A 144,179-nucleotide genomic window follows, 5' to 3' on the forward strand; every position below is an offset into this window, starting at 1 on the left:
CGATCGCACTATGAGATTATTTGAGCGTGTTTGTAAGAAACAATGAGCTTCTTTTTTAAAAGTTCAGGGACTATGTTGATATTTATTTATTTTTTCTCAAAGAGGATTTGTACTTTCTGTTATTATTTTTTTGTCCAAGGGAAAGAAAATAAGATTAATCAAAAAAAAAAGAAAAAAAAAATCAAGCGAAGAGTGAAGTTTAATTGAGAGAAAAGTGATTCATTGTGATTTTGGTAGTTAAAATTGTGAGTTGATGAAAGGGATATATCATATACCAAGGAAGGAAGGAAGCGTAAGGTTGTTTGTTGTTTGTTCAATAATTGGAGAATGGACAAAATCCTCTCTCTCTCTCTCTCTCTATATATATATATATATGTATATCCATCTCAGAAATATGGAAAGTTTTAAACACAATTTTATGCTATTTTTAGGGGTTAATTATATAAAATATATAACTAAAAAAATATTTTTTTTAATAAAAAAACCCATCTCGTGGATAACATTAAGTCGTGGATGTCATCCACGACATGGTTTTAATATATATAAATATTTTTTTTTAATTTTATTTTTTTATAAATAAATTATATTCAATTAATTATTAACAACATAGTAAAATTAAAAAAATTATAATATTAAAATTTTATTAATTTAAAAAATACAATAAACTATATAAACGTAATAGTGTATATTTTTTCATACAATTCTAAAAATACAGTTAAAAAAGCTAATTATTGTTGAGAACCCCGCATCGACACATTTGATTATGTAGAAGAATCTCTTTGTTGGGTTTGTTGCCTTTCACACGTTTACGGCCAATCCATCTCGTTATGAATACGTGATGTTTGGTTCGACTAGGGAGTGTGGAGATACGAATAATAGTGTCGTGGACCAACTCAAATTTCGGGACATCCCAATAATTTTCGAATGCACAGATTCAAATGACTTAAAATATATATTTCTGTAAGCCATTAAATCATAATAATCATTCACCATTGATGCAACGTTAATCATGTATGCAACGCATACTTTTTTAGCATGGCTGCAAGGGATGCCAAATTGAGTCGACTTGCCGCATGAACATTCTCGCTTCGCAATTTTGACAATATAGATATTGAGTCCATGCCAATTCGACGTTTTGTAACAACTGAGGACCGTTGAACCTGATGGTATTTTGTAACCATATGCTCAATAGCATTTTGTTGCCAAGGTGTGAACATCTTGTAACAAAATCCGTCCACAGTTGATTGTTGGTCAACAGTACACTTCTCTTCGCAAACCTCTTATGAAAATAATGGACAGTATGTTGAAAAGTCATCTCAGCTATTGCTGTCAACGGTAGGTGGCGAGCACGTTTCAAAACTTCATTGATGCATTCTGACATGTTGGTCTTCAAAATACCGCATAGCAATCCACCATCATGAGAAGTTGTCAATTTTTTCTTGTTAATCTCGTCTAAGAATTCAAAGGCACCTAGTTTTTTACTCTTTATCTCTTCCATAATTCAATTGAATTTTCTAATTTGATATTCAATGCCAGTTCTCCATAAAGAATCCTTCGACACAATATTTTGTGACGACTGTTGAAATTAGAATACACATACCTCAAACAATATCGGTATATACCGTGAGGTAGCACAAAATCCAAACTTGGTGTCGTGGATGACATCCACAATATTAAGTTGTGTATAGCATCCACGACACCCCATTTTTTTTAAAAAAATTATTTTTTTAGTCGAGTCGTGGATCACATTCATGAATCGACATAATTTTATTATATATTTTTACATAAATTATGTTTTTATAATTTCTTTTAATAATATAAAAATAATTAACCCCTATTTTTAGATTCTTCTTCGTTTTATTTTATTTTGTCTTTCTCATATATTTTTGAAAATATATTGAGAAATATTTTCTCAAGAAACATATGATGACAATAAATATTTTTGTGTTCATGAGTTCTACAGTCACTTGAATGTTTTTTTTTTACAAGGAATACTATATTTTTACTTGTCTTTATTTATTTTTTTTTAAAGTGAAAATAATGAATTATTATTTTTTAAATAAATTATTATTAAATATCTACATCTAATAACTGCAAACAACTATAATATTCATATACTATGATCAATATCAGATAACTAAATCTAATCAATAATCACTATTAAAATAAAATATTATTTCTTATACTATAAATTATAGCCATGAGTCCTACTATTTAAGTAAAATACTTGATTTCTTTTGTATATCACTACCCCAAAAAAATTATTATTTCTTATACTATAAATTACTACAATTTAAAAATCATAGTAAATCAATACTATCTGCTACGATCAAACAAATTTTATGCGAAAATTTAAGTTTAGACCATAGTTAATCGATATTTGCTGTAGTTTTCAGCTGTTGCAAATATTTAGGCCCTATCTTGCAGATACAACGATTAACAGCCATTGCGCAACTGTGATTAATTAGTATCCATCACAGTTTTTTACTTTTAATTGTGTAATTGAAGAACCGTAAGAGGAAATATAACTTTTTATTATAATTAATTTTGTGATTAAAATATAAAAAAAATTAATTAATTATGAATGTACAATAATTATAGTGTTGTTTTTGCAAATGAAGTCAGAATATTAATTATATAAAAAAAATTCATGACGTATAATTTCAATAAAAATGAGGGTGAATTGATAAGTATCAAGGGTTTGACTTTACTAGTTGTTATGTTGGACAAATCACTTATTTGCAAAACGAATAATAGAATCAATGTATATATATATATATATATGACTTCACCTATGCAAAATCAATCATTGTCACATCAATTGATTATCTGGAATAAATTGAAGTTTGATAATTAGTTTGCTGACGGATCCATCCTTTGCAACTAATAAGAAATGATTGATTTTAAAGGAAATTAGAATTAATATTTTTATTATTAAAAAAAATAATAAATTGCAACTATCTTTCTTGAGATTTAATATAATAATAAAAATATAAAAAATTATAAATATTCTTTTTATTTTAATGTCCGTATAGCAATGTGCCTATTTTGTTAGTCTCAATTACATTTTTATCCATTTTTTATGGTGAACTCGTCAAAATACACTTTTTGATTATGAACTATATTTTAATTTTTAGAATTTTCTAAAATATATTTTTGGACTAATATTTTTGGATTATTTATTTTACCTTAAAATTTTTTTTTATATATTTTTTCAAATTTTTTGTTTTTGTTATTTCATAAATTTTTTTAATAAGAGTAAAGTAGTAGTATTCACCTAACTATTTAGGGGCGACATAATTGTTTCATAAAAAAAATAAGTAATGGTAAAAGCAGTAAAATACCCCTTCTCTTTTAGAAATTAACGGAGAATGTATGTCACACGTCTAAAATGGGAGTAGATTTCGTTTTTAACACCTTTTGATATTATTTTATATTTGTAAAAGTTTATTTTTCCCCTTTCTTTGATATATAAAAGAAAATTAATATTTTAGTTTATATACATTCTAATAAATCATATGTTGTTGATTAATAATTTTAATTAATTATATTTATTTATGAAATATAAACTAAATATAAATAATATTTAAATTAAAACTACTATTTAAAATAAAATTTTAATTTTAGATTATTTTATTTTAATTTTTTAAAAATTGAGAATAATATATTTTCTTTTTTTGCCCTCTTCTTCTTTATCGGCCGTCTCATCCTCGACAGAAAAGAAGACTGGGCAACGACGCCCTAGATCGAGCGCCGCCTCTTCTGCCGTCGATGCTTTGTGTGCGGATGATGGCAACATCAACCAAACTGTTATGGCGCCGTTGCCATCACTTATTCTGCCGTCGCCGCCTATATCTTTATATATATATATATTATATCATACTTATGAATATTATATTTTAAATTATTGGAGATTTAGATCGTTCATTTTTTAACAATTGAAAATCAATGATTATGTTAAGAAGTGTATAACACGCAATTCAACATAAATTTTAAGACCGTTAAATTGGAAGGGGAAGTGTGCAATATTTTAAAAAATACAAGGGTTTATTTGCCTATTTTTGTAACACATGAAAGTTTCTAACTAAATTTTAAAAATACAGAGGGGTTTTATGCAACTTATCAAAAGAATTAATTACATGGTGATGTGCGTAGAGAGAAGCCTAAAATTCTATAAGATAACAAAAGTTACGGAGAAAAAGGTGAAGATAAAAGATGATCCACACTGACGAGTGATAGAATTGTTAGATGACTGATAAACTCCCCCTTGCCTTTGTATGGTTCAAGATCTTTCGGTTTTGCGCGGATAGACTTTAGCACTCAATAATGTGTGATCACGTCTTATGTAGTGCTCAAGTTTGTTTTGTTCTTTCTTTTTCTTTTTATCTCCTTCTGAATCTAATTAAGCTATTTTAATTTTATTTTCACTAAAACTTGACATAACAACTCCGGCATTCAAAAGATAAATAATCTAATTTATGCAATAAAATCATTTGAAAATAATAAAGACGAACATGAATAGGATCGTTAAATTGTTGTCTTATTAATTTAATGGTCTTACGTTTGAAAAGTGAAGAGTCGTGGGCAAGTGAATGAAGAGTCAAGAATTTTGTATTTATAGGTTGTTTTCTTCTTAAATAAAATATAATATTTGTCACCCTATTCTTTCATCTTCTTGCCAACAAAACCAACATTAAAAAGCACAACCACAAATTAATTTTATTAAAATCTTATTTTGGCTAAAATTTTCAAATTATCATTTGTGTTTTATAAAATTTAAAAAAAAAATAAAGTCGAGGACTCACAACCACAAAATTATGTATTTGAATGGAACTATATACTAGTGTATAATAGTTTATTAATTTCTTTTGTACATGTAAAAATTTGGAAATAATAGAATAAATTATGCCCAATAATAATAATAAAAGACAAAGTCCGAAGCACATCAGTGTTTCTTATTTTAGAAAATAGGCCATACTTTTATGGAATTTTCCATAAATGTTGCCAACTTGTTTTGCATACCCAATGGTTATGTCTTTGGATATGGATTTAAATATTGGGCTGTTTTGTTTTTATTCATGGCCCCAAATCCCACAATTTATGATTTTCTTAAATATTATGTTGCTTTCAAATTAATATTTTAAAATGGATTTCGGGCTGGTATATGATATATGGTGTTCCTGGCCAAGAACAAATACTGGTAGTGAACCATTGAATTCAAAAGAAAGAAACGAAGACCAGTGAAAATGGGATTGTACAAGAAAATGACTCATACAGACACACACTTACAGAGGTATTTGGAAGATGGGACACAACAACTACAAGCGCACAAACAGTAAGTGTTGGAAGGAGGTGCATATTGTTGCATTTGATGGGTTTTGAATTCAGGTCAAAAGGAAGAAAAGTGATGACTCCAACCACTACACCGATTAAGTATCTTTTTCTTAATTTTTGCTCTCATTTTTTATTAGTAGATGCTATTCAGAGTTATGGGATTTGTTTTAATTATTCTTTGTGCCGAATTCTTTCATTTGTTTTGAGGAATTCGACATCATTTTCGAGAGATGAGACTCCCCATAAACAATTTTTATATGTGGTGACGAAGGCCCCCAAGACCTTCGAGAGTTTTGATCTTGGGTCCGTGCAATCTCAGGTTGAGAGATTTTGTTGTTTACTTCCTCCCGCCTCTGCTCCTCTTCCTCGGGAGTCGAGGATAATTCTCGACTTCTGCGAGAGGAAGGAGGGGGCGATTCGCAGGCTGTTGCGCTACAAATTAGGCCATGGCTTGTACCGCTACTCGAGCAGATGCGTTGCGAATTAGGTTCAGCAAAGCTTCTTATTTTAGTTGGATCATCGGTTCTTGGGGCGAAACTTCTAGGGGAATGCTCTCCCGAGAGGCGCGGGGGGAGATTATCGACGTGGTGGGGGGAACTCCCCATTGAGAGGTACTTATTCATGAGTTGGGGGGTTACTTCCTGGGGTGATGATTGTTCGCGGGGAAGGTCTTGTTCTGGCTCGTTCACTTGTGTTTCACGAATCGCGTCCAAATTGTGGACGTCACGAGCTCGATACCTAGTTTGCATACTTAGTGTTGAGAATTTTTTTTTCCACAAATGGTGCTAATAATGTGGTTGTGATTTTAGCGAAAGGATGAAACGAAAATTTTACCTAAGACGCAACTGCACACCAGGTGAAAATATGATTTACGAATGGGTTTCTTGGTATGTGTGAGGTATCAAATCAATGAATAGTCATCCATCTAATAAATTATATTTTTTATATTTATAGTGGTGTTGGAATTTATATAATATGGTAGAATATTCTATGAGTTATATATTAAAATTACTTTTTAACCCATATAACTAAATGCGTATTAACAATATATACATCAATGGCCAAAAAATTGAGACTACATTAAATAGGTTTGAAATATATATAGGAAGGACATGATGCGTTAGCAGAAATTAAGGAAGAGTTAGGTCATAAATTATCTATCACTATTTAAGGTTACGTATCGTATGGTCTTTGGTTTCTTGTAAGTAGTTGTGGAAATCCCATAATCGCTAGCCTACCTACCTACCTCATCATCATTTCAACAATTTATGACTGTTATGAATTGTTTATGCTCAGGTTAAAGAGGGTTTCATTCTTTCAAATATAAAGACATTTTTTCCCCCTTTTCACGTATCAAATGAGGTTCACATGTCTGTATATAGCTTTTCTCTTAAATAAAATAAATAATATCATTTTATATAAGTAATATGTATATATTAAATAAAATATATAAGAAAATTTGGACAAAAGAAAAAAAAAATTTCCCTCCCTCAAGTCGTTAAAGTTTTATATCTTATAATCCCACTATCTAAACTTCAGAATACGTGTGTAAATTATTAAAAGGGTAAATTACAATTACTTTCTTAAAAATTATTATAACTATGAATATTTTTCGTTATTTAAGAAATCACAAATACACCTTTGATATTTGATAAAATTATATAATTTTTGGTTGGAGATATGAAGTTGTCAACTTTGTTCGTACTGTAATTTTTTTAATTATTTTCAAAAAAATTAAAAACTTATAAAAAATCAAACGGGCTGATGAAAATATCTTAAAAATTATCCACTCAATCCATAAAAGAACAAAAAAAATTAAAAATAAATAAAATTATAACTTTTAATTCACAAGAACATTTTGGTTAGTCGACAATAAAAAATAGATGAAAATCTAACGAATTGAGCTAATTATTAAATAATTATTAAAATTAAAAAAATATTAATAATTTTTTAAATAATAACAGAATGTTTGTAATTATGCTATTTATTAAAAAGCGAAGCTTGATTTGGACAGCGTCATGATGAAATGTATCATAAAGGTTCATTGAGGTGTCAAGATAGCAACATGCTGGTCCAATCTTGTTCCCCCATCCTTCTCTTCCATGTTACTCCTACCTAGTTGAATTTTTCCACATATTAAATTTTATAATATAAAAATTATATTGACACTTCTTAGAATTATGTTTAATTATATAAATATTTTTTATATTTTTTAATCTTATAAATGGATCTTTTGAATATGAAATTGTAATTTACATCAACACATTTTCAGAGATAAAAATTTACACAAATATTCTTGAAGTAATCTTTAAATGGTAAATATATATTTTCGTTAATAGTTATTGATAGCAATGACAATAGGTTTAGGTCTAATTAAAAATGTGTATGTCATGAATGAAGGATGACGTGGCATGGCTCGAGAATGCACTAGTGGAAGCGGTAAACGAAAGCGTATAATAATAAAAATTAAAATGTAAAAGAACGAATACAAGGGGTGTACCTTTAGAGTTCTTGGGTGTTTGATGTATATAGAAATAAAATAAGCATATACAAGGCTGAGGTAAAACTACATAAATCGAAAAAATAAAGAAGGTAGAAATACAATACCTTCATTTTCTAGCGTCCGGTTGAAATGTATATACACATAATATATATATATATATATATTTAAGAAAAAATAAAGTTGAAAAAATAAGACGTTATGTGTTTTATGAGTCCCTTAAGTAAATAAGGGTTAATTACGCTTAAACCTTTCTAAAAATGAGAAAACATATTTTTTTTCAAAAAAGTTTTAAAATTACACTTATATAGGGTCTGGGTGTTAGCAAAAATTTTACATAAATTTCTAATTTTTCACTTCATCTAACATTCTCATGCATGTAATAATTTTGTACTTATAAAAGAAAAAATGTGATGATATTAACCTCACTCCTTATATATATTTATAGATTATAATTATGTCTTTATAAGTAAAAAAAATTACATAAAAATGTTAAATGCGATGCAAAATTAAAAAATTATGTAATTTATTTTGCTAATATTAATATTTTTCATCCAAATTCCAACGGAAGGAAGTCAGGTGTAAATGGAGAACTTTCATGGGGAGTATAAGTATAATTTTAATTTTTTTTTTTAAAAAATATAATTTTACATTTTTAGAGGAAGTCTAATGTAAATTTACCCGATAAATAAATAAAAAGGAACGAGTTATGGGATCATAAAGTGCAATTTTTTTGTTCTCCTAAGCATAGCGGTGTTAGATTTTTGCAGCCCAAAGATGTTGAAGTTGTCATAGCAGCTTGGAAATATTTAAGGAAATGGACATACACATAGTTTTTGTCTGAATCTGATCTCACCAAAATTCAACAATTATATGATCAGCAAATACTGTATGCATAGGCACTCATTATAAAAGTTCTGCAGCAAATATGAAGAGAAACTAAGAAGGGCCAATCACTCTTAATCTTCATGTTCTTATGCCTAATGCAAGAATTCTACAAGGCAAACAAGAAAGAAACTACCTACCTAGATTTCCTCACTTTGTTTTATTGTCCTAAAGATTTCTGTAGCTTTCACTTCACTTGGTGAACTTGACATCAGGGTTTCTTATTGGTTTGAGCCACATATCGGCCATCACCCTCGACGAGAAGCTCCAGAGGAGATCCGGTCCCTTTGAAACGAGACGTTTTCCTTTCTTCGCCTGCTTTCCGATCCCATATGCCACCAGCCATTGCAGTGCAGTTAGCTTTTGCTTCTCTCCATCCCATACGTGTTGTGGCCCTGCAGATGTTCTCACTGTTACGCCGCCTACTTGCAGACTTGTCACTTTGTACCTCTTCTCGTCGTTGTAACTGTCAGCGTTCTCATCGACTGCCGTTGCATGAATCAGAGCTATCATTGGTGCCCCCACGGCCTCATACTGCCTCATTGGATCCCGTAATTGAATAACCATAGACAATGTTATTGCTTCCGAATCCAAACCAGAGGTTTTCGTTATAGTGTTTGCCTTGATCCAATCCTCAATTGGAACTGCAGAAGCCAATAAGTTTGTTGTTTTTGTATTGAGTGGTGAAACGTCGAACGGGGCGTTGTCATCAGCTATATCAGCTTGGACTTTTAGGCCATCCACTGCCATGTTCTCGATCTTCTGCATTGAGAACGCAAGAATTTCATCAACCGTCAGAGGATCTTCGCTCACATTCCATATTCCGGTCGATACTCGTTCCTTCCTGCCACTGTTCATTGCCATTGCCATGGATTTGACAGAAGCAATCGTGCGGGCAGCGCTTGAGGTGGCGCCTTCTTTGTTCCGTCCCTGGATTATTGCCGAGGCAATGCCTTCAAAAGCAATTTGCTCTGCTGTTTTGCCCATCAGTTCATCCATAGGCATCAATGATGACATCTCTGAGGTTAATTCTTCAAGACCAATTGCTGCCATGTTCTGGAACAGCTCAAATCCAGTCTTGTTTGGTTGCATAACCAACGGCTTCGACATCTGCATCGCGAGTTTTGGCGTGTCCTTTCTCGCAATGACAGTTCCCAATGGGTTCATCGCTGCCAAGTAGCCCCCGTTTCTGGTTTGAATGACACAGCCTAATCCCTTCCCAAGATCAGGTAGAAAAACCTCTTCCACATCTTCATCATTTTTCAACTTCAGTTTATCTACTTGATCGTTGCTATGCTTGATCAACTTGTCGTCCTCTGAATCCTCAAGCATTTGAAGAAACTCTCTCGTTACTTTATCTTCGTCGGCGTCCAACGTCTGTGATGCAGTTTCTAGTTCATCTGTTTTGCCAGCTTTTTCGTCGGCCATCATTGATTCAAGTGCTTTTATCTGCTGAGCGATCGACTCGAGCTCCGACAGCCGTCTGAGGTGGGACTGATCTTGCACAACTTCCTTCACAACCTCATGACTTGAAACCGATCTTTTATCTGAATTCTCTTCTGATTGCTCTTCTTCCTCTCTGTTTTTGCCTTGGATTTCGACTCCCTTGTCCACTATTTCAAAGTCAGGGAGATCGTTGTCGTCCATCTTCGTCTCCGTTTCCTCAGGCTTTCGTGGGGCTGGTTCATCAAGATTCAATTCATCCATTCCTTGAAGAATATCATCTGATGCTGCTGCTCCTTTCTGTGCAGGAATCCAGGCTTCTGCTTGACTCGACATTCTTGGACTAGGAACGCTGAATGAAGATTTTGATTGTCTTCGGGCAACCGAAGGCGAATAGTTTCCTGATTTCGCCGAATTCTGCCCCTCTGCCTGACTATAAATCCCAATTCCTCCATCTTTCTCCATAATCTGAAAGCCCAACTTCAGAACAAGTTCCCCTCCTTTAGCTTTACCGGAAAGATCGAACGATACATCCCATTGTCTGATTCTTGTACCCTCAAAGCTCTTCTGTATAGACTCTTGAATCAAACTACTTAAATCCACGGCCTTCCGCCCGAAATCCAGCTGTTCAGCATCGACGGCAAGCACGTATATTAAAAACGGACGGGGCTCGAATTTCATGTGTGTTCCACTGCCAGGGGTGAAGTAAACATGGCATCTTATGAACAGAGTCTCCTCAAAATCAGCTGCACCTTCTGAAACTCTAGACGGCATTGTCTGCACGGATCCCTCTCTGCTCTCTTTCTTTCTAACGCAAACCGACAGGCGCAGGCCATTCATAGACGCTGGAAGGCCTTCAACCGTGACAACTTCAATGGAGAACAAGCAGCTCAGCTTCTGCATGCCGATATGAGACAGGGCCCGGAATGGCTTCCAGTTCCAAATCCCTTTTTTTTCTGAAGACGGCTCGTCGTCCCACCACTTGTCATTCTTGCCCTCTTTCCGGGCAGATGTTCTATTTCGTTGGAGCTGATCGTTTTCTTCGGCGTCCAGCTTCGGCCTGGATTTCCATGGAGATAACGACATTCGTCTTGATCTCGGTTTTGGATTGAGAGCCAGCTGACCATCTTTCTCAGCAATGTATCCCTCGGAGTTTGGAGGAATTGCTGTTCTTGGGAGAACAAGGGAGGCTGTTCTTCGGGTCGTGGATGACGCATGGGATTGGTACAACGACTCGCTGAGGGCCTCAAGTTCTTGCAGAATCTGAGTGTTGGATTTTCTTGTACCTGTATGATCAGCTGCCATGATTTCAAGAACAAGAATGAAATTGTGATTGATTCTTGAAGTTAGGCTCAATGCTTGTTTATTTTTGAGGTCAAGGAAGCTGCAGGAGTGGTGATAAATGGTGGTGGTGGAGTGGGGGGGTTTAGGTGGTGGTTTATGAGCCAAGAATGGGCTTTGGTTGTATGTGTGAAGGATAGGGCCATAACGTTCTTGCCTTGTATTTCTCTCGTGCTTCTTGTGTCTGAGAAAGAGACAGGGTAAGAGAATGGGAGGAGGAAATCTAGTGACAGAATTTATTGCTGCATTTGTTGTAGGTAGAGTTGGGTGAGTTTGTGGACCCGAAGGAGTTGGGAATAAAAGACGAAGTAGAAAAGAGTTTTGTGTGCCCTTTTTCCTGTCCTGTCAAAATTCTGTTGGCACATCTAAGTTTTTTTTTCCATGAATTATTTATGATATATTTGTCTCATATATATTATATATTTTACGATACTGACGAACGTTTTATATCAATTATAAAAAAAAATACGTGTCTTACAAACCTCAAAATCTCTTCTTTCTAACAACACACCTTAAAGACAAACGCTTGAGATTTCGATGAAAGCAGATAATAACTTGCGCTATAAGGTTCAATAAAAGATTGCAAGGTTTATAAGCCGCAAGGTTAGAGTTCGATCGCATCACAAACTATATTTTTTGGTGTCATTTGTGAAAATGAGGTAATGTGTTTGTCCCGAATCCCTCGATTGGAAGTTGATGATGCGAACATGCATTTCACAGTAGTTGTATACAAGAAACTTGCGTGATTTTATAAGAACTAAGCCCTATGAGGAGTTTTTATAGTGTATAAGCCCCAAGGCCTTAGTGACATTTGCATAAAAGACAATATGCCGTCAAGAACCCATTCGCGAGTTGATGATATTGGTATACATTATACATTAGTTGTAGACGATGTATTTGCGCAATTTACAAGCCTCAAGATTCGCAAGGACTAACGGGCACCAGCTACTACGGCAGCAATGACAAGAGCTAAGCTACCTCAGGCAAGTCAAGAAGCCTATTTAGAGCTAACTCTTTCAGGAGTAAACTACTTGAATCCCAAACTAAAGAGATGGCAATCAAGGAACTATAATTTATAAACCCTAAGATATGCTCTTCTATTGATCATAAATTCATGAGTCTTGGTTGAAACAGACAATAACTTGCCCTACGAAATTTGCTTTATACATCGAATTTCTGTTACAAATCTTATTTTATCTTCTATTTCATTCAACATACATATGCCATGTGTATAATGAAATCTTTGATTAAATAAACTATATGATACTATTTTTATACATATAACATATTTATATTGAATAAAGTAGAATATGAAATAAAATTTGCAATAGAAGATATACTCCAAAAATAAACACACATACAGGTGTGTAAGTGTGTGTGTCTGTGTGTGTGAGTAGACAGGGATGGTTCCAAGTACTCTGGCCCTCAAATTATGACAGTTTCATGTGGGCAAGTTGGTTCAGTTTTCAGCTAAGCTATTGAAAGATTGAAATTATGCTGGCAAAATTTCATTTTTTGTCCCACTATATAAGGTGTTTATATTATTTTTGGTCTCGAACTTTATGGGCTTAATATTTTTGGTTCCAAAATCTTAAATTTTTATCACTGTTGGTCCTATTCCATTATGTTTTGATGGAGCCGTTAATCGACGATCAGGGAAAAAAAACATCATTTAAGCATTTATTCAGTTTCTTGGAGGGAAAAAAATGGCCCCAACAGGCGCATTTTGTCTATTTATACATGTAAACAATCCACAAGCACTTCTAGCCTATTTACACAATATTTTCATCTTTTTTTCATTACTTTAGCTTGAGAACAATAGGACAAAAGATGTCACAAATATATCAAAATATTTTAAATATTGAATGCTATTGTCACAAAGCTGCTCATTATTATAATTAATAAATAATAATTCAAAATAATTTATGCAGTATATAAAAATTATATTAGAATTAGTTAAATAAATAATTTTTTTATTAAAAAATATATTGATTATTAAATTAATTTTTTTAATGCATGATTTTAAATAACTAATTTTAAAAAAAATTAAAATTTCATCAAATATATAACATAAGATAATTGAAGAATTTGATTTTTTTTTATTTAATCATCCAAACAAATTCAAAATTTTATTTGAGGTAGATTTATTAGGGTAAATTATATTTTGTCACTCGAAATATGTCAATTTTTATATTTTGTCATCTAAATTTTATATTGTGTCACTTTACATTCTCAACTTTGTGAAATGTGTATTTTGTCATATATGACAATTTCTCGATCAATATTTTTTATAGAAATCACATGCATTGAACTAGTGATATTTTACCCATATATTGCGCGTAAATACTATATGTGCAGTATATGTGATACTTTTTGATATAAAATTTGATCGAAAACAGTCATATATGGCAAAGTGCAAAGTTTACAAAATAGAGATAATAAGTTGACACAAAAAACTTTGAATGACAAACTGTGAAACTGGATATAGTTAGATGGAAAATCATAATATACTCAATTTATTAATTCAGATGTAATCTAAGATCATATTTAACTTGTTACGTTAAGGTTCGAATTCAAGCTCTTCAAATTTGAAAATTTCAACTCAACTTCAAACTCATTTAAATTTTTTTTTTGAAAATTTCAACTCAAGCTCAAACACATTGGTACGTATATATTAAATGAAGTATTAGATTAATGTGAATTTTATTGCTCTAATTATTTAAATATTGTTATTAGGATTAATTAGATTAAGAAACATAAATTGGTTTTTTTTTTTTTTTTTTATAAGAGAGTAATTTGCTTATTTGCAATATCACAAAAAATTATTTATATTTTTTTCATATATAAAGCGTCAACACCTTATGTAACTATCTTGATATGTTTTTAAATGGATCGACTAAATTATTCCTATTTAAAGAAATAATACTCATATTTTTTTCTATTCTTATTTCTTCTCCTTCCTTTCACGTTATTTTAATATTTTCTTCTTTTTCCTTACATGACTGGTTATTTTAAATTTATTTTTAAAAAAATTATATTTTTCTTTTAGCTTATGGTATAATAAGTACTTTGAATTAAATAAATATTTTAATAATATATTTTTGAAAATTTAAATACACGCATTGAATGTGGAACGATGACATTTCTTTATAATTCAACTGTAAAATCACATGATTTTGATGAGTACTAGAACGCTGCCAAAACCCTTGTAAGATCTTTCCAATTTTTGAATAGGAAGGGTCAAGATTTTAGCTGCAAAACTAATTAATATGAGTAATGAATAATGATGATTGCTGCATACCACGCATTTCTAGGACTCTCCATTCAGACTTCATGTGCTATTTATTTTAGGAACAATTACACCCATCTTTACGAGATTTGATGTTATTATACGTAAATTTTTTATAATTTAAGAAAATATATTTAGTATTCCTGGAGTGTGTTTGTATCGAACAAAAAATCCCATTATTGATCGAAATTTATTAAATTTGCTGATATTAACAAAAAAATAAATGAAAAAGTTGATATTTACCCTCGATTGACTTAATACTGATTTATTACTGGTCAAATAAGTTTTTTCATACTAAACTATCCTTAGAACGATGAAAGTATACCTCCTCACATGCATTAACGCGTGAAGACGTATGAGGGTAATTTGATCAGAAAATGATCATAAGTCCGTAATAAGTTAGTAGGGGTTAAATGTAATTTTTTTTTGAATTTTTTTTATTAATATCAACAAATTCGAAAATTTTAACTAATTGAGGGACTTATTTGGTAGACAGAAGCAAATCTCAGGGGTACTAGATGTAATTTTCTAAACTATAGAGAATCTATGTATAATTACATCAAATTTTAAAGGAGGAGAGTATAATTATCCTTTATTTTATAACTCCCCTTGTAGCTAAATTTAGTTCAAATTGTTGGTTGAATCCACCAATATTGAAAATAATACTTATATAAAATGGATACCCTATAATATCAACGGTACTCCATCCAGACGCTATCTCATAAGTGGGTAGGTCGTTCACAGTACACATCAATGCCGCCTGCCTAATGAATGCCTTGTCTGTGGCATTGTTGTAAGTTCGAACACCCACATGCCACAATTGCAACAACTTTTCGATTAACGGCTCCAAGGGTTGGTCAACAACGTTCACTACATTGCAAAAACGATTTGACAATCCTGACACATAATCATAGGGGCCACCGCTGTAATAATACAAACTAGGATCAACATCAGTAGTGCAGGACCTCGTACCATCATCAGACATACCATAGTGGTAAGAAGAAAAATAACCTAGTCCGGCTGCATAAAAACCATTCTCTGCACCCAATTCATTTGTTGTTCATTACCCTAGTGGGAATTACTCTCTTCTTGAGTAGCTGGGGTTTGCTCTTCCTGCACTAGAGGGGCAGTCATAGCCTCAAAATACTCCTGCACCCTCTCCTCGGCATGCAAAGTTCAATTATCATATTTTGGCATAAACCCTCGTATACATAAGTGATAACAAGCACTTCCGGCACAGGCATCTAATTTTTTTTCCATCCATATGTCAACACTAACACTTGATCCATTTTATGAAAGTCTTAACCCCATCCTCAAACTCCAGTTTAAGACCTGCCCTTCCCAAAAGGTTCTTATCATATATCTATATCCTCAGTTGTAATAACATGATGATATATCACTACATATTCACATGTATATATAATTATATTTCTACCTATAAATTTATAAATATTACATCACACTAAGAATACATAACATATAAGATCAAGAAATAAAAAAACTAAAATAATAAAACTACAATTTAATTAATAAAAATGGTCAAAGTCGTGGTTACCTGGTCAACCAACTTAAATGATCAGCAGTTGCAGGTCCAAAAATTAAGCAATTATACCTAATTAAGTGTATATGCATGAAATTCAGAAAGATATTGCGAGTGTGTATAGTTAATAATCAATTCTAGAAAAAAGAAAATAAAATGAAAACAACTTGCAACACACACATATATAAGTTATTTTCTATTAGATTTTGTAACGGCGATTGGAGCGAAAAATATAGCCGTTATAATGACTGCATTTGGAACGACCTTTGTAATACACGTGGAGTAAAAAGCCGTCCCATATTGGCATGACCTTTGTAACAGTCTTTTTACATATATATTCACTCGACTTTTTACACGGCCTTTGTAACGGTTCTACTTTTTTTTTCATAAATAGTTATAAATTTAAACGGCCATCCCAAAAACCATAGTAAACTAGTAACGACCGAAATTTATAAACGATTTCTGTAACGGTCTATTACATTTAAACATTCGGACCGGCTTTACATACATATGTTAGAATAGCTTACACAATAAGAAAAGCTGGCCGTCCTTAATATAAAAAATAATTTCAGGAACCGTTATTAATTGTAACGATCGTTGTTTTGTAACGGCGTTACTACCTTGAAACGACTTCTGTAATATTTAGGCTGTTACAAAATTATGAAATTTTTATAGGCTGTGAGATGATGACATCAAACCTTATCCTTTACAAACTTGTGGGAAAAGCCGTGTGTATCCTCATTTTTTATTGTAGTGCTACTTTTTGACTTCAGGATAATTTTTATGATTATACAAAAATTATAAATAATTTGTATAAATAAATCATAGATAAAAGAATATAAATATAATAATCCCTTGTTATTATTATCAACTTCTTCAAAATTCCAATTGCTTATAAGGTTGAACGGCTTTATAGGCTCTACCAATGCGGCCTACCTTAGTTAACAATTTTACTGTTTCTCACTTCGTTATTACCTCTTTCACATGCACAACATTACTTTCCCAGAATTACCATAAACAAGAAAAACAACAAATGCAGTTAAATTATTAGTGTGTAATAAGGAACATCATCATCATCATCAACAACAACAATCACCTAAGTAAAATTATGGAAGGACAACAACAACTGATGAGGAGATCAGAAGATCATCATGATCAATCAGAAGAGATCATGAAAGAAACCATAGCACAACACTTGCCTTTGCAGAGCAGCCCATACCTGAGGTACAATGATTTGGACGATTGCAGGCTTCTAGGGTACGGCTTCGAGTGGCAGTTCTGTAGAGCCAAAGGTGGTGGCACCACCACCTCAACCACTGCGGATGGAAGCCGCATTTCTTTAGGACAGGCTGCTGCTGCTGGCGTCGAGAGGAGATTGATGAAGTGATCGATGATTGTTCAAAGTCTCTCGATCATGCATGTTATTGCTCAGGACAAAGATTATAATTTATGTGGTTTTTCATGTTCTTTTCTTGATTTGTTTCATTTTACTTGTTTTTATTGGATGAGTTCTCCATACATTGATGTGAAGTCACTAATTGGAAACCTATGACTATATCTCTCCAGACCAAGTTATTTGTACCTGATGGGGAAACAAAACTTAAGGATTAAAGACAATTTTTGTCCCCTAACTATAGGTCATTTTCGTTTTAGTCCCGTAAGTTTCTAGGATTTCAATTTGATCCCATAAAACTGAAAAATTCTCAATTTCAGTCCAAATCTGGTTAGAAAAATGCGTGGGTCGCCGGAAAAAGTCACATGCAATGCATGTGACTTTTTAAATTGGGGGCTCAATCGTGATTGGCTGGAGAAGTTGATATGGCGCATACGTGGCGCCCAAATAGAAATTTAAAAAAAAAAATTGACTGGATTAAAGATCGAGCTCGTGACCGGCAAAGGCGGAGGATGGCTTTCGTCGGATCTTTGCACAGAGGTGACCAAAATTGATGGGACTGGTCTCAAAAGATCCGCCAGAATGAGAGGCGTTCAACGGTGGTCTTTCGAGCTGGTGGTTCGTTCAGACGAAGGAGAAAACGCCGGCGGAAGGTGCAGTTGCGGCGGACGACGACCAAGATCTTCAGAAATAATGGATCTTTGCACCTAGTTGATGAAAATGGATGAGACTAGTCCCATTAAAATTGCAGTGAGGAGACGAATCCAATGGTACCAATCCGCGATTGTGGGTCGTCCTGTCGCAGGCGAATCGACGGGAATTGTCCGCGGCGGTCAATTTCAAAGCCCAATCGATGTCGTGGTGGGATCTCAAAATTGGTTGAGGGGTTTTGTTCTCCTTTCTATGAAGAATCTAATGGTATATGTGGTGGCCATAAATTCCAAGTAATGGCGGCAGAATTGAAGAGAGAAGGTGGCGGCGACTGGCGGGCGATTTCGCGACTTTGATTTCCCGTCTGTTTGTGCTTCTTTTCCCTTTAAATCCAAGTTTAATCCACGTCAGTCAGTTTTTTTTTTTTAAATTTCGGTTTGGGCGCCACGAATGCGCCACGTATGCGCCATATCAACTTCTCCAGCAAATCACGATCGAGCCCCCAATTTAAAAAGTCACATGCATCGCATGTGACTTTTTCCGGCGACCCACGCATTTTTCCGACCAAATTTGGACTGAAATTGAGAATTTTTCAGTTTTACGAGACCAAATTGAAACCCTAAAAACTTACGGGACTAAAACGAAAATGACCTATAGTTAGGGGACGAAAATTGCCTTTAATCTCAAAACTTAACAAAGGACATCAACATATTTTCATGTCCGAACCATACAATTTGATTGTCCATAAAACTCCATGAAGATATTGATCTAGCATTCATATGTGTGGGATGGATCAATCTAAAGAATCTTATTTTCAAACCTTATTATGTGCAAAATTCCTTCGATCCAACATGAGCCACGAAGCGTAAGAGGAGATGTGAGAAGAGACGGAAAAATTGTAATTTTAATCTTGTAACTTAGAGGGTGGCATTTTTTTTTCTATGCGAATTGATTTTTACAATTTAACCCTATAATTTTATAATTTATACAAATTTTAGTTCTTTTTAGCTAATTTGACCAAAGAAAAAATACATGTGACTTGCACATGATCTAATTAAAATGCAAGTTTAGTCCTATAAAGGAATTCGTGCAGGACCTCAACTTCATTAAGTTACAAGACTAAAAATGTCAATGCCCCTAAGTTATAGGACTGAACTTACAATTTAATTGGGTTATGTGCAAGTCACATGTAATTTTCTGGCCAAGTTGATCGGAAAAGGATGAAAATGCCAAAACTTTAAAGTTACAGAATTAAATTGCGAAAATCAATTTATGCAGGACCGAGAATGCACCCTCCATAAATTACAGGACTAAAATATACATTTTTCGTTAGAGGAGACACAAAAACATACTGTAATGTGCCCCGTGATTATAAGGTTACATGTTCAAATTCCACCAGCACATAAGCTGTTGCACTCTATTTCAATAGTAATTATCTATCTACTTTAACATTAGTTGCTCATTAGTTATAAATATTTATTTATTAGTATAATAATTAGTACAAGTGTTAGTATTTGAGATTAAAATATAATTGTAATCAATTTATCTAATATATGTATATATATAGGTTTGATGGGCGAATTTTACTTGAGAATGCAAGTTTAGAATGCTCACCAATATATTGAAACCCAAACCATTCACGAATCAAAAATTTAAGTGGATTACGGGTCACTGATTTAATTGTTGGATTAATTATGGTCGAACCAATGTGTCATATTTATGTCATAAATAATTATTAATTTTTAATAAATAATAAATAAAATTAATATACTTAAAAACACAAAAATTCACTTTTTTTTTCTTTGACATGAATAGTTCAATAGGATATAAAATATAATAAAATAAATTTAAAAACAAACTTATGAAAAAATCAGATACACTAAATTATAAAAAATAATTTAATAGAAATAGCAAAACTAAATTGAGTAGAAAAATTAGGATTTTGTATTTAGAGATAACATAAAATAGTTAAATTTAACAGAAATCATCCCAATTTAACATAAATAATGCACATTTTCATAAATAATCTACTATCCTTTTAGAAATAATGCACATTTTCATATTTTAGAAGAAAAATTAAAAATTTTATCAAATATTTATACTTGATTGTTGACCGGTGATAACTCTGCAATTATAATGATTTTATAGCAATTTAATCTTCCTTTTTTAAGCCAAAATATTCCTAATTATGTGATTTTATTGCATATTCAGCAAAAAGGAAGATTACAAGGACGTTTCTGCAAAATTGACAAAGTGCGCCCACGCTTAATGGAGTAGTCAACTCGGGATAAGGATAAGCATGAACGATTCTCCTAAAAGATAAAGGAATCAAGTGTTTAGATTTAGAAAGGATTCTTTTAAGCTTATCTTTTGTAATCTTTTTACTTTTTTTAGAGTTTATCACATATCTATCCCCCCACTACGTCTAGATTCGTAGGGAACTTTTATTATAAATAGGGAGGATCTTTTCATTAGAAGACATTTTATCTTAGAACTCTATAGAATTCTCTGTTCATCTCTTCTCTTTTATTTTATTTTACTACCGGAATTAATGGAATTCCACTTTATAGTGTGTTCTTCCATTAATATGTCCGGCTAAATTCCCTATTTTCTGGTTAAGGTATGGTGATTGCTTGATTCCCATTATGTTGTGAGATCTAATCTGCGTTCTACACTTGTCAAACAAATATTCATGTTATTCTCTGTGCTTTAATTACAAACGTCTGATTTATGAATGATTCGGCCGGTTGTTCATTATCAAGAAGGTTTGCTTAGCTAATTGAACTTTATAAATCTGTGTAATTGTTTATTTAGTTCAATACTTAGTGGCAACATAGCATGATTAGTTATGTCATAGTATTTAATTATGTTATGGGGAATGCATGATCTAGTTTAAACGAATTGTCCTCGTAGGAGTTTGTTGATTAGAATCAGGCCTTTCTAGTTCTTAATGCTGTTAATAGATTAAATCTTGTGGACGTTCCCAAGGTTGTCTGTTAATTAGAGATCTAGCCAACGGTCGTATCTTGGCTGACGAAAAGGTAAGGAAAGGTGAGGTTGTTAGGTCGTACCAACGACCATAACTGGTTTATTTGTCCATACATGTGTTATTCTTGCATCAATGATCAACTCATAAGAATCAAGCATAATCCTAGCCTTAACCGGAAAATCTCTCTCTCATATTTTTACCAGGTATTTTTAATTATTTAGTTTCCAATGACTCCTTTTTATCAACAACCTTCCCCATTATTTTCTATTTTTCTAAAAAGAAATTAACTTAAAACCAATCCTTGTGGATCGACCCTACTCCCACTTTCACAAGTGTAGTAGGAATTATTTTTGGTGACTTCGACACTCATCAAATTTTGGCGCCGTTGCCGGGGATTGGCGTTTTTAAGCATATTTCTTTATTTTCTTTTATTACTTGATTTTATCACCATTGATGCCAAGGTCTTCTCGTACAGGTAAATTGGTATACGATTCCGAAATCGAAAAGACCGCACGAAGACTTCGTCGAGAGACTAAACAACAATTGGAAGGAACATCCGCTCCATACGAAGACGAAGAAGATATAACCTTGGAATTTTAGGAATCCCTAAGCGAATCCGAAGAAGAGACAATGGCTTTGATCCCTGAAAGATCGATCAATGACATGACGTCACCCGATCTAAACCAGCAGCCACTGTGCATTGAATACCCCGACTTAGAGGTAGATTTTGAACTGAAATCTGGATTAATTCATTTACTTCCTACCTTCCGTGGTCTCGCAGGTGAAGATCCACATAAGCATCTGAAGGAATTCCATGTGGTGTGTTCCGGAATGCGACCACAAGGCATAAGCGAGGAACAAGTCAAATTGAGAGCATTCCCCTTCTCTCTCGCCGATCAAGCGAAAGATTGGTTATATCTCCTACCTTCAGGATCCATTACAAGATGGAACGATCTCAAAAAACAGTTCCTTGAGAAATACTTCCCTGCCTCAAGAGCCACAACAATCCGGAAGGAGATCAGCGGAATTCGACAATTCGCGGGAGAAAGTCTTTTCGAATATTGGGAAAGATTCAATCGACTAGTGGAGAGTTTCCCCCATCATCAAATCCCGAACCACCTGTTGATCCAGTATTTCTATGAAGGTCTATCAAATATGGATAGAAAATTGATAGATGCGGCAAGTGGTGGAGCATTGTTCGACAAAACCCCCACCGAGGCGCGTAAACTAATCTCGACTATGGCGTCCAACACGCAACAATTTGGGGTTAGACATGATGATCCACCTAGGAAGAGCAACGAGGTAAGTAATCTTGAAAAACGTTTAAGTCAACTAACAACTGTTGTTGAAAAAGTTGTTGCAGATATTTATCAACAAGTCAAAGCATGTGGTATCTGCACCTTAACGGGACACGCCACCGACATGTGCCCAACTCTTCAAGAATCAACTACCGAACATGCCAACGCCGTAGGAGGATTCGCCGGACAACAACAGAGAAGATATGATCCTTTCTCCAACACATACAACCCCGGATGGAGGGACCACCCGAATCTGAATTACGGCAACCAACACTTTCAAACACCCCAATACCGACCACCTCCACAGCCTAACCCCACGCCAAACACATCTCTCGAAGACATGATGAAAGCGCTAGTGACCAACACACAACAATTTCAGCAACAGACCCAGGCGAACTTCCAACAATTCCAACAATAGACACAACAATTCCAACAACAGACACAACAATTTCAACAACAGACTCAGACGAGCATTCAAAATCTAGAATCTCAAATCAGTCAATTGGCGTCGTCTGTTGGTAAGCTAGAGTCTCAAGGTAAGCTACCTTCTCAATCTGTCATTAACCCTAGACAAAATGTTAGTGCTATTACGTTTTGTAGTGGAAAAGAATTGCAGGAATATGTGAACGAAGATGACACCAAACGTGGGCTCGGTGTTGAAAGAAAGCCAGAAAAAGAAATTGAGGTCCAACAAGAACAAACCAAACACGAAGTGGACCATCCGCAGCCTTTGGTAACTAGACCACCATTCCCAGAAAGATTCACCAAAGCGAAGAAGGAAGAGGAGGAAAAAGAGATCCTTGAAACGTTCCGCAAAGTGGAGGTAAACATCCCGCTGCTCGATGCCATCAAGCAAATACCCCGATACGCGAAATTTCTCAAAGAATTGTGCACTAGCAAGGGTAAACTCAAGAGAAACGAACGGGTAAGTATGGGGGAGAACGTCTCCGCAATTCTCCAACGAAAATTACCCCCAAAATGCAATGATCCAGGTACGTTTTCTATCCCTTGCAAAATTGGAAAGATTGGAATAGAAAAAGCAATGTGTGATTTAGGTGCCTCTATCAATATTATGCCTCTTACTATATATGAATCTTTGAATGTTGGCCCATTGAAAGAAACGGGGGTTATTCTTCAACTTGCCGATCGTTCTGTAGTTTACCCCGAAGGAGTTCTTGAGGATGTACTTGTGCAAGTTAATGAATTGGTTTTTCCTGCTGATTTTTATGTGCTTGATATGAGGGGGGATATTTCTCCCAATTCTACATCCATCTTGCTAGGAAGACCATTCCTTAAAACCTCAAAAATCAAAATTGATGTTGATGCCGGAATTCTCTCTATGGAATTTGATAATGAGGTTATGAGTTTTAAAATTGATGGTGCCATGAAATATTCTAACGATGTGCATTCTATTTTTTTCATTGATTCTATTGATCCTTTATCGCAAAAAAAATGCTATGTTCAATGGTAGAGGAGCATTCAAGACAACAATTGTCAAAAGATCGAGTCGAAGAACTTACAAGAAAAAAGTTTTTCATGACAAAATAAGTTCAAGGAAGAAGTCATCCATGGACTACCAAGTTCCCCTAAATCCACACCATCACCGGGTGCATTACATAGAAGAAGTGGATTTAGAGTGTCCAACTTATTCAAGTTGAGGCACAACAATGTCTAGCCAAAGACATTAAAGAAAGGCGCTGCATGGGAGGCAACCCATGAAATCTCTATCCTTTCCTTTCATCTTTCGTTTAATTTTAGTTTCTGCAAATTTTACTCAATTCTGTTTGGATGGCTGAATTGGACAGGTTTGGAGATCCCACTAAGCGTGCCCACGCTTAGTCGATCTTTCAAAACTGTTTCAACTCACCTCACAAAAACAGATTTGGAGATCCCACTAAGCGTGCCCACGCTTAGTCGCACTTCGTAGGCTGTTATTTACGTTCATCTATCTTCATCTATTTATTTATTTTTATTTCTTCATTTTCTTTAAAAAAAAATAAAAAAAAAATTAGAAAATCGAAAAAAAAAATCAAAAGAAAATCTTTCCACTTTTATTCATATATTTTACCAAGATTTTCTGTGACTTCATCTTTATCTTCATTAACTCTCTCTCTCACTTTCTCTCACAGCAACTTCACCTACCACCAAGATCTCTCTCCCTCATATCCACCGGAAGTTGCCGCCATCATCTGCCACCAGCCCAACCATGCCATGAACTCTTCGCGGCATGCACTCAGGGACGCTTCCTTAAACTCTCTCTCATTTTAATTTTTAATCCTTGAGTTGCATGTCAATGTCCACATTGAGGACAATGTGAATTTTAAGTGTGGGGGTGTGGTTGTTGAGCTTATACATGATAATTCTTGGCATGATAAAACCCTTTCAATTTTGGACTAATCTTGACTTGATGATGTTATGTGTAAAAAGAATACATGTTTTATGTTTGAGGATAATTCACTAGTTGAAAGCTTATTTTTACCAAAATGACTTGAGTTAAAATCTTCTGATATAGGATTAGTGGACTAAAACATACCTCGTGAGATTTTGAGCTTGATATATCCATAAAAAAATCATTCTTTCTTGAGAAAATAACACTTCTATAGCTTTGTCTTCCTAGAACTTGGCTTGAACCACGTCGAGGCCACACAAATGTGCATTTATTTGGATATGATAAAGGCATTAGAAACTATTTTCGGCCTTTTTTTAACCACCCAACACATTTTAACTTTAGAGAACCCCTTTGAGCTTTTCGACCTATTTTGTTGAATAACCCGTCATATACGAACCTATCCCGTCGTTTGTTTAAACTTTGATTTTGATCCCTTTAAGAACTATTAGAGCATCAAGGGAAATGGGTTTATGCTCAAAAGAACAAGTTCTCAAAATGGGAGATTTTCAAAACCTTTGTGATTTACATGCTTAAAAGATGTATCTCAAAATGAGTGTGGGGGTTCCAAAATTATGTTCCTTTTCACTTTGTGAGAACCGACATCAATTTTCTTGGTCTGTGCCTATCACAAAAGATTGGAGAGGAGAAAAAAAAAAGAAAAAAAAAAGAGAGAAAAAAAAAATTGTATGAACTCTCCAAAAGGAATAAGAAATGCATAGTTCAAGGAATTGTCGAAAGATCTTGAAGGGAGATGAGTAAACTTTGAGAGTTTCGAATTATTGCTCACTCAAAATTTTTGGTGCTCTAATTAGTTTCTTGGAATTTAACCTCATTATCCTTTTATCCTACCCCAAACCAAAGCCCCATTACAACCAAAATTAAAGACCTTTTGATCCATATATGTGCATATTTCAAAAGTGGTGGAGATATGGTGTATAGGCAAGCCTATGGTGAAGCATTGTCGTAGTAAGTGTCGAGAGATACACTTGAACCATATACACACTTGAGAGAATGGAAAGTGGAGAGAAAATAGTCCACTAGTTTTATGCGATTGATTTTGATAATGGTCATCACGTGAAAACTTGTTTGATACATGTTGAATTATCTCCTTCATAAAATATGTCATTTACATTGCACATGATTACAAATTGCCTTGAGTAGTTTAAAATTTGGAGGGATTTTTGAATGCATCTTGAGTTTGCTTGAGGACAAGCAAATGGCTAAGTGTGGGGGTATTTGATAACTCTGCAATTATAATGATTTTATAGCAATTTAATCTTCCTTTTTTAAGCCAAAATATTTCTAATTATGTGATTTTATTGCATATTCAGCAAAAAGGAAGATTACAAGGACGTTTCTGCAAAATTGACAAAGTGCGCCCACGCTTAATGGAGTAGTCAACTCGGGATAAGGATAAGCATGAACGATTCTCCTAAGAGATAAAGGAATCAAGTGTTTAGATTTACAAAGGATTCTTTTAAGCTTATCTTTTGTAATCTTTTTACTTTTTTTAGAGTTTATCACATATCTATCCCCCCACTACGTCTAGATTCGTAGGGAACTTTTATTATAAATAGGGAGGATCTTTTCATTAGAAGACATTCAGTTTTTATCTTAGAACTCTATAGAATTCTCTGTTCATCTCTTCTCTTTTATTTTATTTTACTATCGGAATTAATGGAATTCCACTTTATAGTGTGTTCTTCCATTAATATGTCCGGCTAAATTCCCTATTTTCTGGTTAAGGTATGGTGATTGCTTGATTCCCATTATGTTGTGAGATCTAATCTGCGTTCTACACTTGTCAAACAAATATTCATGTTATTCTCTGTGCTTTAATTACAAACGTCTGATTTATGAATGATTCGGCCGGTTGTTCATTATCAAGAAGGTTTGCTTAGCTAATTGAACTTTATAAATCCGTGTAATTGTTTATTTAGTTCAATACTTAGTGGCAACGTAGCATGATTAGTTATGTCATAGTATTTAATTATGTTATGGGGAATGCATGATCTAGTTTAAACGAATTGTCCTCGTAGGAGTTTGTTGATTAGAATCAGGCCTTTCTAGTTCTTAATGCTGTTAATAGATTAAATCTTGTGGACGTTCCCAAGGTTGTCTGTTAATTAGAGATCTAGCCAACGGTCGTATCTTGGCTGACGAAAAGGTAAGGAAAGGTGAGGTTGTTAGGTCGTACCAACGACCATAACTGGTTTATTTGTCCATACATGTGTTATTCTTGCATCAATGATCAACTCATAAGAATCAAGCATAATCCTAGCCTTAACCGGAAAATCTCTCTCTCATATTTTTACCAGGTATTTTTAATTATTTAGTTTCCAATTACTCCTTTTTATCAACAACCTTCCCCATTATTTTCTATTTTTCTAAAAAGAAATTAACTTAAAAACCAATCCTTGTGGATCGACCCTACTCCCACTTTCACAAGTGTAGTAGGAATTATTTTTGGTGACTTCGACACTCATCAACCGGCCGGTTCAATCAACCCAATACCGTATCACACAGTTCACCAGTCGAACCACTGAATTAAACGATTTTCATAAAAAAAAAAAAAATGGCTTTTTAGCTTCTCCAATTTTTTAGTTTCAACCTATCCGTTTTGTGGTCCGATTGATGGTTCAGACGGTCCGACCGTTGGGACCGAGCTGTGTTTTAGAACCTTGATGCTCACCTTTTACCAAAGAGTTCAGATGTGTACTATGTGTATTTAATTGTGATAGAGGCCATAGTTTTCCAATGTTACATTAATCTTAATAGATTACCTCAATTTTATGTAGCAAGTTAAAACATCATGTGTTTGATCACATGTTGAATCATTAAGGAATTGCACTCGAAACTTGCTTTGTTCAAAAGCTTTCCAAAAGAACCAAGCTTTAAGTCTTGGTATACTTGGACAACATTTTCCACTACAAAAACTTCACTTGAAAGCAACAAATACTATATAATACTATCAAACCTCTGTGTATAAAAACCTTCCAAGAGAACCTTGATTTTCATCAATTAACTTCCCTCACCATAAAAAGACAAACATTTCCTACATTCTGAGCCCACAACATGGCTCTCTCTTCACTTGCCAAGCTATCTTTTCTTGCAGCGTTCGTGCTATTCTCTGTGGCAACAGCATCAGCACGCGATTTCTCCATCGTGGGGTACTCGCCCGACGATTTAACGTGCATCGACAAGCTCATCAATCTCTTCGAGTCGTGGATTGACAGACATGGCAAGAAGTACAAGAGCCTTGAGGACAAGCTGCACAGGTTTGAGATTTTTAAGGATAATTTGAAGCACATTGATGAGAGGAATAAGGTTGTCAGTAACTACTGGCTTGGGTTGAACGAATTTGCTGACATGAGTCATGAAGAGTTCAAGAAAATGTATTTGGGGCTCAAGGCTGATCAACTTCCCAACAGAAATCAGTCTCCCCAAGAATTTAAGTACAGGGATTTTGAGAATTTGCCCAAGTCTGTGGATTGGAGGAAAAAGGGAGCCGTTACTCGGGTCAAGAACCAAGGTTCTTGTGGTACGTAAATAATACTCGTCCTAAAAAACTTAAACTTTCAGATGAAGTGGTCTCGTCTATCTTATATGCTTAGATACGAATATCATCATTGCTCACAGTTCAAGGAAGTAATTGTTTGGAGGGAGTTTGGTGATTAAGCTTATTTAAAATATTTTAAAAATTCATACATTTTATAAAATGTTTTGAAAAACTTATAAGCCCCGTCATGCCTGCTTAGGTAAACGTATAATAGAGTTTGTGTAATAACTTAAACTTTTAAATGAAATGATCAGTTATACTGTCATCTGCATTTAGATGTATGAATTAGAAAAGGAATGCTAATTGACGCGGACACTCAACACAAAAATGCAGGCAGTTGTTGGGCATTTTCTACAGTGGCCGCAGTGGAAGGCATACACCAGATCGTGACGGGGAACTTAACTGAACTATCCGAGCAAGAGCTGATTGATTGCGATACGACTTACAACAACGGCTGCAATGGCGGGCTCATGGATTATGCGTTTGCTTTCATCGTTTCTAACGGTGGGCTTCATAAGGAAGACGACTATCCCTACCTAATGGAGGAAGGCACCTGCGAGGAAAACAGGGTGAGTTGAACCAAATTTATTAGTCCTGTTTTTGTAAGTGAAGTCAAAACATTAGTCATAGTAGCAAATGGTCAATTTTAATAACCACATTGACCAATAACTACGATCGGATCTTTGTTGTAAACTGTTTCAGGATGAGTCCGAAGTAGTCACGATCAGCGGTTACCACGATGTACCAGCAAACGACGAGCAAAGTCTCTTGAAAGCACTGGCGAATCAGCCGTTAAGTGTTGCCATTGAAGCTTCTGGTAGAGATTTCCAGTTCTACAGCGGGGTACGAACATGCATATCTATTTTCTATCTCCATGATTATTCTAAAAAGATGGACCAGAATGGATTGAATTTTCTATTTTAAATCATGTTCAACCTTTTGTTCCATTCAATATATATAAATACATCAGTAAATGAAATAAAAAATACAGTAGGATTTATAACAGAAAATCCAAGCCACTCCTACTTCACAGAAAGCATGACAATTTTATTTTTTTGCTGAAAATATCAAAAAGAAAAGGTCAAAATTTTGCCAGTTAAATAAAGAATAAAAGCTTAGGTTTTTTCTTTGTGGAATTCGTGGAATATTAATTATTAAATGTTTTAGTGCTTGTATCAATATTTCTAAATCAACCAATGTCGCAACGATGCAGGGTGTATTTGACGGGCACTGTGGAACGGAGCTTGATCATGGAGTGGCAGCCGTGGGATACGGGTCGAGCAAAGGACTGGAGTACATCATCGTGAAGAACTCGTGGGGGCCGACATGGGGAGAGAAAGGGTACATCAGGATGAAGAGAAACACTGGGAAGCCTGCTGGAATGTGCGGCATTAACAAGATGGCCTCCTTTCCGACCAAAACCAAGTGACCTGATGAATCGGTCATCGTTGTCGTGTGGTGCAACTCATTCATCTATCTGATGTTGTTGTTCTGTTAGAAATTATTTGACTTGATTCATGCTTAAGGAATAAGGACTAGTTAACCCTTTTTTTTTGAAAATTGTTCTTGCTGCGTTTTCTGAAGAAAAATTCCTCCATCGTACGCTAATAGACTCTGTGCGTTCAAATGTCAAGAAACAGGAATTTCCAGCTCTGATTGGGTACATATATACAACATATATAGCTCAAGTTAATTATACGAAGAATGTTTATATTTATCATATGATGTATTATAGGTTAGAAACATGATCAATCATATGGCTAAAGCAGATAATAAATCAGTATTAAGTCAATTAGGGGTAAATATGAATTTTTATCTGATAGTTTTGTTAATATTATCAAAATTCGATAAATTTTGAGTAACGAGAAGAAGCAAATCTCTGGACTACTAGAGGTAATTTTTCAAACCACAGTGTAACGCCCCAAAAATTATAATAAACAATTGTGAGATTATTGGTAAATTTTTATGAAACTTAGTTAATTAGTAAATAAATTATAGGTTGAAATTCAAAAATATTAAAACTTGAACAGATTAAATTGGAGTTCGTTATGATATTTAGGAGCAAATTATATTAATTAAGAAAATCAGAAAGAACGTAATGAGTATTTTTTAGAAAATTTTAAATTAAATGAAAATAGAAAAGAAAGGGGGTGGCCCATCACTAACCGCCCCACCTTCATGATAAACATATATATATATATATATATGAAAAAAGAATTGAATAGTCCTCTATTTATGCCCCGAAATCATTTTGGTCTTTTAACTTTAACAATATCATTTTGGTCTTTTAACTTTAACAATATTAGTTTTAGTCCTGTATCTTTTCATTTTGCCTAGATTTGGTCATTCAGCCAATTTTATGATTATTTTGCCCCTTTTAGTAATAAAGCTTAATAGTCCATTCTAATGCTCTAAAAACAGCACAACATGCTTCCGAAATAAATTAAGCCTACATAAATTCGTACTTTGTTCTGATCGTTTAGTTTTTGGGTATTCCAAATCCTCGATTTTACGGACTTCCTCCAACCACACTACCATAGTAGATGGTTGGCAGGCATTTGGCTCCTTCAGCAACAAACGACACAACCCTATTTCATTTTCTATCTTAGGGAGTAAAAGGATTCCAATACATAGACTTAATAGAATTTTGGATAAGCAATTTGGACAGAAACCTTTATTTTATGAAAAAATATAGGAAATATTATATAAATATTATATACTACGTTGGAAGAGACAACTATTTAGCCTCTCATATAATAGAGGAAGTGACTCTTTAAGGAAATCCCGATAAACTGAAAGATTAAAAGACTACAATGATTGAAAAGACTCAAAATGATGATGCTTTGAAGAGTTGGAGAAGTTTTCTAATTATTCCTATCTACTTTGTTGCTACCTTATTCATAGGCGTCCGTGGACTTGAAATCCGAACTCCACCAAACTTTTTTTTGGATAATGTCATTGTGTTCATCATCATCTTGTCTCTATCGTATGACGTCACTGTGTTCGTCATCACTGCGTCCTTTCCAGCTGTTGGTCATAATGGCTTGTTGGTCATGTGATGGATAGCTGGCTTTCCTGCCTTGCTGACTGTTGGTCTTTGTTGTTTTTTACCAACAATCTTATTCTTGATTTTTTACATTTTTCAATTATATTTCTTTTTGTAAATTTTTTTTCTTTTTTTCTTATCCTGGTTAGGTTCGGGTTTCTTTTCTATGACCTAATTTTTTGTTTCGAATAGGACTTCTCTTGTTTTTCATAGTAAGGGCATATATGATTATGCCATTGCCCACATGCAGTATGTTGCACGTCTTCATCCTCGTAGCTTCGGTCGTTGGTAGCTTATTTTTCTAGATTAACATCTTCTTTTTCTCAACTAACTTTTTTGCTAACTCAGTATTTTTTTCGGTCATGAAATTTAACAAGAACGATCCATTCACTATGTTTGAGAAAATTTTGAAAGGATACTTGACTTTGTCCATCTTAGTGAGACAGACCCACAATCCGCAAGTTCTTCTGATAGAGATATTGTCTTAACTAATAGCTGATACCAGGGGAGCTTCTCTTGAGACATCTTTGATTTTATTTAAAAAGCTACCATGTTTGGCCTCTACAATTTTATAAAATGAAATGTTGGATGAAACCCTTTTTCTGCCATTTCTTGAACAACTGATACAAATTTTATCTCTAAAATATCGCCTCTCTTTAGGTGGGGGTAATTTTATCACGAATCAAAGACCACCCCACTAATCGACTTTGGAAGTTTTGAAATTTTTGGAAACTCAGTAACATATATGAACTAAAGCGAGAGATCCAAAGTCATACCATCTCTGACATCCTCTAGTTTGGACCCTTCTAACATCCAGATCCTGTTATATTTTTTTGATGTTCCGGTGATGGTCTTGCCTGGATTTATTTCTTTGCTAAAAATTATTTTTTTCCACATGCGCCGATAGTCCTGCCTAGCAGAAAAAGATATCAATTCGTTAGCATTAACCTTAGAAGCGTCTGTCATCGACGTAAAGCTAATCTCTCTCTCTTTAACCTCAAAGGTCCTAGGTTGACTTGAATCTTCAGGAGTTTGCATTTACCGTGACTCAATTGTTGCCATTTCACCAAAGTCTGATCATGGCCTTATGCAATAGGTACTTGAATAAGATGTTATAGGTCTAAAGTCCTGTACTCTAAAGGCATGTCTAGGGTCATGCTCCCTCAACTCGTGAATCATTTTCGAAGGTGATGCTTTCTGAATTGTTCTCATAAATCGTTCCGTAGCAAGGTGGATGCTAATAATAAGAAACTCTTTATCGCGATCTGGACTATATCTAGATAAGCTCGTTGGATTTATTCAACAACTTGGGCATTTACCGCTAACTCCCTGAACTTCTTGTCAAGTTTCTTGAGGTTTTTCCGGAGATGCTTGAGCTCAGCATGATGGAGTTTGCTTCAAATGCCTCCATCTCTTATCAGAAAATATTTTTGAAATTTTTCTGATTTTTTTTTGTATTTTTTTATTGTCCTAATTTTCTGTAATGTTTTTGTAATTTTTTGTAAATTTTTGGTAATTTTAAAAATTTTCTGCAAATTTTTGGTATTTTTAAAAATTATATGTAATTTCTTTTTATTTTTGAAAAATTGACAGAAATTTTTGTTAATTTTAAAATTCTTTTGTCAATTTTTTTCTGATTTTTGGTCATTTCTACAATTTATGTGTAATTTAATTGAGTAATTTATGCAACTTGTGTGTAATTTAATTGAGTAATTTATGCAGTTCATGTATAATTTATTGTATAATTTATGCAATTTATGTGTAATTTATATTTATTTTGTTGTGTAATTTATACAATTTATGTAAAAAAATATGACCAATTTCACCAATATTAATATTTTTACATAATAAATATAAATAATCAAAAATTGGAATCAGTATTCCAATTAATAATTTTTACATAATAATCACATTTGTAAATTTTTTTTGATCAATTTCCCCAATATTATTAGTTTTACATAATAAATGTAAATAATCACAAAAATTGAAACAATATTCCCAACAACATTATTTACATAACAATATCAATAATCAAAAAATTGGAAAATATTCCCAATAGTAATATTATTTATAAACTAATATCAACAATAATAATATTAAGATAATATTTTAATTTAAAATATAATTAATAATTAATAATTATTTAAACTCTATAGTACTTTTGTAATCAGGTACAAACAGATCACGCATGCCTTTAAGCTTGTTTGGCCCAATAAGATGTTAACTATTTTTTTCTTTTATAAGAGGTAGAGTTCGGTCGGCTGCCTAAGCAGATGAAGTTATTTGAAAGGTAGTACAAGAAAAAAGAGGACGACGCTGGAGCGAGTTGAGCGAGGTTAAGGTGGCGATAAGTAGATTATTAATATTATTTTTTTAGAAAAAATAATTCTTTGTTAAACGTAGGAAACATTTCAGAACCGCCTCCGATAGACCCCCGGCTTCGAATTAGGACGAAATGTCGTTGAAGAGGAGGGGTTAAATTAGGTTTTATTATATTTTTTTTATTTTTGTAATTAAATAATATTTCATATTTATATAATATTTCATAATGTTTATTATATTTTATTATTTCATATTTAGTTAATTAATTACATTCATAAAAATAACTAATTAAAAAATTATTAAATTAAATTTAATTATATATTAAAATTTACTAAAATATATAAATTTATTTATTTGTTACAAATTATTAAATATATGAATAAATTATATAATATAAAAAAATATAAAATTAAAAAACTAGGAATGAATTTTAGTAATGGTAAGGAAATGTTACAAATCTAAATAAATGACACTTCCAAATACTATTACTAAAACAGTCCCAAATGTGTGTTCGTAATCTGGATTGACCATTCCGTATATCATTGCTAAAATCATTTCAAATAAGTGTTTCTAAATAGCGACTACCGTTCCTTATACTATTGCTATTTCAGTTTTAAGTATGTGTTCCAAATTCAAAAAGATCGTTTCTAATAAAATTACTGAAACAGTTTTATACACGTGTTTCTAAATAAGACAAACAATTTCTAAAATCATTCCAATTAAAAAAATTTTTTTTTTTTGACAAATTCAATATTAGGAACGGTTTTCATAATGTGTTATAGTTCTCATCCCAAATAGGAACGGTCTTGTCTAAATCGTTCCTAAAATTTTTGTAACGTCATTTGTAAGGACGGATTTCCAACCAGTTCAAAACCATTCCAAAAACCGCTCAAAATAAGTTCGGTGTCCTGCAAACCGTTCCAAAGAAAAAAAAAATCATTCCTAAACCCACTCCAAATACCGCCTTTTCTTGTAGTGGTGGGCACACCTAATTCATCATTCTAATTTTTCCGCAAGTTGGTTTTGAATTCTTTCTCTCTTTTTCACTTCCTCAATCCGTTATAAATTAATGCTGCAATATGATATTTGATTAGAAGCATTTTAGCTGTAAAAGATAGCAAAATATCATTTGAAACTAACACAAAATGCACTCATATCACAAAGTTGACAGAAAAATGACATCATAATACCAACCAACTTTAAATAAGTCCAGCCTACTAAATACAAAAGGTAAAGGATCAATTTGCAACCCTAACAAATTATAGAAGTAAAGTGCAAAATTGCTATAATATATATCAAGCCTGTTTTGCATGTCATCAGCTTATGTTTGGTTTTAATTTTGGCCCATCTTTGAGATGGGCCAAAATATAGAGTATGTTTGGTTTGCTTAGTTTTGTAAGTTTTGAATATAGTTTTTATTATTTTAAAATAGTTTTAATTATTTTTTTCAAAAAAATATAATTAATTAAAAAAATAATATTTATTTTAAATCATTCACAACTAAATAAATTATATATATTTTTATACATACATATATATATATAAATATATATAAAAGATATATGATTTGACAATGAACAGTACTTTTTGTCTTTCCACTACCCAACATCAAACATATCATATTTATTTTATATTATCTCTAAAAACAAATCCAAACATACACACTATCTCTAACTTATTTTTATTTATCTTTATTTTTCTCTCTTTATCTCCACAAATTACCCCAAAACAAGTTAAAAAAACAAACCAAACATTATTTCCTCATTGTCAGCAATTTCAAGGGAGAGAAACCCAATAATTGGAGTCCTCAAATTGCAAAAAATTAATAAAGTACGGGTTTCTAATTATTCGTCCTGTGATTACATTCCTTAAAATGCCACTCCCTCACATATCTGATCGATTCATTCAACTACAAGTACTTGGAATAAAATTCAGTGATATGCAAGTTTTGACAAATTGGTAAAAAAATAAAATGAAATTTGCCAAAATTTAAAATTATAGGACTAAATTACAAAAATTAATTCGTCTGAGACAAAAAAATGTCACCGTAAGGTCATGATTTGAGTGTAATTAAGTGGGAATGGAATGACTTTATGAAAAGAATAAGGAAGGGAATTGAATTGCATTTGAATACCGTTCCTATGATTGATATATACAATAAATTAGAAGTTAATAGAATTGTCATTCCTTAGATCCTTAATTGACTTCATTAACATAATTGATAACTAGAGAATAATGATTATTAATGAAATGAAATTACTTTTTAAGATAAATTTGCGTTTTAGTATTTTTGTTTTTAAAAAATATTTATGTATATTTTATTAAATATGTTGAATTCAATTGTACAATAGTAATATTTTGAAAACTACTTAAAGAATGTTATAAGCAATTTATAAAATATCTCATATATTATTGAAAATATATATATATATGTGTGTGTGTGTTTTTCCTGACAAAATAAAATTAAAAATTGATTCGAACAATCAGATTGACTAATGTATATGGACTACAACTGTCTTTTAAAAGTTGCATAGGGGTAAAATTGTCCGAAAGTCTGCTAAAGGACTAAAAGTAAACAATTTCATAAGTTATTGGATCTAAATAAAAATGGACATAGTTATCGGACTAAAATTAAAATTAGGCCTACTTAGCGGACTAAAATAATACTTTTCGCAATTAATCTAGGACCAATTTCTTACAACTTGATGATACTAATTACACATTGATATTTCCAGACGATTGCCTTCGATTACATGGAACCCTAATGCACCTCAAGAAACACACCCCACTCATTTCATCCTCCTTCTCATTCTCCTCCAGTGATCTCCCCATCGTCTCAAACGTGAACAAATGTGTGACCACAATTCCCACAACACAAACCCCACCCAGCATCACCAACGACGCCGTCATTCCAATACCTTTGCCGTATCCATCCTCTCTCTCACTACGCAACGCCCACAGAAACCCGACAGAGCCGATGATTGCCCCGATTTTCCCTGAAGCCCCCGACACCCCATGGCACGTTGATCGAAAACGTGCTGGGAAAAGCTCGGCAGGGACGATGAAAGTGGTCGTGTTGGGACCGAAATTGGAGGAAAAAAACGTTAGACTATATAGGATCATGAATCCTATGTTGGTGTTGTCGCGCCAGTACACATTGTAGGGGATTCCTATTGCCAAGAGGCCTAAGCCCATGAAGAGAAACCCCATCATTTGGATCTTCACTCTCCCGATGCGGTCAATGAAGTAGACGGTGGCGTAGTAGCCTGGAATTGTAGAGCAGATGGCGATGATGGCTTGGAGCTTTGCAACGTGAAAAGCTTCTTGGAAGGCGTTTAGCTTTTTCTGGTTCGGGAGGTACCGGTGGTATATCTGGGACTGGAACAGGTTGCTGCTGTAGAAAACAATGTCGACCAAGAACCAGGCGGTGGCGCAGGCAAAGAGGTCGCGGCCGTGGCGTCTGAGGAACTCTTTGGAGAGAAGGGGGTAATTGTTAGACGAGGGTGGGATGTTGTTTTGAGATACTTCTTCTTGTTCTTCCTCTTGCAATTCAGCAATTTGACTAAGTGAAACTGATAGCACTTTTTGCATGTCTTTGGCTGCCTGCTCCACGTTTCTCTCCACCAATGCTGTGTACCTGTTTGACGTTGAAATTCCATGGCGTCCCAAACTTGTAGTTATAATGATTTAATTTGGACAAACTCAAACGAATGAAGCAATTGTGCTGCATTTTATATATATATATATATGATGTGTATAAACCATATAATACAAGATATAATAAAGATTTGTAATGGAATATTCTAGTTGTCGTTTGCATTTAGGATGTTTAGACCATATATATACTACTATTAAGTAATGTCAAGCGGCATAGAATTTATTTTTTCATTTGATTGTATTTATTTTCGCTCCATCTCAGAGATGAGCAAAAACAGAATTTTATTTGGGTAAAAGTACCTTAAACATTTTTTCTGTCTTTCAAACACTGTTAGAAGTTTTTTTTTTTTAATTTTTTCGACTCTTGAAATTGTATGTTCTTATAAAAACAATATATTTGAAATTTTTCTATCGTATAGAATGTATTAAATACTTTTATTGGGTAAAGTCACCATAATACTACTACTATTAGCCCTAAAAAGACTATAAAGTCAAATCATATGGAGAAAAAACAATGAATTGTATTTAAAGGCTATATATATATATATATTGTCAAGACCTGCTGCTAGTTTTTGATATGAAGATGTCAACAAGTCAATGGCGGTGAACACATTACCGTAGTTATAGTTTTAGTTCAAGAAGAAACTAAATAGTAGAACTGTATTTCATCAAGTCAACTCATCAAATAAGCCAATTATTAGGATACTTTTAACAATAAATCAATGTAATAATTCGATTCTTTTACCATTAATACTGATCACTATACTTATTTACCTGGCTGTCTCCGGCATCATCATCCGCCAGTAATACGTCAGCCCCGCCGGCACTGCCCCGGCCATCAGTATCAGTCGCCACGCCAAGTCCGCCACCTCCGGCGTCTCAAGCGGTGAAGCCTTCGTGGCTTTGTCAAACACGGAGCACACCAGCATCGTCACAGTGGAACTCACAAGAATCCCGAATCCCTGCATAGAGAACACCGCCGCTATAAAAGCTCCGCGCTTCCTCCGGTTGGCGAACTCCGACATGATGGTGGCGGAGAGGGGGTAGTCCCCGCCGATCCCCACCCCGAGCATGAACCTGAAGAACCCTAGGGAGAGCAGGACGCAGGTCCTGGACGTGCACATAGAGAAGCCGCACCATAAGGAGCTGATCACCATCAACATGAGGGAGAGACCGTACACGCGGCGGCGGCCGATGCGGTCTCCGAGGTGGCCGAAGACGAGCTGTCCGATGACGGTGCCTAGGAGGGCGGTGCCCAGCATGGCGGAGGTGACTGCGGCAGGGATTTCGTAGCCAGGGCGGTTGTTGTAGTAGATGCGGCCGAGGAGTTTCATGATGGGAGCGATGCAGAAGAGGTCGTAGGCGTCGGTGAAGAGGCCCATTCCGGCGACGACGATGGCCTTGAAGTGGTAATACTGAGTTTTGGCCGAGTCCAGAGCTGAAAGGACTTTCAGCGCCATTTCCGAGTTGAGGTTTTCTCGTCAGTTGGGTTGCAGGTCAATATATATAGCATGTGCGTAAAATAATTTAAATATAATTACAAAAAAAATATAACATTTAATCATAATTAATTATTATAATTAAAATAAAACTAATCATAACAAATAGTAATTGATCATACAATGATTTTTGACTTTGGTATCTGTGATGATGACTAAAATATTTGTTTTGGCTAAAAGTCATGGCAAATATTTTTCCCATGGCTCTCAACCATGACAAATAACTTTTTCTTGGTAGAAAATCTGTATTTTTTTATTGATTTTTTTAATCATGGTCAATAAAAATTATTTATCACGATTTTTTTATTGATTTTTCCCATGGCTCTCAATCAATATTGTAGTTAATAGTTATTTTTTTAATGTATGATATTGAAAGAAATTTGTAGAGATAAAAGATAAAAAGAAAAATAAATAACTTGGGGTATAAAAGAAATGACTTTAAAAGAAAAAGAGGACTTTATTAAAGAATTATCTAAAAGTAATTTTTCCAAACGAAATAAATTAATTAATTTGGTGCTTTCCAATCATTAAATTACTAATTAAAAAAACTTCATTAATTCTCATTAGTTGGGAAAATTACATGTGATTTGTACATCATTTAAATTATAATTTTAATTAATAAATCAATTCGTGTGGGACTAAAAATACCAATTCCTAAGTTATAGGCTTAAGATATCAAACCCTCCAAAACTACAAGATTAGAGTTGTAATTTAATTTAGTTATGTGCAATTCATATGTAATTTTCTGATAAAATAGATTAAAAAAAAACATATCAAAATAATAAAAAATTTAAAATTAAAGGATTAAATTGAGAAAATTAATTTGTAGAAGACAAAAAATGTCACCCTCATAAATTATAGGACTAAAATTGTATTATTATTTTTTTCTTTCGCTCACTAATTTTAGCACTATAAGAAAATATGGTATGAGAGGCGAAAAATTAGAAATGAATATAGAGATGGAAATGAAGTAAAGAAAGAAAGAGGAAATGTTATGTTTATTGAGAAGAGAACAAGAGAAGACTTTTGACAACGTTATTATATGGAAAGAATATTCGAATCCATAGATGATACTTAAGACAATCTTAAAACCGATTGGGTTTTGGTGTCCATTTTTCTATGGGAATTGAATATTTTGATAAGGACTTTTGGAATTTGATTTGAGGGCTTTCACTTCCTAAGACGACTGACTTCCGGAGACAATCGAATCTTATGTTTAATATTTGCTGCCATTGTTGCTACTGATTTTGACTTCGTCTGTCTCTTCTCAACACACGTTTTATTAATTCTACCTACAGATAATTATTTGGAAATTGTGGAAACAAATTCATTACATTATAAGAGAAATCATTATACACATAATAAAGGCTTAGCCCTTATATATATATATATATATATATAAGGAGTTGGTAATTTTGGTCTTGTAACTTTGGTGGTAGCAATTTTGATTTTATAACTTTCGAAAGTTCGCACTTTTGGTCATTCAACTCATTTTATGACCATTTTGCCATTCTAGCAAAAAATTAACCATATCCACTACATGCTTCAATCAGGTCCAATATGTTTTGGAAATAAATTAAGCCTCCACACATTCGTACCTTGCTTTGACCTTCTTATTTCCAGGTATTTCAAATCATTGATTTTACGGACTTCCTCCAACTACACTACCGCAGCAGATGGTTCACAAGTATTTGGCTCCTTCAGCAATAAAACAGCACAGCCCTATTTCATTTTCTATCTTAGGGCGTAAAAAATACGCCAATATAGAGACTTAGTAAAATTTTGGATAAACAAGCTGAACAGAAGCCTTTACTTTATTGAATAAATATATGTAATGTTGCATAGATATTTGTTCCTCTATTGGAGGAGACAACTGTTTACCCTCTCATATAAAGGACTATACTTGTTGGGGAAACCCCCATAAAACTGAGAATTTGAAACTACAAAGATTTGGAAAATATTATGCTTTGAAAAGTCTAGGAAAATTTTAGATGATCCTGATCTACTTTATTGCCTTCTTATTTATAGCCATCCACGGACTTCAAACCTATTTTTTTATGATGTCATTGCGTTCTTTATCACCTTGTCTTTTCCGGATAACGTCATTGCATTCGTCATCTCTACGTCTTTTCCAGCTGTTTGTCACGATGACTTGTCGATCATGCAATTGCTAGCTGACTTTCCTATTTATTGACTGTTGCCCTTTGTCATCTTTTACTAACATTCTTACTTTTGAATTTTTACATTCTACGAGTCTTACTTCGCATTGTAAAAATCCTTTCTTTTACTCTTATCTTGTTTTGGTTCGGGTTTCTTTTGCATGACCCAAATTTTTGTCCCGATAGGCATTTCTTGTTTCTCACAACAAGGGCATACATGGTTATGCCATTGCCCAACACGCAATATATTGCATGTTTTCATCCTCATAGCCTCGGTTGCAGGCAGCTTGTTCTCCCATATAAGCATTCTTTTTTCTCGAATAAGCTCTCTGCAAACTCGGTACTTTTTTCTGTCATGGAGGTTAAGAGAAATGATCCACTTAATTTGTTTGAGTAAATTTTAAATGGATACTTGACTTTGTCCATCTCTGTGAGATAGACCTATAATTCCTAAGCTCTTTTGATAGAAATGTCATATTCGCTTATGGATGATACTAGCAGAGCTTCTCTTGAGGCAAATTTGATTTTATTAAAAGCTACCATGTCTGGTCTCTGCAGTTCGATAAAATGGAATGACGGATGAGACAATTTTCTTGCAGTTTTTGCAGCCATTGAGGTGAACTTTAACTCTAGAATTTCTCCTTGTTTTAATGGGGATTGTTTTGCCATGAATCATAAACCGCCCCACTAATCCATTCTGGAAGCTTTGAAATTTTTGGAAACCATGGTGACATAGTATGAACTGAAGTGAAAGCTCTAAAATCATATAATTCTCAATCATCTTCTGGTTTAGACCCTTCCATTATATTTTTTGGATGTTTCGATTACGGTCTTGCCTGAGTTAACTCTTATGCTAAAAATTATTTTTTCCCATATTTTCTAATAAATCTGGACAAAATACATAAAACCCCTCATGTTTTAAAAAGTCTGCAAAAAAAAAAAAAAAAAGGCCTCTGTTATGAGAATAAGCTAAAAACCCCTTTGTGTTTTGTAAAACTCAGCAGTAAACACCCTCTTCCATTAGTAATTAACCGAAGATGCATTATACACGCTTTTTGTGCATGTGGGGGTATTTTTAACTATTTTTTATCTTTTTTGTTTTTTACTAAAATGCCCTTTTTTTTTGTTTTTGTATTTTTTATAATTTTAATTAAAATATTAAATTATATTTAATTTATTTAACATTAAATGTTAAATTAAATTATATTTTTATTCAAATAATTTTATAATTATTAATTGTTAAATCTAAAATTATTTTTAATTAATTAAAATATATATTTAATTACAATAATTATTATTATAATTATTTTTAATTAGCTAAAATATTTCATTATTATAATTATTTAAAATATTCTTAATTAACTAAAATATATTTTAATTAATATAATTAAAATTAATTAAAAAATTATAAAAAAAAAGAAAAATCGAACAATTTTTGCCCCTTTTTTGCCGGAAACTTGTTTCTAAGTTTCTGGCACCGTCCGGACGAGTTTTCGATGGCCAATGGTACCATTCGAATCATTTCTTCAAGATGAATATTTACATACCTTCAATTTGAGTTTTCGTCAATCTTTGAGATTGGGCTCAAACCACGACCGCCGAACATATTTTTCATTGACTCGTCGTCGTTCGGTCAAATCTCAATCTCAGACCACCACCATCAGACTCACCTCTTCAAGATGATTCTAATGAGACCAGCCTCACTCAATTTAGTAAAGAATTTACGGAGATAGGACGATTTTAAGAAACTGCTCGGAGATGGTGGTGGGGTGGGGGGGCAGGCGGGGGGTCAGGCGAGTGGGGTGGGAGTGGGGTGGGGTAGTTAGCTTTTTTTTTTTAATATATAATAGTAATATATTTTTTAAGTTTTAAATTATTTATATATAATATAAGTTAACTAATTCGTTAAATCTAGACCTTTTATTTTTTTTAAATCTAACAGTTGAGATTAATTGATTAGATCTAACAATCAATATTTGATTAAAGAAGATCCAACGATCATTATAATAAGAAATAATATATATTAAGTAAGTGTATAACGGTCATTTTCTAAAAAATTAACATTGTTAGTTGGATTTAACGGGGAGGGGCGATTGAGCTGAGTTTTACAAAACATTGGGGAGCTTTTAACCTATTTTCATAATAGGAGGGGTTTTTTTTGCATACTTTTTAAAATACGGGGGGATTTTATGCATTTTGTCCAATAAACCTGCCAAGCAGAAGAAGATATCAATTCGTTAGTATAGCCCTAGAGGTGCTTGTTATTGGCCTAATGTTAATATCTCCCTCTTTTATCCCAAAGGTGTTGGGTTGACTTGCATCATCAGGAGTTTTCATTTCCTGTGTTCCATTTGTTGCCATTTCATCAAAGTTTGGCAATGGCTTCGTGCATTCAGTATGCCTTTCGAATTGGTTCCATCAAATCGTTCAATAGCGAGGTAGAAACCACATGGAGCTCCTGATCTCGATGAATAGTGTCTAGATGAGCTCTTTGAAGTTAGCCAGCTATTTGGGCTTTCACCGCTAGCTGTCCAAACTTCTTATCAAGCTCTTCAAGGTTCTCCCTAAGATGCTCGAGTCTTAAAATGATGAAGTTCACTTCAGATGCCTCCATTTCTTTTTAGGAAATCTACAAGAACATTATCGTGAGATTTTATAATGACAATATTATAGACTCTGTTTTCCATCTGATAATACAAGCTTTCTCAATTTTAGATTCTTATTTATTTTTCATAAAAGCCTTAATATTAGTATTATCAACTTTTGATGTGAATTCTTTAGTAAGTAAAAATAAAGGCAATTTCTTGAAAGCCTTTCAAACTGTAAAGAACTCTTCGTTGATGTGTCAAACTTGGTCATGTTGCTCCGAGAACCACCCTTCTGTGTATCTACAAGATTCTTTTCCCAATAGTAGTCTTTTTCATGAGCTTTTTTGCCCATCTATAGTCATTGGTGTCCCTGTAGACTACTAATTGAGGTATGGTAAGCTTTGGCAGATTATTGCAAACTTGTTTCAGCTCACGAACTCTTTGAGTGTAAATTTCTTCACATTTCCACTTCGAACTTTAAATTTCCTTCAAAAGTGGTCAAACACCCTTTCTGTATTTCTCAAGGTCTTTAATAAAGATTCCTGCAAAATTAACAACTCCCAAGAAGCACTGGATAAATGCTTCTTGTCTTTGAACACATCTGAAAATTTGCGAATTTTCTCCACAATATGCTCCTATAACTCAATAATTGTCTCGTTAATAAGATATCCTAAAAATTTAATTTTATTGACTACGATAATAGCTCTTTTCTCAGAAAGCACTCATCATTCTTTTTGGCACGCATTAGAAAATATCACAAAATGTTTAATATGATTTTTAGATGCAATCAGTATGTTATTAATATAGACAAACATAAATTCAAAATAATCTTTAAAATGATTATCTATTTTTCTTTTAAATATCTAGGGTGTATTAGCTAACCCCATTGGTAGCACATTCCAGATATATTGTCCCTATGGTGTGGAGAATGCAGTAAATTTTTCAATTCATTCTCCATCTTAATATGATAAAAACCAGATTTGCAGTCGAATTTAAAAAATACTTTTGCACCTTTAATGCAATCAATTAGGTGCTCTCTACTACGGATATAATAACCATTAAATTCTAATATCCAATTAATATCTTAATAATTAATTACCAACCTGTTTACCTCCTTTTTATCTTACCATGGTTTCTTAATAGAGAATCAGGGCTGTTATAAGCAGAGACTCCAGTCTCAATTATTCTAAGATTGATATGCTCCTTGATGATCTCTTGCATATCTTTCTTATCTTACATGTTCATCCGGATAGACTTGTATCTAACATACTCATATTTGAATTCGAATTTGACTTTCAGAGTTGCTTCGATCTTGTTCCTATCCGACCATGCCAAAGGGTTCTCGATGGAATTCCTCCTGATAAGTCTCTTGACATTCTTAAGAGAGAGCTTGCTTTCTTCACTAACATCTAGCGACTTTATCTCCTACAATGTTTCTTTGAGGTTCTTAATTTCTTCTTCAGATTCCTCATAGAAACTATAGCTATCGATGAGTCCATGTTGCTTGAAAGACAAAAGAGTTATAATAACCACATCAGATTCTTCCTCAGATTCTTGACACATGTTCTGACTGCACTGGAATAAGACCTATAATAACCACATCGGGATATGGTTATCTTTTACCAGGCCCTAGATACAGTCGGAGTCGAGGAGTTTAAGTCATACCGACCAAGCCTCACGGGCTTCCATATGATGACTCCCGCGAGTCAGTTCAGTCGACTTGACAACTTTTGTCAACCACTCACTAAATTTGTATAGACGTCATACGTTTGTAGCCTATGAAACACAGCACCCATCATATGGATGCAATACTTAGTGCAAGTCTCAGTAGAACTGTCGATGCCTATTCTCGGGGCTATCAACTTGGAACATTTTAGATCCAATCCTCGAAAGTTGGTTTCGTAGTTGCCATCAAATGGGCCAACCTAACTTCATTTGTTGATCAGTAATTTGTGGGTTTTGTTGCAATATATAAAAATTACATGAGTAAGAACAACAGCGTAAGGCTAAATGAACAGTTACTCTTATTCAATTATTTCAATATTATAAAATGAAAAGAAATTACTTGAATAGATTACAAAATAGCCAATCTAATTTGTTTTCTGGTCACCTATTCTAACAATACTATCTTCATGGTTGTAACCCGTTCATCTATCAACTTATCGATGTTTCGAAAGTCAATAACATCCAGGTTGAGTATGGTGCCGTATTGATACAAGCGCTGGAGTGTTGACCTTGCCCAAGGTGTATTTTCTAGCACTTTCCTTGGGTATCTTCATGGATTCTCTCTAAGCCTGGTTCCCACAAGCGTTAGGTGTGAAAATGACATGTTGGCCGTTAGATTTTATTTAATTAAGAAGGATTAGTCTCAGTTCCCCAATACTCCTCAAAATAATTTGAACCCATAATCAAAATCATAGATGTAAGGTGCTCTCGCCAAACAAGCTACCTTGTCTTGTCATGTTGGCTGTTGGAGGTTGAGTATTGGGAGGAAAAAAGAAAAAAACACTGACTAGGAGTTTTTGGGGGAAATTGAATGCTGATAGGTCCCTTTCACACAATTTTCCCTTTCATTTCGTCTCCCCTCATTAATTAAGGCAATGCGTCCCTTGGAATGATCATTAATGGTGTAAGAAGCAGCCGTTGACTGACTTGTTGAGTCTTCTCCAATCAAATGGTGATTGATTGCGCGTCAATTATATACAGTGGACACTGCCGAGATTGTTTGTTTACAATTATTCAAATTATTTTTTCGTTGTAAAATAATATTACATTTTGTATTATGTCATATATATATACATCCAACTTATATTATTTTTTATGATACTTATATATTTTAAAAAACATTTTTACAAAATTAATTATACTTAGAATATGTTCAATTCATTGAATTGCAAACATTCTTAACAAAGGATTTGCACATCAAGACTGTTAATTGAGCACTTACCTTTTATTTTTTATGATACTTACCTTTTTTCTCAATTTACAACCTATAATTTAATAATTTTTAGTCATTAGAGGACTCTTATCAAGAGAGTTTTCTAACTCACCAAAAATTATTGACATGAATGAAATTAAGATTTTTTAAATTCGGATTTGGTTGAGTAAACATCCAATCGATTATTTCCAGCCACGTAAGTAATGATTAAATTATATTTTATGTCCTATATGTTAAGGTGGGTGGCATTTTGAGGGCCATGGTTACAAAATGTTGTTAATTTCTAGACTCTTTGTTTTTTTTTCTCATGTCATTAGCTCATGTGTATTAGTACATGCATTGTTTTCACTTGGTAAATGACTTGTAGTTATATATCTATTTCACTAATTTTTAATAATTTAAACAACAATTGATACAATGCACAAGTATCACAAAAAACTAATTATGGTAATATGATAAAATATTTGGAATAAAATTGGGGGTTAAATTTATTTCGACCCCTGTGATATGTAAAAATATAAAAAAATATTCAATGAAAATTTTAATATAAATAATTATCCGTATGTTATGAATAAATAATCTCTTCGTCCTCTAATAAACTTGAGCCTATTTATTTTAGAAACAATGACTAAAAATGTCCTTCCTAGTCAATCGGTCAAACTAGGCCAATATATAATTGTTTTAATTCATAACTATTAAAATATACTTATAGTATATAATTATAATTTATAGAAACATATTATTATCATAACCCGCCCCCACACCACAACCCTCCACCAGGCCCCTGCTTCGCCCCCTTCCCCAACCCTCGCCACCTCCCCTCCCAACCTCCTCCAGTCCCCGCCACCCCTACCTAACCTAGACTTCCTCTCCCCTCTCGTTCCCACCCCCCACCCGTCCACCTTAGGTCTAGACGACGTCGATGGCCCAAAAGTGTAAGTCGGCCTCGCTCAGATGGGCGACGGTAGTCGCCTTCGTTGCATTGGGCTATTGCCATCGCCCAGGGGTAAGGAGGGCAAGGCCGCACCTTTCTCTGCAGCAACGGCAATGACGGTTGCTTTTTTTCTAATATATAAATTAACTTAAATTAATTTAATTAAAATAATATTTTATTATATAAATATTAAGTAATTATATAAAATAATATTTTATTATTAATAAATATATATAAAATTTAAATTAAATAATTTATTATATTAATAATATTTATATATATTAAAAATATATATAATATTGTATATATCATATGTGAGAGAAGGGCAAAAATATCAAAAAAAGATAATTTCATAGCCAGTTCCGAGTCAAAACGCGTGTTGCCCAATAAAATAATAGGGAAGGTAGTTGATACTATAATTTTCATAGGTTTGAACATTTCTATTGTCACAGGGGGCTCTCTAAATTTTTTTCAATAAAAATTGATATACAAAATAATATAAAGTTTTTCACATTCCGATTTTCTAAAAAAAAAAAAATACAAAAATATTGCTCACAAACTGGGAAACAAATTCACAAAAATTTTTTGTATTGACTTGAACTATTGTCCTTAAATTGCCACACCTATAATATAAGTGGCATAAAATGCAATTTAGACATCGCTTGCATGGCACACGCGCACCAGAGGGGGGGGGGGGGGACTCTGGGGGGGGGGGTTTCTGATTCGAGGCTTCAACAGCAATTTTGTTCACATCAACAATTTCGGACGAATTATAAAAATTTAAGTATAAAAATACTTAAACAGCTTTGCTCTTTTCCAATAAAAAGAAAAAAATATTAAATAAAGTTTTATCTGCCTCTCTCTACCTTCTTCATATCAAATTGTCTCTTCACCTCCTGTTGCTAGCAATTCGAAATTTGATCCAAAGAGCATTTTAGTAAAAAAAGATGATCAAAATTACAGTTAAAAGTTTAAGATATGTATTTTAATAATATTACACGTAAAATTCTTCAAAATGCTACAGTATAGAATTCTATATAAGACACTGCAAAGCATAAATCATAGATAGAATAATTGTAATTTTCAAATAATTTAGAATTTATTAATTAGGCCAAATTTCAAGCCGTGTGAATTTAAATTAACCTAAATTAATTAGTGTTGTGAAGGCCAAAAATAATAAAAAAATTGTGATTGAAATTTAAGGCATGATCAGCCCACCTCAAAATATGTGATTGACAGCTCTGGAAATTTCATGAAAAATTCACTCATAAAAATTATGTTATATATGTGGGGTTCCATTGTATGATCATATGATATGAACCACATAATAATCTGAAAATGAAATCTATTTCAGATGACTTTGACTTCCTAATAGAAAAACCAAGACCAATTAAGGTAGAGAGATAAAATGCAATTTTCAACCTCTTATGTTCTGTATTTTGGTGTTCCAATTTTTTATTCTTTTAGGATAGTAATAGATGTTATAACTTTTTAATTTTTATGATTTTGATACATCATTAGCCGGAGTTTGCAAATGTTGTCAGAAAAGAAAAAAAAAAATGTTCCTTGCACATGCTTCTTTCAATTAATGGACTAATAGAAAAAAAATAAAAATCATATGACCTATTTGCTACACTAGAAAGATAAAAACTTGAATATATTCTTGAAATAAGCCATATTTGGTTTGTTATTTGATTAATATAAATATATACAAATCATAAAGTTATGATATTGATATAAATTATATGATTTCCATCCTTATATGTTGTATATATGCATGAATTTAAAAATATTCTTTAACTAGACATAATTTAACATTTATATTAAATTTTCTCCATTTCGAAAAAGATAAATGAACAAGCATATCTTTTGTCATCATCAACTCTATATCTAACTCAGGGTTCTGAAACTAAACTAAACTAAACGAAACATAAATGACAATCTCTACAGCATCTTCTGGGAGATCTGTACAAACATTATGCAGCGTTTAAATATTGGTGGAACATGTGATGGCCAGATATACATAACTATACTGGGTCGATGTTCAAATCAACGGAATGTATGTGGTGCTTTTCTCTGATCATAATAGAAGCATAAGTACTTAATGTTATATGTGGATCATCAATTGGTAGGAAAGTTTTGGAGTCAATTGTTTAGACGGCGTGCCTGACGTGCATTATGGGATTTCATCGCAAGGACTAGAGCTCAAATGCAGCGCACTTGCATGCCAACCGGGATGACTCGTTCTACAAGAGTAACTCTATACTATGGGCAACTAGTACCACCAGCACTAACTTGGCTTCCATTTGGGGGAGGATGTGCTCCAATTTGAAGGACCATGTTAGATAACTTGTTCTACAAGAGTCACTCTATGCAGTGTGCAGTTGGTTATCGCTAGCACTACCTGCTTCAGTTTTGATGGAGGTGACGATGGTTTGCATATAACTTGTCATAGCCTATGACCATCGGGCAAAAAGCTTCCAACTATGACCTGCAATAACAGAAAGATCAGTTTTAATAAAACATAAAACCATACGACACCAGATGAATATGTTCACATGCATAACGTAGCTTGAAATACCTCCTGAAGTTTAGGTATACTGTAAAAGTACGCCTCGATTTTTTAAGGTTATTCTGACCTTGAATATGTTTTACTTTGCAGATTCTCCTCTGAAGACCAGAAGGTCGTGGAGAATCGATTATATAGACATGATTAAGGTATGTAAGTATAATTTTTTAAAATTCAAAGAATTTTTTATAATATACCTAACCTTTGGGGTATCTATGTAATTAACCCCTAAACGAAAATAGACGTGAGCATAATCAAACATTCCTTGTTTTTTAATTAGCCGACTGACCTGTACGGGTGATGCTGCAACCAGAAAACAGGGCCGCAGTAGCGAACAACACCCTTCCATCCGGTCTAGCTAAAAGAATACTTAAACCACCAATTCTACCTCCAACCAATGACTTCAGGTAGCACAAATGAACCAAAGAGGGCCCTACACATATGGAAAAAAAGTCAATAACCAAGTAGAGAGCAAGTTGCAAAATTCATATTCCATTCAGGAAATTCCTGAGGATCCATGGCAATGGAAAGGAAACATTAACTTTAAAAGATTGAGAAAATTGGTTTTGATAGCCTAGTCTGAATTAGGACATCTTATGAAACATCACCTAATTTAGAAATTAAGGTCATCCCTAAGTTGAGTAAATTCACAAGAAAATTTATGAATAGGGAATTACACACCAAGTTGAGAGTAAGCATTTTTACATATGAAGAGATTCTTGATAATCGAAATGAAAATGATTAAAAAGAAAAAAATTATCGAAACTGATAACCTAGTGCAGGTTTGGACAACTGACATAGAACATCTTAAAATTCAAACAATAGTGTTATTCCAACATTGACTACAGGTGCAAAATGAAAAGGTTAACAAACAAAAAATTCCATGAAATCTTGCACAACCTAATATGTGTTATCTGTAGAGATCAAATAATTACTAGATTTGGAATTGAGACAAATTTATATTAGATAAATATGTAAATCTTGAGAAAAATAATAATTGCAGTTACAAATAGATGTTACCGCTTGGTGGATTGTTACATTTGATAACACACCTGTGGCATGTATGATGCATACGGCCTTTGCATCCTGAAAAACAATTGCTAAAATTTATTAGTTTGCCTTGCTTTGCTGCATTTTTGTTTAGAGTTCCACGCAAAACCAAACTCTATTATGTTAATCTAAGATTTAAAAAGTTATGGTTGCTAAGAGTTTTTGTTGATAAATCTAATAATCAGAAACAGTTTCCCTTTTGTTTCACTCCATAATTACTAAAACACACACATTATACTGCATGAGATCTGAAAATTACCATCAACGTCGTTTCCCCATTTGACCATCCAAATGATTAATCCTCCATTTTTGATATGCAATGAACAACGATCCATGTCTCAACTCAGTGAAGAGCAAAGTAGTAAATACACTGACCTGCAACTTTATGGGGTTTGAAAGACAAATAGTTAGTCAAACAACTCATGTTCTTTTTCTTTTTTGGTATTCGAACTCAGGCTGATATGAAAAAATCAATCACACAAATACATTGTATATCAACACTCAGTATTGCTACTAGCAAGTGCTTTTTTCAATAGCAATTCAAATAAAGTTCCGAACGATAAAATGCCACGACCAACAAGCATTTCAGTAAGTAACAAAACAAGTTATTTTATATCGGAGATTCATCCTTGTATCAATACCTCGACAATCATGACAGAATAACTATAAAATGAAATCATTAAGTGAAGATCAACAAATCCTACAAAGAAGAGAAAAAATACACAAGAGTGTGTGATGATAACAAATCAATCCATTATAAGCAGTTCCATATTAACTGAAAATTAATAATAAATTCTGAACATGATTCTAAATATTTCTATTATATAAAGCGAAAGAATGAATCATAATATCCTTTATATATAAGAATCAATCGAAAAACTCAAATAACATATAATAGTCAAATAAAAGTTACACAACCAACCAAGTTTGGAAAATGAAGCTTATCAATTCCACCAAAACAATGTTATAAACATGGATCCACATGTAACTAGAACTATTGGTTACCAAGGATTCAGAAATACAAAGAAAGTACTAACATAAGAATAACAGTAATTTGGATTAAAACAGCAACAATTGAATGATAAGAGATAACAATCTTTATAAAATGATAGTTCAACCTTATCGTATCCATTGAAGGTTACAATATGAAGCACTATAATCACTGTATTTATATGGACATCAAGGAGAATATAATAGGAAAAATGATAGGCAAAAGCACAATAAGCAAGGGGAAAGGGAGAGTTGCCCACTATGTGGTTTTTGCCTTGTGACTATTAGAAAACATACATTGTATATTTATAGGAGTCGGAGGGAGACGGCGCAGTTGGTAACCCTAACTCCAGCACAATAGGTAAAAAAATCGGGGTAGGTGAGTAGAGCTTATCCAAAATCATATTGGTTTGGGCCAAGGAGGCCCTTTATCGTATCCAGATTTTCGTTAATGGCTAGAAATATATCATGTTCACCTTTTACTACCGGCCCATTCCACTTAGTCAAGTTAGTCAAGCAACAACTTGTAATACTAACAAAATTAAAAACTTATCCAAACAAGATGAATTAACTTATGGCTCTCTTTTACATAAAAAGTCCTCTTACAAAAAAACCTTCTACAATATTCTTCCGCTTCTTCACATGTTTATTTTATACGTCATTCTAGAAAAGAGGAAAGTTAACATTCTAAAATAGATGAGACATAAAAGGAAATGAAACCAAATAAGAGAATGCTTAAGTTGGACAAACCTATTCTAAAACTGGAACTTGAAGACCATTGATCTCTTACAAGAAATAATACTCTTAGACCAACTTATGTGAAATAAGGAATGAGGCAAATTAAGAGTTGCTCCCAGAACTAGACATACTCTTCACTCTTTCTGATCCCTAATAAGGAATTTTTGAATTTGTTCTTTCATATGAGAAATAACAAGTTGTTGAACTTATTACTAAAATCAGATAAATAACACAACACATAGTCTTTCCCTTTATCAACACTAGGTTATAATTTGCCAATTCTGTACTTAAATTCTTCAAACCATTACCCCTTAAGATATAGGTCAATAAATGCAATATAGCAACATTTTTTACATAGGAATAGTTTAGATTTAACCCTAATTTAAAATATCTCTCGTAAAATTAGTTATCGTTATTTAGTTAAATTAGTCTGAAAAATGACTGAGTTATATATATTTGTTGGATTTTCTCATAGAAATTATGAGATTTTGGTAAGTGGTTTCAGTTTTTATATTATATATTTAGTTGCAATATACAATGAATTTTCATAATTTTCGAAGAGAACTTTTCAAAATTTTATATTATATGATTGTTGTCTACAACAAAAAAGTTCCAAAATCTTGAAATAATATATATATATATATATATATATATTATCACTTTCTTTTTTGTTAAACAAAAAAGGGTAGTTGTAATCATAAATACATTCCCATTAAATTACAAATTACAATTATCTCTTTTGGCATTTCCAAAACAAAACCAAATCAGAAAAGTATAAAAAATACTTAAAAGCTCTGCTCTTTTTCCAATAAAAATATTAAATAAAGTTTGATAAAATAACCAAAATACAAAACATATAGCACCATTTTCTTTCTTTTTATCTGCCTCTCTCTATCTTCTTCATATTAAATTGTCTCTTCACCCTCTGTTGCTTGCAATCTTCACTAAATTAGTGAGAATCCCACCTGAAATTTGATTCAAAGAGCATTTTAGCAAGAAAAAATGATCAAATTACAGTTAAAAATTTAAGATATGTATTTTGATAATATTACACGTAAAATTCTTCAAAATCCAAAAGAATAGAATTATATATATAAGACAGTGCAAAGCATAAATCATAGATAGAATAATTGTAATTTTCAAATAATTTTGAATTTATTAATTAGGCCGAATTTCAAGCTGTGTGAATTTAATTTACCCTAAAATAATTAGTATTGTGAAGGCCAAAAATAATAAAAAATTTTGATTGAAATTTAAGACATGATCAGCCCAACTAAAAAAATGTGATTGACAGCTCTGCGAATTGTGAAATTTCTTGGAAAATTCACTCATAAGAATTATGTCATATATGTGGGGTTTCATTGTATGATCATATGATATGAACCACATAATAATCTGAAAATTAAATCTATGACATTGACTTGCTAAGAAAAAAACCAAGACTAATTAAGATAGAGAGATTAAATGCAATTTTCAACCTCTTCTATTTTGCATTTTGGTGTTTCAATTTTATATTCTGTTAGGGTAGCGAATAGATATTGTAACTTTTTAATTTTTCATGATTTTGATACTTTATTAGCCGAAATTTGGAAACGTTGTCAGAAAAGAAAAAAAAAGTGTTTCTTGCACGTGCTTCTTTTAATTAATGGACCAAATTAAAAAAAAAAAAGTCATAGGACTTATTTGCTACACTAGAAAGATAAAGATTAAAACGTCAAATATAAAAAATACAAGACAAGAATTTTTTCCATGCTGATAAGAAAAGATCAATAGGAACAAAAGTTCCAGATGAAAAAAGGGCACATGCATAGTATATACTTTTTTTTCAGGTAATATTTGCAAAATCCAATTATTGAAGGACCAAAACCGTGAAAAAAAAAATACTGGGCATTATTTTAGAAAGAAAAAGGATTATAACACAAAAATACAAAAGATAAAGAAGAAATATTTTGTTTAAGTCTATGATAGAGTGCACCCCATCTATTATACTGAAACTAATGAAATATAGTTTGAAAGGTAATATGTTGGTCTTTAATGCAAATATTAGTTGTCTCCAATATTGAAATAAGCCATATTTGATTTTGTTTTTCGGTTGATATAAATATATACAAACCATAAAGTTATGATATTCATATAAATTATATGATTTCTATCCTTATATGCTGTATATATACATATAAACAGTTGTCATCTAAACATTACATTAATCTATGAATTTAAGAATATTCTTTAACTAGACATAATTTATCATTTATATTAAAATTTCTCTATTTCTGAAAGGATAAATAAACAAGCATATTTTTTGCCATCATCAACTCTATATCTAACTCAGGGTTCAGAAACTAAACTAAACGAAATATAAATTACAATCTCTACAACATCTTCTGGAAGATCTATATAAATATTATGCAGTGTTTAAATATCGGTGGAACATGTGATGATCAGATATACATAACTATACTAGGTCGATGTCCGAATCAACTTTTGTTTGATCAAAATAGCAGCAGAAGTATTTAATGTTTTATGTGGATCATCAATTGGTAGGAATGGTTTGGAGTCAATTGTTTAGACGGCGTGTCTGACGTGCGTTATGGTATTTCATCGCAAGGACTGGAGCTCCAATTCAGCGGACTTCCATGCCAATCGGGATGCCTCGATCTACAAGAGTAACTCTATACTAAGGGCAACTAGCACCACCAGCACTAACTTGGCTTCAATTTTGGGGGAGGATGTGCTCCAATTTGAAGGACCATGTCAGATGACTTGCTCTACAAGAGTAACTCTATGCATGTGCAGCTGGTATCTCCACCACTACCCGCTTCACTTTTGGTGGAGGTGACAATGGTTTGCATATAACTTGTCATAGCCTATGACCGTCTGGCAAAAAGCTTCCAACCATGACCTACAATAACGGAAAGATCAGTTTTAATAAAACATAAAACCATCCGACACCAGATGAATATGTTCACATTCATAACGTAGCTTGAAATACCTCCTGATGTTTAGGTATACCGTAAAAGTACGCCTCAATTTTTTAAGGTTATTCTGACCTTGAACATGTTTTACTTTGCAGATTCTCCTCTAAAGACCAGATGGTCGTGGAGGATCGATTATATAGACATGATTGCAGTGTATAAGTAATTTTTTTATAGTATACCTAACCTTTGGGGTATCTATGTAATAAACCCCTAAAAGGAAACAGACGTGAGCATAATCAAATATTCGTTGTTTTTTAGTAAGCCGACTGACCTATACGGGTGATGTTGCAACCAAAAAATCGGGCCGCAACAGCGAACAACACTGTTCCATCGGTTTTAGCTAAAAGAATACGTAAACCACCAATTCTACCTCCAACCAACGACTTCAGGTAGCACAAATGAACCAGAGAGGGCCCTACACATATGAAAAAAGTGTCAATAACCAAGTAGAGAGCAAGTTGCAAAATTCATATTCCATTCAGGAAATTCCTAAGGATCCATGGCAATGGAAAGGAAATATTAACTTTTAAAGATTGAGAAAACTGGTTTTGATAGCCTAGTCTGAATTGGGACATCTTATGAAACATCGCCTAATTTAGAAATCAGGGTCATCCCTAAGTTGAGTAAATTCACAAAAAAATTTATGAACAGGGAATTACACACCAAGTTGATAGTAAGCATTTTTGCATATGAAGAGATTCTTGATAATCGAAATCATAATTCAATGAATTTTGCTAATTTTTGAAGAGAACCTTTCAAAATTTTATATTATATAATTGCTGTCTACAACAAAAAAGTTCCAAAATCTTGAAATAAAATATGTGTATATATATATATATATATAATAAAAGACGATTAGGCTTTTCTTACATGTATCTGATATATCACCTTTCTTTTTAAGACCTTTCTTTTTTATTAAACAAAAAGGGTTGTTGTAATCATAAATACATTCTCATTAAATTACAAATTACAATTATCTCTGTTGCATTGGCAAAACAAAACCAAATCAGAAAAGTATAAAAATACTTAAACAGCTTTGCTCTTTTTCCAATAAAAAGAAAAAAATATTAAAAAAAATTTGATAAAATGACCAAAATACAAAACGCCTAGCACCATGTTCTTTCTTTTATCTGCCTTCTCTACCTTCTTCATATTAAATTGTCTCTTCTCCTCCTGTTGCTTGCAATCGAAATTTGATTCAAAGAGCATTTTAGTAAAAAAAGATGATCAAATTACAGTTAAAAGTTTAAGATATGTATTTTAATAATATTACACGTAAAATTCTTCAAAATGCTACAGTATAGAATTCTATATAAGACACTGCAAAGCATAAATCATAGATAGAATAATTGTACTTTTCAAATAATTTAGAATTTATTAATTAGGCCAAATTTCAAGCTGTGTGAATTTAAATTAACCTAAATTATTAGTATTGTGAAAGCCAAAAATAATAAAAAATTGTGATTGAAATTTAAGGCATGATCAGCCCACCTCAAAATATGTGATTGACAGCTCTGGAAATTTCATGAAAAATTCACGCATAAGAATTATGTTATATATGTGGGGTTCCATTGTATGATCATATGATATGAACCACATAATAATCTGAAAATGAAATCTATTTCAGATGACTTTGACTTCCTAATAGAAAAACCAAGACCAATTAAGGTAGAGAGATTAAATGCAATTTTCAACCTCTTATGTTCTGTATTTTGGTGTTCCAATTTTTTATTCTTTTAGGATAGTAATAGATGTTATAACTTTTTAATTTTTATGATTTTGATACATAATTAGCCGGAGTTTGCAAATGTTGTCAGAAAAGAAAAAAAAAATGTTCCTTGCACATGCTTCTTTCAATTAATGGACTAATAGAAAAAAAATAAAAATCATATGACCTATTTGCTACACTAGAAAGATAAAAACTTGAATATTGAAATAAGCCATATTTGGTTTGTTATTTGATTAATATAAATATGTACAAATCATAAAGTTATGATATTGATATAAATTATATGATTTCCATCCTTATATGTTGTATATATGCATGAATTTAAAAATATTCTTTAACTAGACATAATTTAACATTTATATTACATTTTCTCCATTTCGAAAAAGATAAATAAACAAGCATATCTATCGTCATCATCAACTCTATATCTAACTCAGGGTTCAGAAACTAAACTAAACTAAACGAAACATAAATGACAATCTCTACAGCATCTTCTGGGAGATCTGTACAAACATTATGCAGCGTTTAAATATTAGTGGAACATGTGATGGCCAGATATACATAACTATACCGGGTCGATGTCCAAATCAACGGAATGTATGTGGTGCTTTTCTCTGATCATAATAGCAACAGAAGTTCTTAATGTTATATGTGGATCATCAATTGATAGGAAAGTTTTGGAGTCAATTGTTTAGATGGCGTGCCTGACGTGCATTATGGGATTTCATCGCAAGGACTGGAGCTCAAATTCAGCGCACTTGCATGCCAATCGGGATGACTCGTTCTACAAGACTAACTCTATACTATGGGCAACTAGTACCACCAGCACTAACTTGGTTTCCATTTCGGGGGAGGACTCCAATTTGAAGGACCATGTTAGATAACTTGTTCTACAAGAGTCACTCTATGCAGTGTCAGCTGGTATCGCCAGCACTACCCGCTTCACTTTTGATGGAGGTGACGATGGTTTGCGTATAACTTGTCATAGCCTATGACCATCGGGCAGAAAGCTTCGAACTACGACCTGCAATAACAAAAAGATCAGTTTTAATAAAACATAAAACCATACGACTAAAGAATAATATGTTCACATGCATAACTTAGCTTGAAATACCTTCTGATGTTTAGGTATACTGTAAAAGTACGCCTCGATTTTTTAAGGTTATTCTGACCTTGAATATATTTTACTTTGCAGATTCTCCTCTGAAGACCAGAAGGTCGTGGAGGATCGATTATATAGACATGATAGCGGTGTGTAAGTATAATTTTTTAAAATTCAAAGAAGTTTTTATAATATACCTAACCTTTGGGGTATCTATGTAATTAACCCCTAAACGGAAATAGACCTGAGCATAATCAAACATTCCTTGTTTTTTAGTTAGCCGACTGACCTGTACGGGTGATGCTACAACCAGAAAACAGGGCCGCAGTAGCGAACAAAACCCTTCCGTCCGGTCTAGCTAAAGAATATTTAAACCACCAATTCTTCCTCCAACCAATGACTTCAGGTAGCACAAATGAACCAGAGAGGGCCCTACACATATGAAAAAAAAAGTCAATAACCAAGTAGAGAGCAAGTTGCAAAATTCATATTCCATTCAGGAAATTCTTGAGGATCCATGGCAATGGAAAGGAAACATTAACTTTAGAAGATTGAGAGAACTAGTTTTGATTGCCTAGTCTGAATTAGGACATCTCATGAAACATCGCCTAATTTAGAAATCAGGGTCATCCCTAAGTTGAGTAAATTCACAAGAAAATTTATGAACAGGGAATTACACACCAAGTTGATAGGAAGCATTTTTGCATATGAAGAGATTCTTGATAATCGAAATGAAAATGATTAAAAAGAAAACACTTATTGAAACTGATAACCTGGTGCAGGTTTGGACAAGTGACATAGAACTTCTTAAAATTCAAACAATAGTGTTATTCCAACATTGACTATATATAGGTGCAAAATGAAAAGGTTAACAAACAAAAAAACCCCATAAATCGTGCACACCCTAATATGTGTTATCTGTAGAGATCAAATAATTACTAGATTAGAAATTTAAACAAATTTATATTAGATAAATATGTAAATATTGAGAAAAATTATAATTGCAGTTACAAACAGATGTTACCGCTTGGTGGACTGTTACATTTGATAACGCACCTGTGGCATGTATGATGCATACGGCCTTTGCGTCCTGAAATACGATTGCTAAAATTTATTAGTTTGTCTTGCTTTACTGCTTTGTTGTTTAGAGTTCCACGCAAAACCAAACTCCATTATGTTAACCTAAGATTTTAAAAGTTATGGTTGCTAAGAGTTTTATGTTGATAAATCTAGTAATCAGAAATAGTTTTCCTTTTGTTTCACTCCATAATTACTAAAACACAACACATTATACTGCATGAGATCTGAAAATTACCATCAACGTTGTTTCCCCGTTTGACCATCCAAATGATTAATCCTCCATTTTTGATATGCAATAAACAACGATCCATGTCTCAACTCAGTGACGAGCAAAGTAGTAAATATACTGACCTGCAACTTTATGGGGCGGAAAGACAAATAGATAGTCAAACAACTCATGTTCTTTTTCTTTTTTGGTATTCGAACTTAGGCTGATATGAAAAAATCATTCACACAAATACATTGTATATCAACATTCAATATTGCTACTAGCAAGTGCTTTTTTCAATAGCAATTCAAATAATTAAAGTTCCGAACGATAAAATGCTACGACCAACAAGCATTTCAATAATTACCTAACAAGTTGTTGTATATCAGAGATTCATCCTTATATCAATACCTCGACAATCATGACAGAATAACAATAAAATGAAATCATTAAGCAAAGATCAAAAAATCATACAAAGAAGAGAAAAAACACACAAGAGTGTCTGATGATAACAAATCAATCCATTATAAGCAGTTCCATATTAAATGAAAATTAATAATAAATTCTGAAGATGATTCTAAATATTTCTATTATATAAAGCGAAAGAATGAATCATAATATCCTTCATATATAAAAATCAATCGAAAAACTCAAATAAAAGCTACACAACCAGCCAAGTTGGAAAATGAAGTTTATCAATTCCACCAAAATAATGTTATAAATATGGATCCACATGTAATTAGAACTATTGGTTACCAAGGATTTAGAAACCCAAACAATAGGACTAAAATGAGAATAACAGTAATTTGGATTAAAAAAGCAACAATTGAATGATAAGAGAAAACAATCTTTATAAAATGGTAGTTCAACCTTATCGCATCCATTGAAGGTTACAATATGAAGCACTATTATTACTGTATGTATATGGACATCAAGGAGAATATAATAGAAAAATGATAGGTAAAAGCACAATGAGCAAGGGGAAAGGGAGAGTTGCCCACTATGTGGTTTTTGCCTTGTGACTATTAGAAAACATACATTATATATTTATAGGAGTCGGAGGGAGACGGCGCAGTTGGTAACCCTAACTCCAGCACAATAGGTAAAAAAGTCAGGGTAGGTGAATAGAGCTATCCAAAATCACACTGGTTTGGGCCAACGAGGCTCTTTATCGTATCCAGATTTTCGTTAATGGCTAGAAATATATCATATTCACCTTTTACTGCCGGCCCATTCCACTTAGTCAAGCTAGTCAACCAACAACTCGTAACACTAACAAAATTAAAAATTTATCCCAAACAAGATGAATTAACTTATAGCTCTCTTTTACATAAAAAGTCCTCTTACAAAAAGACCTTCTACAATATTCTTCCGCTTCTTCACATGTTCATTTTATACGTCGTTCTAGAAAAGAGGAAAGTTAACATTCCAAAATAGATGAGACATAAAAGGAAATGAAACAAAATAAGAGAATGCATGAGTTGGACAAACCTATTCTAAAACTGGAACTTGAAGACCATTGATCTCTTACAAGAAATAATACTCTTAGTCCAACTTATGTGGAATAAGGAATGAGGCAAATTAGGAATTGCTCCCAGAACTAGACATACTCTTCACTCTTTCTGATCCGTAATAAGGAATTTTTGAATTTATTCTTTTATATGAGAAATAACAAGTTCTTGAACCTATTAGTAAATTCAGATAAATAACACAACACATAGTCTTTCCCCTTATAAACACTAGGTTATAATTTGCCAATTCTGTACTTAAATTCTTCAAACTGTTACCCCTTAACATATAGGTCAATAAATGCAATGTAACATCATTTTTTACATAGAGGTAGTTTGGATTTAACCCTAATTTAAAATATCTCTCATAAAATTATTTATCGTTATTTAATTAAATTAGTCTGAAAATTGACTGAGTTATATGTATATATTTACGGATTTTCTCATAGAAATTATGAGATTTTGGTAAGAGGTTTCAGTTTTTATATTATATATTTAGTGGCAATTTTCAATGAATTTTGCTAATTTTAGAAGAGAACCTTTCAAAATTTTATATTATATAATTGATGTCTACAACAAAAAAGTTCCAAAATCTTGAAATAAAATATGTATATATATATAATAAAAGACGATTAGGCTTTTCTTACATGTATCCTATATATCACCTTTCTTTTTAAGACTTTTCTTTTTTATTAAACAAAAAGGGTTGTTGTAATCATAAATACATTCTCATTAAATTACAAATTACAATTATCTCTGTTGGCATCGCCAAAACAAAACCAAATCAGAAAAGTATAAAAATACTTAAACAGCTTTGCTCTTTTTCCAATAAAAAGAAAAAAATATTAAATAAAGTTTGATAAAATGACCAAAATACAAAACGCCTAGCACCATGTTCTTTCTTTTATCTGCCTTCTCTACCTTCTTCATATTAAATTGTCTCTTCTCCTCCTGTTGCTTGCAATCGAAATTTGATTCAAAGAGCATTTTAGTAAAAAAAGATGATCAAATTACAGTTAAAAGTTTAAGATATGTATTTTAATAATATTACACGTAAAATTCTTCAAAATGCTACAGTATAGAATTCTATATAAGACACTACAAAGCATAAATCATAGATAGATAATTGTAATTTTCAAATAATTTAGAATTTATTAATTAGGCCGAATTTCAAGCCGTGTGAATTTAAATTAACCTAAATTAATTAGTATTGTGAAGGCCAAAAATAATAAAAAATTGTGATTGAAATTTAGGGCATGATCAGCCCACCTCAAAATATGTGATTGACAGCTCTGGAAATTTCGTGAAAAATTCACTCATAAGAATTATGTTATATATGTGGGGTTCCATTGTATGATCATGTGATATGAACCAAAATAATAATCTGAAAATGAAATCTATTTCAGATGACTTTGACTTCCTAACAGAAAAACCAAAACTAATTAAGATAGAGAGATTAAATGCAATTTTCAACCTTTTATGTTCTGTATTTTGGTGTTTCAATTTTTTATTCTTTTAGGATAGTAATAGATGTTATAACTTTTTAATTTTCATGATTTGATACTTCATTAGCCAGAGTTTGCAAATGTTGTCAGGAAAAAAAAAATGTTTCTTGCACGTGCTTCTTTCAATTAATGGACCAATACAAAAAAAATAAAAATCATATGACCTATTTGCTACACTAGAAAGATAAAAACTTGAATATTGAAATAAGCCATATTTGGTTTGTTATTTGATTAATATAAATATATACAAATCATAAAGTTATGATATTGGTATAAATTATATGATTTCCATCCTTATATGTTGTATATATGCATGAATTTAAAAATATTCTTTAACTAGACATAATTTAACATTTATATTAAATTTTCTCCATTTCGAAAAATATAAATAAACAAGCATATCTTTCGTCATCATCAACTCTATATCTAACTCAGAGTTCACAAACTAAACTAAACTAAACGAAACATAAATGACAATCTCTACAGCATCTTCTGGGAGATATGTACAAACATTACGCAGCGTTGAAATATTGGTGGAACATGTGATGGCCAGATATACATAACTATACTGGGTCCATGTCCAAATCAACGGAATGTATGGGGTGCTTTTCTCTGATCATAATAGCAACAGAAGTACTTAATGTTATATGTGGATCATCAATTGGAAGGAAACTTTTGGAGTCAATTGTTTAGACAGCGTGCCTCACGTGCATTATTGGATTTCATCGCAAGGACTGGAGCTCAAATTCAGCCCACTTGCATGCCAACTGGGATGACTCGTTATACAAGAGTAACTCTATGCTATGGGAAACTAGTACCACCAGCACTAACTTGGCTTCCATTTCGGGGGAGGACTCCAATTTGAAAGACCATGTCAGATAACTTGTTCTACAAGAGTCACTCTATGCAGTGTCAGCTGGTATCGCCAGCACTACCCGCTTCACTTTTGATGGAGGTGACGAAGGTTTGCGTATAACTTGTCATAGCCTATGACCATCGGGCAGAAAGCTTCGAACTACGACCTGCAATAACAAAAAAATCAGTTTTAATAAAACATAAAATCATACGACACCAGATGAATATGTTCACATGCATAACGTAGCTTGAAATACCTTCTGATGTTTAGGTATACTGTAAAAGTACGCCTCAATTTTTGAAGGTTATTCTGACTTTGAATATATTTTACTTTGCAGATTCTCCTCTGATGACCAGAAGGTCGTGGAGGATCGATTATATAGACATGATTGCGGTGTGTAAGTATAATTTTTTAAAATTCAAAGAAGATTTTATAATATACCTAACCTTTGGGGTATCTATGTAATTAACCCCAAAACGGAAATGGACGTGAGCATAATCAAGCATTCCTTGTTTTTTAGTTAGCCGACTGACCTATACGGGTGATGCTACAACCAAAAAACAGGGCCGCAGTAGCGAACAACACCCTTCCGTTCGGTCTAGCTAAAAGAATATTTAAACTACCAATTCTACCTCCAACCAATGACTTCAGGTAGCACAAATGAACTAGAGAGGGCCCTACACATATGAAAAAAAAAGTCAATAACCAAGTAGAGAGCAAGTTGCAAAATTCATATTCCATTCAGAAAATTCTTGAGGATCCATGGCAATGGAAAGGAAACATTAACTTTAAAAGATTGAGAAAACTAGTTTTGATAGCCTAGTCTGAATTAGGACATCTTATGAAACATCGCCTAATTTAGAAATCAGGGTCATCCCTAAGTTGAGTAAAATCACAAGAAAATTTATGAACAGGGAATTACACACCAAGTTGATAGTAAGCATTTTTGCATATGAAGAGATTCTTGATAATCGAAATGAAAATGATTAAAAAGAAAACAATTATTGAAACTGATAGCCTGATGAAAGTTTGGACAACTAACATAGAACATCTTAAAATTCAAACAATAGTGTTATTCCAGCATTGACTACAGGTGCAAAATGAAAAGGTTAACAAACAAAAAACCCCATGAAATCTTGCACACCCTAATATGTGTTATCTATACAGATCAAATAATTACTAGATTTGGAATTTAGACAACTTTATATAAGATAAATATGTAAATATTGAGAAAAATTATAATTGCAGTTACAAACAGATGTTACCGCTTGGTGGACTGTTACATTTGATAACGCACCTGTGGCATGTATGATGCATACGGCCTTTGCGTCCTGAAAAAAAATTGCTAAAATTTATTAGTTTGCCTTGCATTGCTGCATTGTTGTTTAGAGTTCCACGCAAAACCAAACTCTATTATGTTAATCTAAGATTTAAAAAGTTATGGTTGCTAAGAGTTTTATGTTGATAAATCTAATAATCAGAAATAGTTTCCTTTTGTTTCACTCCATAATTACTAAAACACACACATTATACTGAACGAGATCTGAAAATTACCATCAACGTCGTTTCCCCATTTGACCATCCAAATGATTAACCCTCCATTTTTGATATGCAATAAACAACGATCCATGTCTCAACTCAGTGAAGAGCAAAGTAGTAAATACACTGACTTGCAACTTTATGGGGGTGGAAAGACAAATAGATAGTCAAACAACTCATTTTCTTTTTCTTTTTTGGTATTCAAACTCAGGCTGATATGAAAAAATCAATCACACAAATAAATTGTATATCAACATTCAATATTGCTACTAGCAAGTGCTTTTTTCAATAGCAATTCAAATAAAGTTCCGAACGATAAAATGCCACGACCAACAAGCATTTCAGTAATTAACAAAATAAGTTATTTTATATCAGAGATTCATCCTTGTATCAATACCTCGACAATCATGACAGAATAACTATAAAATGAAATCATTAAGCAAAGATCAAAAAATCCTAGAAAGAAGAGAAAAAACACACAAGAGTGTCTGATGATAACAAATCAATCCATTATAAGCAGTTCCATATTAAATGAAAATTAATAATAAATTCTGAAGATGATTCTAAATATTTCTATTATATAAAGCGAAAGAATGAATCATAATATGCTTCATATATAAGAATCAATCCAAAACACAAATAAAATATAATAGTCAAATAAAAGCTACACAACCAACCAAGTTTGAAAATGAAGTTTATCAATTCCACCAAAACAATGTTATAAACATGGATCCACATGTAACTAGAACTATTGGTTACCAAGGATTTAGAAACCCAAAGAAAAGGACTAACATGAGAATAACAGTAATTTGGATTGAAACAACAACAATTGAATGATAAGGGAAAACAATCTTTATAAAATGATAGTTCAACCTTATCGTATCCATTGAAGATTACAATATGAAGCACTATAATCACTGCATGTATATGGACATCAAGGAGAATATAATAGGAAAAATGATAGGTAAAAGCACAATGAGCAAAGGGAAAGAGAGAGTTGACCACTATGTCGTTTTTGCCTTGTGACTATTAGAAAACATACAGTGTATATTTATAGGAATCGGAGGGAGACGGCGCAGTTGGTAACCCTAACTCCAGCACAATAGGTAAAAAAATCGGGGTAGGTGAGTAGAGCTTATCCAAAATTACATTGGTTTGGGCCAATGAGGCCCTTTATCGTATCCAGATTTTCGTTAATGGCTAGAAATATATCATTTCACCTTTTACTTCCGGTCCATTCTACTTAGTCGAGTTAGTCAAGCAACAACTTGTAATACTAACAGATTAAAAACTTATCCCAAACAAGAGAATTAACTTATAGCTCTCTTTTACATAAAAAGTCCTCTTACAAAAAGACCTTCTACAATATTCTTCCGCTTCTTCACATGTTCATTTTATACGTCGTTCTAGAAAGAGGAAAGTTAACATTCCAAAATAGATGAGACATAGAAGGAAATGAAATAAAATAAGAGAATGCATGAGTTTGACAAACCTATTCTAAAACTGGAACTTGAAGACCATTAATCTCTTACAAGAAATAATACTCTTAGACCAAATTATGTGGAATAAGGAATGAGGCAAATAAGGAATTGCTCCCAAAACTAGACATACTCTTCACTTTTTCTGATCCCTAATAAGGAATTTTTGAATTTGTTCTTTCATATGAGAAATAAAAGGTGTTGAACCTATTACTAAAATCAGATAAATAACACAACACATAGTCTTTCCCCTTATCAAGACTGTGATTTTGCCAATAATAGGAAGGGGAATGAAACTAACTTTTCTCATGTTACAGCTAATCCCTTTTAGATTTTACAACTATAAATCTGATAAACAACAACCAGGCCCTATACACTAACCAACACTAAATCAGACTGAATAAATAAGGGGACAAAATCACAAAGAGAGCGTAAATAGATAATTATTCACAATCTAGCTAACGTGTAGGGTAAAACACAATTGGCCAAAACCTAACTCGTCCAAAACAATATGCAATTCTTATAAAGATTAATCTGATCATGGCAATGGCAAAATCTCACAAAATAGAATTGAAAGAATTTTCCACAAAATCAACATATTTCAAGCAGAATTAACACAAGTTGCATACCTAAATAAAAGAATCAAGACTGAGCAAATACATAAGAAGAGGATACCTTAACAATAGATAGAAGGCCAATCGATCACTCTTCCATAATCTGTATAATCAATAAATCAAATTGAATAAAGATGAATGCAAATCAGCAATAATTCCAACCAGTACAAGAAGGCTACTAAGTGGGAAACGAAGCTTTACCATAAGAACGCTTCTCAAAACATGCACACAGAAGAAAAACACTTTCTTTGTTGTGCCGCTGAGAATGTTGAGTGGCTTTCCTGCTGATGGGGACCGAAATTTTGAATAATTTAACATGAAAAATTAGTTTTAAAATAATTTGCGAAACTTTTGGAACGGATTTTTTAATGCTCATGTAATCATTTTGGAACTATTTTTTTTTTTATTCGGATTAATGTAGGAACGATTTTTGAAACTATAATCTGCAAAACATTTTGGAATGGGCTTGTTAATTAGGAACACGTATGTAGAATTGTTTTTGTAATGGCACTAGGAACGATTTTATATAATTTGAAACACATATTAGATACTAGATTAGTAATGGGATTTGAAACGATTACCCACTAATTTGGGACACCTATTTGAAATGGTTTTAGCAATGGTATTTGGAACGGTTCATCCAGTTTGGGAATATTTATTTGGAATGGTATATGTATCGGTATTTGAAATGGGTATTTATTTAAATTTGTAATATATTTTTTATTATTACTAATAATTATTGAATTTCACATTTTTTAATATTTTTTTAATATATTTGAATAAATAAATAAATTTATACATTCTAATAAATTTTCATATATAATTAAATTAATTTCCTGAAATTTTAATTAATTGTATCTATAAATTTAATTAATTGAATAAATATAAAATAATGAAATTTGATAAATATTATGAAACAAGAATAATTAAGAAAAAAATATTATATTAATATGAAAAAATATTTAATTATAAAAATAAAAAAATATAAAACCTAAGAATGTTCGTAATGATAAAAACGACATCATTCTTTGTTGACGAGCATTAGTTAAAAAATTATTCCAATTGTATCACCGTTCCAAAAGACCTTTCCAAATGAAACAAAACGTTATCGTTTTTTCTTTTTAAAATGACATTGTTTTGTATAATATTAACTAGACCTTTTCTAATTATCACAAATCGTTTCTAATTGTGTCTCAAAATTATTTTTTAAAAAAAATTCAGAAAAATAAAAAAGTATAAGAAAAACCATCCCAAACATGTTAGTGATCAGAAAAAAAATAGACCAACAAGTAATTAAAGCCATTGAAAACAGTTACGAATAAAATAGATAAATGTTCAAAAGATCAAGTATATTTGTATGTACATAATTGTTAGTCTTACATAGATGTAAATAGCATCTTATACTGTTGTATTGGATCTCGTAATGAGATCGTTAAAATTTTAATCAAACTGTTGGATATTATTTATATTCACAAAATACTACATTCAATGATTTCTCGGATATTTATCAACTATGTTAAAAACAAAACAAATGTCCATCAATCATTTGATTTTAGATCAGACCGCTAGATATGCTCACATATCGTAAATATTGCTATACATTTATGTTTCGGATTAATCAGGATCTTAGATGTAGAGATATCGTAATCGGGAACAGTACAAGCAATCTGTGGATAATTTTAGAGACGGTCCCTGGATCACATTTAGGAACAGGTAGAATTAATCCTTTTAGGAACAGATATATCAACAAATTTAGGAACAGTTTATGGTAATTTCACCTTTTGGAAAGGTGAAAAATAAAAAACCGTTCCCAAATTAATTTACCCTCAAGTTTTCCGTTGGCGCGTAATTGAATTTATTGGAAAAGTCGTAGGAATAGTCAAAATTAATTATTCGTTCCTAAGTTTTGGTTTCTCTCTCTTTTTTTAAATATCCGTTACACTTAGGAACGGTCTTGGGAATGGTTTTGGAATTTTTGACCGTTCCGGAATAGAAAAATATTGTGTTTTGTTTTAAATATCCGTTACACTTAGGAACGGTTTTGGTCTTCCCTCTTCTGGCTCTTGTTTTGCAGACAACCATCCAGTCTACTTTGTCTCTCTTCATGCTAGGGTACTCAATGAGTAGACATGTACTGGTTGTTGTGCCAAGATGAATTGTTCGTTCTTTTAGTATACTTTCTTGAAGTTTACATCGCAAGGTGATTAACGAGAATGTACCTTCGTACCTCTCATGGGATCGACCCAACAGCATTTAAACTGAACGATCTGCATGTTTGGAATAAGTGGGTATCTGATTGAATTATCTCTTCGAGAATCCCATAGAAGTCGCAGTCCGTGTTTGTACATGATGAGCTTTTGACACACACCTCACAGTTTATAGTTGACTTGCCTAAGCTGTGCACCTCAGTGTGAAAATTGTAACCATTTACAAAGTAGCCCGGGAATGTTGAGACTTCAGTTGTAGGACCCCAACAATGCAACTTCGAAAACTCATTTTCCGTGTAATTCAATTCGGTTTTAACCTGTATTGAGAAGAGAAACCATATTGAAAAATTACAGTTGACACAATTAAAAACACACAACTTACACGACGTTTAAACCAATCCTTGAATTGAGTAGCTACTTGCTCATCAATAATAGGGTCCTCGACATAATCGTGTGCATAAAGCTCATTCAAAAAGGTCCTGTTCACATACATACAATACATAGATTAAAATTCTAAAATAATAATGTGAATACACTATATCGACAAAATTTACACTTACTCATAGTATCGCTTGACTACTTCATAGTTGGTCAATATGCACGTCTCAATTATGTGGCACTCTGATCCACTACGTCATATCTTCTTTGATGCACCACTATCTCGATCAGGGTAGTTGAAAACAGACAATTGGATATGAGTGTCGTTCATATAGAGGTCGTCATTTCTATATGACCTATTCCGTTTGCAAGGAATCTGGGGCTCAGAGTAGTGAGAAGTGAAGAGAACGATTTCTTCTACAAGGTAAGTCTCTACAATTGACGCATCGATGTGTGCTTTATTTTCAAGCCTCAAAAAAATCTTATAATCGAACATTTATTAAAAACATAATGATACTAGAACTATTTCAAAAATTTAGAATAACTCGTGTAAGAATCACCTCTCAAAGGTATACATCCACTTGTATTGCACAAGCCCTCCCACGCGCGCTTCATATGGCAGATGAATAATTAGGTGCTTCATTGAGTTGAAGAAAGTTGGCGGAAATATTTTCCCGAGGTTGCACAAGGTGGTTGCTACACTAGCCTCCAATTCTTATACCTTGTTCACATCGAGCGTCACAAACATAAAATCTGGAATAGAAGGCTGACCTCGGTCAATGCACTCCATACTTGCTCAAGGAGCATTTCCCGGAAGGCAATTGGGATCAACTTCTATATGAATATATGTGACAATCATGACTCTTCATGTCGTGAAGCCTCATCTCCTTTATATCGACACAAAGGGCCGAATTAGATGCGTAGCCATCATGAAACTTCAGATGATTAATCCATTCACATATCCTCCTCCTCTGCTCTTTGGTCAGGGTATATACGCCTTTGGGCATCACGTTCGGCCTTCTTTCGTCCACCTCAAACTCTGGTTGACTACAAATGATCTTGAAGTCCTTCCGTGCATTCAGAGTATCCTTTGTTTTTCAATTTATATCCATCACGGTATTGAATATATAGTCAAACACATTCTTCTCAATGTGCATGACAACAACATTGTGTCATATCAAATGGGTTGACCAGTACTCGAGCTCCTAGAAGATGCTTTTCTTTGTCCACTTATACTTTGTATCGTAACAGTTCAGGAATGATAACGGTACCTCAACCGTAAGACTGAACTCTTCAATCCATTCGTGACCGTGCAACCTTCGTTTCTACTCAATTCTTTCTAAATGCTTTTTTCTTCCTACAGTACGAATGGTCCAAATGGAGGAATTGTTTGTAGCAGTCAAAGTAGCACACCTTCCTACTATTTGCAGGTAGAATGCACATGTCATCCATACAAAATGGACACACCATAACACCAGCAGAACTCCATCCAGACACCATCCCGTAAGCGGGTAGGTCGTTCACAGTCCACATCAACACGACGCGCATTGGGAATATCTTGTTCTTCCCACTGTCATATATCAGTACACCCACATACCACAAATTCTACAACTCCTTGATCAGCGGCTCCAAGTAAATATTGATGAGACGTTTCGGATTGGAAAGACCGGGGATCACCATTGTTAGGAACATATATTCAAAACTCACGCACATTCCCGAGGGGAGATTATACGATGTAAGTATAACGGGTCAACACGAGTACGTATGATCGAACTGCCCGTGTGATGTGAACCCATCTGTGCACAAATTCAGTCTAACATTACGGGGCTCTGCTGCAAAATAGGGATATGTCCGGTCAAAATGCCTCCATGCCTCTGCATCAGATGGAAGACACATGGATCCCTCCTTCATCTAATAGTTGGCATGCCACCACTACAAAAAAAGGCAAAATTTAGCACGATCAGGGCACCTGTTCCAAAGACCGTCCGTATTGGAACGGACTTTAGAACACATTAGGAACGGATATTGAAAGATGACGTCAAGTGGAACCTTTTTTTTTTAAATTTTTTTGAAGGGTTCTACCCTTCCAAGTTGAGTTCCAAATGAACAGTTACTACACCCGTTTCAAAATTCGTGCTAAAATTATAACGAAAAATATTTAAAACTCAGTTTGGAACACTATATTATGTTTAGGAAAGGAAACAACCTAAACGTGCCTATATCCATTGTAAAATGTGTCCCAAATTGACAGTTCAAAAATGTATTCCTAAATGAGATATAATATGGAACGGCCACTGTACACTGTTAATATAATATCCCAAAATTCATTTCAAAAACTGAGTTTAATTTAAGAAGCAAACCGTGGCGAAATGTAATACAAATTGGAACGGTTCATTTACATAAAATCGTATGTGTTGCTGAGTCCATTCCAACTTATCATCAACGATCGAAAAGTCATTCCAAAGACCGTCTCCAACACCATCCAAAAGCAAGAATTAATGGATACTTTTAACGGCTAGATATGTGTTCCTATACTCGTTCCTAAGCCCTTCCCAAAAGTTTTTATATAAATGTGTTCCTTTATTTCCATTTAATCTCACTATCTTCTTCAACTCTTCTTATTCTCTCTCTATTTTTTAAATTTCTCTCGAAATTTTTTATACTCTATACTAATATTTTTGTACACTTGCTCGTGTTTTGTGTCTCGAATTGTCGTTGATATTTGAAATTATTTTGATAAGGTTACTTTAATCCTTTATTTATGAATTGATTATATATATATAATGTAATTTTGTTATATTTAATTAAATTTAATGTTAATTATAATACTATATATATATATATATATATGTGTGTGTGTGTGTGTGACTAATCATTATGTTGAGACAGTTGAAGAGAAGGATGTATGAGAAAAACCTTTTGAATAGGGTGGATCTTACTCAGGAGTTTCATGATGGTGTTGCTATATTTATTGAATGGGCGAAGTGTCAACATTTATATATGGATGGTGAGAAAATTCACAGGTTAAAAATGGCAAAATACAAATATTCACTCCTCTTTTCTATCTTGCATCTATAGTATTTAGATGGTCAGTGGCCCAAAGAAACGAAAGAATTGATTACATGCATTTTACATATAATCTCCTATTATAGATAGACTAAAAAATCAATCAAAGTTCTTTTTCTGTCACTTTGCCCCTCCTCTCAGAAAGATCTAATGAAAAAAGAAAAAGATTATTTTTATTGTTTAACAATTTGGGGAATGGAAGCTCAATTTCCTTTTGGTTCGCACCGACAACGACCTTCCCTTTCTAAACCCATTTTTATTGGAGATTTATAATTCTTGAATTTTATTGGATGGAATTTCAATTAATTAAATCTATAAGAACCACAAAGTCCTAGATTTTGAATAAAAAATAACTCAGTTAGAAATTGTTATGTTAACTGGCTGGCATAGAGGAAAGTCAGAGCTCCTATAGCGTGTGGAAAAGGGAGAGTCAATGCTGATGAACCTTCGAAATGGATAAGATCCCAAGAGTTTCGTCTATACATGAAACCGGAACTTCTACATGCACATTTTTAACGACGTTCTTCCTCCTACAGTCAAGTCATTAGCACTGCTTATTCCAGCAACAGCTCTTACTGTAACAAAACTAGGACCGTCAACTCCAACTATAACAGCGGGAATACCTTCCCCACCTGATATTGCATCAACATTGGCTCCCCTATCATCAGGTCACCAACTTCCTTGACCTTCCGACACTAGGCAAGCGTCAACCCCCATACATGGTCTTACAACTTTCAGAGACCTGTGTGTTTGTTAAACAACCCGGGCCTAGTCACTACTACTACCTTTGTGATGTGATTTCCACCAATCATAAAGGAAAAAGCTCTTATTCCTGAAGAAAATGATCTATAGGTAAATGAATTCTAGCTAGTTTCAAATAGATCAGGATCACTGGATGCTTGAAAAATGTAATGTTGGTGGAGTCTATATGTATATCAATATGTATATTGGGATCATATGAAGAGTATGTTATTTTAGATCTAACCAATTGGATGAATTACTCTTAAAGGTTCACATCACTTACGGAAAGATTGCTATGAGTGAGAATGCAAACTACCTGTTGTAGAAAACGGCCTGGTGAGAGACTATACTCCAATGGGAGTAACTTCGCTCTCCTGAAGAGAGAAAGAAGAAACAATTCTTCTAAATCTGAGAAGCTTGTAAGTTCTGCTTTAAGCTATAGACCCTAGAGGGATAAGGTGCTTGTACCGCTTCTAAGACCATGATATGCGCCACTCGAGGTTATTTTTTCGACAGGAGTTGCCTCCGCAGGTAAGCTTATTCTTCTCCCTCTTTCCTTCTTCATTCAAGAGTAGTCTTGGTTTCTTCTTCTCGATGATGTCCCTATGAGTGAAGCAATACTCCTCTTCCGTGGCGAATCCTGAAATAAAATAATATATATTTTTTACCTTTACTCTGTAGGAGATTGCGTGTGAGATAGGCATTGACTTAAAAGAAAATGCTAGAGATACTCCTCCTAAAGGGCACTAGGAGACTAGGTATATTATATTGCGGGCACTGGATCTCGGGCACTCAGATTAGTGTAACGGAAATCCTCCTTACTATGGAACATATCCTTTGTTTTCTTCGTTTTCTTTTTGAGAAATAACTGAACTAAATGAACTTTTTACCATAAAAATATTTTCCCTTCCCTTTTTACAGATATGAATTTTATCGATCAGTAAGAATAATGCCATTTATTTAAATGTGGTATATTCTAATTCGAATTTTTTTATGAACTCCTAATTTTCTGAATTCAGATCAATCATCCAATTTAATGATATGGATAGAAAAGGGTTAGTACATTTTTGCGTTGAATAATTTAGACCTAAAATGAAGAGGGTTCTGTTTATTCATTTAGAGATCTAATTGAGACATTATTCATTTAATATTGAAGACTAGAATAAAATGTAAGGAGAAGCATTTTTGTTGTGCACTCTATCACGTAGTGCCCCATCTGCCTACACCTAAGACACGCTCCCCAGCTTCCACTTATTGTTCTTGGAAGAGCTCCCTGGTGGTGCTTTTGCCTTCTCCAACAATGAAATTTTGATATAGAAGTGAACAAAGTATATCCCTAGGATTAAGATGTATACTTTTCCAGACAGGCTCAGCCTCTTCCTCCTCCTATATGTAAACGCACCATAGAAAATGAATCTGCTAATGAAGGTTACAAATTCGGTCAAGAGGAAGAAACTTATAATATCGTAGCGCTCATGGTTATTTTGGCCGATTGATCTTCCAATATGCTAATTTCAACAACTCTCATCTGTTACACTTCTTCCTAGTTGCTTGGCCTGTAGTGGGCATCTGGTCCACTGCTTTAGGTATCAGCGATATGGCTTTCAATTTAAACGATTTCAATTTCGACCAACCTGTAGTTGATAATCAAGGCCGTGTAACTGATCCATTTTTTTTCATTTAGTCCGGGTAGCGACCAAAGGTCTTGAGATACCGATCCGGCAGAACAACTTAAAAGATAAAGAAGTATCGTTAATTTCTTCATGCTCGTTCCAAGTTCTAAGTACCATTTGTACAAATATTTTGGATCATTAAAAATTGACACATTTATCCAGAATCTCTTCCCTAAGTGTTTTTGCTTGGATTGATGGGAAAAGATATATGGGGGTCTATATAGGAATTCAAAGAAAATCAAAAAGTAAGAAAGTTACACAAAAAGGTTTCGAATTTAAATCAATTAGTTTCAATGCTTTTAGTAACGAAAGATTTTCTATTAGTCCTTCTGTAGAGAAAAATTCGATCTATAGGAAAAAGAAACCTTATATTATTGTAACAAATAGATTGATGGGGAAAATAATATTTTTCCCACTCCAGTCGTCGCTTTTCTTTCTGTTACTTCGAAAGTAGCTGCTTCAGCTTCAGCGACTTGAATTTTTTATATTTTCTTTTTATTTCTCATCAAACGAATGGCATCTTCTTCTAGAAATCCTAACTATTCTTAGCATAATATTTGAAAATATCATCGTTATTACTCAATCAAGCATGAAACGTATGCTAGAAACTCGGGCTCGCATGGGACTCCCTGTTTTCTCAGGAGATCGAAAGGCGACCTGGTTCATCATAAGATATCACACGCGCCCAAAATCGTCACCAAAGATTCCAAAGAGCATTGATCCCGTAAGGACTGACTTGGGGGGGGGGGGGGGGGAAGGCTTTTTGTTCCTGATTCTCGTGTAGTTGGAACCACAAGAATCCTTAGTTAGAATGAGATTTCTTTGAGTTTCATTCTTGCAGTACTCCCCGAATGGAATACTTAACGCGTTAGCTACAGCACTGCATGGATCAATACGCACAGCGCCTAGTATCCATCGTTTACAGCTAGGACTACTGGAGTATTTCGCTCCCCTATTCCTTCGAAACCCCCCAAGTAAACTGTAGAACAAACATAAAGATCAACAATGGAATATACCATCTCACCACATAAGAAGAAGACAATACAATTGAGAATTATATTTAATTTGAAGCTTTGAATTCAACTTAATCGTACTGTGCGTGTGAATATTTACTTATTTACATGAATTGTTTGAGTTAGATCTCATATGAGTATTTTTTTTGTAGCAAGTATTTTTACATTATTTAAAAAAATTGAAATCTTTTCATCTCTTATTTTGAACAACGTTTTGTGAAATTGTAGCACTTTTAGGCTTGTGGGTCAAATTACCCATTCCTTTGGACCAACAAAGAAACACGACTTTGGTATTATGTGTGTAGTTGAATGTTTTACAATTGGGTTTCATATAACAAAGTTAAAGTAGATTCAAACATTTGATTGATGAACTGGGACCATGTTTGTTTTTCGTATATTTAAGGATATGAATCGGATATGTAATGAGGTAGGAGGGTCTGATACCCGACATCCAAACATTCCTTTGTCAGCAGCGCTGCTGATTCCGAGGATCCTATTATTCCTCAATGAATCACATCTTCACACTCATCCTCATCCTCATCCCACTAATTAACTTTGATTTAAAACATGATTTAAAACCTTGTTCCCATATAATTTTCTAAATTCTAAAAAGAATAAAATTATTGATTTATACCATAATTAATAAGCAATTATATTGTTAAAAATAATTTATTTTTTAAATATATAATAAAGTAATGTAATAAATTTTACATAAATTTAAGTATGTTTATAAATATTATTTGAGATAAATCTTAAATAAAATCGAATCCAACTCTAAATTCAACAGGTCCATTAAATAAAAGGAGTCGAATGATTTTGGCCCTGAGGTGAGTTCATCAGAAAACATTTGTCATCCCTAGATACAACTGTGTTGATGCATATGTTAGTCCAAGTTGAATAGAGATCATCTCTATCTCTATGTCTTTACAACATTGTGAGTTGGATATAATTTAAGTTGTCATATCAATTGTTGCAAAAATTGAGAGGTATTAAACGAATTTTACAATACGTATGGCAACTTCTCAAAACAGCTTTTTAAAATAGAATATATAAATTGTTATTAGTTACAAGTTTCTTACTTGACCCATTATCATTAAAAAAGACAGAGACTATTGGCAATATTATGAACTTCGATAAGCACTAAAACAGAAAAAGACAGACAGGTCGACAAAGACTATATGCCAAAAATGAATCCCTCTATCTCCAAGCAATCGACAAATACCAGCCCTGGAGAAAAACAAAAAAAGAAGAAGAAGAAGAATACCAAACTTGCTGTCCACTTAATTTCAAAGAGTCTGCCATGTTTTCATTCTCTATTCCCATATTTAGATCACTGCTTTAATCTGTCAAAATCTGAGGATTCTGACATGAACCAGCAGTGGTAATAATAATTCAGCAATCATAAGGATAAAAACTACTGAAGAACTGAATGTGATCAAAAGGGATTCTCCAAGAAAAGCAGAGTTGGACCCGTCAAACCCAATCATTTGAGACCAACATTTGCTTTTGGGCAAATGGGGCAACCTCAGAAGCTCGAGCTTTTGAGCCATGGATCCCTGATTTCGATATAACGGTTTCTTCTTCTCGATTTTTCAGATTTCTTTGAGAAAAAGCAAAACAAGAAAACTAAAGCAGATCGGTATTCAACCTGGTTTTTTAGCAGCAGAACCAATGATCAAGATTCACTTTCCTGTTCATCCCCCATCTTTTTCTTACATATATATACACAGAGACAGACGGGCATTCCCTCTCATTACCAAATCATAATTCGATCATCGCCTCTCTTTTTTTCTCCTTTTCTTTGTCCTGTTCTTTCCTTCCTCCATTTTGCTTGTCATCAACTTCATCTCATTCTAGATGGAGGTACGAGAATTCATCACAACTATTTCCTCTTTTCTCTCCGTCATTCAAAAAGAATTCTAACATCGTATGAAATTTATATATAATTATGCAGACAACTGAACTGAAGGTAGAGATGGTTGGCATTCACGAGAAGAGATTGAGGAAATGCTTATCCAAGTTGAAAGGTTTTTACCTCCCTCCATCTCTTGCAAGATACAAGGAAAAACAGCAAAACTATATACTGATAAATGAGCAGAATACTATGTGAACATGATTGCAACAAAAAGGCATGATGTTTCTTCATCGTCCCAATGATGAAAAACTTAGTATTAACTCTGTTTGAATTTGGCAAAAATTTTGCAGGAATAGAGAAAGTGGAAGTGGATGGGAATAGTCAGAAAGTGGTGGTAACAGGGTATGCACATAGAAACAAGATACTAAAGGCAGTGAGGAGGGCTGGTCTGAAAGCAGATTTCTGGTCTGCTCAGAATGAGCTTCTTAATGTATATGCCAGTTCTAGCTTCCAAAACCTAAGATTCAACAGCTTCAACTTCTTCTAGGTCTCGCCTCAATTTTGTCCAAGTCCTATTTCCTTCTCTTTCCTAATTTTTTTATGTTTTTAATTTTTCAAAGTTACCTACTGATACAGCAATTTGTTCCGATGATACTTTCATTCCATGGTTGTTTCCTGTTCCGTTTTATTTTTGGGTTGTTGGCAACTGAACTGCCACATTTTTTCCGAGACATGGAGGGAAAGGGAATTAGCCGTGAATTTTTTGTGTTTGTTCAAGTAGAAGGTAGTACTAATTGGCTATGATGAAATACATCTATCTGAAATTTACCTGTTCTCTAATCTTTATTTTTCTTTTTGTTTTTTGTTCTTAGTTGTGTTTAATTCAAAAGGCAGTAAACAACCACATAATGTCAAAATATTTGCCGAGATCTCTTGTATTTGCTTAGTATGATTCAATCTGAACTATTTTTGGCAGGAAAAAGGCATAGGTTTAGTTTGCAGAGTGGAGGGTTCAGCTAATATAAGATATCATTGAGGTTGCCATTTGCTGTTGCAGCATATAAGATGACATTTCGGAATTGACTCTAATTGCATTTAAGTCAGAAGAACATAAAAGATATCCCTTTCACAATCAAGAAAAAACAGAACAAACAAATTAAGAAAAGTACAATGTTGGATTTACATACTAATCATGGTTCAATTAATGTTAAAATTCTATTTGAACATATTAAGACAGGACCCTTAATATTTATTTATTCCATAAAGTAGTCTGCTAAAGTCTTATCACTAATTTACCATCCTACTTGGATATTACCCAAACAGGTGTATCAATTATTGAACGCATTTATGAGTAAATGCTGTTATCAGTACTCGTAATTTAACAGTTCACAGCACCACTTGCCTGGACATCTATGTCTCAATAGCCAGCCGGCGTCATCGGTCCCTTTTGTTTTCACTTGAAATTATCTGAAAAAAAGCAGTGAATCCTTCAACTCTAAGTTGTCCCCTGCCATTCACGGGAACCTACAAATTGTGTAAAATCAGGCCTTGGCTATGTATTTTGTGCATCAGAAGTTTCTTGAAAGAAAAATACATCAATCCAAAATGGTCCACTCTCCAAATTCAGTAAAGCATTTCATTTTCCAAAATGTTACAAGTAGATAATTTTAACGGATCACAACATAGCATTTAGTATTATGAGAAAGAATAAACAGAATAAAACCTCAACTCTTCTGCATTGCTTCAGTTAAACATCTGCAAATGGATAAATCATCGGAATGTAATCTTGGCAGGCATTGTGAAGGGTGTTGGAACTAGTACCATGTTAAGAGGTCATCTAACATCAAAAGCGAAACCTGTCAATTTCCCGTTAACCAGGAACTTCTTAGGTGAAGTACTTTGACAATGACTTCAAGCCTCATGGGCTTTCATCTCAGTCTAGGACGACACAGCTGGATCAGCTACAACCTCAGCAAATTCCATAGACAGCAAAATAGAACAATTCGTAACGATTATAACCAGCATTATTACTCAATAGCGAACGAATAAGAATTAAAAGAGCACAACAACTAGGTTGGAGAAGAAAAAGACATTAAAGACTAACTACCAGCGTTTTATACAAACAACTACAACAGCCGGAATAAAAACCAAAAGGATCAGTAGACTAAGAACCTAACTCTGCAAGGCGCATTCCTGAAAGACTCAAGATGGAAAGCAGCCAGTGGTCTTTATTCCGATAGTATTACACTAAGTACTTATGTTACATAGTTGTCAATGGGAGGGATAACTATACAGCTGATTATTTCCAAGGCATGCCTGTCATGCCTTGTGGGATATTATTGCAAGCACCAGCACTTAAATTTAGCGGACTTGCAGGACCACCAGACGACTCACTAAGAGTCCCTCTTGATGGTGAGCTGCTGGTACCAGCAGCACCACCCAGGTTAACCTGTGGGGGAGCTGATGCAGGCTCCATAAAGTTTGTTGTAGCTTCTCTTTGACAATCGGGCAGAAAGCTTCCCACTATAACCTGCAATAAGTGAAAGAAACAATAGTAATAAAAGATAAAACAACTTAAAATAAGCAAGTCATGGACTGAAATATAGATCTCAACATGAATGTACACTCCCAACTCCGAAATACACACAAACGAGCACACTAACCTGGACGGGGGATGCTGCAACCAGTAAACCAGCCACACAACCACCCATTACCCTTCCATCGGGTCCAGCCAAAGCAATACTCAGACCACCAGTTCTGCTTTTATGACCGGCAACTTCAGTAAGCATAAAAGAACCAGAAAGAGACAGGATGTCAAAGCGGCCCTACACAAATTGTAAGATTATAGCCAAGAACGCAGACCCAAAAAAATCCGGATAATCCATGGTAAAGAAAATAACATTTTAATTTAAAATGTTCAAGAAAAAAGATTCTGACAGCCTAGATCAAATTTTGTGCAACATCACCAAATTCAGAAGTCAATGACATTCCTAAACTGTTTACAGGAGCAAAAAAAAGGAAAGGATGCAACAAGTTGATAAGTGCATAGCTCCGAATGAAGATATTCCCACTAATCACTGACAGACAACTCAAATCAAATATCTACTTAAGAGGCGCAAGAAGAAAGAAACAAGTTACTGAGGTAATGATAGTCCAGTCCAGGTCTGCAATCTGTATAAACATCACATAATTCACCCAATGGTGTTATTCCTATGGACCTATACTGATTGCAGGCACAAAAGAATAAGTTGACGAGCACAACCACACCAAGAAATCCAAATCTTAATATTTCATACCTAAAATTTTTGTGCAAATAAATTCTAAATTAGGAAAATTAAACCAATCTAGAGATCAAATATCCTTCAAATGAATAAGATAGCAAAGGTACATATACATCTAAAACAAATACATTAAAAGAAATAACCTCATAAGTTGCCGTTCCACCAGATGTGGCAGCTTGTCGAAGTGTCACATTTGATATTGCCCCGTTGGCAGATAGGACACAAACAGCTCTCGGTCTGTTCTGAGAAATAGCCATTATTTTTGAAGAGACATCCTGAAAAAGCCAGTTGGTAGATTTTACTAAGATGTAAGATAACCATCTCTCATTTGTTCTAATGTATGAGCCAGTGCCACATCCATATCAATATCTCCATGAGCCAACTGATTATAGCAAAGAAAATTCTAAAACCAATATCCCCACCCCACCCCACGATTTTTGCGAGGGGTTAGGGTGGGCGGGCAGTAGAACAAGCTCCCATCAAATTAGATAAGGTAATAACATGCAAGCCGACATTCAAAAGTTAAAATCAGATGATAGGGTATTTTACTGAAGTGCTACTTCAAAATAAAGAAATATCACATAGTACCAAGGGTGTAAGGACCCATGAAATCTCTGATTAAAACCTAGCAAGAAGGAAAAAAGATCTAGAGATAATGAATATAGTATACCAAAAACACGTACGACCTCTATGCATTGCACAGCCCATAGTAGTCAGTGGCACACGGCGCACAATGGCGCCAAGGGTTCCTGGAGCCATGGCGCAAGGCACGGCGCGCGCCTTTTCGAAGGATGGCGCAAATATAAGAAACAATCTATATATTTATATAATTAGTATTATTTTGATTTGATTAATGTATAAGGAGTTAAACAAGACATATAAAACAACAAATTCAACAAAAAAACTTCATATAATCAAAACAACCAATGTTGAACCGTTGAAAGATAGCAAAAGTCCTAAAGATTCAAATAAATCCTAAATAGTTTATCAAAAAACAAATAAGCCTAAATCTAATCATCTGATTCTACTAGATTCTACTAGATTCTACTAGATAATCTTCAGATTCTTCACTTTCATTTCCATGATCTTTGTTTTAGTGGATAAAAATAGGTATTATCCATGTGTGTTCCATTCTACCATTCTCACATAACTATGGAATAACTGAGATGCCTATTTGTTTGTTATACTTAAAGGTAGAATGGGCAGCATCTCAGTATTACTATGGAAGAAAGAAAAAGAGAAGAATTGAGAAGAAGATGCGTTGAAAGAGGAAGAAGAGAGAACTGAATAAATAAGAGTCAAGAATGAAAGTTACCCATGCATGCAAAGTTCTTAATTTGCTAAATTTCCTTTTATATTTAGGGTTTATTAACTTTATTTTTTTTAATTCACAAGCCTGGGCAGCCCAGCCAAAACCCAGGCCCTCTTCTTCATGGCGCGCCTAGAGCGTGCTTGGGAAGCGCCGAAAAGGCGCCCAGGCGCGCGCTATGGCGGCTGCATGACGAAGGCGCGCGCCATGGGCGCCGTATGGCACGAGGGCTGCACCATGCGCCATGGCGCGGAAAACGATTATATAGAGATACACTTTAGATGTAGAACCACTAAAAATAGTTCTTCCGTAGACCTATATAGGAGACATAAAAGAATTTACACGTACAAGTCGTATAATGTTAATCATGACTAAATGTTCCAATTCCCAGTCTAGCAACTCATTGAAACATCTGTGCATAATTTCTCTTCTCAATATTATCAAACACATCTTTGAGAGTCAATAGACTATGCTTCAGGATATGTGGAACCCATCAGCATTGACTCAGTGGATTCGACCTACCCAACCAAAGTCAAAACGGAAGCATGCAATTTGTTGGAGAAGAAGTTTTAACATCTAAAGTTACACGACATTTCACCAAAAGATACAAAATATAACATGATCCAATAGATGATCAGAGTTACTCATAACCATTAACATCTTATCATGTATCTTTGAAGCAATCATTCAATCAGATGAAGTAGAACAGAGAGTATGTCGCACTGCATTATTTGATGCTTGGCAAGAATATAAACCTCTAATGGAAACTACCCCACAACATTCATTTGCTTCTCATCTAAGCATTAAGTATATAAAGCAGTGCAAATTGCTGAATGAAGGTAGCATTTGGGCTTCAGCTAAGCATTTTCTTCAATCCAACCACATCAGGAAACAGTTCCTTTGAGTTGCTACAACACTACTTTGATGTAAGGTAAAAGCACCAACCCCCTGAGAAAAAGGTGGAAAGAAAAAGACATCCCAGCTTTTGCAATTTCTTGTTAGCACTTTTCCTGATACTGCTTACTAGTAATATGAATTTCCCATCTATAATTAATAGTCCTTGCTACATGTTTATTCCATTTGAATTCCACATCAATTAAGTTTCAAGTGCTAATGGTAATTTCCTTTTCGCAACCCCGAATCCCCGATTCAGGATTTCAACATCCCTGACATTCATATAATGCTTAACTGTCATATGGCTTTGTGCCACCTGGCAACAGTGAAGCAAGGCAAGGGGAGGGGACGTTCTGCATATAGAAACTACTTCAATGACAGCATCCATTTCTTTCAAGTTAAGAAACGAAGACATCCTTGCTAGAAGAAACACAAAGAGGTCCTCGAGAATCTTGGATGGAGTCAATGAACTTTAACTAAATTCAGGGCATCAATTAGATACTAAATTAAATTAAGAATAGTTGCAAGATACTTGGAAAATTATTAATCACAGCATAACAGGTTCTTAACTTCTAATTTAAATTCCAGCTTTCAGTAACATAAGAAAGATTGGTATACCACCAATGACAAGCAATATAACGATTGAAGTTCCATTGACTAGACAAAAAAGAAGAAACGTTAAATATTTAACCTCTCCTGCATTGACATTGAGCACATGTGGTACAAATCCAAGACCATTTGAACCTGCGAGCATAAAATTTAAGTCAGAGTTTTACAGTGATGGCAATAATCACAATGATAATAATTAAAAAACAAAGTAGCAAGGTGCCACCGCCAGGAACAATGCAAATTAAAAAAGAATTAAATAAAAAAAAGGTAAATTTAACAAACAAAAAAAATAATACAAAAGCTGCAAATGACAGCATAATAACTATTTATGTCTAGAGGGATTTAGGTATGAAATTAAAATAAACAGATTATAGTTATAAGTTTTAAAGAAATCAAGAATGAGAATGCACAAGGGCACACAGGTAAAATGGCTTGCATTAGATCCTGGAGTTAGTAGATCCAAGGTTCCAGCATACTGATATAGCATTCCATTGTCAACATAGAGTCAACCCACCAGAAAATAGTACTTCATAGACCCACTTGTATTCCTATACATCTAGCATCAAAAGATCAAATGAGAAGTCCCATGTATAGTTCACTGCCTATATTGACTAACAAAAACTAAAACCAGAAAACAGACTCCTTAACAAAGATCAGACACAGAAAGCAAAATGGAAAGCTGTCGGAGCCCATATCACCTAAAGCCTCCTTTTGCTGCTTTTTATTGCTTGAACCGCGGGGTCTGCCCCTGGCCTTCTTGACGGTGGGCGCGGCTGAGCCACCCACCGGGGGATGGGCCTCCATCTGCAAATTAAGAGAAGGGGCCGCCGCCTGTGGGGAGAAAGTGTGCTGCTGCTGGGGCATGGCAATGCTGATAGGCTGCTGTTGCGAAGCCATGGAAATGGCCATGCTGCCATCTGGACCGTACTTCCTGGGCCGCCCCCTCTTCCGCTTCTGATCAACGGAATTCAAGTTCATCACGTGATTGATCACGGTGGCACCAGCGGGGATAGATTGGTACGGCGGCGGAGACGAACCCACTTGGCTGTACCCGGCGGCTCCGCCGTCGGCAGCGTAGGGAATGTGGATTTGCTGATCCAGCAGAGGCCGTGAGCCCGCCGGATTCATAGACGGCGCCGGAGAGTTGACGGCGGTGGGAGTTACACCGAAAGGCTCGCGGCTTGCCATGACGGCTGCTGCTTCAGATGCGCCTGACATTTGACAAGATTACCTAAATTGCCCTTGGAGATTTTCGGAAATTACCTGCCGACCATAAAACAGTGAAAAAGAAATTGCAGATCTTCAGTAGCTAAAAAAGAAGTTTCAATTTAATTTAACCACAAAAAAGGGGGGAAATAGTCGTTTCAATTACGTCTAAAACCCTAATTGGGGACGCCATTTCCAGAAATTTTTTGAATTAAACTGAAATTAAAAACAACCATGTACTGAAAAAATCTCGATTACCCATTTTAAATAAGAATCCAGAATTTCTAAATTGCAAAATAAAAAATTGACTTTTCAAAAAGAAAAGAAAGAAAAAAATTAAAAAAAGAAAAAGTTTAATCCAGTAACGCGAAATAGAAAATCTGGAAAAATAAAATAAATAAATAAATAAAAGAAATAGAGTGAAGAAGAGAGCTCTTTTTGCTGTAAAACCTCCAAAATTCAGCAGAATCCTCCAAATATACGAATGGATCCACCAAAAATCACCAAAAAAAGATCAAAACTAAGCAGAGAAAAAGAGAAATTTTCACGAATTTAGGGTTAATATAATACCCTAAATTCCGACCCAAAAAAAAAAAGTAAATCACGAAAAATAAAGAAAAAACAGAAACATCTTACCAATAAATTAGGAAAATTTTCTGCAGCAACGGGGAACCAAGAAGATAGAGCAAAAGGGACGCGAAGGAATTTTCTAGGGATTGAATAAATAAAAAGAAATTAGGGTTTTTGCGGAGAAATGCTTTTCGTAAATAATAATATGATATATATATATATATATTTACGATTCCCCTTTTTCCCTTTTACTTTTTTACACGAAAACTAAACGGGAAAAAAAAAAAAAAAACATTCTTACGACGTCGGTTTAACTTAATCTCTTACTCGCTACTTTTACAACGCGCCGTGTTATTTGCAGATGCTTTGGTGTAAAGTAACAGGTGGATACCAGATACTCGAGAGTGGAGATACTTTTTTACTCGCGCATGTGAGCAAAGTTGGCACAGAACACATTTCCCTAATAGCAATGATAATCATAATTAGTGGGCTAATTTGGAATTTGAGTTGGATTACATTATTATTTTTTTTTATTTAGGCATTAATTTTAAAATAAAATGTGCAGCCAATCACACTATTAATTTTTTTCTATTTAGGTCTATCGCAGACAGATTTTGGTATTAATTTAATTCATATTTTTTAAGTATTTAGGTCTAATTTTATCAAGTCCTAGTCAACTATGGTTTTTATCCTTTTATGGACCTAAAATGTGAACCCAAAAATAATAATAATAAGAGATAATTACATTGCTTTTCATGATATTTGATATAATTATACATAAATTTTTTATAAATTAGAAAATTATATTTAATATCTCTGGTATTTGTTTTTATCTAACAAATAGATTCCTCCGTTAGTCAAAATTCACTGAATTTATTGATATTAGCTAAACAATCTAATGAAAATTCACTTTTATGTGCTATTAACTCATTACAAATTAACCTATTGCAGATCAGACAAATTTTTAATAGTAGATGTTGATTAAATATAATTATCTGATATTGCTTATTAATGTTTGGTGGTTATAATTATCGGTTGTTGTTAGATATAAATATTTAAATTAATAATTATAATAAATGTATGCAATCAATAATAGTTCATTGTTTTCATTTTAAAAAAAAAGAATTGTGGACACTTTCCTTTTCCAAAACTAGCCGTTATGGCACGCTGTCCCTGCATTCATATAATAAATAATTATTTATGCTTTAAATATATTATAATAAGAATAAAATATATAAACTAACACAACATATTTAAAAAATTAAATAAAATAAAATAATTTAGTAATATTATCAACACAAAAAAAAATCGATATCACTATTTTAAAAAAGTCGTTTGTGAGTAAACGTATCATATTAGTATAGATAAATAATATGGTTATATAGACAAAAGAAGAATTTGAGTAAAAATAGTTAGAAATACATAAGAACATTTTTCGTATTTTAAGAAATTGATGTATGCGATATAAATAATAATCGACAAAATGTATATGCATTAAGCCAAATATTTTGAGATATTTTGTTTGGATAAAAAAATTCGCACACTAAATTAAATCTTGAAATATCAATTATAAAAAAAGTTAAATATTTGTATTAATATAATTATTTATTTATTTTTAATGGTTCACATAATTTTTTAATCGTCAATCTATTATCATATTTATCCTATACTTTTATCTATATTAATCATTTGATGTACTTTTAATTTAAAATTTTTATTATATATATTTAATTATATGCACATAAGTACTACGTACAAAATACGAGATCATTGTACGTTAAATATGTGAACTGAGTTTAATTAAATACCCATATTCAAATCTGTGCGTTCGAATTAAATTTGATTAATATATAAGTCAATATGTGCTTAATAAGGATTGGGCATGTAAACTCAATTAAATTAAAATGTAAATAATTATTAGATATTTATTGCTTTCAAATTTACTAACTAAACAAGTCATCGGAGATAGTATAAATTTAATATGTCAAAATAAAGTCGAACTTATTAAATTTATTTTTGAGATGTGATGTGTTGATTTGTATATTTTATTCTTATTTATAATATAAATTAAAATATAAAAGTTATTTATTATATATCCATAGAAACAATATGCCACAACGGCGGAGGGGTGGACTAACTTAGAATAACTTATTTCATAATTAATTGTCTTTATAATATTATTATAAAATAAAATAATATTTTCCAAAGCTTATTTTATAAATTAAATAAGTCTATTTTTTGGAATGTTTAATGCAGTGGTTACTCGGTCTATAAAACTACTACATTATTTTCAATAATAAGTAATTTAATTTCTGTATATTTTTAATTCGACTTTAATGTAATAAAGTTAATAAATTATTTTTGTGCTTATTTCATTCAATTCATTCCGTAAAATATTATTTTTTTATTTATATTATTTTCAACCAATATGAGGACTAAAATGTATATAAAGAAAAGAGATTAATACAAGAAAATTACATTATAAACAATTTTAGTGATAGTTAGCATAAGAATTAAAAAATAAAAAGAAAAACCCAAACCAAATTATTTTTTTCCTGATTCGCGCAGCTCCGGAAAAAATTAAAATTTTATTTCTGATGCCTGTTGAAATTATTGGACCAAGCCCATCAGTAAGGCAGGATGGCCCAGTTAGAATCAAGCTTAGCTGGATCTTCAGGAGGGAAGAAAGGTCCATAGGCCTACCTCCTACTCTACTAAACTAACAGGCCCAAAAGATAGGTTCATTCCATCCGGGCACGTTATCATACAACTGGAAAGACACGTCGTATAGCTTGCCAACATATTGAGACATATTATCCTAAAAAATCTCCAGGTGATTCCAAGTAGATTAATGACAAATGAGTTGGGAATCTACAAGTAACCAATTCTCGGAGTTTTAGGTTATTTTGAGTCTATATTTTGCACTTCATATTAATATATACATTTTATCATTATTCTACATCATTATTCTTACTCTAATTCAAGTTCTCTTTACTTTTTTTCAGTAAAATCATTATTGACTTAAGCATCAGAGTGCTAACCTTTATTTTGTAGGGTTAGTCTCTGTTGATCTTAGAATTTTCTTTGAAAATCCTTCAACCTTGTAGTGTGGTAATCGCCTAATCAAAGAGCACAGAGCCCCCGCCTATTGACAGTTTTTACCTTATCCTAATATAGTCGATCACTTGCTTCTTTTGAGATTTGCATAGGTTCCCCTGCATACGCGGGAAAAACAAATACATCCAGCACAACTGGTTATGCTTATATAGCCCAACACGGTGTTTTCTTGCAATAGCACAGTAGGACAAACTTAGGCAGCTCAACGGGATTTCTCCTACTAAATTGACACAGTTGGAAAAATGCTTTAAGAGGATCTTTAGCATAGTAGGAATAGTTTTTTCTACTCCAATAGTCCAATTCAAGTCTTGCACTACTAGAGCGGGGGGTGGGGAGGGGGATTAGATTAGGGATGGGTATTTGGATTAGGTTGTTTTGGTCACGACCCTATCTGAACAGGTTCTGGTAGATCAGGTCAGGTAATTCTTATATTTTTTTAGTTTTTGGTTACCCAAACCCGATTTTGAATAAATTGGGTCGGTTATCAGGTAGAGAAAAATACTCAATTCGGTTAAAAATAAAAAGAAAATAGAATCATTTATTGTTGCTAGGAAAATAGTAAAATTAAAAAGAGAATGCTATATGAGTTGATTGATCTACTTATCAAGTTATTTATATTACAAAGTAGATTATTTTGTATATCAATTTTGAATTAATTGTGATGTTATACTATTTTTTAATATTAAAAAATTGATGTCATAATATACATTAAAATTTTTGTATAATATTTTAAAATAAAGTCATACCCTGCTAGAAATTATAATTTATAAGTATAAAATTGGCGAAAAACTCCTTTTACATAGATATTTGATTGCCTTATTTTTCTTCACATATAAATTTTAAAAAAAGAAAAAGGAAAAAATCAGGTATCTAATCTTGGGTACCTAATTTTATTGAGTTTGTGTCGGGTACCAAAATATACTATCCGACATAATCGGGTACCCGACCCAAAAACTCAAAGTATCCAACTCGTGCCCACCCTTCGGAGTGATGAGACCTGCATCAATTATTTTTCTAAAGTCCAATACTAAGGAAGTAAGCTCCCACTGAGCAATCCAACAGCTTAGGCCTTACTGGCCCATGAACAAAGGTGTTAAACCCATAGCATGCTCTATCCTTCTAACATGGCATACCCAAGAAGCAAGCTTAATCCAGTGAAGTTAGTGAGTATACAGTAGGGACGGCACATCATACAGGTTCCAAACATCTTGAGATACATTATACTAAAAGATCTCCAACTAACTCTAAATAATCCGACTAAAATTAACTCTTAAGCAACAGGAAATATATTTTCAAATTCTTAGGCAGACTAGCAAAGACTCAGTAATATGGTCATATCTTTGTCTAGATAAGTCCAAATCACAATCGTGCTACTTAAAAATGGCATATGATTCACCTTGACCACCTTTCAGATCTTGCTTTACTGTTGCTTATAACTGGAACTTTATTGCAGTCATTTTGGTAACACATTTTCTCACACTCTCGCTCTCATTTTCTCTTGATTTTTAAGCTATTTTTTGCTCACTTTTTGCACTTACATGAATTAAATCACCTCATCATCATATTTCAACATTGTTCCCACATTACTTCAAATTTTTTCTTCATTTATTCAATAAAGAATTAATTTAAGCATTAGAGTGTTGTTAATCACTATTTTACAGACTAGTCCTCCATTAATTTTAAAATTCTCTTAAAGATCCCTCGACCCTTGTGATGCTGTTGGGCTCCGATACACATCATTATGTTTAAAACATGTTTCCATAATTTCATGAACAACATGATAAAATACAAAATTAATTAATGAGATTACTACAGGAGAATATCACTATAAATAACTCTAAAGATAGTCGGCATAAGAATTAAAAATAAATAAAAAATATTAACATCATATTTAATAAGTAAAACAAATACACGGATAAAAAATTTATATTATATAGAAATTGAGAAATTAATTATTTCTAAAATTTCAATAGAAGGTAAAAGAACATAAAAAGATTAATCATCAATGTTTTCAAACGAAATAATGGTGATTTTCTCATTTTTTAAATATCTAGATTGAGAAAATGACGTAAAACTAAGAAAGGTAATTATTTTATGCAATTAAATTTTCTTTTCATATTTTGTCTTGATTAGGCTAACCAATGAATATAAGATGTAGAAAATAAATGATAAAAGGAAAAGAAAGATCAAAATAATTAATAATTTGTTTGTTGATTCTTTCTAATATATATATTTGTAACTTGATTTATCATATTTCTTTATTGAAATTATCATAGAAAAACATATAGATAAAATTGAATTATTATGTAATAAGTTATACACTTATTTTCAATTTGGTTAAAGAAAGTTAATATTGTTTTGAATTATATCTCACAAATCATAAATCATTGAAACAAATGAAATTTAAAGTATTCAAAAGCTAAAGTAAAGAAAAAAATTATAGAAAACATTGATCTAATATGCAAAGAAAGGTTCCAAACTTATGTTTAGAGATTAATTCTAGACAACTTCAAATGAAAAGGAATTAATGATTAAATATATAATATTATATGGAAATACCACCTTTAAATTCTATTTATCCAATTAAATGTTCATGATATATTTATTCACTTGAATAATTCTATATTGTTGTCGTGTAAACCTTAAATTTGTACAAGTAGATAATTCATATTAACGAACCTTGACAGGGTAAATAATTTTTGGATAGTTGAAAGGAATTGCATATTTCAAATTTTAACATATAGAATTACTTGATTTGGTCTATGTAATGTGTTAACAGTGCTTAGTACATGATAATGTACATCTCAAAACTTAATTTAATTGTAAAATTATTATTATTATTATGTTGAAGATCTAAATATATTTTTTCTAATAGAATATAAAAAATATATAATAATTAGAATATAAAGAAGGGTTGGGATTAACAGAATTCTATACATGTGCATCCGCAGGAGATGAATATACATATTTGAATGTATCACAAGACAACATGATCTTTCAAGACCTGCCTGGCAAGATCAAGTGCCCCACTCTTCTTATAGATTAAGTGCAGATTGTAAGCTGCTTCTCGACGAAGATCACAGTAGCCCGGCTTCTTATCATCCACATGATCCTGATTCTCATTTGGGAGTACCGGGATCGGATAATCCTTCTCGCGAATCGCCAATACCTTTTCGTAGTACGTAGCAGCCAAAGAAACCAGACCGACATGATGGTATGCCCGAGCAATGTTATATAATGCCTCCTGCAACAAGATTTGACGGTTGCTTTCAGCTGATATTGTACACAAGTTGAAGTTGAGCGCATGATATTGAAGAACGTATTCTCTTCGCAAGCAGTTGTGAGAATGGAACCCCAGTTAAATGCTGAATTATTGAGTGAAAACTGATGCTACAGTACTGCAGTTTGCGGGTATATAAACAAATATGCACACACAATGATTCTAAATAGAACAAAACCTGGCTGTCTCCGCAAAGTCGGGAGTTGTTATAGAGGAAAGCAAGCCCTTGTAATAGAGTCTGGTGCTTGTTTTGAAGTCTGTGGCCAAGCGCTAAGTTTATCAAGGCGGTTCCTGAAAAAATATAAGGGAAGCATTTCATTTAGATTTTCTCCAGCAAGCACAAGGAATAACATTTTTCTTCCCAGTTTTAATCTTCAATTTTACAAGGTAAAGACGCATACCGGCACAAAGGTTTATGAAGGGATTGTCAGGCATCAGTTTATGGGCTTCTAAATATTCCCGAGCAGCTGCTTGATGCTGACTAATCATGGTAAACTGATGTGCAGAAATGAGGATTGGTGGTACAGAATCTTTGTGCTTCACTCTCATGTTATGAAGGAACTTGTTGTGCTTCGCGATTCGATTGTTTCTGCAGTTGAAAAGAAACAGCTTAAGGAAGCAAAACAGGTGAAAAGCCATAGCGAGCATAGGCATGAGGACTACAAACTGTGTGTTCTTTGGCTTAGGAAGTGCAGGAACAAAGTCATCAACACTGTTCATACAGAACATAACCGTGTGAAAGTTACTTGATAGCTTTTCACAGCCGAGTAATGGTTTTTCACAGCCAAGTTTGTATTCATCTTCTTAGTGGTTAAATCAGGCAGTGGTTCTTATCGTTCTATCTGGTGGCATTTGTCTTATTATAATACCTTATCCAAGAAAACTCCAAACAACCTTTTACCGATACCAATTTTGTTGTCTTTCTTTCTTCTCTTTCTCTGTCTCTTCTCTGTGTGCGACTGTGTGTGTGTGTTGGGGGATGTTTCCCTCACCTCAGTATAAACAATCGTGCTGAATGCAACAGTTACTCAGTGCATTATGAACAATGGATGGAATATAATCCTATACTATCTTCAATTTGTCAGTTAAATTTGATCCAAGTTCGCCCAATAACATCAGCACATAATGCAAAGAAACATCCTCTTAACTTTAAATGTCAGATTTTATAGAACAACATTAGACACTATGATGTACATAAATAAGAAGAGAAAAATTGACAACAGTTAATAGCAGCATCAGTACCTCAATATTCCTTTGTAGTAGCAATTCCAGGCAGAAAAGCTGTAGGGATGCCGACTAACAATGTAGCGCACGCAATCCCACCCATGTGCAGGATCAGAAATATTATATGCTATTTCTACAAGTTAAAAAGACATGAAATGCTTTAGGCCTTCTTACACCTATCAATACACAGTCCATCCCACAAACACAAGAAGGTTAAATTGACTACAAATTGCATTGAACTGACGAAGGGGACAAAGGAGAACCTAGAAATGTTCTCAAGTATTAAAACTTACGAGCTCCAAGAGTACGAAGCTCCTCCTTCCTCTGAACAGACAATGTGTTGCATTCTAGCTTCAGGCTGAGATTGATGATTTCTAACGCATCCCAATACCTCCGCAATGAGGATAATGACTTGCATAACTATGGATCGTATCAAAGTTTATTTTGGTAAGGAACATTAAGAAATGAATCGCAAATCAATAAACGCAAGACACAGATGACGCTAGAAATAAAAAGTTCCACTTGTGCTTAGCCACACGGAAAAATCGGCTCAGAAACATAATAAAGATATTACTTACCAGACATAGCATGGGTTAAATTACTCGAAACTTTATTCTATTAGAAATCTAATATTTAACTACAATATAATGACCTTTACTAGATCTCTTCTATAAAAAGCAAAATGGGTGATCTGTTTGGTACTCCTTCACAAAATGAACTTTGTTGATTCAGAACAGTTCTTTCCTTCTTTCTCTTCCCCTCCCCCCCCCCCCCCCCCCGCCCTGCCCAACAAAAATAAACATCCATTTTATCTGCAAATTGTTTGGCGGAATACCATTTGGCTTCTATGTCGTTGAGTTGTAAGGAAAAATAAGTGGCAAACTTCTATACCTTGTGATGACGCAGACCTTCTTGATTGCATCATGGATTGATTTGTTCCTTTCTCTTTTTTTGGTTGTTTATTTATCATATGACAGAACATAATTAATATCACTAGCAGGCCAATGAGCAAACTTCTAGCTGAGAGTTCAACTGGGTCACCAGGAAATAGGAATAAATAACTTCGAATCCAGTGTCTTGTTCTCTCGACTTGAATTAAATTAGTATACAAATCATGGGGAAAAGTCCATGATTGTCTAATCCGCATTGGATTCTCTTCTTCAGCCAATATTTCTGTAAGTTTTTACACGTGATTTCTAATCTTACTGTTAAAAGGGAAATAATACCACACAGACACACATGCACGGACAGCAAACAACACAAGAGAGAACAGTGGGCATGCAATCCAGTAACTCACATCTACTATCATGTCATGATTTCCCTCTTCTTTTAGAAGATCCGGCAAAGGAGGCTCGCGGAAGACTTGCTGCATGAGTTATTATGTCAGCATAAAAGTGGAAAACAGGATGATCCAGTCAAATCCTGTGCCCAGCACAATAAGAATTTTTCACTTAAATGCAGATCATAATTTTTATTCCTTACTGGAGATTCATCATCTGAATCATCACTCTTCCAATCAATTCCAGCAGCCAGTGCTGCCGCTCTTTTTGCTTCCCTCACTGCAGCCTTCTTCTGGAGCAACCTCTTTGCTCTGGAAGCTTTAGACCTGTTCCACGAGATGGAAGGTGAAGTCATGCAACAAACCAACTTATTCTGTTCAGAACTCAATATGGCATTTTCACACACCGAATTTCCGGTACCAAATTCTAGGCTCAATTTGGTTTGGTTTTACCAAATGAATGCCCAAAGTATCTATAATCATTAAAGTACGTACAAGAACAACATATATTTGTACTATAAAATTAAACTCCTCAATGAAAATTAAAAAGATTTACTCCATACTAGATAGGTAACTTTATTACTCGAATATGCACAATACTTACTACAAGGCGTAGTGTAATCCACCCATATCATTTAGATACGAAAATGAGCATAGAGATATGTATACATTACACCATGTGCATATCTCGAAGATGGATTCAATTCTAGCCAAATCTAAAATCTTTAATTAGATTTCTTAAGTGGATATATTCCCACCCAAACAAATAAAAGCTTAATTGAATTGGATGAGAAAAGTCATTTGCCAAAGTATCACCTATTCAAGATTTCAGAAATCTGAATGTCAAAAGTGGGCAGTACATAAAGTACTCACAGATCAGCAGATGAAGCGACAGGCCTAAATCCATGAAATACATTGTCAGTTTGATGATCGTCCAGCACTTTCACCCTTTCTGAAAGAACACCTCTAGACAGCCGTTTACGGGCTTTAACCTGGATTGACGAGTAGAAGATTTGAAAAGTCAGAGCAGACATTGAAATAATGAACATTGTTACAAAAGTTGCTAAAGTGTATAAACTAAGGTGTCACAAATCAACATGAGCTTTGAATTTCGACACCCATATCGATTAACTTTTTATGGATTCTTTTCATTGCACAGCTAGAAAATAAACAAGATGATCAATCTTCATCATCAACATCAGGGGACAAAAATGAGCATATGGAATGACAGAAACTAAAACGATGGTGAAACAGGAAAATTTTTGCTGGATACATGAAACAGAAACAAACGAAACTACAACCAGTTAACACTTGAAGATTCTTCAGGTATTTGTTTCATCCTTCTACAATAAATTGCAGAAACACCTTTTTGACTGCGCTTCTTTCTACTTCTGCAGATCACTCTCCCCTCATTTTCCTAATCAGAAACTCCAGAATCATTCTCTCAACTCATCATCCAAGAGGCCTCCTCTATTTGTACATTGAGTACTGAGACATAAAAATCATCTTGAACTTAATTTTGCTTTAGAGCTGAGACTTTTTTGCAGAATTGGTAACTTTAATACATAAATGGACGTTATATAAGTCAATAGTGGAGATTACTTGGGTTTTGATTTAAAAAAGAAGAAACATCATTTTGGAAAGCAAGATGCGTCATGGCAGAGTTTCTCTTTTTTCAAATAAAAAAGAAGTAAAATAATTTTGGGAACCAAGCTGTGTCATGGCAGAGTTTCAGTGATAGGATATCATGCTTCCCATTGCCAGTACGCCAGAGCAGTATAACCAATTAATGATCAAGGTTGCACATTCTGCAGTATAAACTGAAAGAATTGCTTTCCAAGTTTATCTTATCTTGTACTATTCACACCTTTCATCTCTATGGATAAAAGTTTGTTTCAAGGAAAAGAGGGGGAAAAAAGAAAAGAAGAAACCATCATATTCACCTCAGAAGTTTTCATTCAGGTTACATATTATTCAACAAGTAGATTGGGGAGACATAGGGAATGAAGGGTGGAGAAAGAAAACACAGAAGGGGGAGCGGCATCAAATTACCTTTTGCTGGACTGTCTCGATAAATAATGTCTCATGAATTATGGGAAACAATACATCTGCATAAGCCTCAAATGATCCTTTGGCTTTATAAATTTGGGAAAGCTTTAACTTTATTTTCCCATTACGCCACCATAATTTAGACATATCGGATTCTGTATCAAGAGCTGCCTCTGAGGACAAAATACAGAAAGTTACAAACAGCACAAGGATATGTTCAAGCAATTTAACAAGCACGAGGATACCAGATGCTAGTGGAGGAGATAGCATGGAAATGGCTTCATCATCTCTATCTTCTTCAAGAAGAAGAGACGATAATGTTAACCGAGCATCAACACTGTCATTAAGTTTTTCCACAGCTGCCAAGAAATAAAGATGGTCAGACATATCAGGTGATTATTGTAAAATGAGATAAGAAAGGTTTACAAGATAAAGCACAGAAACAACTCAAGGGAAATAATAAAAGACATCAAAGTCAAACTAAACAACTTTATTCACACTACAATTTCAAGGTAACATACTCTTCCGTATCCTTTATTTACCTTTGTAATAATATTCAATAGCTTGTGCTCTTTTCGTCAGAGAAGCATAACACCTTGCAATTTTCAAGTGTAGATAGCCCTAAAGATAGGTAGAAAATGAATATGAGAAGGTCAATTGCTAGTTGTGTTCTAGTGCTAGAAAAGTATGCTGCTGTGCCCCATTCATTGGAAGAAAATGAAATCAACATACTAATTAAATTTTCTCACATTGTACTTATTTGCATCTTCCTCTAACATCACGTAGTATTTTAATGCGGATTCATACTGCCCAACATTCACCAATGAGTCCGCAACATCAATGACTAAGTCAGGATGATTAGATGCATTCTCTGGTTTTAAAGCATTGAAGTGAGCCTGCGGAAGATAGCAAATAAGTTGAAACCAAAAGCCACAAAAAGTTCCAAAACAGAAAAATTAAAACAAGCTATATGAGGACAAGATATGTAAGGCTTTCATTTAAATGATACATTGATGAACTTCGGATGTATTAAATGTTCCAACTTATTCCAGTAGGTGATAAAGATAACAAACAAACTCAGTCCTCATGCTACTCAAATGAAAAATATTGAACATAAGCTGTTTCAATTGATGCAACGGGTTATGAACATCTAATGCAGAAGTACGTATTCATTAAACAAGTAATATTAATACTAGTTTAAATTGTACAAAAAACAAATAGAAAGAAAACAAAATAATTCTAATCTAGTTGACATCCCAGGCACATGTGGCATATGAACCTGTGGCGTTCTAGAAAACCAGAGAGAGGCAGGAGAGACGAGTATGCAGTTCACAGCATGATTTTAAGAAGGAATTACAACTTTCACTACTCACAAAAACAAAGAGATCTAGCAAAGAAGCAAACAGATAAAAAAACCAAAGAATATGGAGGTTAGCCACATCAATCTAAAACAGTGCTACTTGAGATTAGCAAGAGCATCACCAGATAAGACCGAAGTAAGAAGCTCACTCATAACCTAAAAAATCTATAGATTGGGAGGTGATGTTTCTCCATCATCAAAGGATTTTACTTGATAAAAACATTATTTACTGCCAACCTATAAAATACTGTCAACCAAATATCATTGCAATTGTCTTTGAATCTTCAAATATGTAATATGAGTTATAAAGCAAAACGATACAGAAGTCCTTTTAGCCATAGAAGAAGAGACTCTTTAACAGTGAATATTTGGGTTTTGTTCATGTGAAGAAGGCGTAATACAAGTCTGTAAAGTTCATTTGACATGAGAAGAACCGCAAAAGTACAAGCAGGGATGCCCAGCAGTCCATTTCAACTAGGGATATTCTCAGAACCTATTAGATCACATAAGTTTCCACTATATTAGGTTTATTTTGCATCAACAAAACAAACAAGTATACATCTCCTGTCAGTCAAGACAAGACCAACAAGAAAAAGTGCGGAAATTACTGTACACAGAATCAAAGCCAATAAATCTTTTTCTCATGCATTAAAAGAGAAACTAGCTTATCACTCACAGATTCCAGAAACAAATTGGTACCTCAAGATCGTAAATAAGAAAGCACAACCACTAACTAGTTTAAAAGTCTATTTCTCTCACCTTGGACATGATAAGTTTGATTCCAATATATCAGTTATGGCCACTAGACCTTCAATGGACATGCCTAGTTGAAGAACAAACAAAGACGTTTAGGAATCTAATCTAGTTTTGTAGAGGCTCAATCGTTCAAAGGCATAAATATAACAAGCACCTATATTATTTTTCTCTCTCATATCTGTTCATCCTTTACCGCCAATTTCTTCCTATATTTTACTCTCATCTTCATCTGCATTTGTTTACTGTTTTGTTCACATGGAGGTGTATGAAATTCCACGTAACCGCTAAGACCAAAAAGCAAATATTAAAACAAGTTTAACACATATCCCCAAACGCATATCAAGACACCACAGGTATTGACAACATAAACAGATGCATCTAGAGTTTTGACCAAATCAACTGCTTGAATAGGTACCTCTATGCACATCCAAAGAATCATAGCAACTAACTGAATCTCATTTAAAGAGTCATAGAGAAAAAAATTTCCAGCCTTACTTAAGGATAGTACGAGAAACATGAACCAAGACTTGTTTAGCAATTAGTAATACAGACGTAGACAGACCTCTGCTTTCTCCAGATGTCCAAGATGTACATGACATACTCCAGCTTTTATAGTTAAACACAGCGGAATCTCTTGTCCAGTAGAGTAGACCTGCTGTGCGTGCTCTATATGATCAAGAGCTTTGGCATATGCATTGATTTCCATCAGTATAGAGGCTAAGAGATCAACCACACTTAAATTAGCATCATTTACATGATTCCTGAGATTGTCCTCCAGCATACAGACAGCTCTCTCATGTTGCCCACATTTTCTATAAAGCTACAAACAAAAGTAAGAAACTAAGTTCAACAAAAGCAAGATATATACATATATATACACCGAAATAAAAGATAGATGAGAACACATGACTAGAGAATAAAATCTGCCATCTTCATAGGCATGCTGAATGAGTATGTTGACATTTACTTTCTCTGAATTCATTTCTGACATTTTCACCATGTCAATTGCAAATCAACATTTGGCCATCTATTTTATCTTAGGCATCAGTGAAGGTACTGTGGTTCTTGCATCAAAATCTTACTGAGCAGCATATGCTTTCCAGAGTCATAGAAAAGCATTTTCTATAGTGAATTTGCATGCGTGTTTCACAGTTTTATTGATGCTGTTGGCAACCAAGAAAAGGTAAATAGAATATTCAACGAAGGGAGATAAATAATTGAGACCAAAAGAAGCATCATCCACACTTGTCAATCATCAATCACAATTGCTTTTGGTTCAGGGAGAGCTATACTGATCCTCGATTCCCACTCCAGTCCATTGCCCAATAATAAAGATAAACCACAAATGTAAAAATCCTTCTTAATTAACTCAGCCCTTGTAATTTAACAATATACAGTTGATGATTGCGAAATGTTAATGGATGCTCGACCTGTCATGCTATGGCTACTGAAAGACTGAAATATTAGCAGTGACAGCTGGAGAAAGTCAGTCTCTAAAAGGAAAACCATGCTAACAGTAAGCAACCAATACATGATTAAGGAACATGCGACTTCAGATTGTCCAATGAAAAGTTACTGCAAAGGTCATTCATGTTATGCATGGCAATAAGCGGTGATCATTATGGCCATGTTCATCATGCCACCTCAACTGACAAGCCCCTCTATTCTGCTATCACTAGGACAGATTTAAATGTTTTTGGTTTTTCAAGGGCATGCAAGCAATAAGAAAATATTTAAAAAGAAGTTGAAAATCATAACTCAGCGCCAGCACCAGCAGCAAACTGAAAACTGATGAGCAGGCCTAATGAGAAGTTACTGCAAAGGTCAAATATAGCCTAATGCCTAAGACTCCTTACGAAATTTATGGTCAAAAAAACATTAAGAATAAAAGTTAACCTGTGTAGCTTTACTCAGCACTTCAACATTATCTGGACGGAGACGGGAGATTTGCTCATAAGAATCAGCAGCTTTTTTATACTCTCCGAGCTCAATGTAGAGAGAAGCACGATGAAACCGAAGACCAATATCTTCTGGATCTGCTATTATTGCTTTATTAAGACAGTAGTTTGCCTGCCTTTTGTCCCCTTGCTCTCTGCACAGGATAACACGGGATTCAAAAGTCAATTCAATCTTGCGTCTAACAACCTTTACAGCAGCTAATAGAAAAGGCAAAGCAATACATGAGAAACTAGTAAAGGGGCATATTGCATCAGTTTGATGTTAAAATGAATCTCGGGGATGATAGATTATCCAACATGAATGCATTTGAGGATAGACAGTGAGCTAGCAAATTGTTCAATCAGTAGAACAATAAAGCTCATTTTTATCAGCACTGGGACCCTAGGATGAATTAGAGATACACAGTTGACCTAGAAAATTGTCATCAAAAGTCAGTTCTATCACATTTAACGACCTCAGAAGCAGCTGAAGAAGAAGTGCAAATAATCATGGCCAGCGAAACTAGTAACAGAATCATATTGCATCAATAATCTCGGATATGAGAGATGATCTAACCTAGGATGAAGCAAGGGATAGACAGCTGAGCTAGCAAATTGTTATATGAGTCAGGGGACCCATCTCATTTTATCAACCCTGGAAGCCCTACTTAATCAATACCACACCTAGATCTACTAATCCATTGAGTAGTTATCAACATCTTATGCTAAAGAATGCAAGCCATATCCAATAAGACATCCTGCAAAACTATCAAGCTAAAAAAGTTGATCTTGGATCACAAATCTCTTAGGATTAACAGCCCAAGGCATATAACCCATTCACCATTGTTAACTGTGTATATGGTAAATTTGAGATTCAATCACTTGCACAAGAACTTGATTTGAAGCATGTTGTTAATGGTGAACAGAGAAATTATCGCTTAATGGGGAAATATGATGAGAGATTTTATTAAATAATAGCTATTCAAATCCTGACAAACTAATAGAAAATCAAGTCACCAAATATAAGTATAAGAAGAGAATCCACGCACCTTACCTCAAACACATTCATTAGGACTTCGTTAAATCCGTTGTGGATTCTTGGTTGGATTGAGAACAACCGGACAAACAACAAGGCAATGGTACAAAGGAAGAACAAAATGGGGATATAGAATGAGACAGATGTGAATTGCTTTCAACTAAGCTAAACACAGAGAATGCAAATTTAGTTGATAATACATCTGAAAGAAGGAGAGATCAAACTACATGATGACATCTTACATTGATCGGGTTACTAGAAGTTTCCACAAAGAGGCGTCCTTTGGAGTCAAATGTGCAGCAATCATGTAGAAATTCAAGGCTCTCTTCTCTTCATTCATCGCCGTATAAATTAGTGCAAGTGTATGATATGGATCAGACAGGTTTGGAGCAAGGAGAATTACTTCATTCAACAAACCGATGGCCTGAATCACATATGCAATAAGTAGACACAAAGATCGATGAGTACATTGGAAAGATGCAGGCCATAGTTTCACAGTATGAAGGCAAACGTGCATTAGTTATGAGAATAAAAAGGCAATGTATTTGATGCAGCATGGCATCTGATGTCTCCTACAAAAATACTTTCAAAAAACATGATTGCAATAGATTAGTTACTAATCAATTACAAAAGACAAGCGGAGGAGCAGTCCACCAACACGGAAACAATAATTTTGTATCTTAGAAAAATTACAAGATTAAAACCTGGAGAATCAAGAAGTGGTATGATCAATCCAGAATTTGGTACACAGCAAATTGTACTTCTGTCTCTTTCAATGATCCAAAATCAATTTACTTGATGTAACATAGCCTTGAAAGTACAGAAATCAAGATTCCACATCACAGCGATCTCACTCTTATGATACTGCCCAACAGGGAAATTAATTTTCCATGTCTTAGAAAGCGTGAACAAGTTACAGCATACAATAAAACGTTCCATTCTTTTTACTGGCAGAAGGTACTTGAGGACAAATAACATAAAGAAAGACTTTTAGATTGATAGAAAGATGAGAACTTGGCAAAGAGCAAACATTTCTTGATGAAATCTAAGATGAATATAGTAGAGTACGAGGCATGCGGGCCAATACATACCTCCTCAAACCGACCATGTGCATAATGAAGTGTCGCATCACCAAGTTTTCGAGTCACTTCAGGATTAGCCTTTTTCTTTGATCCCTTTCTCCTCCCTCTTTGCTTGCTCTGATTTTATAACAATCAGCATAAAACATCACACTGTTTAAATGTGTCTTTTTATGGAAATGGTAACAAGAACAAAGCGCAGATAAATACGCAAGGACCAAATATTTGAGAACAGTCTTAAGATAGAAGAAACAGCTGTATAAAACCAAACTCTCCTGTAATCTAGAAGTGGAGCAGAATAGATGACAATATCAGTTTATACACTTATACTAAAAGAGAAAGCAAGTGCATACCTTCCTCGACTTTTTCCTCATCCCATAGTTCATGATCTCCATTATTTCTTCAAAGCTTGCTCCAAGCATCTCCTCCTGCCTTAACTTCTTAGTGGGCAGTTCACTGCAATCCCCATCCAAGGGATAATGTATTAGAAGAAGAAGCATGACTATGTAAGAAAGCCAAATAAGCAAAGAAAACAAGTAGTTGTCCTCCATGGACAGCAAAAATCTAACAATATACTGAATTATAAGCAAATCAGGTGAAGTAAAGCAAACCTCGTACAGGCCTCAAGAGCAGGGCGCTTCTTGGAAGCCAAGACCTCATAATGCTGCTCTATCCGCTCGAATCGCTCGTAAGGCAGCAGCCCAGAGGCATCTTCTTCCTCTGCAAATGATAAAGGGTCCATTTCCCCTTGGAATTGGAATCTATATTCTGCTTCTTCTCCGTCTGTGTCTCCTTCTTCAGAGACCTCACTATTATCTCCATCTTCTTCATGCTTTTCACCCTCTCCCAAATTCAGTTCTGATTCAAGTTCTAATTCCTGAGGATGTTCAACTGCATCAAATTCCACCGTCGCTCCAGGAATTACATAGTTATTACTAGGGTTGGCATCCGGTGTGGGAGTTGCACCCCCATGTTCGCCCATTATTGCTAACGTCACTGACTCACTACCTGCAAATATAGGGACTGGAATTATCACAACACATAAAAAATCAAACTTTCTTGTACTATGCCAGCACTCCTTCGCCCATACAAATCACTTATCTATTTTGTTCTGGCTATGTGATTTTTCTTCTTTTTTTTTTTTATTTCCTTTGGAGAATCCTACCCCAAGAAACATTCTTAAACCCTCTTGGACACATCAAGACATTCCTTCAACCATAGAGATTAAGAATATGCTCTCAACTTTCTCATACTCTCCATAGCCTACATCCTAAGGCTCCACTTCGAGCTCAAAGTGAGTAATGAATAAGACGTACCAGATACAAATTATACAATCTTTACTCACGCAACTGGTGGCAGGACACGACTGGCCAGCAGAAATGCTTGCGGCTGTCGGCTGACAGCTGAAGGAGGCGGCGGGGAAGAGAACCGGAGGGACACAGGCGGCCGACGGCGGGAGACCGGACGCGGGAAGTCTATTTCGGTGAAGAAGGACGAAGTTGTGTGTGGAAAGATTCAAATTATGCGACAAATTTCAATTAATTTTGCAAAAAGTCCTGGATTTTTAATCATTCCTCCATCCAAATTCCTACGATAAGAAACTGGAGAAAGGCTGTTTAATTACGTAAACTTGCAGGCTTTTGGCAAAGATTATTAAAAAGATATAAGTACAGGTAAAATTGCAATTTTCGTCCAGTTTCTTAGGGGCGCTGGTCTGTCCAGTCCAGGTCTTTTTCAAAATAGAATAATAAAACAGTAATTAAAAAAATTGACAATTTTAGGACAAATTATCCTAAATCAGCCGGAATTGTGCATGGGGGAGGCACATAAGCATCTGAATGTTGGGGGAAGCTCACGTGTCCGGTTAAATGGCTTAAGTGTAAAAAAAAAAGGGGCAACATGACATGGCAAAACTGACGTGGAAAATAAGCCACGTCAGCTTGCCCATAGATTAAAATCGCAAGTTTTCTTCTGCAAAAATCATTAACAGCTTATCCCCAATCTTTGCTATGCAAGAACCCTAGTTCGCTCCCAATTTTTGCCACGCAAGAAAAAATTCGCTCCCAAGGCACGATTTAAGGAGAAATTGAGCAAGGAATTGAAGATGAGCAGTGTTTCATCTCTCGTCGATTGCTATTGTGGAAAGAGGCCAGTGCTTCAGACTTCATGAACTGAGATCAACCTTGGAAGGAGATTCCATTCATGTAAAAACTACAATGTAAGTTTGTTTTTCTTTTTTGTTCATCTCCACTTTGCTGAATTTTCTCCTCATTATATTTTTCTTATTTTCTTAACTGATTGTAGATGGGTGGGTGTGGTCTTTTAGATTGGGAGGACCCTCCAATGTGTAGAAGGGCGTGTACAATTATCATAGGTTTATTGCGCAATAAGAATGAAATGGAAGCTGAAATTTTGAAACTAAATTTCAAGCATGGAAGACTTTGGAAACTGGCAGTTGTTTTGTTGGTTATTTGCATAATGTGCATTTGGGTGAGTGTTGGATTGTGTTCGAAGAATCAACAAGAAAAATGTAGGGTGTAGAAGATGAAGAAGATGGTTAGGCTTAGTTCATATTGTACTATGTTTAGCAAGTGTATGAATGTATTGTATTTGGTATTTTTGAAGTACTTGTATCACGAAATCCATATGTAATCATTTGGTTATGTGTAATGGAATTTTCCCATGTTTCAATATATTGTATTTAGTATTTAGTATTTAATCTCATCTTTCAATTAATTGTATTACTGTAACCATTTGGTTATGTGTAATGAAGTTTCTACAAACAGAATTTAAGTAAACTTGGACTATGAACTCATAATTTCTGCAAGTACCTGGACTGTAATCTCATACTTTCTGGCAAAATTTCTGCAAACCAAAACTTCAACAATGCAAACAAAAAAACAGAACACTTAATGACATTGTTTGATCCTCACTTAATGACATTTCACTTCACTTGCACAATGCAAACAATGCAAACAAAAAACAGAACTCATAATTTCTGTAAATCATAATTTCTGCAAAAATTCTTACATTACAATGTGTTTGACTTCATGACATTTCACTTCACTTGCACAACCAAAAAACACTATCCACAAAAACTAATAATCTGACTCCATTCCTACCACCACAAACTATCCACAAAAGCTCATTATCTGACTCTATTCCTACCTGTCTGACACAAAAACTGATCCACAAAAGTAAGTGCACAAAAACTAATCCACTACAAGTGTGAAACAGACTACTTTTGCCCGTGATCCTCAGAACTTTGGGAAGGCTATTAGAGATGTCAACCCACTTTCTCCCATGCTCCTTCACTATTGTCTTGGAAATAGGAGCTGCTGGCCTGCTTGAAAAAGAGGGCATGAAACTGGTACCAGTCATTGGAAGAGGTGCTCTGATGTTGAGTCTCCGTTGCAATGTCACTTGGGGTTGGAAGGATATGTTTGTGTTGGCTATCTGCAATTGTTCGTACATCGTAGGCCCTTGAACACATGGTAGAGTGGGTGTAGGGCCAGGTTCTGTCAGTATTTCTGGCTCCACATCATGCTGCATTGGCTCATGTTGTTCCACAATTGGAGGTAAAATTGGTGGTTGATCGTTTACTCCACTATCTGTAGCAAGCATAGTCACCTAATTGAATAGCATTGTACACACTGTCAACCAATTTGTACAATAGGATTATACACCCATAAAAAGTGAGCATACTTACCCTATTTGGATCTTCATAGACAGAATGTTTCCTCTTCCTTGTAGTGCTTGTGGATTATGCACCTACTTGAAAATAAAAATTAATATACAAAAGAGTACATTAGTTTATATATATACAACAGATTATGTATAGAAATGTAGTATGAATATTGAGGTACCTTTGAAAACAATGTATTCATTTCAGTCTCATCAAACCTAGGTTCTTACATGTCCTTATATAAGGCACATCTCTTTGCATTATGTCCCTCCTCACCACAATCTACACATGCATGTTCTCCTCTCCAAATCCACTGAGAACTGACTCCCATCATAACATGAAATTTGATAGTGTCTATCATTGGCCTTAATAGGGATGCAGTCACCAATTTTATCAATATGTTTCTGCTGCAACTTTTCAATTTTGGGGCACAGAGTTCCTTTCCACTTCTTGGATACTTTTTCCCTGTTTTCTTGCAATATTCGCATTAGATATTCCCTTATCCATTCTGGCATTGTAAGAATTGATACTCCGGGCTTTCTTCCAGTTTCTTTAAAGCTTCTCTCTTGGCTCTATACGCTTGATCTAGACACATGACATCCATTGGCTCTGTACGCTTGATCTGTCTCTCAATGCATTTGCAGCAAGTAGAATTATAGTTGTAACATTTATTCTACGACGAGTAATAATGATTGATCATATAAAAAGAGGATGATACTTAGTTAAGTTAGCATGGAATAAGGGTAGAAGCAATCAAGGTCTATGCTTTAATTACACCAGCAAAGAGATTGTTGATTACAAAATGTAAGGTGATAAGGATTAACAAAATCGGCAGACTCATCTAACTCCCAACTAAGCTCATTAACTGGTTAGATTCATAGTCCTGACACTTGGATATCTTAAAGGAGCTAAGATAGGACATGTCGAAATCCTCCTTGATACCCTTCAAATGCTTCAACTGATCAAGACACTTGCAAAAATTCAAGAAACCATCTTCAGTCAATTGGTTAACCACTGTAGCCTTGATAGCATGGAACTTCATAAAGTCCCTAGCCCCATCTTTCAAGCTCGCTGTAACATAGCCAGATACTCCCAAAGATTGGAGAAAATCATTTGTTCGTTGCTCCCTGCCAGCTAGATAAGACTTATCAGTCTCAGCTTGATACTTTGCATCCAGATTCTTTAAGGCAACTTTTGAATACAATAGCTCTTTTGATAGTTTGTCCATCTCATGATCCAAAGCTGATTTCTCATGCTCTAATTGAGCAAGTTGATCGACTTTTTAGATAATTGTTGTTGCATGTTGGAAAGCTTGTCATTCTAGTACTCATAGTCAAGTTCGGTTTTGCGGTTCTTATCTTCAAGATTTGGGATATACACCTCGATGTCCTCGGTTCATGCCCTAAAAAAAAAAAATAGTCAAGTTACAAAGTGCAACCGATGAAAGATGATAAGCATATGTACCTATTAGAAATTATGAGCCCCCATCTTTTCTAGTCGAGCATGATGTAAGTCAGATAAAGCCACCTTGTCACGAGGTAGCAGAAATGCCTTATACAACTCAAACGAAATTTCACTAGCCTGACTGCTAAAGACTGAATTGTGATCAAACACTTGCCAATCGAGGGCACGCGCATGTTCATTTGCAGGAAGGTTAATGTTCAAGTCTAAAACTTTGGCAATCTTAGCATGAGCCCTCACCATCGACAGCAACAAACCTCCAAATGTTTGGCATCATGCTCTATCAGATCAAACTGTAATTCAGTTTGGGCCTTAATGCCCGTGAAGACAGGTACCTGAGATGCTGAGGGAACCGCCCCTTCATGAGTACCATGAATCGTAGGCTCGACCTAAATTCCTTGGAGCGGATGGTTTCTCCTTGTCAAGCCTTAGATACTCGACCCCCATCTCGTGAGAACGCTCCACACAGAATGCTTTCCTTTTCACATCTGCTCCTAGTCAGCATAAGTTGTTTTCTCTTGTTCAGCAACCCTCTCATTCTTGCCTAATTTTTCAAGTTCGATGTCAGCAACTTTGACTCTTTCCTCTCCTTCCTTTTGGGATTTCTCGACACGACAAGACTTGTCAACTTTATGTTTATTCTTTGATCACTTCCTGGAATTGACCTGAGGGAAAATATTAGCATACAAGGAGGGCCAATGGCGGCATCCTCGATGAGCTCAAAAGAGTGATTGGGAACTTGTGTAATAGGATTGATAGATTGGGGAGTTTGATACTTTGCTCCACCTTTTAATCGGCCCCTTGCTAGGTAGCAGCATGAAGAGGATAAGGGGTCGAAGGAACGGACAACGACTCGGAGGCAAAGGCTATTCCCATAGCGTGGACCTTAACCAATAATTTATACGATGTTTTTTGGCCTGATTGAAGATCATAGTAGCACCAGCGGCTACGTCTGAAAAAGAAACAAATTGTGAGTGCAATCTTTGCCACAAAAAGGAGAGCAAGCAACAAATTTACTTGATGTCCTTAACGATCGAATGCTTGAGAAGGACAAACCCAATAAGACAAGATTTTGTTCTTTCAACAGTTTGCAACACTAAAGCAGTGGTCAGTTAGTACATTATTAATGAAATTTTTGTCCCAGGAGGGAGGGCCTAAACAACAAATGGTTGGCTTATTAAAACTCCATTCACGAAGGACATTCTAAGGGCGAGAAGGGGGAGCCTCAAGGAAGAAGAACTTATTTTTCCACGAACCAATAGAACATAGAAATTTATCTATGAACCTACAATTACAGAGAGTGTTTGTGTAGAAAAAACCAGGATTATATGATCAAGTCGATTACGTAACAATTACCAGAGTCCAAAACTTAGTGAAAGATGACTTTTGTTCAAAATATCGCATGAGGATAACAAAACATAGAATACTTTTCATATAATTATGAACTAATTGAGTAGGGCTTATGCCCAAATGAGTGATCATATTAGCGACAGGCTCTGCTAATGAAAAAAAAAAAGTAGAACAAGATTTAGAATAGGAAATCCAAATGCAGACTATTTTATATAAAAGTTATTGAGGCAATTACAAAGTGGTAGTTAATGAAAAACAACATAGGAAAGTATCATTGTATTAGGCCGGCCTGTCTGTAGCTCTCAACTGAGTCCACAAGAGTTTCTCTCAGTGTCCTACACTTCCAACCAAGCCTTTGCAGTTTCTCTGAACTCATTTCTGCCAAATCACTTCCCTCTTTGTAGCTGCAAATAAGTTTAGTACATGTAAGATACAGAAACCAGGGAAGACATTTAATGAAAAAGGTGAGCATGTTTTGCATCTGCAGTCGTAAATCCAGAAAAAAACAAAAAGAAAAGAAAAAAGAGATCGCACAAAATTATTTAAAACTCAAGTTCGACAAAAAGATAGAGGGCGTAAAAGCAATGACGACAAAAAGAACAAGAAAAATGGATAATTTTGATTTATGATAATAGCAAGCGTGCCATATAAATTGTAAAAGAGGGATGGTTTATAAACCTCAAAACCTCTCCCTCCACAGCGAAGCACCTTATCAAGAATAAACCCGTAACGTTTCAACAGAAACAACAATACCTCATTGATCCCAATCATTCATGAACACCAAAGTTAAAGTGCAGTCACTTTACAAAAAAGTACTGAACCCCTCTTCACTCATACTTCTATTACAAATCTACCCTCCAGCTTTTTATTGTAATCCGTGACGTAAAATCTGATAACAATTATTTTAGAAAATAATGAATTTCTTTATATATATCTAAATCTAGATCAGCATCAGTGTAATTATGCAAAGATATATATATATATATATATATATGTACAAGAAAAAAGAGAAGATAAACTTTGAGGAAAGATGATTACCTCTTGGGATAGTTATAGGTTGGATAGATTTCCTTCAGAATTTGGACCATATCCCGAGTCTTGATGGCGTGAGCTGTGCATATGTATCTACCTTCAGCTTCTGGTTTCTCGTACACTAGTTTTAGCGCTTCTGCTACATCACGTACATCAACTATCTTCCTGACTTTGTTTTCTGCTTCCTCGTATCCTTCTGTGTGGTCAAGTAAGAAAATGCATTATGTTAGAACACAGGATGCATTCTAATTGAAGCCAAAGAAACAGCTAAATAATACAGCACTAAATAATTCGGACAACAGAGGAACAATGATGAGCAATCACATTTTTTTAACATTTTTGTCATTTTCAGACTCATATTAATATAACCTCTATCATATTCATGCTTTAGGGGACAGTGGTTATGATCCAAGTAGATCCATGGCTGAACCATATTGAAAGACCATGTGGTTATTCTGACAAAAGTTCTCAGAAGGATCGATAGAAATGCCATTTTAGTCCCAAAATAATTTTGAACAGGCACAAAAATGCATAGAAGTTGAAGAAGTGGGTTGGAGTTGCTTCTGCTTCTGGAATTCTATCCTTTCTTGACTTAGGCTACATTTGGATGGAATTATTTCAATTTAGAGATAAGATTTCAAATGACTCCATATCCAAAAAATTTGAAATTCATCACAAAATATAATTCTTGAAATCCTTTTAACATGGAATTACCCAGACAAATCCTTAGACAATAAAAAGTAGAAGTTGTGGTTGGAAAAACTAGAAGTAATGTAAAGTTAAGCCAGACGGTGAAAATGACTTCTATATAGTTTTCACAAGCACTCCCGTATTCTAAATAAAATGAACCCGATTGTTGCAGAAATCTGAGCAAATTCAGCTGTCAATTCCATCAAGGAGCAAACTAAAAAGGCCAAAAGTTAAGCAGACAGTAACTACACAAGCTTAAAGTTCACTACATCAGAAGAATATAATTTTGGTATAAGAAAGAATGATAATTACATAGGAAAGCCAAAAAGTTCCAAAATGTACTGCAGGTAGGAGTAAATACCTTTCAACAGCTTAACAAGAACCAAACTGCTAGCATTTGTTGCATGCTGCAGCATAGGTCCAAGGACAAGACTCGGACACACGGTCACAACATCTAGGCTGTTTTTCTTTGCATATTCCCAAGCCTCAGCCTCAGCCACTGTTTTTGAGAAACAATACCAATTCTATACACACAAGATCAGAAAATCAAGCCTATCGGTCGAAAAACATACCAGTGCAGCTAGTTAAAGAAAATTCCTCAAAGGTTATAATTACATTAGTCGTCTTGCAGTATTCGGAGTCTGACCAACATGTCTCGTCCATAACCCGATCCTTGGGCCAGTTAGGGTTCATCATAACCGCAGCTACAGATGATACAATCACAACACGTCTGACTTTCTTCTCTTCAGAGCATGCTTTCAGGACATTAAGAGTACCTCTTAAAGCAGGCTCGACCAGTTCTACCTATAGCAATCCCATGATTCTTGAGTATTACAATACCAAGTTATACAATATTTTTAAGTTAGGAGTTGAAGTAAGCGTTTACGAATCTTGCCTCTGGGTTTGGTACAGAGGTAGGAGGAACCGGGCTGGCGACATGGAACACTCCATCACATCCTTTGACGGCCGCAAGAATGGAGTCGAAATCCATCAAATCTGCCTTAAAGAGTTTCAGCTTTACAGCTGCATTTTCAAGGTTCATCAAATGTGCGTTTTTGGCATCCCCTGTGACATACACGAAGAAATCCATATGAGATTGTTATTGAGATCATGGTACCACCTTTCAAGAAAAAACATGTCCCAAAATCAACCATTACTTTCAATTGTACAATATATAAGATGACAACAAAAATTTCTTACATGCTTGCGTTAAAGTGTTTATCAAGAATAACAACGGTATCAAAAAACAAACACAAAGTTTGATCAAGTAACAAGCTCCATATATATATATACGTATATTTCCCTACTACAAATTTGGACAAGTGATGCAAGAGTTAAGCCAGTCCCAAATGTGTTTTTCATTAACAATAACAAATGTAGAATCAAGCAACCACTTACATGCTAAAATCTATGGCTATAACAGAAGCGCAACTAAGAATCTTTAACAATTCCAAAAAAGACAAAGCGGGTCACATTTTCTACAGCGGCTTGTAGGCCTACAACTCATTCCACCACAAGGGCAACTGTTGACATATAATTAGCAGCATTTCTTTTCAATATAAATAAACAAATATGTTTTCCTGCCCAAACTTGTTGAGATATTTCCTAATTTGATCATCTTTGTAACACTGTTAAGTCGAACCCAACATTCACTGCATAAAGCATTGAATAACATTCAAGTGAAGAATTAAGCACTTGACTGCCAAACCCTGTATTCCGGTCTTGCCTTCTGCACTTGCTCCGGGAGTAGGTGGAGAAATAACAATCACAAACAAGAAAAGACACAGCAAGACCACCACCACCGAGACACTCACATCAGATACAGGAACAAATTCCATAAAATTAACACTAATTGAAAACCATACCCAATGGAAGGAGAATCATCAGTTAAACAATTAGAACTCTTTTCAACTGACTATATTTACTATAAAAATAAGAAATTAAAGAAAAAAAGGAAAAAAATATCTACCAGGATTTCTGACGGTGCCGTGAACGTCGTAGCCTTGAGAAAGAAGAATCTTGATAAGCCATGAAGCTACATACCCTCCGGCGCCTGTTACACAAACTCTGCCATTTTTCTCTCCCATTTTGGCCACAAAATAAAACAACATTGAGCTGATAATTAACAGTGTGGGGTGTATTTATGGCGATACCGCCGACCAGTGTCGGCCCCTCTCGAGAAATGCTATTGTGCGCACACGTCATGCGTGACTTCATTGTGTGGGTTCATACTTCAGTGTCCGACGGACGGTTCTCTAGGTGACTTGACAATGAAAACTATATCATAAAAACCAAATCCTTGGAATGATGTTAAATGCAGAAAGATGCAACAATATTCAACAAGATACACATATTGAGAAATTGATTGGTTCAATCCCATTAATTAAAATTCCGTTTCTAATGTATATATCTAGTTAATAAAATTTTGAAAACTCATTAGAAATGCTAAAGAAAAGTGATAATTACACTCTTTTCATCTCAAATTTAATATTATTACACGTAAAGTCACTGTAATTTATGAAAATACATCTAGCGCTTGTGGGTTTTTGCTTCTATCTAATAAATAAGTTCTCATTATCAAAATTCACTAAAATTAAAAAACAGAATGAAAATTGATATTTATCTTTGATCGGTTTAAAATTGACTTTTTGCAGGTCAAATATTTTTTTTGCGAACTAAACTACCTTGGTGAAGATATACCTCCTCACATGCATTGATGCATGAAGACGTATGAGAGTGATTTGGTCATAAAAAGATTTATTTGACCTATTATAAGTAGTATTAAGTCAATCGAGGGCAAATATAGATTTTTTCTGAATTTTTTTTATTAATATCAGCAAATTCGATGAATTTTGATTAATTGAAGACTTATTTATTAGATGGAAGCAAATTTTAGGAGTGCTAGATATAATTTTCCAAACCACAGGACTTCAACGTGTAACTACACCAAACTTCAGGAGATGAGAGTGTAATTATCCAAAAAAAAAAATGCATATTAAATAAATATAAATAATAGGAATTTTTAAGCAATTTACCTTATGTGGTATTACAAATAAGTAAATTAGCTCCCATAAAGAAAAAACAAATTATCTTTGTGTCTTTTTCAAGATAGAGAAATTTACCCTCCTTACACGATTTCATGCAATTCCACACTTTTTTTTAACTTTTATTCTTTTCAAGTTTTAATTATAAAGTTACATTTATAAATTTATTTAAGATCATTAGATCTTTTTAAATTTAATGTTTGATGCATACAAAAAGAATGTACGAGTAGGATCTCTTACAGACTTGAGCTCTTTAACAAGTTGAACTCTTTGCAAGCTTAGAAACGGAACCTGCAAAAATAATATTAGCATTCCGACGTTTAAATCAGTATCCAATATTTAAATAATAATTGAAAAGAGATTATATAAGCAAGGAAAAATTAAATGTGATATGAAATCGTGAATAAGAATAAATGCATATATATGGTAAAAATCGCTTGTCAATGCTTAGAGAGTCGTCCCCTGCTTGAGGGGGCTGAACCTAATTTTATACCCAAAGTCTCCTAGTGGTGGGGAGCCTAGCCTCCCAGAGGATCGAGGAGGCGGTTGTCAATAACCATCCTAGGCATCTTTATCTTGTCAGTTGGAGAGAATCAGGGGAATCCACCCTGCTCTGGAGACTTCAATGAGATGAGAGCCTACTCTTAAGGATGTTGTCCTCCTAACTCTTCTAATTTGTCCTCCTAGGCCTTCTGGTCAGATCTCTCTCCTAATGGCATTTTTCACTTGGACGAGATGCCCAGTTGTCTGCCAAGGTGGAATCGGGCTCTTTGGGCCTCTAGTAAACAAGTCATTCTGTTGGGCCTTAACTTTCTTGGGTTGCAACTAGGGGAAGGTTTGCGAGGCTCCTTCCGTGTCTTTTCTCTTCTTTGGGCTTGCTGTTGAGTTGAGAATTGGACTTGACTTTGCGTTTCCTAATTGTGATTATATCAAGATTTAAATTTAATTTGTAGATCAATGGTCCAAATCTTATTTAATTCCAATCAACATATAGATTTAGAATTGTATGTTTATTTAAATTTAAAGTAAAAATCGGATAACTAATATATTTTTATATATAATTACAATTATATATATATATATCTAACTTTATTATTAAGTGGGATCATCTTTTTGGTGTCTCACTTAATTTTGATCTGTCATTTTTAAAAAAAATTAAATTAATTAATTATTTTTAGCTCCTCCTCTTATCATATTTTTTCCATAACTATCTTTTTAATAGTTTTTTTCCTAATACATTTTTTTATTTCTCCAACATTATTTATTATCTTTGTTGGTCAATATCTGTTAATAAATTAAAATATTTATATTAACTTATTATCTTTATATATATATATATATATATATATCCTTAGGTACTTTTTTACTCTACAAAAGTTAATCATCCAATTTATAAAAATATTTTATTTCAATTTAACTTTTGAAATTATACGTTTATATAGGATGTGTCACACTTACTAATATACATAAAGAGAGGGCGAAAGAAATGATGGAGGGAGAGAGACGGCTACAACGACAATGATGGAGGTTGGGGAGGGGGGGAGGGGGTGGGAGGAGGAGGGGCGATTGGGGTGACGGGAAAGAAGTTTAGGTTGTGGCATTGGGGGGAAGAGGGGCGATGGGGCGGCGGGGAAAGGGGGAAAAGTGTTGGTGCGGGGTAGGAGATGATGAGGAAGAGGGGAAGGGGGCAACGGTGAGGGCCGGCGGCGAAAAGAAGGGGTAGGGTTTTATTTTTATTTTTAATAAAAATATATGTTGATAGAAAAATTATGTATTTATATAATAATATTATTATATTTATAATATTGCATATATTTGAATATAAATAATGTTTTACTTTTAAAAATCACTTAAAAAGATGAAGCGTGCAGTACACCACCCCCATTGTAAATTACTTTATTTTAAAAAACAAAGTGAAATAGCTTTTTTTTATAAGTGGTATTTTGCATATACCCTATAGCATATGGGGGTACTTGCATTTTTCACTAAATAATAGTAATAAAAATTGAATTTTAAAGTATTACATTCCTCTTTTTAATTCAAGCATATGCATTTTAACTTTCTATCATTTATGCCAAATCATAATATTTTATTTTTACGTAAATTATATATTTTGAAGTTATTATTTGATTTAGTTGTTATTAAAACTAATAGATAATATAGTGTTTTTTTAACTATGTATTTGTCAATGACGTTATTACATTGATATTGATACGAGCAAAATGTGCCCCTTTGTTATGCCAATTGACCTAAAATCTTTGGATTGAATCTTGGTTGATCCTAAAGAAAGGAGACCTACAAAAAAGATGTTAGCACTTTGATGATCAAGTCAGTAAATTTTAATTGAATGATAAACTCAAGGAAAAATAAAATAGCAACGGATGCTCGATAGATGAGAGAGTAATTTTGCAAATAAAAATGCTTGAAAGTGAGTTTGTGTGCGTGCTTATGTCAAGATAACATTACCTTTAACCAAAGGGGAAAGCTAGCTTTTATAGCCTTATATCTGCCTCAGATAATAAGACGTGCCCCCTTAGGACTCAGATTTCGAATTGCTGTTGATAAGGCCCACCTAAACCTCGAAGGTGGTTGGCAGAAGTCTGCACGGGGTCAAACTGACCGAGGAGACCTGAGTTAGGTAGGTCTTTTAGAGGATATGGTCCACATCTTGGGGGGAGTTGTTAGGATGTGAGGGTGATCCTTTCGTGTCTCAGGTTGTGGTGGCGACTAGGTGGCTTTTCCTTCCATGTCATCCAAATAGCCTTTGACCATGTGTGAATGGCTCAAGGGACTTGCTTTCTGATGGGACATCAGGTTTTTTTAATTGGGGCCCAACTTTTGCAGAGTTCTGTAAGTCGATAATCAATTAAGGTTATTCTTTCTTGAACTCCATGCACATGAGGGCTTTCTGTTGGTCCTCTATGTAAAATTAGGCATTCACCTGTCCTAAGTATATTTTTTGTGTATCCTTCCCCCCCTCCCCCCCAGGAGGAGGAGGGGGTCAAATCAGCCCTCCTTGGAGTAGTGAGTGTTTTGTTGAAGGCATCCTTCTTCAGTCCCTCGGCACGCGGGGAGGGGGGGGAGTTCCTTGTCCGGCTTATCCGCATCGCAACGAAAGGCCTACATAGGCGTGTCAGCATAGCTTTACCCCCTAGTGGGTGGTTAAAGGTAACCATCCCTAGTGGTGATGATCTTTAGCATAATTGTCGAAAAGGGGACGATTACTTGGCAAGGATGTGGGTGTCTCTTTGTCTTAACTCAGCCTCCTTCATAACATAACCTCCATTCTTTCTTTACACATTCCCCATGATCTCTAAAGAAGAATCCTGGAGCTTTTGAATTTTTCCTTCTTCATGCATTGTTATGGTAATAAAATATATCCTATAATGATGGCTACTGGACAAAAAGTAGCTGTTTATAAATTAAAAACAAAAACTAGTAAATTTTTTTCTGCTTTTTTTACTTCATATATATGTAGTGAGGTAAATACTATTGTTGCAGATTGATGTGCATAAAATAGGTTGGCCCAAAGAGGCCCAACGGTTCAAAAAGAAGAAAGAAACGAGAGACCCATAACATCTTAATAGGCCCAAGATATCTGGCAAGCGTCCTTGGCAAGTGCCCCCTAAAAAGCAGACAGGCGGGCGTCATTGGCAGGTGCCCCCTAGAAAGCATACAGGCGGACGGCCTTAGCGGGTGTCTCCCAAAAAATAGATTGGCAAAGGAAGAAGGTAGAAGGCATCCACCTCTCATTTGGCCCATGAAGAGATCTAAAATCCAAGCCAGCCCACCAATCTATGATGAGGACGACCCGCTGAAAAATTATCAGGCTCAACCCAAGAGAGAAGCCTAGTACACAAGATCGGCCCGAGAAGGAAGTCTGGTACGAGGCCTGCTTTCCAAGCTCGCTCTTGGGGAAGGGAAGTACCCTCAAGAAGCTGGACTCTTTGACCGAGAAGGACTCCTTGTTGAAGTAGGAGTCTTCATATAAAAGGAGTCCTCCTCCAACCAAAGACGTGCTGCTCAAGTCAAGGAGGAGATAAGATCGTACCTTATATCTAAACTTTTGCCTTTTTTCTTGAAAAGTTCCTGGGAAGAGGGATTCTTCCCAAAAGACAGACTTTCAAGAAGTTGGAAACTGTCTTGTTATTTCGCTGCAATTCTCAACTCATGCTTTCCTCAATCTTTATTTTTATTTCAATTTCTCGTTTCAACACGCCTCAACAGGAACACCTTCAGTCCACCAACAGGGACACCTTCAAGCCCCACAAGAGGGACACCTTCAGTCCTCCAACAGGGACACCTTCAAGCCCCAAGAGAAAGGCACCTTTAGTCATCCAACAAGGACACCTCCAGTCCATCAACAGGGACATCTTTAACCCCTATACAGGGACACCCTCCAAAATTCAAAAAATCACTTTCTATTCTTGCTTTAACATTCGAATTGAACTCTTAGCACGATTTCTCTCATAAAATTGCTTACGCTATCAAGATTTCTCATTATATTTTATTTTGTACGATTATTTTTCTCCTAAATTCGATACTAACTTGGAAGTTGGAGTGCTAACTCTTTTTTTGTGAGTCCCCTTTTCAGAATTAGCATTCGCTTCGGCTCAAACTTTGAGCATTATCATATCTATTGGACCCGTGTGTTTTTTTAATGCATCATTGGCATCATCTGTGGGAAACTTAAGTTAACTACGTGAGTTACCATGAAAACCTCCAGCAATCCCGCAAGCAAACAAAAAACTGTGGAACACCTGGCAATAATCAGACTTTGCAAGTTGTTGTAGGAACCCTCCTAGCACCAGCTAGTAGGGTATCCCCTATCCGTGGGGCAGCCCCCGCAATGGTGTGATAGTTCCAAGACCCTCCAGACCTACTGACCCGCAAACTGAGCCTCCACACCACCATCACTCTTCAGACACCTCCTCGGGGCACCCCCCGAAACTCCTATGGACCATACAACATATGGTCACGGCGGCCATACGGGAGCAAATAACTATACTAATCCCAACCCACGCAGTAATCCCATTCGACGTGGATGTCCCTAAGGAAGGAAGTTAAAGGGTATCCCTTGCTCCTACACTACCGGCCCCAAGACAGCAAGGACGCCCCTTGCAAATCCAGCAGGACGTCTCTCCTCAATGGATCGCATGTATGGAATGCCTGCAAAAAGCCCTCCAAGACGTCCAGTATTAAATTGGGGAACTCCCTTAGAGAAGCAGCAGAGTATCCCCTTCAGTGAAGAGATCATGGCAGACGAACTCCCCTTCAACTGGAAAGAGCCTAACCTGTTGGAGTACGATGGAACCACGGATCCGCAGGAGCACCTCTCCTACTTTGAAAATGTTGCCCTTCTCTACCGTTATACCTCTGGGGTCAAATGTCATGTGTTGGTAGCTACCTTCATACAGTCGGCCCAATAATGGTTCAATCAATTGCCTCGGGATCCATCCGATCAATCGTAGAATTTCATGCTCTAGTTCTTCATCAATTTGCCAATAGTAAACGATGTCAAAAACGATCATGAGCCTTTTCTCTTTAGAACAAAGAGAAGGGGAATAACTGTAGTATCTTCAACGCTTTAATTTAGCGGCCCTAAAGGTCCCTACTGCAACATCTAATACACTAATTTGTGCTTTTATGCAGAGATTATAAGATGGGAATTTCTTCAAGTTCTTAACTGAGAAGCCCCCTCGCAATTTTTATAATCTCCTAGCACTAGCTGAATAATATATCAACTTGGAGGAGGCTAAGGAGTACAAGAATGTTATCCTTAGTGAAAAATGCAAAGAACAAGAAGACGATGACCTACTTCACCCGGATGCCTTCGAAGAATAAGTCCTGCCCCGAGGTAGGCATCCCCCTCAGAAAATGAACCCTGCTCCCAAGTAGATATCCTTCACGGAATAAGCCTTGCCCTAAGCAGGAACACCTCTCAGCAAATAAATCTTTATATACCTACTTCCCTCAAGGAGTATTTTTTATTTTAATAATTTTGAAAATTTATTTCACCTTTTAATGTGTTAACATATATTTGCTTATAAGGATTTCACGAAGAAGACTTTCCTATCATAAAAAGTTTCATCTTACACACAGGCACAAAAGCTCTATCTTCCACACAGGCACCCCATCCCTCCTTCAGGCAGGTACTTTGGTCCTTCTTTTGGGGGACTTGTAAGCTCTGTCACGTGCAGGCACCTAAGCAACTCCTCTGCCGGGGCATCTAAGCCATGTTTTCGGCAGACACCTTAGTCTAGTCTTGCTCCAAGAAGGGTCCCCTATAGCACCCCCTTCGCTACAAGGGCTATATATACCCTAAACATCATACTTATAGTAATCCCTGTGTTTATACACATACATTTGCACATAATCATCTAATCAATTTGTATACGTAATCCCAACACGTCATAGTAGGTATTATCAACCCACAACATTATATATATATACATATCACACACCACAAGGTGATTCGTTACAAGTAATCCATACGCTTATATTCTCTCTGTACAAACAAAATGTGGTTTGTACTCTAACTGACAAAGAGGGGAAAACAACATACTGGCCCGACCTGCCTGAGTATAGCGCGTGGACCTATTCTTCAATAATCAGACACCTCAAAGTCTATTCCTGAAAGAAAATATCAGCAGGGGAATAAGCCTGCCACTTAGTAAGCAAATAACCAGCCCTATCATATATGTATATCAAACACAGCCCAAATAAGATAAGTAGGCAACATGCATGGAATACAATCAATTAAATTCCAACATAATCAGTTGTAGTACATCACATAGCTATCTCACAAATAAATAATCAATTAAACTTTCTTTTTCCAAGTTTGCTTACCAGAAGGTGATATCGTGTTTTTCCCGTCAACTCAATCTCACCGTCATATAAATTTAAGTGAATTCCCTTGACAGCCGGCTCATCAATCTCATTTCGCACATAGCATTTTCAATTCGCATCATAGTTCTTTTATTTCGCATCATAGCTCTTTTCACATCACATCTTTTTCATTTCGCATCAAAGTTCTTTTCATTTCATTTCGCCTTATAGGCTTTTCAACACATCAAGGGGTATTCACACCACAATATATATTTAATTTCCACCACTCCCTCATTTTCACATATCACCATTCTTGTAAGCAACTAGTAACGTAAAACAGTATATCCATATATTCTCATTTTCAGACATCTACAACACATCAAACAACAAACATAATATTTCAACGTATTTTCTCATTCCACGTACACAATACCATCAATCAAATCAAATCATCCATCACTCATATACTTTCAAATAAATCCATATCAGTACAAACCACAAATTCAGATAACAGTAAAATCACAATTAAAGATACATATATAGACAATACTAATTATTTACTTACCTCACCCTTACAACGCCTTTATCTATTCAATAGGTAGTGGTTCGGTCTTTTCACTTTACCCCCGTATCCTATAATGAGTTATTAAACCACATACAGTTAATATATCGAAAATATCGTAACTTTTTTTTAAATATAATATTAAATATTATTCGTACGATTTCCAATAATTCTTTAATACTCCATTTCTATCGAAATATAAATCTTCGTTCTAGTTCTTCTCAATAACTAGACACTATAGGCTTCACAAAAATATTTATAATTTATCAAGTGAGACATAGGAATTTATTTAACGAAATCCCTTATACATTTATATCTATCATTTTTAATAACATCCTTAAATTAAATTATCATTAAAACCTCATTCTTCCTCTTTAATAACATAATATTTCTAAAATATAACTTTCGAAATATTTCTATGAGTTTTCTGTCAATTTATCATTGCAATAAAATTTAATTAAGTAATAATACATAGAATTACATATTTGGCTAATCATTCCGATGGAATTGTGTAAATTGGCTATAATAATATTTAAATCTAACAAATTTTTAATAATCTAATTAACCAATGATATTATTTTTATATCCGATTTGATATTTAATCCGACACTATTTTAAATAGTCAAACTCGTAAAATATTTCGATTAAATAATACATCGCTCAATATAATCAACATTTAATAAATGAACTAAATAAAAAAAATATAATCATATAAATTAATAGGAATTAAAATTAAAAATCTTACCTCTGTCGCGCGGTTGATGAAGAAGAAACAGGAAATTGCAATTTTGTAACCTTGCAATTATTCAACATACATATGAATATATTTATGTGGGGGTGGGTGGTGGGTGAGGGCCCACCCCCAAACCCCTTTTTCTTCTTCTTTTTTCTTTCTTTCTTTCATATATATATATATATATATATATATATAATATTATTAAATAGTATATATTATATATATAATATTATTATTATTTTATTTATTTGATTAAACTTTTCTCAAAATACCATTTACGTCCTTCCTAATTTTCTTAATTAATATAAATTGTCCCAAAATATTATAACGAGCTCCAATTTAATTCGTTCAAATGTTATTACATTTCAATTATGACCTATAATTTATTTACCAATTAACTAAATTTTATAAAAATTTATCAATTAATCCCCCAATTATATATTATAATTTTTGGGGCGTCACACCCCCTCTCAATAAGCCCCCCGAGAAGGAGACACAATAATTTTGCTCCGTGCAAGATCTATTCGTAAAATATACGTATCTTTGTTATATAATATTCTCTTGCAGAAAAATAAAGTCCTATACCGGAGTAGGCACAAAAGGCACCCTTTTAAGCCCTCCTCTCCTCTATGGAGGCACCCTCCTAAGAAAACCTGCTCCATACAGGCACGAAGTAAGTTCTTCTTATTCTAAGCATACTTATGCTAATAACATTCTTTGCAGGAGTTCTAAAAAAAGGAAGGAGAAAAGAAAAGTTCATTCTTCGGACCCCATCTCTGAAGATTTCTACTCTAATAAGTGTCAAAATCTCCATTTATTAGAGTGGAGGGGGGCATATTGATGTACATAAAAATAGATTGGCTCAAAGAGGCCCAAACGATTCAAAAAAAAGAAAAAAAAAACGAAAGGCCCGTAATATTTTAAGAGGCCTAAGAGCATCTGGCAAGTGTCCTTGGCGGGTGCTCCCTAGAAAGCAGATAGGTGGGCGGCCTAGGTAGGTGCCCCCTAGAAAGCAGACAGGCCGGCGGTCTTAGTGGGTGCCCTCCAAAAAATAGATTGACAAATGAAGGAGGTTGAATAAGGCATCCCCCTCTCATTTGGCCCGTGAAGAGATCTAAAGCCCATGCTAGGGCCACCAATCCATGGTGAGGACGGCTCGCTGAAAAATTACCAAGCTCTACCTAAGAGGGAAGCCCAACACACTAAAATCGGCCTAAGAAGGAAGCTTGGTGTAGCACCCCCTCGCTACAGGGGTTATATCTACCCTAAACGTTATACTTATAGTAATCACCGTGTTCATATATATATACATTTGCACATAACCATCTAATTAATTTGCATACGTAATCCCAACACGTCATAATAGGTATTATCAACCCACAACATTGTATATATATACACATATCACACATCACAAAGTGATTCTTCACAGGTAATCCGTACACTTATATTCTCTCTGTACAAACAAAAAGTGATTTGTACTCTAACTGACAAAGAGGAGAAAACTGCATACTGGCCCGACCTGCCTGAGTATAGCACGTAGACCTACTCTTCAACAGTCAGACACCTCAAAGTCTGAAAGAAAATGTCAGCAGAGGGATGAACCTGCCACTCAGTAAGTAAATAACCAGCCTTATTGATATATGCATATCAAACACAGCCCAAACAAGATAAAAAAGCAACAAGCATGGAATACAATCAATTTAATTCCAACATAATCAGCTTTATTACACCACATGACTATCTCATAATAAGACAATCAACCAAACTCCATTTATTTCCTAGTTTGCTTACTAGAAGGTGATATTGTGTTTTTCCCGTCAACTCAATCTCACTGTTATATAAGTTCAAGTGAATCCCCTTGACAGCCGACTCATCAATCTCATTTCGCATCATGGCTCTTTTATATCGCAGCATCACTCTTTTCATATCACATCTTTTTCATATTGCACATAGCACTTTCATTTCATTTCGCCTTATAGGCTTTTCAACACATCAATGGGTATTCACGCCATAATTATAATTAATTTCCACAATCACCATTCTTGTAAGCAGCTAGTAACGTAAGAAAATATACCAATATATTCTCATTCTCAGACACTCACAACACATCAAACAACAAACATAATATTTCAATGTACTTTCTCATTCCACGTACACAATATCATCAATCAAATTAAATCATTCACCACTCATATATTTTTAGATAAATCAATATCAGCATGAACCACAAAGTCATATAATAGTAATATCACAAATAAAGAGAACATATATAGATAATACTAATTATTTACTTACCTCGATCTTACAACACTTTTGTCTGTCCAATAGGTAGTGGTTTGGTCTTTTCACTTTACCCCTGTATCCTATAATGAGTTATACCACACAAATTAATATATCGAGAAATCGTAATTTCTTTTAAGTATAATATTGAATATCATTTGTACAATTTCTAATAATTCTTTAATATTTCATTTCTATCAAAGTACAAATCTTCGTTTTTCCTCTTTATTAACATACCATTTATTAAATATAATTCTCGGAATATTTCTATGAATTTTCTATCAATTTCTCGCTACTATACAATTTAATTAAATAATAATACATACAATTGCGTATTTGGTTAATAATTCCTATGGAATTGTATAAATTGGCTATAACAATATTCAATCTAATGAATTTAATAATCTAACTAACCAACGATATCATTTTTATATCCAATTTGATATTTAATTCGACACTATTTTAAATAGTCAAACTCGTAAAATATTCGGTTAGATGGTACATCGCTCAATATAAATAATATTTAATAAATAGACTAATTAAATAATATAATTATATAAATTAATAAAAATTAAAATAAGAACCTTACCTCCGCCGCGAATTGTCGAAACAGAAATGGAAATTGCAGTTTGGTAACATTGCAGATTATTCAACTTACATATATATATATATATATATATATATATTTATTTATGTGGGGGTTGGGCGGTGGGTGAGGGCCCACCCCAAAATCCTTTTCTTTCCTTCTTTTTTTTTTTCTTTTCTTTTCTCTTTCCTTCATATATATGTATACATATTATTTACTAATATATATACATATCATTTACACATATATATATGATATTATTATTATTTTATTTATTTAATTAGACTTTTCTCAAGATACCCATCACGTCCCTCCTAAATTTTCTTAATTAATATAAATTGTCCCAAAATATTATAACGAACTCCAATTTTTAATCCGTTCAAATTTTATTATATTCCAACTATGGAACATAATTTATTTACTAATTAATCAAGTTTCATAAAAACTTACCAATTAACCCCCAAATAGATATTATAATCTTTGGGGCGTCACACTTGGTACAGGGCTTGCCTTCCAATCCTAGCCCTAGGTGAAGGAAGGCGTCCTCAAGAAGTTGGACTCCTTGACCTACGAGGAGTCCTTGCAAAAGCAGGAGTCCTCATGTATCCTTCAACCAAAGACGTGCTGCTCAAGTCAAGGAGGAGATAAGATCGTGTCTTATCTCAGGATTTTCGCCTTCTTTCTCAAAATGCAGGTCACTCCAAAGTTCCTGCGAAGAGGGACTCCTTCTCATAAATACAAGTAGCACCCCTCAACACGAATACCTGCAGCACCCCAACAGACAGACCTTCAAGAAGTTGGAAACTGTCTTGTTATTTTGTTGCAACTCTCAACTCGCACTTTTGCCATATTTTACTCACAAAATTCTAATTTTTATTTCAATTTCTCATTTCAGCACCACTCAACAGGAACACATTCAGTCCACCAGTAAGGACACCTTCATTCCATCAACAGGGACACCTTCAGGCCCCACGAGAGGGACACCTTCAGTCCATCAACAAAGACACCTTTAGCCCCACGACAGGGACACCTTTAGTCCTCTACAGGGGCACCTTCAACCCCTATACGGGGACACCCTCCAGAATCTGGAAAGCCACTCTCCATTCTTACTTTAGCATTCAAATTGCACTTTTAGCACGATTTCTCCCACAAAATTGCTTACTCTATTATGATTTCTCATTACATTATATTTCTTATGATTATTTTTCTCCTAAATCCGATACTAACTTGGGCGTCGAAGTGCTAACGCCTTTTTTGCAAGTCCTTTCTTCAGGATTTGCATTCACTTTGTCTCAAGCTTTGAGCATAGTCCATATCCATTGGACCCGTATATTTTTTGAACGCATCACATATATTGCTTGAAGCACTAAATGAAATACCTGAACAAGACATTTTCAAGAAATAAATGCAACAATGATGTTAGCCTCACTCCATATGCAGGATGTAAAAATAGCACCTAAAGATGACTAGTTTTTCATTCATCCATGGTTACTTTCTACCCAATGCCTATAATGTGGAGCAGTATTTATTACAATTACATCTTTTTGACTTTGTATATTATATTTGCCCCCTTACAAGTATAAAAAATATTAAGGAGAATGTTGAATGAATGATAAAATTAAAACTTTACGTATATCATTTTTTGCTGATGTCACCATCTTTCGTCCTATCCTTAATGAAGACAATCAGGTGTAAATGATGAATTTTTTTAAAAGGTATAAGTGTAATTTCAAAATTTTTTTGAATAAAATTATAATTTTATATTTTTATAAGGGGTTTAAGCATAATTAATCAAAAAAATAAATAAATATCTTTACTACCCTCCCGACTCCTGTATGATATTTTTCAGCTTTCGGTGTCATCATCTCTTTGATTCAATAGACATATCTCGATCTTTTTCCCAAATAGTAGTTTCGCAAACCTAGGGTTTTCCCTCTTGACTTCCCCTCTCCATAAATCCCTGAAATGAAATATGTCTATCTCATTTCAGTATTATATTTATGCATGTATTATACGTGATTTTATTTTTTAAAATTTCATTTAATTTAGTTTAATTATATATTTCAAAAAATAAAAAAAATACAAAAATATATATATAAATATGATAGAAAATTTTCGTTAAATTTTGTACGGTTTCGAGTGTCGAGAACCCAAAAGCAATTAATCCTAATCCTGTAAATGGGCGTCAATTCTGATCCAACAAAGAAAAATACAGCTTATTGGGCCCAATTCGAGCCCACTCAGTAACGGGCCCTCTTGCAGTCCCAATTAAGTCGTTTGTGCCACTTTTTCCTATTTTTAATGTGCATGCTGCTCCTAATAAATAACTAAATAATATGTTCATGGTCCAAATCTTGCGTGCTTGTAATTTTATTGTCTCCTTGCCCCCACCAATATATCTTAATAAAACGAGTAGGTTTCGCCTAAAAAGGTATAATTTAGTGGGTAAAATTAAGTTCCTATTCGCATCTGATATATGTATGTGTGAGTATTATTTTATTTTTTAATAGTAATTGTTCCTTTGTTATAATAACAATTATTAATTAGTTATGCATATTTAATATTGATAATTGATGCATATAGATTATTATTGATAATTAAAATTCATGGTGTAATTGTATTCGATTTATTCATCAATAATAATAATAATAAGATTTTCCAAAAATAAAAAATACTTGACTCGACTGTTGCAGTGGCCTTCCGACAGCCAAATGACATTCACGTGGCATTTATTGTTTCTAATGGTAGGATAGCTTTGCGATAAAAAAAAATAATTTGTGAGATTAAAAATGACTATTTTAACAACCACGGGATCAAAAGTGACACTCCTCTTATTTTTTGTGGAACTGAAAATGCATTTTTCCCACAAGACGAAGATGCAATAATTAATGATTTCCACTATTTTCCCTTCAAATTTTATTTTTGAAAATTGTATTCAATTAGTTTTGGACTACATTTGTATAGAATGATTTAAAAAATAATTTTAAATAACTCGATATCAATTTTATTATATATTTTTTTTATTTAATACTTTTTACACGTCACATCAATTATTATTAATTATACTTCACATTCAATCACATAACCCAAAAAAAAAAACACACGAATCTCATCTAAACAAAACCCGATTTATCTAATTTGACTTTAATTATAAGTTGATTAATATTTTTATATGCATAAAAATTAGCTGGCCCAAAGAGGCCCAAGTGATTCAAATATAAGAAGAAACAAAAGGTCCATAACATGCTAGGAAGCCTAAGAGAACTTGGAAGATGGCCTTGGCGTGTGCCTCCCAAAAAACAGATTGACAAAGAGAGGAGGTTGAAGGCATCCCACTACTCGGACCATGACCAAAGCCCGACAAATATTCGGCCCAAAAGGCCCACACACGTGGCAGCCTACTCTCCTATGTGGGGAATCTCGTTAACAGCCACATTGAACCACATCAGCCATAGGAAGACCTCCCCTGGCGGTTGAGACTCCTCATAGGTGAGGGGTCTCCTAAGACAAAGTAAGTAAGGAAAGACCCTAATAACTAGGACTCCCAAATGGCTAGGACTCCTCACAGACGAGGAAGGTGCCCCAGAAGTCCTGGATTACTTGGCAGCTTAGACTCCCTAGCGCTTAGGAGGCCTTGCTCATAAAGTGTCCCCGAAACTCGGAGATAAGGATTCGAAAGCACTTCTATCAGAAGATAAGATCAAATTATGGCTTATCCTAACTGCCTTCATCCACTTTTCCCGAACATGGAGGACACTTGCACAACCCTATCAGCAGAGGGCACCCCCCTATAAATACAAGTTTACTCTTTCATACTCAAGGCGCTTCCAAACACCTTCATGAGACCCTCTAACGTCTGTCACACCTTTCTCACCTTCTAAACACTTTTTAAACATTCTCTAAGTACTTCAAAAGCATATTATCAATTGTTCTTACACTTTTCATCGACTTTATTCACCATATCTTGATTTTAATTATATTTATTTACTTTTTGGCTTTATTCCATCTCAAATCAAATAGTAACTTGGGCGTTAGAGTGCTTACGCTTTTTTCTGCAGGTCTCCACTTTAGAATTTGCATTCGCTTTGGCCCAAACTTTGAGCATAGTCCATAACCATTAGACCCATGCATTTTTTGAACACATCATTGGCGCCGTCTGTGGAAACTTGAGTTAAAGACATGAGTTACCATGGAAACCTCCAGCAATCCCACAAGCAAACAAAAGGTTGTAGAGGCACCTCGCAACAATCAGACTTTGCAAGTCGTGGCGGAAACCCCCTTGGCACCCGCTAGTAGGGTATCCCCTATTAGTTGGGCAGCTCGGCCAGTGAAGCGATGGTCCTAAGACCCTCGAAAGCTGCTGACCCGCTAACTGAGCCTCCATACCACAGTCCCTCTTCATATACCTCCTCAAGGGGGGAGTTGCCCCAGAATTCCTATGGACCATACAGTAACTCCATTCGACGTGGATGCCCATAAAGAAGGAAGTCAAAAGGTATCCCCTACCCCTGCACCGCTGGTGGCAAGGGATAAGGGACTCCCCTCGCAAATCCAGCGTGATGTCCCTCCTTGGTGGATCGCACGTCTAGAATGCCTGCAAAAAGACCTTCAAAACCCCTTCAGTGAAGAGATTATGGCAGACGAACTCCTCCTCAACTGGAAGGAACCTAACCTGCCAGAGTACGATGGAACCACGGATCTGCAGGAGCACCTCTCCTACTTTGAAAATATTGCCCTTCTCCATCGTTATACCCCTGGGGTCAAATATCGTGTGTTCATAACCACCTTTACACGGTCGGCTCAACAATGGTCCAATCAATCGTCATCGAGATCCATTCGATCATTCGGAGAATTTCGCTATCTATTTCTCCATTAATTTGCCAGTAGTAAATGATGTCAAAAGACAATCACGAGCCTTTTCTCTTTACAACAAAGAGAAGGGGAATCACTGAGGCAGTATCTTCAATACTTTAATTTAGCAGCCCTAGAGGTCCCTGCTGCAACATCTAATACACTAATTTGTGCTTTTAAATAGGGATTACAAGATAGGAATTTTTTCAAATCCTTAACTAAGAAACCCCCTTGCAATTTTTACAATCTCCTAGCACTAGCTAAGCAATACATCAACTTGTAGGATGTTAGGAGTACAAGAAAGCTGTCATTGTTGAAAAATACAAGGAACAAGAGGACGAGAACCTACTCCACTCAGACGCCTTCTAAGAATAAGCCCTGCCCTGAGGCAGGCATCCCCCTCAAAAAATCCTGCACCAAGGGGGCATCCTCCTTAAAAAATAAGCCCTGCTCCCAAGCAGACATCCTTCACGGAATAAGCTTTGCCCTTAAGCATGCATCCCTCTTAGCGAATAAATCTTAATATACCAGCTTCCCTCAAGCAGTATTTTTTATTTTGATAGTTTTGGAGATTTATTTTACCCCCTTCATATGTTTGCTTGTAAGGATTTCACGAAGAAAACATCCCTATCATAAAAAATCTTGTCTTCCACACAAGCACAGAGACCCTTTTTCAGGCAGGTACATAGGTTCTTCTTTGGGGGATTTGTAAGCTTTGTCTCTTACAATCACCTAAGCTCTCCTCCGTGGAGGCATCTAAGCCCTATTTTCGACGGACACCTTATTCTTCCTTCAGCGACGCTCCTAAGTCTCGCTCTAAGAAGGAGCCCCCCCCTTGAAATAAGCTCTCTTTTAAGGAGGCACAATAACTTTGCTCCATGCAAGATCTATTCGTAATATATACACATTTTTGTTATTTAACATTCTCTTGCAGAAAAATAAAGCCCTACATCGAGTAAGCACAAAAGACACCCGTTAAGCCCTCCTCTTGGAGGCACCCTCCTAAAAAGTCCTGCTCCATACAGGCACGAAGTAAGCTCTCTTGTTATTCTAAGCATGCTTATGCTACTTACATTCTTTGCAGGAGTTCGGAGAAAGAGAGAGAAAGAGAGAGAGAGAAACTCCTTCTTCAGACCTTAGCTCTAAAGACGCCTACTCTAATAAATGTCAAAAATCTCTATTTATTAGAGGGGGGCTACTAATGGGCATAAAAATTAGTTGGCCCAAAGAGGCCCAACTGATCAAAAAAGAAGAAAGAAACAAAAAGCCCGTAATATTTTAGGAGACCCAAGAGGACCTGGAAGGCGGCCTTGACGGGTGCCCCTCAGAAAATAAATTAACAAAGGGAGTGACACTAATCTCGTCAATAGCCACATTGGATCACATCAGCCCTAGGACGACCCACCCCCCCGACAGCTGAGACTCCTCATATGTGAGGGGTCTCCCAAGACAAAGTAAGTAAGGAAAAACTCACTAACAACTAGGATTCCTCACAGACGAGGAAGGTGCTCCAGAAGTCCTGGACTTCCTAGCGGTTAGGAGTCCTTACTAATGAAAAGTCTCTCAAACTCAGAGATAAAGATTCAAAAGCACTTCCAACAGAAAATAAGATCAATTATGGCTTATCCAAATGGCCTTCATCCACTTTTCCCGAAAAGGGAGAAATGTTCACAGCCCTATTGGAAGAGAGCACCCCCTATAAATACAGGTTTGCTCTTCCATACTCAGGGCAGTTCCGAACACCTTCATGAGACCCTATAACATCTCTCACACCTCTCTTATTCTCTAAATCATCTCTCTCGCCCTCGAAATACTTTTTAAACATTCTCGAAACACTCCACAAGCATATTATCAAGTGTTTGTATACTTTTCATCGATTTTATTCACCATATCTCAATTTTAATTATATTTATTTACTTTTTGGCTTTATTCCATCTCAAATCTAATACTAACTTGGGCGCCGTGAGTGTTAACGCTTGTTTTGTAGTCCTCCTTTAGGATTTGCATTCACTTCGACCCAAACTTTGAGCATAGTTCATATCCATTCGACCCGTGCGTTTTTAGAACGCATCAATTAAGTCAAACGCTGTAAGCACTTTCTAACTTTGACAATTTAGTAATAGAATTGTAAAAATTAAAATTTTTATTCTCCAAATGTTTAATTTTATTTCGAAACAATTTAAATTTTACTATAATTATATCACATTTATTTCTCATTACAAAAGTCAAAAGTTTACTGCAAACACCCTCTTAATTAAGACCTTAATTTGTTCAAGGTAGAGCATGTCCAAAAGTAAAAGTTGTTTCCACACTTCTTAAAAAAAGACAAAAAGAGAAGGGGGAAATTGAAAGAAATGGAAGTCCCTGGAAGTGTGAGGGAAGTTGTCTGAATTATTAGTCAACTTTGAAAATCTTATTACCTGCCACTACAAACCTAAAATTAATAATGATAGAAAAAGGTGTAATAAATAATAAGAAGAATATTCAAGAAAATTCTATGCAACTAATCTTTTGTTTTCTTAATCCGCAGGCAACTAATTACATAATCTCATGCATCTTGTGCTCAATTCATGTACATTGTGTGGTCAAATGACCAACATCCATGTGTGTGTGTGTTTTTTAATGAAAATTTGTTTTTTAGATTTGGTCGAGCTTGTTCAGTTATACAGTAAATATGATATTCTTGTCATGTGATTGATTACTCTTTTAAAAAATATACATTAATTGCATGATAAAAGTATTATACTTGTCGTGTAATTAGTTTAGGCCTGATCACACCCAATTTAAATAAAAAAAAAATCCCTTTTTGGGGGTTTTTTTTTACGAGAAACAAATATATCTCCTTGGTTCAACCCAACTTACAGTATCCAACTTAGATAAAATCTTCACAAACTTAAGATTAGGGATAAATTTTTTTGTCGGTTATCATTATTTATAATTAGTAATTCGTTTATATATAATAAGAATTTATTGGAAGAATAGATATAATACAAAATTATTTAGCATCACAAATTCTAATAATGTTCCCCAGTCTCACCGGTAGGTTACTGGCATTGGCGTTGAGGTTTTCTTCTTTCCTCACCTACTGATTTTAATTGGTTCATTTTGTACTGGATCATTATTATCGACATAAATGTATAATTGATTTAATGATGTTGTGTAGCTTGATTCAATTGCTCTCGATATTCACTCATTGTACAAGTAATATTATCTAAAATAATTTTAAAATATGAGTTTAATTACCGAACGAGGTCTCATATGATTACGTATAGCAACTACTTAGATATATATGGGTAAATTATATTTTGGCATCCGAACTATACTCATTTTTATATGATGAGCCAAAAACCAACCTAACACAAACTATTACATTAAAATGGTGGGTTACAAAAACCCTTAATACAGGCCAAAAATTACAATAACAGAAAAATTACAAGAATATTATTACTTCTATAGAAACAAGAACAGTAAATAATATCGAAATAAAAATAGACTCAAGGATCCAGATCCGTGGGAAGAGGAAGCCCACGGCCACAAGGCCGGCAACCCACCAACTCAGGAATATCAGAAAAAGAGAAAAGGAAAGACAGTACAAGATTGAGTGGTTTGGTGAGAATCTGAGTGGTTCACGTGCATATAAAATTACAAGTTAATATCAAATGAGGAAAGAAGAGCTCGACAGTACCGAAAAGGTGAGGAGAAAAGAAAATCTCGACACCGACGTCAATAATACACATGTGGAACAATGAGAGGTTATTAAAATTTATAATATTCAATAATTTTTATAATTTCTTATTCTTTTATAACAAAGACAGTAGCAATAATTATTTCCGTCGATCTTTTCCACAGATTAAAGTCATTACCTTCAAGCTATTTATTAAAATTATACGATGATCATTAATTAAAAAATATTGATCATTAGGACAATGATGTCATAACTATATATATATATATATATAGTACGTAGAGAGACATGTATTTATTTTTAAGTTGATGGTTACCGATATTTGACGGTTGAACTTTATGGATAGTTATTCATAAATTGTCTGTAAAGGACAAACTTAATTTACTCATAATTATAAATATATGTAATACATAGCTCATCATATTTGACAAAACTAAGACATTTAGTCTTCTTTGACGTCTCATGTGATTGTCTCTATAAATGCTCTCTTAAGTTTGGCCAAACAGAACTATCCGTTTATTCGGCAGCATAAAATTATATATTAGTTACATATGGGGCTGATTATGATGTATGCAAACGTCTTATATTTATTATAAATTGAGAGTTTGAACGGCTTATAAGTCCTAAAGCTTCCTTTAACGATACGTCTTTTTGAAACAAGAACATAAGGCTTACACAGTACATTAATCGTCCGAATCAAATCGAATCAAACTATTTTTTTATGATTTATTTTTCAAACTGCAATTCTAAATTTTGAGTAAAATCACACGGCACTATTGGTTTGATTTTAATTTAGAACTTAAAAAAAATCACAAAAAATAGATTAAGTGTTTGTTGGACTAATATATGTGCTCTTATATTTTAATCTATATAAAAGTTGTGGAGAGTGTTGGTGGTCTATGATGCATATTATTGGTATTTTTTGCTTGTTACGTACAAACACTTATTCATTATTGATTTTTATTAATTTCAACGTCTTATTTTTTATTATAAGTATTAAAACCACAAATTAACCGCCCAAAATGGAGCTATTGATTTTGGTTTTAAAAGTGACAATTTATAAAATTCTTTTATAGAACCGCCAATGACAATTCGATTTAAAGATAACTTTAAAAAAAATAAAAAAACCACACCGTGAACATCCTACTATTACACATTAATTGGTGCGTGAAGTATATCAAGACTGAGAATTTCACCATGACAGTAGAAACAGGTGGTGAGAATTCCCCGCGCCCACCTCCTAGTGAGATGATGGTATAGAAATACACACACATACTCACTCAGATGTAGGGGTGATAAAAAAAAAAAATTAAAACCTCCCAGAATCGCCCGAACCAAATCGAATCGAACCATTTTATGATTTATTTTTCAAATCGCTATTCTAAATTTAGAGTAAAATCGAACCGTACTATTGGTATGGTTTTAATTTCAAATTTAAAAGAATTGCCAAAAACCGCACCGCGTTACTAAAAAATAAATAATTTTTAAATATTATATATAATAATTTGATAAAATAATTAATTTTTTAGAAAAATTTCATATTCGAGTTATATAATCCAAAAATTCATATATTAGCAAAGATCCATATTATAAAATTTATTTTTGTGATATTTATATTTGGAATTTATACAATATATATATATGTTTAACTCTTTAAACTCATTCAAATTAAGCCCAATTGATTAATGTCCCAATTTTTTATTTATTTTTTCTCCCCTCTTTTTTCCCTCCCCTTCTCCTTTTTTCTCTTTTCTCTCTTACTGTTTTCTTTATTCTGTCTTTTTGTCTTTTATTTTTGTTTTCTCTAAAATCGACTCTTAGTCTTTGTTGGATTACGTGTTTTTTTTATTGGATTAATATACGTGTTTTTTTATTGGATTAATATATATGTTCTTATATTTTAATCTATTTAAAACTATAGAGAGTTTTGGTGGTCTATGGTGCATAATGTTGATCTTTTTTTCTTGCAACATACAAACACTTATTTCATTTCTTAATTTTTATTAATTTCAACATCTTATTTTTATTATAAGTATTAAAACCGTCAAACTGTTCGAAACTGCACAAAATTGCACATTTAATTTTGATTTTAAAAGTAATAATTTAAAAAAATATTTTATAAAGCTGTCAATAACAATTTAATTTGAAAATAGTTTTAAAAAAATCGAAACTACTGCGTACTAAAATGTGTGTATTTTTAAAATATATGTATGTATGTATATACATGTGTATGTATGTGTGTCTATTAGTGCATGTGTCAGAATTGACGAGATCGATTTCAGAGGGTTCAGCCTGCACTGTTACCTTTCACTTCCAACATGTTACATATTTTTTTGGATTCCGTTTCCATCACGCTCACTAATCAATACAAGTTTAAGTGAAAACTGCATATTTTGGAATCTTGGATATGAGTAATGTGTAAAATATGTTTATATATATATATAATCAAATTACTTTTTTTTTGTATTTTTAAAATTAAAACAAATTATTTTCTTAAAAAGATGTGTGTGGTGTACTCGTCCTTTTTGCGACTGTGCATATCTTTTCAAGAATAAAATTTTATTCTTTTTATAATATATTATATATCTAATTTATTAATAATTATAATATATATTGATATGTATAAAAATATATTGGGCCAAAAAGACCTAAGTAATCCAAAAAAAAGAAAAAAAAAATGCAAGGCCTATGTTGTCTCTAGGGGACTAGGTTCCGGAGAAGGCCTAGGAGGCCCAAGCAGACGTCCTGCAGAAAACTGAAGTTCAATCGGCCTAATCTAAGAGGGCCTTGATCCAAGAGGTCTCACAGGCCCACAAGGAGGTCCAAGCAGAAGTTTCCCAAAAAATAGAGGATCAGCAGGCCCTCAAGGACACCTGGCGCCCCCAAAGAGAAGGACTATAAACCCTAACAAACTTAGAGTCTAACTGGGAGAAGGCTCCTCAACCACCTTTTTTGAAAATCCAAGGAGGACTCAACCTTATTCCTTAAAAGATTGCAACAGACTTCAACAACCTCCCGAATCTGCACCAAATATGAGGAATGATCAACCTTATCAACACTTTTGAGGCCTCGATCCCCCTAAATTCATGACATTTTCAAACAACCTTGTTTGTTGACTATAAATAGAGTATTTTCCTAATAAGAGAAAGACAATTTTGACACTCCCACATTCACATACTTGCAAGTTCAAAGGGACATGTTCAGAGGGATACTCATTCATACTTTCGCACATGCATATGTTTTACACCTTTTGAGCCCACCTACTATACTTTTTACCCTTTTTGATACCATAATAGCTTAATGGAACATAATAATTTTGTACTTAGAACTTTAATTTCATATTAATTTCTCTTGTACATACAAAATCAAGCAATAATACTCTCTTCTTCACTTTTTTAACCGTTTTTTATCTTCTAGCACTTATTTTACCATTTGCCAATATAAGTGGGCCGAGCAGCCACATCATTTATTCGATATATGCATTTTTTGACGCATCATATATAAATTTTTATTAAAGAGTAAAAATACTATTTTATATGTAATATATAATACTTTTTATAATATATACTTTTGTATTTAAAAAACAAAACACCACCTCCCTCCCCCCACCCCCAAAAACTGGCCATCGCCACTCCATGTCCTTTTGCGCTCTAGTCCACCACCTCAATTCTCCACCTACGTCGTTGTCCTTCACCCCATCGCTGACGTATCCTGCATCACCACTCCATCCACAACCCCAGTCGTCGCCCCTTGTCGCCTCCACGCTTGAAAACCAACCACGTCCTATTGTCTCTCTCCTCTCTTCCCCCGACCTTTTCGCTTGTTGTCGTACCCAAACCACCACCCCTTTCACTCCCCCTTGCCGAGCGCAAACCCCTTCCCCCAACTTCCCATCATCAACCCTTCCTTCCCCCAGCACTTTCCCCCATCGTCGTGCCCAAACCCCCTCCTTTCCCCCGCCCCTTCCCCCATTGCCGTGCCTAAACCACCTCTCAATTGAAAAAAAAAAGAAAAAAGCAAAGTAAAAACCGCCTGATGGGGGTAAATTGCTCTAGTTTCATTAATACAGGGAGATAATTTGGTATTTCTTCTTCACAAGGTATTACTATTAATTATTTATAAATTAAGAATAATTACATTTACACTACTGACCTATAATCTATTTGCACAAAATATTCATATTTTTTAAAAAAAATTACACATACACCCATCAAAAATATCAACTTTACACAAACCACCATATTTTTTAAAAAATTACACATACATTCTTCAAAAACCTCAATATCACTGTGCAAAATTGAACCAAAACCACTCCTTGTAATCAAGTTATAGTCTGCCATCATCAGTAAAAAATGTGTTTAAGTCGGTTCTATTATGTGTCCGTCCTTGTAAAAAAAAGGCAGAACTTGTTTCATTTAAACTTTTGCAGCATGTTGATTTCCAATTGCTTTATCAAATTATCAATAATGTTCAATTATATATATATATATATGCATATACTCTCATGATACTCGCATCATGTATATAACTTTTATTTTTCCACTTTAATTGATTCATTGCTCTTGACTTTTATTATTTAAAATTAAGATTGTACATGGTTATATATATATATATATATATGTATATATAAATTCACAAGTTGGACACCAAATGTACAATATCATGAAGCTTGTAATAAATTAAATAAGCAAAAAACATTCATGTGGTTCATAAAATATATAGTAGAAATCACCTTTTCACTATTAAATCTCTCTATAATATTACCCTCGTATTAATAATCGGGAGTATAATTAAAATACCATTAATTATTTAGACCATTATATAAAATTATATAGTTCTTGAATGAATACAGACAACATTATTGAACATAACAAAAACAAATATATATATATATAAATGTATTTTTATTTTTATTTTTTATGTAAACCCTCTAGTTCCATTCTACTCTCCGACCATTTCCCAATTATCGAAAAGTCATCTGAAAGCTGTCACAATTTTGCAATATCCATTTGAAATCGCGTACCATATGTCGCCATAAAATCTATATATATTATATTGAATCTTTAATGATGCTTTTGTGTATATATATTTGATTAATTAATAAAAAAAACAGCAATTATAAATGAGTGGGTAGCTACAAAGGAGATCTTGAAGGGGAGATTTCTCGGGCCGGCAACTCAAAACATTATAGAAAGGGGAACATGTCTTTATTTGGAAGATAATGGCCAATTTCTAGTAAAGATATTCGGCATATGATTTCATTTTGAATTGAGTTCGTCGTTGGTTGTAATATTTGGGATTGGATTAAAAATGAATAGAGTTAATAAAAATGTGTAGCATGGTTTGCGATTTAATTGGTGTTTTATTGTGTAATAAATTGTTTATTTTGAATTTGTATGAGCCTCACAGTATTGTTTTCGAAAGACATTTCAGTAATGAGAGAAATGATGCATTGAGATTTATAATCCTCTCAAACTTCTTGTATGCAAACAATGTGGGACTTGCCACATGGCCCCGTTCCCACAAATGGCCCTAGCAGCCTTTGATACACCTAAGAGTCTAATTGGAGACAATACTTCAAAAGGATGAAGGTCTATCTGTGGACCACTTGACTAAAGGCTCTTGCGGTCCAATCGAGGTTCAGGCCAATTTAAGAGTCCACTTGTGGATCACGTGCTTGAAAGTCGAGGACAGTAGGCCGACTTACGAGTTCAGCTGAGATTGCACACTTGGAGGCCCATTACATCCAATCCATAAACTCATCTGGAAGTCAACGAGTCATACAAACTCTAACTACCCCAAGACTTATTCAGGTTCTATCCACCTATTTCGAAGTGAATATAGGAAAACTTGTTCTTAAGAATCAACGACCGTATGGAGAAGACCTACGGATAAAGTTCTTGTAATCTTGGTTGCATCTACTAGCTCAATTAGCATAAATTGGGAAAATTGGAGATATTGCCCTTTCCAATCTTACTTTATGATTTGTATTCCTTCCCTAAAAATCAAGTATACAACACTCTATATTCTCCATACTTGTTATATGCAAGGTCACGTTTTCCTACACATTTCATACGTATTATTTCTTTCATAACCGTAGTGCTCTTCATTCCATTTCTACTACTGACTTGAACGTCAAAATATACTGACCCTTCTAACAGGTACTCCCCCTCTCAATTTCACACACAAAATATTATTTCCAATTTACAAATTATTAGAGCCCAAATTTGGTAAATAACATATGCTAAATTTCAAACTATGCCCAAAAACAGAAAAGACAAAAATTCCATAAAGGAGAACCAAACACTGTCATGACTTTGCTTGGGAATGGAATTTGACAAGACCCTGTTTGATTAATTGGGGGCGCAATTAGTGCCTCTCTTGTTAGCTTGAAACAACATCAACTCCATCATCACATTCAATCCTATTCATTACATAACCCCCAATTATTTATTTTTTTTTAAAATTGATTTTACAATAGAAAATACATTAAAAAGGGATAAAAAAAAAGAAAAAAAAACAAGGCCTAGTAAAAGTAATATGTATTTTTTTTTTTACAAAATAATAGTACATCTTGTATTTATTTAATAAATATATAAATGTTACTGTATAAAATATTACTGTTGAAACATCTTCTCAAGGGCATAAAAAATAACTAGAAGAAAAACAATTGCGATCAATGGGATTAAAGATTACGATTTTTGATAAAAATGTGATTTTTATAAAATTTAATCTCAAAAGTAATTAATCGAAAAATGACTAAACGACGTAAGAACACAAGTTTGACTTGATCAATTGAAAATGCCGAACGAACGTTTAGAATAATTAACTTTTGTATTTATCTGAACATGTAAATATAAAAAAAAATATTTTCTCAGTTTTTTAAAAACTGTACTTTCTTGTTAACTCAACGACACAAAACTAATTCATTCTTAATTATTTTTTTAAAAATTAAGATTACGAAAAACACACACACACACACACAAAATATTTATTATATTAATTTAAAATTTCTGTTCTAAATAAAACTATAATTGTAGGGGGGGACTGGGTCATGTGGCATAGCATTGTCCGTAGAAGTTGCTGAAACAAATTTATTGGAATTTTGCGTTCTCACAATTTACACTACACTTAGCTCCTATACGTGTTACTATGTTACACCTATTACGCAATAATCTAACTACCATTTTTTCATTATTAATAAAAATAAATAAATTACAATAATTTATCTTGATACACTACGCAATAATTCTATTCTATCGGTACATTAATATAACTAACAGTAATAAATAAATTACAAGAATTCACATAAATAATTGAACAATGGATACGAGAAGTATAATTTAGTTGGTGAATTGAGACTCCATGACATTTTAATTATTGGTCCAAGTCTCATCAATGTGTGAATATTAGAATATTTTAGGATAAATTACAAGAAGCTTTACTGAGATTTGTCCCTCATTGTTTGAAAAATTACAAATACCCCCCATGATATTAACCCTCATCTAACAAATAACCTATCGTGCCAGCCTATTATAGGAAGGTATTAGTTAGACAATCGTTAACTCTAGAGGAGTATTTATATTTTTTTAAATAATTAGGAGATGTTTGTAATTATGAAAAATATCTCGTTTTAATATATCCTATATTTTAATAGTAATTATTGGTCAAGGTGTATAGTGGGTTGGGTCGGCCCAGAAGAATGAAAAAGTCTGATCCAAAATCGATCCACTACTGTTCCTAGTTGGTCTTGGGGCGGTTCTGGTCCTCTAAGTGGGCCCAATTAGGTCCATTTTAAAATCCAGGCCCAGCTTATGGACCGGACTAGTTGAGACCCGAACCAAGCCTAGGCTTGCATTAGAACCGAATGTGCTTATTTAATTTTTTTATTTTTTTTATGATATTAAGATTTTCTTATAAACAATTGCTTAAATTTATAATTATCTTTTTAAAATAACTAAATAATAAATCAAATCACGCAAAAATTTATATATAGAAAATAATAGTTAAAAATATATAATGAACTTAAAAAAATAAAAAAAAAGTCCAACAGGCCTGATACTGGACCAGGTGGTCTTGGGCCACTGGGCTAGGTTGGTCCCTGGTATTGATTTCTAGGACCCGTCCAGGACCAGCCTGGTCTCAAATGGGCCTTCAATAAACCAGTCTATTTTTTCATTAGTTTAGTCCGATCCTAAGTTGGTTAGCCGAGCTCGTCCCACTGTGAATCTAGAATTATTGTTTATTATAATAGAAAATATTAATTAATTATATAGTTTGATATTAATAAATAATATATATTAATTGTTGACAATTGAAATTAATATTATAATTGGACAAATCTTTCGCTCATTGAGAAATGAAAACCTGGGACTAGATCGTCCTGAAGACGGATGCGATGGGAAGAAGTGGCATTTGGAAGTGTTACTGACTTAACATTTAGGTTTCGGCATAAGAAAGCTTGCACTTTCTTTTCAGACTTAGGCGCATAGCGTGCCATTGGTAATGATTTACTCCATTCCCTCCTAAAGTCTGGAATAGTCGGGTGCGAACTCCTTTTTCTCTTTAAGATGTTAGCTTCGAGCTTCTTTTTCGAATAAGTTCTCGCCTCCTCTTTCGGAGGCTTTTAATTTCCCTATGGAGTAAAAAAGCTTGATTAAAGTCTCCCTTAGTCTAGGATGATCAGAGGCCCATAAAACAAATCTAACCATATCGAAAGACTGGATTACCGGAGCATCATCATATACAACATTTTATATAAATAAGCAATTGTTTGGCAGAGTCAATCGACGGATTGAAAACCTCCACCAATCCTTTCATTTATGCTAGCCATTCCCTTTCAAACGAGGAAGGGGGAGCCTCGTACGTAAGGTAGAGGTGGTTTATGGTGAAAAATGTTTACTTTCTCTCTTGATCTGAATGAAAAGATATCGGCTGGCCCAGAGAATCCACCCATTTGGGGAATGAAAACAAATGTTTTAGATTTCCAAAGCACCCATGGAGATAGAATGTCGAACTAGAAGGCCCTAGAAAAGTATCTATATTGTATTGAAAAGTAGGCTAAGATCAATCGAAAAGACTATCGCTTCCATTTAATAAGGAGTTAGAAGGTTAGCCAACGTGAGACTTCATGCTTTATCTGATTGAAAACCGTGATTAGGTGTCATCGACCAAATCCTTTCCATCTACCCCAAATGCCCTTTTTCCGCGCCTGTCGACTCCCATCTTTCAAAATCAGCCTTTAGAAGAAAAAATTCCAACATGAACCGAAAAGGATTGGACATGAGGGTATAGATTAGATTAAATATTCATCTTACTCTTTAAAGGAAGAAAGGAAAAATGCCATAGAAAAGAGAAGGAATGGAATAGGATCTCAATTAATGTGAGAGGGACACTCTGACTGTTTTCGCTTTTTCTGTCATGTTGCCTTAGCCCGGGTCAGAAAGGTTTGGTTTGTTTGCTCATTCAAACAAGCCTGAGCGAAAGAAAAGTGTACCGAGTTAACTACTAGAAAAAATATAGTTGATACGTGCCTCATTTTTTTTGGAAAAATGGAGTTTACATGACAATTATCAAAATATTGTATACTTATATGGTATGAATTTGATGCACGAATCTTAGGCTCAAATAGCATAAAGTGTGATGTTAACTAATTGTAGGCAAATTTATTTAAATAATGCAGAAAAAAAAAATTAGAGATTTGGTGTGATTTTGAAAATTTTAAAATTCTGAGCGGCACCACGGTATTTCACCGCGGTGCCATTTAAAA

At 34.1% G+C, this 144,179-nt stretch overlaps 8 protein-coding genes, 1 long non-coding RNA gene and 1 pseudogene across 22 annotated transcripts; 3 read left to right on the forward strand and 7 right to left on the reverse strand.

The window, feature by feature from the left end:
- Nucleotides 1-8,763: 8,763 nt before the first annotated feature.
- Nucleotides 8,764-11,800, reverse strand: LOC105178397 (protein PLASTID MOVEMENT IMPAIRED 1-like). Its single transcript, XM_011101864.3, has one exon. It carries the CDS (start codon nucleotides 11,465-11,467, stop codon nucleotides 8,912-8,914), a length of 2,556 nt encoding a protein of 851 aa, XP_011100166.1. The 5' UTR covers nucleotides 11,468-11,800; the 3' UTR covers nucleotides 8,764-8,911.
- Nucleotides 11,801-21,995: 10,195 nt separating this feature from the next.
- LOC148789115 (uncharacterized) lies at nucleotides 21,996-24,134 on the forward strand (annotated as a pseudogene).
- Nucleotides 24,135-28,059: 3,925 nt separating this feature from the next.
- Nucleotides 28,060-30,264, forward strand: LOC105178386 (cysteine protease XCP2). The gene is made up of 4 exons (XM_011101854.3): nucleotides 28,060-28,593; nucleotides 28,945-29,180; nucleotides 29,314-29,454; nucleotides 29,825-30,264. Exons 1-4 carry the CDS (start codon nucleotides 28,128-28,130, stop codon nucleotides 30,038-30,040), a joined length of 1,059 nt encoding a protein of 352 aa, XP_011100156.1. The 5' UTR covers nucleotides 28,060-28,127; the 3' UTR covers nucleotides 30,041-30,264.
- A 6,185-nt stretch (nucleotides 30,265-36,449) lies between these two features.
- LOC105178997 (putative inorganic phosphate transporter 1-9) lies at nucleotides 36,450-39,124 on the reverse strand. Its single transcript, XM_011102583.3, has 2 exons — nucleotides 38,411-39,124; nucleotides 36,450-37,616 (listed from the first exon to the last, which is right to left on the reverse strand). Exons 1-2 carry the CDS (start codon nucleotides 39,094-39,096, stop codon nucleotides 36,695-36,697), a joined length of 1,608 nt encoding a protein of 535 aa, XP_011100885.1. The 5' UTR covers nucleotides 39,097-39,124; the 3' UTR covers nucleotides 36,450-36,694.
- A 10,531-nt stretch (nucleotides 39,125-49,655) lies between these two features.
- Nucleotides 49,656-52,629, reverse strand: LOC105178368 (uncharacterized). Of its 4 annotated transcripts, none has more exons than XR_016064080.1 (5): nucleotides 52,492-52,629; nucleotides 51,633-51,748; nucleotides 51,376-51,409; nucleotides 50,613-50,756; nucleotides 49,656-50,245 (listed from the first exon to the last, which is right to left on the reverse strand). XR_016064080.1 is itself a non-coding variant. In XM_088877855.1 (5 exons), exons 2-5 carry the CDS (start codon nucleotides 51,706-51,708, stop codon nucleotides 50,211-50,213), a joined length of 303 nt encoding a protein of 100 aa, XP_088733981.1. In that variant the 5' UTR covers nucleotides 51,709-51,748; nucleotides 52,492-52,629; the 3' UTR covers nucleotides 49,656-50,210. The 4 variants fall into 4 exon arrangements, 3 of the variants coding, with proteins under 3 accessions (XP_088733981.1, XP_088733982.1, XP_088733983.1); XM_088877855.1 differs by having other exon boundaries at nucleotides 51,362-51,409; XM_088877856.1 differs by having other exon boundaries at nucleotides 51,362-51,409; nucleotides 51,633-51,754.
- A 10,983-nt stretch (nucleotides 52,630-63,612) lies between these two features.
- On the reverse strand, nucleotides 63,613-68,052 carry LOC105178358 (uncharacterized). 6 transcript variants are annotated; one of them, XR_002286455.2, is made up of 6 exons: nucleotides 67,900-68,051; nucleotides 67,760-67,801; nucleotides 65,622-65,663; nucleotides 65,365-65,398; nucleotides 64,601-64,744; nucleotides 63,613-64,233 (listed from the first exon to the last, which is right to left on the reverse strand). It is a non-coding gene; the product is annotated as an uncharacterized LOC105178358 (long non-coding RNA). The 6 variants fall into 6 exon arrangements; XR_002286445.2 differs by having other exon boundaries at nucleotides 65,333-65,398; XR_002286451.2 differs by lacking the exon at nucleotides 65,622-65,663 and having other exon boundaries at nucleotides 65,333-65,398.
- A 9,974-nt stretch (nucleotides 68,053-78,026) lies between these two features.
- Nucleotides 78,027-79,471, forward strand: LOC105178348 (heavy metal-associated isoprenylated plant protein 28). Its single transcript, XM_011101818.3, has 3 exons — nucleotides 78,027-78,639; nucleotides 78,731-78,803; nucleotides 78,982-79,471. The coding sequence occupies exons 1-3, from the start codon at nucleotides 78,634-78,636 to the stop codon at nucleotides 79,176-79,178; spliced, it is 276 nt and encodes a 91-aa protein (XP_011100120.1). The 5' UTR covers nucleotides 78,027-78,633; the 3' UTR covers nucleotides 79,179-79,471.
- Nucleotides 79,472-80,705: 1,234 nt separating this feature from the next.
- LOC105178337 (AT-hook motif nuclear-localized protein 10) lies at nucleotides 80,706-86,701 on the reverse strand. 3 transcript variants are annotated; one of them, XM_011101807.3, is made up of 6 exons: nucleotides 86,567-86,701; nucleotides 85,423-85,987; nucleotides 84,807-84,859; nucleotides 82,056-82,187; nucleotides 81,295-81,456; nucleotides 80,706-81,161 (listed from the first exon to the last, which is right to left on the reverse strand). In XM_011101807.3, the coding sequence occupies exons 2-6, from the start codon at nucleotides 85,940-85,942 to the stop codon at nucleotides 80,931-80,933; spliced, it is 1,098 nt and encodes a 365-aa protein (XP_011100109.2). In that variant the 5' UTR covers nucleotides 85,943-85,987; nucleotides 86,567-86,701; the 3' UTR covers nucleotides 80,706-80,930. The 3 variants fall into 3 exon arrangements, with proteins under 3 accessions (XP_011100109.2, XP_088734004.1, XP_088734005.1); XM_088877878.1 differs by lacking the exon at nucleotides 86,567-86,701 and adding an exon at nucleotides 86,097-86,235; XM_088877879.1 differs by having other exon boundaries at nucleotides 80,939-81,161; nucleotides 81,295-81,388.
- A 5,795-nt stretch (nucleotides 86,702-92,496) lies between these two features.
- LOC105178312 (tetratricopeptide repeat (TPR)-containing protein) lies at nucleotides 92,497-105,249 on the reverse strand. 4 transcript variants are annotated; one of them, XM_011101792.3, is made up of 19 exons: nucleotides 104,968-105,249; nucleotides 104,229-104,625; nucleotides 103,971-104,073; nucleotides 103,630-103,737; nucleotides 102,781-102,962; nucleotides 101,462-101,657; nucleotides 100,128-100,385; nucleotides 98,199-98,345; nucleotides 97,992-98,070; nucleotides 97,695-97,808; nucleotides 97,453-97,622; nucleotides 96,274-96,392; nucleotides 95,604-95,727; nucleotides 95,419-95,487; nucleotides 94,415-94,541; nucleotides 94,140-94,254; nucleotides 93,299-93,486; nucleotides 93,076-93,188; nucleotides 92,497-92,861 (listed from the first exon to the last, which is right to left on the reverse strand). In XM_011101792.3, the coding sequence occupies exons 2-19, from the start codon at nucleotides 104,597-104,599 to the stop codon at nucleotides 92,595-92,597; spliced, it is 2,850 nt and encodes a 949-aa protein (XP_011100094.1). In that variant the 5' UTR covers nucleotides 104,600-104,625; nucleotides 104,968-105,249; the 3' UTR covers nucleotides 92,497-92,594. The 4 variants fall into 4 exon arrangements, with proteins under 4 accessions (XP_011100094.1, XP_011100087.1, XP_011100078.1 ...); XM_011101785.3 differs by having other exon boundaries at nucleotides 104,963-105,249; XM_011101776.3 differs by having other exon boundaries at nucleotides 104,934-105,249.
- Nucleotides 105,250-110,290: 5,041 nt separating this feature from the next.
- LOC105178304 (cinnamoyl-CoA reductase 1) lies at nucleotides 110,291-114,058 on the reverse strand. The gene is made up of 6 exons (XM_011101764.3): nucleotides 113,805-114,058; nucleotides 112,731-112,900; nucleotides 112,451-112,639; nucleotides 112,197-112,359; nucleotides 111,152-111,341; nucleotides 110,291-110,517 (listed from the first exon to the last, which is right to left on the reverse strand). The coding sequence occupies exons 1-6, from the start codon at nucleotides 113,944-113,946 to the stop codon at nucleotides 110,385-110,387; spliced, it is 987 nt and encodes a 328-aa protein (XP_011100066.1). The 5' UTR covers nucleotides 113,947-114,058; the 3' UTR covers nucleotides 110,291-110,384.
- Nucleotides 114,059-144,179: the final 30,121 nt, after the last annotated feature.

This window comes from Sesamum indicum, linkage group LG2, assembly GCF_026168435.1.
Source record: "Sesamum indicum cultivar Baizhima isolate 11 linkage group LG2, ASM2616843v1, whole genome shotgun sequence".
NCBI lineage: Eukaryota > Viridiplantae > Streptophyta > Magnoliopsida > Lamiales > Pedaliaceae > Sesamum > Sesamum indicum.

Excerpts from the sequence above, each read along its gene's own strand:
- LOC105178397 (XM_011101864.3), bottom strand. The coding sequence starts at position 11,467 with ATGGCAGCTGATCATACAGGTACAAGAAAATCCAACACTCAGATTCTG.
- LOC105178386 (XM_011101854.3), top strand. The coding sequence starts at position 28,128 with ATGGCTCTCTCTTCACTTGCCAAGCTATCTTTTCTTGCAGCGTTCGTG. Across the intron at positions 28,594-28,944 it reads CAAGAACCAAGGTTCTTGTG|GCAGTTGTTGGGCATTTTCT; the intron begins GTACGTAAATAA and ends ACAAAAATGCAG. Across the intron at positions 29,181-29,313 it reads GCACCTGCGAGGAAAACAGG|GATGAGTCCGAAGTAGTCAC; the intron begins GTGAGTTGAACC and ends AAACTGTTTCAG.
- LOC105178997 (XM_011102583.3), bottom strand. The coding sequence starts at position 39,096 with ATGGCGCTGAAAGTCCTTTCAGCTCTGGACTCGGCCAAAACTCAGTAT. Across the intron at positions 37,617-38,410 it reads ATGATGCCGGAGACAGCCAG|GTACACAGCATTGGTGGAGA; the intron begins GTAAATAAGTAT and ends AACGTCAAACAG.
- LOC105178368 (XM_088877855.1), bottom strand. The coding sequence starts at position 51,708 with ATGGATCGTTGTTCATTGCATATCAAAAATGGAGGATTAATCATTTGG. Across the intron at positions 51,410-51,632 it reads ATGGGGAAACGACGTTGATG|GATGCAAAGGCCGTATGCAT; the intron begins GTAATTTTCAGA and ends ATTGTTTTTCAG. Across the intron at positions 50,757-51,361 it reads CCACAGGTGTGTTATCAAAT|GGCCCTCTTTGGTTCATTTG; the intron begins GTAACAATCCAC and ends CCATATGTGTAG.
- LOC105178348 (XM_011101818.3), top strand. Across the intron at positions 78,804-78,981 it reads ATGCTTATCCAAGTTGAAAG|GAATAGAGAAAGTGGAAGTG; the intron begins GTTTTTACCTCC and ends AAAATTTTGCAG.
- LOC105178337 (XM_011101807.3), bottom strand. The coding sequence starts at position 85,942 with ATGTCAGGCGCATCTGAAGCAGCAGCCGTCATGGCAAGCCGCGAGCCT. Across the intron at positions 82,188-84,806 it reads TCAATGTCAATGCAGGAGAG|GATGTCTCTTCAAAAATAAT; the intron begins GTTAAATATTTA and ends TGGCTTTTTCAG. Across the intron at positions 81,162-81,294 it reads TTGCAGCATCCCCCGTCCAG|GTTATAGTGGGAAGCTTTCT; the intron begins GTTAGTGTGCTC and ends CACTTATTGCAG.
- LOC105178312 (XM_011101792.3), bottom strand. The coding sequence starts at position 104,599 with ATGGGCGAACATGGGGGTGCAACTCCCACACCGGATGCCAACCCTAGT. Across the intron at positions 101,658-102,780 it reads CTTCTAGTAACCCGATCAAT|AGAGCAAGGGGACAAAAGGC; the intron begins GTAAGATGTCAT and ends TATCCTGTGCAG. Across the intron at positions 93,189-93,298 it reads CTTCATAAACCTTTGTGCCG|GAACCGCCTTGATAAACTTA; the intron begins GTATGCGTCTTT and ends ATATTTTTTCAG.
- LOC105178304 (XM_011101764.3), bottom strand. The coding sequence starts at position 113,946 with ATGTTGTTTTATTTTGTGGCCAAAATGGGAGAGAAAAATGGCAGAGTT. Across the intron at positions 112,901-113,804 it reads CGGCACCGTCAGAAATCCTG|GGGATGCCAAAAACGCACAT; the intron begins GTAGATATTTTT and ends TGTATGTCACAG. Across the intron at positions 112,360-112,450 it reads AATACTGCAAGACGACTAAT|AATTGGTATTGTTTCTCAAA; the intron begins GTAATTATAACC and ends TTGTGTGTATAG.